This window comes from Aquarana catesbeiana, linkage group LG01 (assembly GCF_042186555.1).
Source record: "Aquarana catesbeiana isolate 2022-GZ linkage group LG01, ASM4218655v1, whole genome shotgun sequence".
Lineage (NCBI taxonomy): Eukaryota > Metazoa > Chordata > Amphibia > Anura > Ranidae > Aquarana > Aquarana catesbeiana.
This window is the reverse complement of record NC_133324.1, coordinates 228256530-228384818: the sequence shown is the minus strand read 5'-3', so window position 1 is coordinate 228384818 and position 128289 is coordinate 228256530. Positions and strand designations below refer to the sequence as shown.

The 128289-nt window shown below is 43.6% G+C and overlaps 1 protein-coding gene across 1 annotated transcript; it reads right to left on the bottom strand.

The window, feature by feature from the left end:
* Positions 1 to 17707: 17707 nt before the first annotated feature.
* On the bottom strand, positions 17708 to 76492 carry VSIG10 (V-set and immunoglobulin domain containing 10). Its single transcript, XM_073625627.1, has 9 exons — positions 76217 to 76492; positions 65924 to 66202; positions 56844 to 57149; positions 53409 to 53672; positions 37666 to 37959; positions 33106 to 33216; positions 30981 to 30993; positions 30519 to 30697; positions 17708 to 18818 (listed from the first exon to the last, which is right to left on the bottom strand). Exons 1-9 carry the CDS (start codon positions 76278 to 76280, stop codon positions 18748 to 18750), a joined length of 1581 nt encoding a protein of 526 aa, XP_073481728.1. The 5' UTR covers positions 76281 to 76492; the 3' UTR covers positions 17708 to 18747.
* Between the last annotated feature and the right edge of the window lie 51797 nt (positions 76493 to 128289).

The following is a 128289-nucleotide window of genomic DNA, read 5'->3' as shown; positions in this document are numbered from 1 at the left end:
GCTACCGATTTTCCGGCTCATATCTATTATGGGTCCACAGTGAATGTTACAGCCAGGCACCGACACTCTGCTCATATACTCTTCAGATATAGCGGTAGAGCTTTGGTGAGTTCTTTTTGTGCTCTGCACATTTCAGATGCCATTCATTTAAATGGCACCTAAAATGTGGTGCGGTTCTACGACGATTGTCGCGTGATTAACTGTGCTGCAATCGTGGCAAACCGCATTGCGTGAAGATCCTCCTGACCTTTTTTGGGGCGACAAGCTTCATGTGAGGCGATTTGCTCCGATTGCAGTGCGACAATTGAGGCAGAACCGCACCGTGTTCTTAGGTGCCATTCAAATGAATGACATCTGAAATGTGTGTTGTGCGAATTGTCATTCACACCTGGGTCGATTAGGCCCGCGATTCAAAAAACGCCATGTGTGAATTAATATTAAATTAAAGTGTTTGTAAATTTTAACCGCACAATTTCATATTCCTGATATGTGCCTGCTGTGCCATGTACTTGTATGAAAATGTATCCTTTTCTCTTTGCATTGCTTCTTTTGTGTAAAAATCCCTGGTGTTCTTACCAGTCCCTCTGCTTTCCTAATAAAAACTGACCACACTAAGCTGGAGCACACACTGTGTTCTCTAGCAATGCTGGGAACTCAGTGTGCTCTCCTCCAATGATCAGAGTTGTCCTGACACACCCCCCTCCTGCATGGCCTATCACTGGGAAGCTCAGCGTGCTGCTGCTTCTCCTCTCCCCCAGCTCTTATGCAGCTGAGAACAGAGAGAATGTGATCACTTGTATAAAAGGGAAAAAGGGTATTTATAATGTATTTTTATATCTATAAACAAATGTTTTGACTTTTATTTATATTTTAAATTGAACCGGTTGTTTTACAAGGTGATCGTTTACAATTACTTTAAGGTTAGGAAGTTTTAGTCCTGCAGCAGAAGTGCGTACTGCTTACCTTAGCTCCAACGGGCTGAAGCCTGCAAGGTTCCTCGCCAGTGCCAGCGTCTCCTACCCGGCTTCTTCTGGGAGCCTGTCTTCAGCCATCTTGATTGGCTAGTGTACGATGATGTCACTCCCACTCATGCATGGGAGTCATTCATCCAGACACACTGGCTATTTAACACTGTCAACTTTTATTAATTTATGTAAAATCTTTATTCCAAAAAGTAAAATAAAAAAAAAAAAAAACACTGCTGTAATTGCTTACAAAGTGTTTGCTGGAGTTGGGCTTTATTTTGTTATGCACTAAGCCCCCATTCACATCGGCATGATTTGACATGTGATTCGCAGGTCAAATCGCATGTCAAATCACAGCCTATTGCCGGCAATGGCACCATCCAACTTTGCGGCGCTGCACCAATTTAAAAAAAAGTAGTTCCTGCACTACTTTTGGCAGCTTCGGGGGCGACTTCAATAGACTTTGCGGCGCTGCACCAATTTAAAAAAAAGTAGTTCCTGCACTACTTTTGGCAGCTTCGGGGGCGACTTCAATAGACATCTGTGCATGAACCCGTACAGATGTCTTTCAAGTTGCCCCCGAAGTCGGACTGAAATGCGGATTTGGAATCGTGCGAGTTCAGATGAAGTTTAGTGTGAACGAGCAGTATGCCTAGGTCCACATTGGTCCAATTTGGCATGTGGTTTGATATGTCAAATTGCATGCCAAATCGCTGCCCGTTGCCTATTTCCGGCAATGGCACCGTCCGAATCGGTGTGGCGCCGCAAAGTCGACGCCACATCAATTCCCAAAAGTAGTTCCTGTACTACCTTTGGTGACTTCGGGAGGCGATTTTGTATAGACGTCTGTGCAGGAACCCACACAGATGTCTGTCAAATCACCCCCAAAGCCGGACTGCATTGCCGTGTTAAAATCGTACGAGTTCGGCTGAACGCACACGATTTTTAACCCGCAGCAACGTGAACCTAGGCTAGGGGACAGTTTACTGCCAGAATCACACAGGAATGTGCTTACATTCCTGTTTGATTCCTGTATGATTTGAATGCATACAGGTGCAGGCAAATGCACTTTGTTTGCTATCTGCGGTTGGGGTGTGGTCAACTTTACACTGACACCCACTGAAGACACAGCCCATTTGGTGCAAAGACCCAAATGGAACACGGGTTTCCCACATCGCATTTCATTGGAAACCGGCTCTAGTGTAAAATCCATTTAAAGTGATTGTAAAGTCTCGTTTTTTAGGTAAAAATAACAAACATATTATACTTACCTACCCTGTGCAGTGGTTTTTTTGGGTCCCTCTTCAGTGCTCCTGGCCCCTCCCTCCTGTTCAGTGCCCCCACAGCAAGCAGCTTTTTTTCCTCATACCTCAACGCACCAGTGAAGAGTAAGCAGTATTATGTCCCCACATCTGCCTCAGCGCAGTATCCGTCGGGGTTCAGCCTCTCTAGAATGTAGTCCCAGCGCTCAGGCTGCTAAATGCGCTAAATACACTGGGAGCCCCTTCTGTGGGTCTTGATGGGGCCTGAAGTGTTTCCTCACTAGGAAGACACTCTCTGTTACTGTTTTCCTTTCAGCTATCCTCATTTCAGCTGGCCGTCCTATTTTCCTCAACTATGAGTCAGTCACCACTTATGCAAAAAAGACCCTCAAATTCAAAGGTAGGGGACCACCGTGTTAGTAAGTTTGGAGGAAAAAGAGTGTCTTCTTATGCGGATTGCTTTGATTTGTTTCAGCCCCGCATGCTCACGCTCTAAAAGATCAAGAGCCTCTTCCCTAGAGCAACGCCAGAGCCCCATTAGAAGCAGCTCTTGTTACGGCTGAATGGACAGATGCATCTTCCAAGCGAATGCGAATCTGAATCCTGCAAAAGGCCTGCATAGCCTGTGATCAGGGCCGGCCCTACCATGGGACCCGATGGAGCGATGGCTCCAGGCGGCACTTTCAGGGGGGCGGCAGCCTGCCAGCGCCTCTGTATCCAACTTTCTTCTCTCCCGCCCTGCGCCTGCCGCCCCCCTCCTTCCCGCATTATCTACTTTGAAGTCATTGGCAGCTATGACCAGTGTCCTAGCAACCAATGACGCTTGCTGATGCTCGGTCCACATCAGCCCCGTCCCCTAATTCCGGCTCCCTCAGTCCCTCTCTTCATGCAGAGCAAAGCAGCGGGCGCCCTGACCCCCTCGTCCCTGTCAATGCAGCGCTTCTTGCAGGAGCCCAGCAGAAGGAGCAACCAGTGTACAGGGAGCAATTGCAACCCACAGCTTACAGAACGGGACAGCAGGAGAGAGGTATGTACAGTCCATCACTGAGCACCACTGTCCCCCTGTCCATCCCACTGTCCCCCTGTCCATCCCACTGTCCCTCTGTCCATCCCACTGTCCCTCTGTCCATCTCACTGTCCCCCTGTCCATCCCACTGTCCCCCTGTCCATCCCACTGGCCTCTTATCCATCCCACTGTCCCTCTGTCCATCCCACTGTCCCTCTGTCCATTCTATTGTCCCCCTATCCATCCCACTGTCCTTCTGTCTATCCCACTGTCCCCTGTCCATCCCACTGTCCCCCTGTCCATCCCACTGTCCCCCTATCCATCCCACTGTCCCCCTGTCCATCCCACTGTCCCTCTGTCCATCTCACTGTCCCCCTGTCCATCCCACTGTCCCCCTGTCCATCCCACTGTCCCTCTGTCCATCCCACTGTCCCCTTATCCATCCCACTGTCTCTCCTATTGTCCCCCTATCCATCCCACTGTCCCTCTGTCCATCCCACTGTCCCCTGTCCATCCCACTGTCCCTCTGTCCATCCTATTGTCCCTCTATCCATCCCACTGTCCTTCTGTCCATCCTACTGTCCCCTGTCCATCCCACCGTCCCCCTGTCCATCCCACTGTCCCCCTGTCCATCCCACTGTCCCTCTGTCCATCTCACTGTTCCCCTGTCCATCCCACTGTCCCCCTGTCCATCCCACTGTCCCTCTGTCCATCCCACTGTCCACCTGTCCATCCCACTGTCCCTCTGTCTATCCCACTGTCCCCCTATCCATCCCACTGTCCCTCTGTCCATCCCACTGTCCCCTTATCCATCCCACTGTCCCTCTATTCATCCCACTGTCCCTCTGTCCATCCTATTGTCCCCCTATCCATCCCACTGTCCCTCTGTCCATCCCACTGTCCCCTGTCCATCCCACTGTCCCTCTCACTGTCCCCCTGTCCATCCCACTGTCCCCCTGTCCATCCCACTGTCCCTCTGTCCATCCCACTGTCCCCTTATCCATCCCACTGTCCCTCTGTCCATCCCACTGTCTCCCTATCCATCCCACCGTCCTTCTGTCCATCCCACCGTCCCTCTGTCCATCCTATTGTCCCCCTATCCATCCCACTGTCCCTCTGTCCATCCCACTGTCCCTCTGTCCATCCCACTGTCCCCCTGTCCATCCCACTGTCCCCCTGTCCCTCTGTCCATCCCACTGTCCCCCTGTCCATCCCACTGTCCCCTGTCCATCCCACTGCCCCTCTGACTATTCTGCGGCCCCCATGAGCACTCTGCAGCCCCCCCACAGGTCCTCTTTATACTCCAATATACATGTATAGAGCCATGACAGGTCCACTTTAGTTATCATCATATAAAATAATGGATGTGGGGGCATTTTGGTGGACGTGATTTTTTTTGGGGGGGGGCAGCATTTTATTCTTGGTACCAGGCAGCGCAATGTCTTAGGCCGGCACTGCCTGTGGTGCAGTACCTATGACCAACAGATTGGTGTGTAAGGGCTGCAGGAGTTCGCAGTGGACATGCAACGCTCAAAATGTCATCATTATTAAAGAGGGTGGAAAGGCTGCAGTGGCAGACCTGTCATGATCCAGTCTGTTGGGGGCCCAAGTTCAAGACCCTGGCATTCAGTTCCTGACACTGCTATTCACTTAGCAAAGTGAATGTTGAACATGTCAATAATCTCGGCCAGGCAGTCCCCTGAGTTGACAGGCCATTGGAAAAGGAACCTGGCATCTAGGCAGGTAGCCCTTATCCACTTAGTTCTGCTACCCTGCCGAGTGGGCAGCCGGCAGACAATAGTAGCTCCTCTTCATCAGAGGAAGACCCAGAAATGCTTGGTTTGTTGTTCCCTCAGGGAATCATATACCCAGGCACTCAGGCAAGCCATTACAGGGGTTAAAAGGCAAGGTCGTATTTCCCTTTTCTTCAAAATGGCAATTATTTTTCCATTCATGAAAAAAAAAAAAAATTACAGCAGGTAATAAAGCAGGAGTTGCAAAGGGGACAATCATCTATTCAAATCTTATCATTGTCAGGAATCAGATATAGCATCGCTTGAATCTCTGCCTACAGTAGATGCGGCAGTAGATGCGGCAGTAGTCTAGTAAAGAGTTGGCCAGGGGGGCCTGCCATCCGGCAGTGGCCCCTACCCTAAAGCTGATATCATTCGGGTCCTAGCTGAAATAAATGTGTTGACAAACTTTATTGGAGAGGCGGCAATAGACTCAATCAGGTGCTCAGCCAATGCTATATTTAGTCTTCTTCAAAGCAAAATTAATGTTAGATACCGTATGACAGAAAATCTCTGTTTGGTAGTAAATTGAAGACAGCCATATCAGGAGTGACAGGTGGCAAGGCCGGTCTGCCCCCACAAGATGGGCAGCAAAAGGGATCAAACTTTTTTCTCCCAGCAGGTTCCGCTCCTCTAGGTCCAGGGAGCCTAGAGCCTGTTATCAGGCCAGGGTCCCAGGTAGAGAATGGAAGGAAACAGACAACCTCAAGGCCCATAAGTCAAAAACCCTGAATATGCAGCAGGAACCCACTAAGCCCTTTGATGAGCGCACGCCCTGACTCTTATGGTAGGACCCAGATTGGCGCGCTGCACGGGTACCTGGACAGCAAGTTGTGCAGATTCTTAGGTGAAGGCATCAGTCACTCATGGTCATTTTGGGAGATTGCTCACTGCTCCTTCTCCAAACCAGTTCTCTAACACCAGGTGACCAGATTCACTACAAAACAAGGTGGACGGATATAATACATACAGGCACTTCAGACCCAGGGGGGCATTGTCCCGGTTCTATTCACAGAAAAATATACAGGTTTCTATTCAACGCTGTTTGTGGCTTGCAAAAGATGGTGGCTGGTGTCCAATTACAGATCTGAAGAGGTTGAACTGGTTTATCCTCTTAGAGTCCATTCAAACAGTGCATCCAGACAGCTAGATGCTATTACTGGACCTTCAGGATCCTATGTCACATTTCAAGTTTCAACATACATCGGTAAGAATAAAAAAAACTGTGATCACAGAATAAAAAAGCAATGTGGAAAGCAGAAAGCCAAGCCCCTTTTTTTTTTTACGTGTTTCGTCCCAATGGACTTCAACTGGGGCATACAACAGCTCCTCCATGATGTATTCTCCTTTACTCCAGAGGTATCCACATCACATCGCTCTCATAATTACTTGACAATGCCGCATTTGCATCTTTTCTCAGTCCACACAGACCCGGCATTGTCAAGTAATTATGACAGCGATGTGATGTGGATACCTCGGGAGTAAAGGAGAATACATCACCCACTATGGGATACATCTCCTAATCAGCCACCACTCTCCATGTATATCTACCACATCCTACAGACTTTCTTTTGCATTCCAAGGCTCTGATGAAGAGGGAACACCTTGAAACGCGTTAACCTACCTTGCTCATTTGCCCTTGTATGGGCATAACTAATTTTTAATGAATATTTTATAACCTAGTTTGTATGAATTTGTAGTAATTTATTTGTACTCATCTAGTTTGTTTATGAATAAACTATATCACTTTGATTCATGCACTAGATCATGCGCCTTCCATCCCCCCATTTCCTCTCATGAGCATAAATTAGGATGGATGAGCCAGGGATGGAGCATGGATGAGCGTGAATGAGGATGGATGAGCCAGGGATGGAGTGTGGATGAGCATGAATGAGGATGGATGAGCCAGGGATGGAGCATGGATGAGCATGAATAAGGATGGATGAGCCAGGGATGGAGCGTGGATGAGCATGAATGAGCCAGGGATGGATCATGGATTAGCATGAATGAGGATGGATGAGCCAGGGATGAGCATGAATGTGGATGGATGAGGCAGTAATGAAGCATGGATGAGCATGAATGTGGATGAATGAGTCAGGGATGGAGCATAAATGTGAATGGATGAGCCAGGGATGGAGCATGGATGAACATGAATGTGGATGGATGAGCCAGGGATGAAGCAAGGATGAGGATGGATGAGCCAGGGATGAAGCATGGATGAGCATGAATGAGCCAGGGATGGAGCATGAATGTGGATGGATGAGCCAGGGATGGAGCATGAATGAGGATGGATGAGCCAGGGATGGAGCATGAATGAGCACGAATGTGGATGGATGAGCCAGGGATGGAGAATGGATGAGCCAGGGAGGGGCACAGATCAGCGCTGTGGGCACTTCAGATCCAGCCCACAAGCGTTGCTGCACTGGCTCCCTCCTCTCCTCACACGCTGTACCGATTGGTGTGAGGAGAGTGGAGGAGCTGAACTGGACATACTCCAGTTTGTTTACAAGTGATCACTCTGTCATTGGATGGAGTGATCACGTGGTAAAGGGCCGCTGTTATTGGCCCTTTACCCCGATCTGTGACAAGTCGGGTCTAGGAGAACCGAAAGTTACAGACATTCCTGGGTGCACGCTCCAGAGGGCGCGCGATTCTGGGACGCCATCATATGATGGCCTCCCAGAATTATCCGACCTCGCTGTAGTCGTCATTCTGCTATGGCCCAGTTGGCAAGTGGTTAATATCAAAATATGTTAAGGTACTGATGCTAGTTGTATGTCAAATACATTTGTAACTAGACTACTTGTCTAAGACTACTTAACTTCATTAAAGGTACTGTTTTTTTTTACAGAATATTAGCTTTAAAGTACAACTAAAGCCAACACTTTCTTTAGTTTTGGATAGAGTGGAGATAGATTAGAACACCTATTAGATTTTTATTGCTGTCTGTGCCTCTATTTGTCCTGTTTACCATTATCATTCAAAGTGAAAGTAAAATAAAATCACAAATTTTGGGTTGTCCCCAGAAAATTAATAGGGGGGAAATCTTCCAAAGGGGGATACTAGTTCTGGTGACCTAGGGGTCCCCAATGGATTCCCTTAATTTGCAGGGATTTCCTCTCACTTCCTGTTTGGCTATGGGACAGGATGTAAAGGGAAATCTCCCCAATGTGACACAGATGGTAAAAAATAAACTGACAGGGGTTATGACCCTCCCTTACTCTATCAAAAATGCAAAAAAAAATGTTGCCTATAGTTCTACTTTAAAGCGGATCTTCAGTTCTTTTTTCAACTTTCCATCTATTAAATCTTCTGCCCTTGTTGTTTTAACTTTGGATAGTAAAACATTTTTTTCCTGCCAGTAAATACCTTATACAGCCCACTTCCAGTTTTTTGTCTGGTCATTAGCCTCTGTGTGTCTGTGTAAATCCAGGAAGTGAACAGGCAATAGCTTCAGCTGCCCACAGTTAAAATGGTTGCAACCAGACTTAGTGGAGAGAGATTTCTGCAGCATATTTGGCGAGTACAGTATATATAAAATATTATGCAAAGTGGTTGGAGGGAAGCTTCAGAATGGCAAAGATGTTTTTATTACAAATTATGTGAGCAGACTGCAGTTCCTCTAAGTATTTTCTGAGTCTCTAAACTGGAACAAGTACACTGAAAGGTGAGAGAATGTCAAAAGTAACCTCTTTCTTCCAAGTTACATTCTGGTAACACATTATATACGGAGGTCAGTAGTCTTGCTTCTGTCAAATTCTTTGACCCCCCCGAGAACCCCTTTCAGCCCCAGGAACATATTTGCAGCTTTGATTTCACCTCCAAAGTCATTGTCCAAAGAACCCTTACTTCTCTAATTAACTACTAATATTTGTTCAGACCTGTTTTGCATAAGACCATGCAATAAAGGATTTTATTTACCAAGCAAAAATACCTCCATAAATCCATTGGAAATGGTGCTGGAATACACACACCATGTAGTTACGTTAAACCCAATAAGAACAGTAAATTGGAGTAAATGATTCCTGTATTAGGCTGTGTTTGTGCTTAAAACTAGAAGTTTAAAAGAATAATCTGTATGGATATGTGAATTATCCCTAATAGAAATTGGTGCCAGCATAAATAAAGGCTGCCATTGCTGACTTTCTTCTGAAAATGTTTCCTGGCTGTAATGCTGACCCACCTCCTATGTATACTTGCTGTGTCAGAACCTGAAACGACAATAGCTGTTATTCTATTGCTATGTCCACAGGAGCTGTTACTATGAATGGAACTGAGATTTAATGTCTGATATATCAAGAATATCACAAATGTAAAAGGTTTGCTACAGATGAAAAAAATGCATTGACTTCCGCTTCAAAGGGAACCTGTCATGGCAGAAATGTGTAGGCTGCCATTTCTGACCTCTCCTTTGAAAAACGGTCTTTGTCTGGCTGTCATGCTGTCAAAGCCTTCAATAATTTCGTAGTTGCAGTCTCAGAATAAAGTATAGAGATAAGGAGCTCTGCATGATTATTCCAGGTCTGTGATTAAAAGATTAAGACTGGATTCACACGTAAGCATTCCATTGAGGTAATAATAATTCATAATGAATGGCACCGCAATGCACAAAGAGCAGGTACATTGCCGTGCTTTGTGGTAGCATGGGCGTTTATGCAACACAGAAGTATGAATGGGCCCTTTAACCCAGATGAAACCAGGCAACTAGCATTTGCAGTAATGGCAGCCTCCATATTTCTATCATGACTGGATTACACCAAATAAGGAATAAACCCCTTGTGATTTAAAATTTTGATGAAAATGAGGTGTAAATACCTTGCGTTTTATAAAGACATTATTGTATTTAATAGAGATATATATACAAAGCAGTGGAATTTACCAAATGGGTGCATCTTCCTGATGCAAGTGTTCATTACAGTAACTGATTCACCGGCAATGAATGTTTGGAAAATGTCACATTCACTGCATAGTGCTTTTAAGCCCTCACTCACACAGGTGGACTTAAACATACAGTAAATATATATATATATATATATATATATATATATATATATATATATATATATATATATATATATATAGCATTTGATATAAACACAATTCCGCATTGGAGAACGTGTCCTGTGTTTTTTTTCTATTGGATATTGGTGGAATGTTGGGAGTCCACCCTGACACTGATCTCTGACAAAAGAAATAGAGGAACAGAGGAAGTAACCCACCCTATTTTTTTGGATATAGAGATATATATATACATATATACACACACATACATACATACATACATATACACACACACACACACACACATATATTTAAACACAGGAAAATTATAAATAACAATTGTTTTACGAGGGTTCTTCAAAAAGTTTACACACTTTTTAAAACTCTTTTTTATTAAGAATTTCAAAAACAAATTACACTGATTACACTAAACTGCAAGGTCAGCCAGCTTGCCAGACAGGCTGGTCACATGACACTCTCAGACACAACCAATTACTACTCCTCACCATTTCCAACGAAAATATAAAAGTGCAGAAACTTTTTGAAGACCCCTCACTCTAACACGAAGATAGAGAATATTAGTAATCCTTTAAAAAAAATATATATATATATACACTTCTTTTAAAAAGGAATACATTTTTTTATTGTAATGTTGTAGTTAACGAAAAAAGAAAAAAAAAAAACAGTCTAAAGAACTTTAAAAGAAAAGATGTACTGGCAATAAAAATGACACTTTCACAGACAATGAAAAATAAATACACAATATATGACATTTTGTAGACAGAACATAAGTACATTTTTCCTGAGCCAAATGATTTGTTTTTTAGAGTTAAATTACATTATTTTTCTAAATAAGGTCACGTTTTGGTAGGTAATATGATAGTAATTTGGTTAGTAATCATTTTCTTGTCAGTGATTTTCAATGAATTTTAGAAACACAAACAGCGTTGTTAAACGTTCTTGGACACATTTAAAAGGAAAAATTATACTGTAACCTTAATGCTTTTTTAGCTATACAATCTTAAAAAAAGTGCTGATATTTTACAACCAGTGTTTTTATGTATGATATTGTATATGTATAGAGAGAGAGAGAGAGAGAGAGAGAGAGAGAGAGAGCTATCTCTCTCTCTCTCTCTCTCTATATATATATATTCCATTGAAAGGTCGGTGTGACTGAAAGTCAGCAAGTCTGCTAACAATGTCGATCCCCAGCAGCCAGAGACCACGTAATTTTCCTTAGATCAGTGGAAAGTTGTTATTTGGCTGTTCTCACATGATGTACCAAAACTGATTCATACAAAATGCCATTTTTATAATGATAGGTCCACTTTAAGTCTTTCTGTCAATTACATTTTTTTTAAATATTCTCATGTTGTTTTATATAAGCTTGAACTCCCAACATTATTGGGAACATAGTAACCAATCATTTTATATCTTGTCCTAGATAATAAATGGTAGGTGGAATCTGACTGGCTCCTACAGGGAACACATACACACTTAGGCCTAATGTAAAACGGGAGGTTTTACAACCTCTCCTGAACAATTTAACTTGACAGATAGTGACCAATGTTTAAAATAGGCCGTTTTGCCACATTTACCTGCGTTTGCGTTTAGAAGCTTTTTTTTTTTTACGCCTGTAAATGGAACACGACTAAAGGCAAGTTACCGCATTTACAAGCTGTTACAGGCATTTGGCGTCCTGAACTCATTCTTTTGCTTTCCAAAAAATGCTTCTAAACTCAACTGCCTAGAAATGACTATAAGTGGCCCTGTGTAGAGGTACTGATAAGATAACATAGAGGAGAATTCAGGGGCAGCTGAAAAAAACGCCCTTAGGCCCCTTTCACACTGGGGCAGTGGGGGCGTCGGCGGTAAAACAGCGCTATTTTTAGCGCTGTTTTACCGTCGTTTTTGTTCTGTATTCGGCCGCTAGCGGTGCGGTTTTAACCCCCGCTGGCGGCCGAAAAAGGGTTAAAACCGCTCGCATAGCGCGGCTATAGCCGTGGTATAGCCGCGCTGGCCCATTGATTTCAATGGGCAGGAGCGGTGAATACACCGCTCCTTCACCGCTCCAAAGTTTTTTTCTTCTCCTGCCAGCGCACCGCTTCAGTGTGAAAGCCCTCGAGCTTTCACACTGAACAAACAGCAGCGGCTGTTTTGGGTCGGTTTGCAGGCGGTATTTTTATCGCAATAACGCCTGCAAACCGCCCCAGTGTGAAAGGGGTCTAAATGTCTGTTTAACAGCAGCAGTGTACATGAGGCCTTACAATTTCCATTCTGTCTCCTTTCATATATGAGGCTGCATGTCCCAACCAACACAGACCAAACCACTGCATGTTCAGTACAACCACATCCATCACTACATACGCAGAACTTAAAGTGACACCATTCTCTAAAAACATATTGGTTAATGAGGCTGGTCATGAATGTGATGGGCCAATAGTCAGGTTGGGGAGGGTGGACCAGAACTGGGGACCACAGAAGATGGTTTGCATATCATAGCACCCCAGTGCTGGGAGTTACAAGACATCATCACTTGGAGGTGTCTATAATCTAGTATGATTAAGTTTCATTTTTAATTCCTTTAAAGAATGGCCATGTGTAGAGGGCCATAATGTAAGAGGTCATCATATCAGCAATCTGTCAGAAATGGTCTGTGTATATACAAATCCTAAACCAGGGTTCTCTACATTATCCTTGTGTGTGGCCCAACATAGAGTCTGCCCTATTCCATCAAAATAGTGTATTCTCAAAATGCTGCATGATTAGCATACATTTTAACTAACAAATGTCTAAAGAAAACAGATACAAAAGCGTGCAACTGTTTGCACCTCTAAATATTAACATTTTCTCAAATTTAAGAGAACCAATAAAAAACAAAATGGCTGATCTCCTAAACCAGATGTTCAAAATAATTAGCTGTGTGTGAAGATTATTAGAACGTATTGTAAAGCACACACCAGTGCACAATCATCAGGGCTGTAATGTGATACACTGGAATGGAAACTCCTATTTGGTTCCTAGGAGCAGAGCCTGCTTCCTATGTAACTCCACTTTCGTAGGGAAAAAAATAGCAAAAAAATCAATATAGCATATACAAATATGACACAAGTCATATTGTAATTGAATGGTATAAAAAATTACCATTCTTTTTCAATCTGCAGTGGTGTCATTTTCTGTATGTAAAATGCAATGCAACCTGGTATACAGAATGTAATTTCCTGCTTGTATGATTGACTTATTGATTTCCCCAGAAGTCTGCACTAAAGCCAGGGTTGCAGGAAAGAAAATCGCTTCATTCCCCCATCAACACAGTCAGTGCCACTAGCAATAATAGCAGTTGACCGATCAATCAATTTGGGTACATTTAGCCTGCCCATGCCTGGCTTTAGATAGAAGTCAGATTTTGGGCATCCCCTGCAACAAAAGTGTCATTTCTGGTGAGATACACCCAAAGTGAAATCACGTCTAAAGGGATGCAGACTTTGCAAAATTCCTCATTAGAACCCTGCAAGTACAGCAGCTGAATTATTAATTTTGAAACCGCTGCTATTCACATTCATTTTGCACATGGATACAGTCAAAACCAACAGCTATTTCTTCAGAATAACAAAAGTTAGGAGTCTGAAAAACAAAGTTTGTTAAAATCCCTGCAATGTACATAGATCACCCAGACAGGAATATTTTTTTTTTTCGCAACAAAAGTGGAGTTTCTCTTTAACAATGACATCATGAGAATACTTATAGATATATAGATATCTACAAACACAAGTTAAGGCATTTAGTGTTCTTTTTTAGCATCTGTGATGGGATATGGTCAGTTAGGAAGCAAATCGTACTTTACAGGTTGATATTGGCATTTTTTATGGATCTGTATGCATTTATTATTTTAGGTAAAAATTAAATTTGACTTATTCAGTAAACCAGGGTACATGATGATGTGAAAAAAGGAGCTACTCAAAAGACAGACTGAAACTATTTTTGCTGGCTTCTTTAGAATAAGGTTAAAAGGAAGATTTAGATTAAAAAGAAGGGAAACCTGTCAACTACTGGGGAACCAGACAGCCTGACTCCAAAATATAGGCTAGATCTAACAAAAACAGCACAAAAGCAAGGTGACTTCCCTGAATCTAGCCCACTTTGGTAGGTTAACCAAGAGCAGCCTCCAGTGCTACACGGGGGACCCAGCTAGAACAGGCAATATGCTCTTTAATAACTACACTGTACATCATCAGTGTTCTCTTCACTGGCTTCTGATGTAGCCTAGTTATCTTCAAAGTAGAAATATAGGCAAAACCTTTTTTTTGGATAAAGTAAGGAAGGGTTATCATCCCTGTCAGATTTTTTTTTTGTCCACCATCTGTATCCCATTGCGGAGATTCCCCTTCACTTCCTGTCCTATAGCCAAACAGGAAGGGAGAGGAAATCCATGCAATTTGAGGGAATTCCTTGGGGACCCCGGGGTCCCCAGAACTAGTGTCCCTATTGGAAGATTTCCCTTCTATTACTTTTCTGGGGACAATACAAAATTTGGGATTTTCTTTTACGTTCGCTTTCAATGATAATAGTAAACAGGACAAATAGAGAGGGTGAATCTCTCTAAAAGGTGCACAGACAGCAATAAAAACTGACAAGCATTCTAATCCATCTCCACAATATCCAAAACTAAAAAAAAAAAAAAAAAAGTTTTGCCTTTAGGTCATACTTTAACTGTACATGAACTGCATGAATCTGTAGTCTGCTGTTGGTTACCAAGACTTGCTGGTCCGGTTATCTGGAGATGAAAAACCATCACCACCTTAACTGCATTGTAATATTTTGTAATCATTTCAAATTCCATCACCCTGGGATCCTAACTTGTAAAGTCTTTCATCAGTATATGTACAGTATAAATTTACAATCTGCACACACAAAATATTAAAAACATTGGAACAATCAAAATAATATGTAGTTATCCATAACAACCAAGCAACTAACAGTTTTCATCAGTGCAGAGTAGTCAGAGTACGGAAAAAAAATTCTGATTGGTGGTTTTGGTTGTAGTACTCTGGCCTTTGCTCTTTGCATTATTAGTGAAACAGTAGTAAACATTGTTCAAGTCTTTAGCAAAAATGTAAAAGAAGTGCATCAGAAATATAAAAGTAGAATATCTTAGTACAGCAACGTGTGTATATTGCATGTCTGCTCAAAGCTTTTAAAACATTGTTGTACTACACAGAAAATGTCTATTAACCACTTAAAGACCGAGCCTCTTTCTGAGATTTGTTGTTTACAAGTTAAAAACAGGTTTAAAGCATGACACAACCTCTTAAATATGAGATCTGGGGTCAAAAAAAAGTTTGTCATTTAAAAAAAATGAAAAAACAAAATGGCCCTTTAAGAGCTATGGGCGGAAGTGACAATTTGACATCGCTTCCGCCCTGCAGTGATATGTGAGACGGGGTGGGGGCCATCTTCCCCTCACTCGTCTCCATACCCAGCAAGGGGACAGACGCAATCGCCTCTACCGCTGCCGATGGCTCCGGTAAGCGGCGGAGGGCACCGGATCGCGGCGGGAGGGGGGCCCTCTCCCGCCGCTGATAAAAGTGATCTCGCGGCGAATCCACCGCACAGACCACTTTTATCTTGTAACGGACCGCCCGTTGAAGAAGAGGATACCAGGGTTATTGCAGCTAGCTGCTGCCATAACAACGATATCCTCCTTCAAAGTCATCACGTAAAACAACGGTGGGCGGTCCGGAAGTGGTTACAGAAGCAAGTCACAGGAAATTACCCTCCTTAGGAGGAATTAAGAGATACAAGGACATAGATAAACAAGCAAGAGATATGTGTGCTTTGTCAACATTGGAAATATGTGTATACGCATACACACATCTTGTGCATACACAGTCACAATGGCTCATTATGAATTCATAAATAACGACATACACTATATTACCAAAAGTATTGTGAGGCCTGCCTTTACACGCACATGAACTTTAATGGCATCCCAGTCTTTGTCTGTAGGGTTCAATATTGAGTTGGCCCGGCCTTTGCAGCTATAAAAGCTTCAACTCTTCTGGGAAGGCTTCCACAATGTTTAGAAGAAGTGTGTCTATGGAAATTTAATTGAAAAAAGTGGCTATGTCCTTATTAGATAAGGCACCTCATCCCAAAGATAATTAGAGTAAACAAGTAGAAGGGATGGGAATTATTATGGTGCTAAAACAACTCGTTCAAAATTAGTATTAAAATGACAATTTTTATTACAAAATATATCAAGACAAACAAAAAATTCATAGAGGACAACAATCAAAAAGGGAGCACATAAAATTTACTAATGGCCAGGATGGTATAGACCTGTTATAGTGACGGGTCCCATCTTCCTTACATGTTTCGCCAGGACATTGGCTACTTCGGGGGAATAGGACGTAATCAATATAGTAAATGATGCACCAAATCCTCCCAAGTGGCAGGGTCCGCACGGGGCAGCGTCCCAAAGACAGCAAGCCAAACCGCCGTAGTGTGGCTGCAGAGGGCCAAAAAGGAGGCAAATAAAAACAAGGAGAGATGAATAAAAACACGGAGAGATGAAGATAAAGATTAAAGAAGGGGCGCTGGAACAGCCGGGTATATCCAATCAAAGAATGGAAGCTTATGGGTAAAGACTTGAAATGGATAAATTAAAACAAGTAAGGTACTGTCCCGGCCTTCAAGGTGTGATGCTAATATGCAGGGGGTAATGCATATAAAATGGTCCTGCACTAGATGCCAAGGAAATCTCAAATTATCAAAGCCTAGAGAAATCCCTTATATGGAGAGATCCGGTGTGTACAGCGCCCCTTGGAATCAGCGATTCCAAGGGGGGCTATAACAGGCCTATACAATCCTGGCCATTAGTAAATTTTATGTGCTCCCTTTTTGATTGTTGTTCTCTATGAATTTTTGTTTGTCTTGATATATTTTGTAATAAAAATTGTCATTTTAATACTAATTTTGAATGAGTTGTTTTGGCACCTTAATAATCCCCATCCCTTCTACTTGTTTACTCTATGTGTCTATGGAAATGTTTGACCATTCTTGCAGAAGCGCATTTGTGAGGTCAGGCACTGATGTTGGATGAGAAGGCCTGGCTCACAGGCTTCGCTCTATTTCATTCCAAAGTTGTTCTATCTGGTTGAGGTCAGTCAAATTCCTCCACTTCAAACTCATTCTTCCATGTCTTTATGGATCTTGCTTTGTGCACTGGTCCAAATCATTTGGTAGAGGGGGATAATGGTGTGGGGTTGTTTTTCAGAGGTTGGGCTTGGCCCCTTAGTTCCAGTGAAAGCAACTCTTAAGGCGTCAGCATACCAAGACATTTCGGACAATTTGATGCTCCCAACTTTGTGGGAACAGTTTGGGGATGGCCCCTTCCTGTTCCAACATGACTGCGCACCAGGGCACAAAGCAAGGTCCATAAAGATATGGATGAGCGAGGTTTGGGTGGAGGAACTTGGCTGGCCTGCACTGGGATGAATTTGAGCTGAGACTGCGAGCCAGGCCTTCTCGTCCCCATCAATGCCTGACCTCACATATGCGCTTCTTGAAGTATGGTCAAACATTCCCATAGACACTCCTAAGCCTTGTGCAAATCCTTCCCAGAAGAGTTGAAGCTTTTATAGCTGCAAAGGATGGGCCAACTCAATATTGAACCCTATGGACTAGGACTGGGATGCTATTAAAGCTCATGTGCGTGTAAAGGCAGGCGTCCCAATACTTTTAGTAATATAGTTTATCTATTTCTTAAGCTAAGCTATAAGGGCCTGTAAAATTTTCACTTTGCAAAAGCAAACATCTCCATTTTTCCAGCTTGGTTCTGGCACATGAGTTTTCTCATTAGACTAGTGATCTCTAATGTACCGACATGCCATACTAGAATTTAATCATGTCAGACCTTTTCATAAACAATCTTTTTCATTGACTCAAATGGGCTCTGAGGTTCATCTCAAATTAATTTTCAAGGGGCTATCATTACTGAGAGAGTGCAAATCTGAATTATTCCAAACACAAATGTACAAAGATATGACCGTGTATGGAGTCTGACCAAGATCACATCAGTGACAATGGATGTAAACAATCAGACAGGATGGAAAAGTTCATATAACATTCTGACTAGGCACTGTTCAATAAATGTGCAAAACAGGTAACAGTGACTTTTACAGGGTCTTCTAGCCCATCAGAGAACTAGAATAATCTCTAATGTATGGGTACCTTATACTAGCCTTTCAAGGTGTAGGTGCAAGCAAGAAGTGAGCCACAGCATTTTATCTCTGCTTACTGAATGTAAAGCCTCCAGTTTTTGGTATCAGTAGTACTGCAATCACGAGTTAAGCATCTTTATGCGGTGAAGGCATTGCATTTTCCCTAGGCAGGTTCCTGGTGACAACAGCTGTGCTCCCATTTCTATGCTTTCAGATTACTATTTCCCTGTTAAACACAAGACTGTAGCTGGCTGTCATGAAATTAATCTTGCATAAATGTGTCCAATAATCTGCTACAGGTGTACACACATACATCTTTGTATGAGACTTTCATTAAAATGGATCTTGACCCTGTCACTCGGTCCACATAAACAGCCCTGTGTTTGTACATTGCAGCAGGACCAGCACTGTAGGAGTTATTCCTCTGTTAGGAGGCTCTTTAGTAGACTGTGTGCAACCTGAATTCAAGTGGAATCTAAAGATATAGATCAGGAAACTCTAAAGCTCTTCCCCTGGAATTTCACTTTCGTTGTCTTCAGAGACTTCATTGTCTAGGTCAGAATTGATATCTGTAAAAGAAAATTGTCCATGTAAGTGCACGCAACAACACTGTACATTTGTCAATAGCAAGATAAAAGTCCTTAGGAATGCCAGAGCAAAATGTCTACCGTATAAGCACTTCACACCTTAAAGGGAATTATTGGTGGTTGTGTACATATTATTTCTTTATGTATCGTCAGAACTAAGAAGATAACATTTTTATAAGTAGTTTTCTGATTTTTTTAGCTAGGTAAGTATGAAATATTGCAATATTTTGTATTCTCATATTCAGTTTTTTTGGCTCAATTGTACATTTCTCTTTAAATATTCAATCTTTCATGCAGTAGACTCCTAAAAACTCCCATCATGTCCCAATTCCTCTTGACAATCAAAACTCCATCATTTGATTTCACTAGTGTTGGAACTAGCCACTATACCGCTACATTCCTATTTGCGCAAGAAATCTCAAGCAAGAGGAAATCAAGCCCCAAAACTATCAGGAAGTGATGAAATACTGCCTGAAAGAACTGGCTGGCATTCCATTGTGAGAGGAGGGTTTGGGAGGTTGCTGCTGGAGATCTGTCTATTATTCATCCCAAGTTTATTCCCAAGCCTTGGGGATTCATGAGAACGTGCAGACATTGCAGTGTGTATGTACAGTGGTATATTTTGGTTTTGTGCTGCCCTAGGCAAGACTTAAATCGGGCAACCCCCCCATCGAAATTTGTCCCATCTCATGTGCAACGGTGACAAACAGCTTAAGTTTTACTATCCATAGGCGATGTTATGTCCCTGTGTACTCTATGTATAGAAGTAGAACCCATCCAAGCAAAGGCTGACTAGCTCTTAGTGGGCCACGCAGCAAAACTCTTGAACAAGTTGAGACAGGTAAGTACAAGACTAGGTGGGGTACACATTTAAAGGCTTATCACACTTAAAAAAAACAGGAAATATATGAAAAAACACATTTTTTTCTCTTTAAAAGTAGTTCACCATTACAAAAAACCTCCCCATGCAGGTAAGGGATGTTTGCAGATTAAAACAAACTGTGCAGCTCTGACTAAAGCTGAATAAAACCCTTGCTATAGGTGTAGGCCATTTGCATACCTTATCAAGCCTGACTGGAATACTCCCAGGACATTGCTAAGCGAGGCCTAGTGATCACCTCCACCACCACAGGAGTGAGCTCTTTCTTGGATTCAAACCCCCTCACATACTCTTTCTCTCTCAGCTGATGCGGTAGCTCTGAGCTCAGCATTTGAGAGCTCACTCCTGTGGTGGTGGAGGTGAGCAGTGATGACTAGGCCTCACTTAGCAATGTCCTGGGAGTATTCCAGTCAGGCTTGATAAGGTATGTAAATGGCCTACACCTATAGCAAGGGTTTTATTCAACATTACTCAGAGCTGCACAGTTTGTTTATATTACAGATGCCACTGCACAGGCAGTTTTGCGGTAAAGGTGAACTATCCCTTTAAAGAAGATTCAGAATTTCTATTCAAAGACTGACAACAGTTGAAGTCAGTTGTACACTGAGTACCTGATATCAATAACACCATCATAATCAAGGAAATCGTATTCTTTCCTTGACTGGGAGAAAAACCTGGCAGAATACGATGCTGATCAGAATAAAACACCCTTAACACAGTTTATGTCTGTGCACTCCTCACCACTTCCTCTAAACAATTTCATCTGACAGCTCAGCTTTCAAAAGAATAAGGAAGTTTATTAGATAAAGCCTTAGTTCCTGATTAAGACCTCGGGTTATGGCAGGCTAGAGATGCTTGCATGTACCAATTTAACTGCAGTAATGTTATATGCCTTAATATTGTTATTAGACCAATTTAGATATAAATAGTGCTTAGATTTAGGGTGGAACATGTAACATGTTCCAGCTCCTGCCGCCTTTCCCTTGATCTCCCCCTTAATGTGACAGTAGGAGGGGGATCTTCTCCCCTCATGCGCTGTCACAATTCAAAAACAGCGTGCAGGGCTCCGCCATTCATCAGGCCGCATCATTCATTCACAGTTTCCCGTCAACCATCAAGTCACGTGGCTTCTGAATGAACTGTGAGGGCACCGATTAGGCCCTTGTAATTCATTGACAAGCCCTGCAGCTTTCAAACTGAAACCTGCAGGACTTGTCTGCAGAAGACTGACGTTGTACCCCTGATCCACTGATCAGGGGTGCAATGCTTTCCAGGCTCCTGCAGGAAAAAATAATACAGGCACATTTTCTTTTCTGCAAAAGTATGTGCATTTATTATTTGTTTCTAAAAAGGTGGACTTATCCTTTAAGAAGTTCTGCAGATACACCTTTGCCAGTAATAAATTCACATTGAACATTGAGCACTATCATGTATAAATTTTGCACTGCAGAAGCCTTGTACAAAATGCTAACAGACATCCTTAAGGTCTGTTGGAGAAGTCATATGGAAACTGGAATTCACCTCTGCATCAAGTGGACATTCCCCCCGAATCCATCCATTCTGGTCCCAATTACACCAACTTATTGGAAACATTTTGGAACACAACCTCCATTCACTCCCAGCCCAATTCCTTCTACACCACACAGGGCTTGCTACCTATGGCATTCAGATCCCTCCCCTTCCATCTAAATGCCGCAAACTTTAATTGGAGATTTTAAATGTCTACCAGCACACCCAACATAACATAGACCACACAGTGGCATAGACTACATAGTGGAAATGGAAGAACTGATCCACATCAGCAACAATGCCATAAACCCTTACATGCACATATAGTCTGCCTGGTCAATGTTTATATGTACAGACTAGGGCTGAAACAACTAATCGATTAATCGGCAACTAATCGATTATGAAAATAATCGATTACTATTTTCATAATCGATTAATCGGCCAGTAACATAATGGAGTTAAAAAAAACTAAAATTAGCCCTTTATAGTACAAAAAGAGCAAATAATCGCTACTGTAAATATTACTTTCACAGTTCTACAGTAAAAAAAATGAACCCCTTACAGTAGTGATTATCTGCTTTTTTTATACGGGCTATATTTTTTTAAAGGGCTAATTTTATTTTTTTTAACCCCATTATTTTACTAAACGTCTTAGACCTGGTTCACATCTACAGTATTTTGTGTTTTTTGGTGCTTTTTACAGAAACGCACTACAGTTCATTTACATGGTTTCCTATGGGACACATTCACATCTATGCTTTTTTCAGCCACTGCGTGTTTGGAAAGGGTCAGGGACTTTTTTTAATGCAAAACTGTGCTTTTTTGGTTCAATATACTTCAATGGAGAAGCTGCAAAAAAGCATGTAATGTGTTTTTGCAGCAATTTGTGTTTTTTAATCTGCCCAACAACAAATTGGCCAAAAAAATGCAAAAACGCAAATTGCAGCAAAATCACGTGCGCAAAAATCAAAAAGCACTGCAGAAACAGATCACAAGCAAACTGCATAGGTGTGTACCGAGCCTTATGCTGGCCACACGGATCAATTTTCAGATGAAAATATTCATACGAAAAATCTTTATACATTCGCTGAATGAAAGAATGTTGTTTGAAATTTTCACTTGCTTTTAACATTTCTGTTTAAAATGAATGTCATTTCTCAACGAAAACCACATACACTGTCTGAAAATTCCTTTGACCAAGAAGTTTTCTATAATTTCCAAATTTTTCCCGTCACTGTGGTTGAAAATGAACGTCAATTTGACCTCACTAACAATTAGAAAATCGAAAATGAACGTTCTTAAAATTAAATTTTTTTTTTTTTTTTGAAGGAAGACATTGTTTGTTTTTTTAATACAAAAATTTGATCTCCGAGTCTGATATTTACCAGATTCACTCTTTAATAGTATAAACAGTATATCTCTTCTGTCTGTTATTCGCAGAGTGGATTAGAGATTTTGCTCCCTAACCATATACAGGGGGTCCCCGACTTACGAACATCCGACTTGCGAACAACCCCTACTTACGAACGGGGCCCGAGTGACGTCACTGCCGGCCGACGCCATCCCTCTTCTTGCTGGAGTGTTCCTGGCCTGGTTGTGAAGTCCCCTCGTTATCCTGCCTGCCCGTCCACAGGCCTGGCAAGGTCCGGTGGCCTGCCAGGCCGCTAAAACGGCCCGTTGTACTGTTCCGACTTACAAACAAATTCGACTTAAGAACAAACCTACAGTCCCTATCTTGTTCGTAACCCGGGGACCCCCTGTAGTTGGTTATTTATAGTTACCACTGCATAGAGATATTTAAGAATAAATTGCCTTTTTTTTAAAAAAAAACTTTACATATTAACTAAATTATACACCACACTGTCTTTTGATGTTATTAACCGATTAATCGAAACAATAATCGGCGAACTAATCGGTTATGAAAATAATCGTTAGTTGCAGCCCTAGTACAGACCCATTTAGATGTACAGACCCATCATGGGCCAACCTAAACAAACAGTTCCCCAACGATGAATACAGATGCAGATATGTAATTTATTACATTTTCTTTGACTGTCACATCTCTAACTTCTCCCCAAGGGACCCTTGGATGAAGACCTCTGATCCCAACCTGCTGCTTGCTATTTTTCCATTCATTTCCCAAGCCCCCACCTTCAGCTGCCTCTCACTTTCCCACCTCTGCACAAACTCCCCTCATCCCTCAACCCAGATATACTCCACATACAACACTCTCCTCATTTGGATCATATTGTTATTTTGGCATCTATGTACTTAAAAAGTTTAAAGTACTTAACCACTTGAGCCCCGGACCATTATGCTGCCTAAGGACCAGAGGTCTTTTTCCAATTTGGCACTGCGTCGCTTTAACTGCTAATTGCGCGGTTATGCAATGCTGTACCCAAACGAAATTTGCGTCCTTTTCTTCCCACAAATAGAGCTTTCTTTTGATGGTATTTGATCACTTCTGCAGTTTTTATTTTTTGCGCTATAAACGGAAAAAGACCGAAAATTTTGAAAAAAAATGATATTTTCTACTTTTTGTTATAAAAAAAATCCAATAAACTCAATTTTAGTCATACATTTAGGCCAAAATGTATTCGGCCACATGTCTTTGGTAAAAAAAATGTCAATAAGCGTATATTTATTGGTTTGCGCAAAAGTTATAGCGTCTACAAACTAGGGTACATTTTCTGGAATTTACACAGCTTTTAGTTTATGACTGCCTATGTCATTTCTTGAGGTGCTAAAATGGCAGGGCAGTACAAAACCCCCCCAAATGACCCCATTTTGGAAAGTAGACACCCCAAGGAAATTGCTGATAGGCATGTTGAACCCATTGAATATTTATTTTTTTTGTCCCAAGTGATTGAATAATGACAAAAAAAAAAAAAAAAAAAAATATTTACAAAAAGTTGTCACTAAATGATATATTGCTCACACAGGCCATGGGCCTATGTGGAATTGCACCCCAAAATATATTCAGCTACTTCTCCTGAGTACGGGGATACCACATGTGTGGGACTTTTTGGGAGCCTAGCCGCGTATGGGACCCCGAAAACCAATCACCGCCTTCAGGATTTCTAAGGGTGTAACTTGTTGATTTCACTCTTCACTGCCTATCACAGTTTCGGAGGCCATGGAATGCCCAGGTGGCACAAGCCCCCCCCAAATGACCCCATTTTGGAAAGTAGACACCCCAAGCTATTTGCTGAGAGGCATATTGAGTCCATGGAATATTTTATATTTTGACACAAGTTGCGGGAAAGTGACACTTTTTTTTTTTTTTTTTTTTTTTTTTGCACAAAGTTGTCACTAAATGATATATTGCTCACACAGGCCATGGGCCTATGTGGAATTGCACCCCAAAATACATTTAGCTGCTTCTCCTGAGTATGGGGATACCACATGTGTGGGACTTTTTGGGAGCCTAGCCGCGTACGGGGCCCCGAAAACCAATCACCGCCTTCAGCGTTTTTAAGGGCGTGAATTTTTGATTTTACTCTTCACTGCCTAACACCGTTTCGGAGGCCATGGAATGCCCAGGTGGCACAAACCCCCCCCAAATGACCCCATTTTGGAAAGTAGACACCCCAAGCTATTTGCTGAGAGGCATGGTGAGTATTTTGCAGCTCTCATTTGTTTTTGAAAATGAAGAAAGACAAGAAAAAACTTTTTTTTTTTTTTCTTTTTTCAAATTTCAAAACTTTGTGACAAAAAGTGAGGTCTGCAAAATACTCACTATACCTCTCAGCAAATAGCTTGGGGTGTCTACTTTCCAAAATGGGGTCATTTGGGGGGGTTTTGTGCCACCTGGGCATTCCATGGCCTCCGAAACTGTGATAGGCAGTGAAGAGTGAAATCAAAAATTCACGCCCCTTAGAAAGCCTGAAGGCGGTGCTTGGTTTTCGGGGTCCCGTACACGGCTAGGCTCCCAAAAAGTCTCACACATGTGGTATCCCCGTACTCAGGAGAAGCAGCAGAATGTATTTTGGGGTGTAATTTCACATATTCCCATGGCATGTTTGAGCAATATATCATTTAGTGACAACTTTGTGCAAAAAAAAAAAAAAAAAAAAAAAAATTTGTCTCTTTCCCGCAACTTGTGTCGCAATATAAAATATTCCATGGACTCGACATGCCTCTCAGCAAATAGCTTGGGGTGTCTACTTTCCAAAATGGGGTCATTTGGGGGGGTTTTGAACTGTCCTGGCATTTTATGCACAACATTTAGAAGCTTATGTCACACATCACCCACTCTTCTAACCACTTGAAGACAAAGCCCTTTCTGACACTTATTTTTTACATGAAAAAGTTTTTTTTTTTTTGCAAGAAAATTACTTTGAACCCCCAAACATTATATATTTTTTTAAAGCAAATGCCCTACAGATTAAAATGGTGGGTGTTTCATTTTTTTTTTTCACACAGTATTTGCGCAGCGATTTTTCAAACGCATTTTTTGGGGAAAAAACACACTTTTTTAAATTTTAATGCACTAAAACACACTATATTGCCCAAATGTTTGATGAAATAAAAAAGATGATCTTAGACCGAGTACATGGATACCAAACATGACATGCTTTACAATTGCGCACAAACGTGCAGTGGCAACAAAATAAATACATTTTTAAAAGCCTTTAAAAGCCTTTACAGGTTACCACTTTAGATCTACAGAGGAGGTCTACTGCAAAAATTACTGCCCTCGATCTGACCTTCGCGGCGATACCTCACATGCATGGTGCAATTGCTGTTTACGTTTGACGACAGACCGCCGCTTGCGTTCGCCTTAGCGCAAGAGCAGGGGGCGACAGGGGTGCTTTTTTTTTTTTTTTTTTTTTTCTTTATTATTTTTTTGCTTTTTTATCTTATTTTTAAACTGTTCCTTTCATTTTTTTTTTTTTTAAATCATTTTTATTGTTATCTCGGGGAATGTAAATATCCCCTATGATAGCAATAGGTAGTGACAGGTACTCTTTTTTGAAAAAATTGGGGTCTATTAGACCCTAGATCTCTCCTCTGCCCTCAAAGCATCTGACCACACCAAGATCGGTGTGATAAAATGCTTCCCCAATTTCCCAATGGCGCTATTTACATCCGGCGAAATCTAAGTCATAAAATGCTCGTAGCTTCCGGTTTCTTAGGCCATAGAGATGTTTGGAGCCACTCTTGTCTCTGATCAGCTCTATGGTCAGCTGGCTGAATCACCGGCTGCATTCTCAGGTTCCCTGTTGAGACAGGAGAGCCAGAGAAAAACACGGAAGACGGTGGGGGGGGGGGGGCATTCCCTCCCACGGCTTGTAAAGGCAGTCTAGAGGCTAATTAGCCGCTAGGATTGCTTTTACATGAAAGCCGACCGCTGGCTGAAAAGAATGATACCAAGATGATACCTAAACCTGCAGGCATCATTCTGGTATAACCACTCAAAGTTGTGAATGGCGTACCTGAAGACAAAAAAATGGTTAACAATAAAGCACAGTAAACAATAAAGTATAAATAATTACATACCTGAAAAACAAACATGATAAAACATAATAACAATAACAATAACAATAACAATAAAACACTGCAGAATAGAATACAGTAAAAAAAGAGCAGAACAATAGAGAGAGAGAATAGAGAGAGAGAACAATAAAACGACAACTATTTTTTTTTATTTTATATATATATTTTTTTTTTTTACACTTTTTTTGTAACTAACTTTTATAACTGTAACCGGTTCCAGGTTCGGGTCTCTCAAAATGCGATGGCATCTTGGGAGACCCTGTGAAAGTGTGCCTAGTCTGTGCAATGCTGTACCCTACGCTAATACTCAACTAGTGTATGGTAGCGTTCAAAACATTCACCAATGCAAAGACCAGGATTGTCAGGACAGAAGGGACAATAATAGCGGGTGTCACGCCTATATCCGCGTTTGCTGCAGACACAACATCTTTTTGGGGGGGGTTCGTTGGGTAGGGGTACTCGGGAGCACATAAAAATGCCTCTCATGCAGCCGACTGCATTTCGTTGGGGGATGTGAATGGGGGAAGTACGGGCGCTGCAGAAGTGGTGGGTTCCCAATTAGGATTGGCGAATGCAGCAGGAAGGGCACTATGGGCACGACGGGCCTGTGTTTGTCTTTTTGGTGGCAGCGGGACACTACTTGTGCTTGTCACCTCACCAGCTTGAACTGCACTTATGGGACTCGCCACGTCACCAAGTGTTACTGCAGTGCTGGTTTGACTACGACCGGGGTGTACTAGGCCGCTGGTGCTTGCCAGTTCAATAAAAAGCTTCCAAAAAAACTGTTAGCGATCGCAGGGATCAGGCCTGACTCTGCGAACGCTGCAGTTATGCGTTTAGTGTTTTGTAAGTGACAGTGATCGATCGATACTGCACTTGGGTGGGCTGGACTGGGCCGGGCGGAGGGGCAAAACGCAGGTGCTAGCAGGTATCTGGGTTGATCCCGCTAACACTGCGTTTTTGGGAACCCTAAACTGCTGGGGACGCTAGTATAGATCTAATCTGATCGGATCAGATATTGATCCGTTCAGATACTATACCACTAAAGGAGGCGTATGCTGCGTGCGTGGGTGTTAGCGGTACTGGCGCTAACCTGACGCTGCCTGGGGCCGGTGCTTGCTAGTTCACCAAAATGCTACCAAAAAAACTGTTAGCGATCGCAGGGATCAGGCCTGACTCTGCGAACGCTGCAGTTATGCGTTTAGTGCCTTGTAAGTGTCAGTGATCGATCGATACTGCACTTGGGTGGGCTGGGCTGGGCCGGGCGGAGGGGCACAACGCAGGTGCTAGCAGGTATCTGGGCTGATCCCGCTAACACTGCGTTTTTGGGAACCCTAAACTGCTGGGGACGCTAGTATAGATCTGATCGGATCAGATATTGATCCGATCAGATACTATACCACTAAGGGAGGTGTACGGTGCGTGCGTGGGTGTTAGCGGTACTGGCGCTAACCTGACGCTGCCTGGTGCTTGCTTGCCAGTTCACCAAAATGCTACCAAAAAAACTGTTAGCGATCGCAGGGATCAGGCCTGACTCTGCGAACGCTGCAGTTATGCGTTTAGTGTTTTGTAAGTGACAGTGATCGATCGATACTGCACTTGGGTGGGCTGGGCGGAGGGGCAAAACGCAGGTGCTAGCGGGTATCTGGGCTGATCCCGCTAACACTGTGTTTTTGGGAACCCTAAACTGCTGGGGACGCTAGTATAGATCTGATCAGATCAGATATTGATCCGATCAGATACTATACCACTAAGGGAGGCGCATGCTGCGTGCGTGGGTGTTAGCGGTACTGGCGCTAATCTGACGCTGCCTGGGGCGACGCATATCACCGCCGGGCGATCAGGGGGCTAAACCTTTATTAGGTAATAAACGGCGGGTGCCCTGACACTATAAAAAATAAACGAACTAACCTGCGTCACCCGTAACGGTTATACGGTGATCAGTGGTGAAAGGGTTAACTAGGGGGCAATCAAGGGGTTAAAACATTTATTAGGAAGTATATGGGGGTCCCTGTCACTATAAAACGCTGACGGCGAACCTAAATATTTACCTCACTAACTAGCGTCACCAGCGACACTAATACAGCGATCAGAAAAATGATCGCTTAGCAACACTGGTGACAGGGGGTGATCAAGGGGTTAAAACTTTATTAGGGGGGGTTAGGGGGGTACCCTAGACCTAAAGGGGGGTAATACTCACTGTCCCAACACTGTAACTGTCACAAACTGACACTATGCAGTAATCAGAAAAAAAAAAAAAAAAAAAAAAAAAAAACCTGCTGGTGTCAGTTTGTGACAGGGGGGGGGGGTGATTGGGGGGGGATCGGGGGGCGATCGGGGGGGGGATCGGGGTGTTTTGTATGCCTGGCATGTTCTACTGTGTGTGTAGTGTGTTGTGCACTCACATTGATGTCTTCTCCCCTCGGCGCTGGAACGGAAAATACCGAGCCGAGGGGAGATGACATCATTTCCTTTGCTGCTGTTTAGCATACAGCAGCAAAGGAGTGTTCCCATTGGCCGGCGGCGATCGCGAGGGGGGGGCCACGAACGGATGGCCTCCCCCTCATCTCGGATCGCCGGGGAACAGAACGGGACCGCTTCGGGCACCGGGGGGGGGTCCGATCGGACCCCCCACCCGCGAGAGGCAAATCACGTACATGTACGTGATTTTGCCTGCCCGTGCCGCCTTGCCGACGTAAATCGGCGTTAGGCGGTCCTTAAGTGGTTAAAGCATGTTACACAGCAAAGTGCTTGTGCTGTGTAATTTGGTCCCCTGTATCACCTGAAATACTGGACTGATCCTGCCTGGCTATACCCTCCCCCCTGTAAATTGACCCTGGTGTATCATGGTTGCTGAGGTCAGTTTACGTGCCTCCGTCATCCGCTGCTATCTGCACCTCTCCTCTGTCTCCCTCTGTCCTCCTCCCCCTCCCCTCCCTGCCTGCCAGCTCTCACTAGTATCACTCTGCTCCTCTCCCCGCTGCTACAAAACTATAAAAGCTTTATACCATCCCCATTGCTAGATAACAACCTGTGTCCTAGTGCCTATGCTTTATAAAAAAAAAAAAGCAGATTTCTACCTGGCTCATGTGACTCCTCCTCTCCTCCCCAGCTGACGTCAGCAGGAGTTCTCCGCCCCACTCGCTGGAGCTGTCAGATGGGGAGAGGAGAGAGCGGGGAGTAACATGAGCGCCGGGAGGCGATGTGAAATCAGGTAGAAATCTGCTTATTTTTAATAAAGCACAGGCACTAGGACACAGGTTGTTATCTAACAGTGGGAATGGTATAAAGATCGCAGATTGGCTTAACAACCACTTTAAGCCAGCCAAAGATGGAGCAATTTTTCCCCATCAACACTCCTGCTGAGCCACTGTGTGCTCCCGGTGGGTACTAGGGTACATTCAGCCTGCTCATACATGGTTTGCATGTCGGCTGGTCCCTGCTGAACTGACCGAGAATCGAACCGTCTATGGCTAGCTTTAGCAATCATGCATATACTGTATCTATTCCCTGATTAATTAAAAGGTCAGGCCCTCACCTTACTCATGAGGACACCATTCAGACCACTCATACATGCCTAAAACTAGCTCCCTACAACTAGAGCTGTTGCACACTAACTTTTTATAACAATGCACTTTATTCTCAGGAATGCTTGCCATGCCACCTTCTACAGCTCATATTAAACTGGAAAACATCTTTATGCACTGCTGTAATCATTGTATATTCTGTATCAGCTATGTACTTAATAAAAACTATTTGAAACTAAAATTTGCACCCCATGTCATACTACTTACTAGCAGGCGGATAGTGAAATAACACTTGATGTTTACAGATATTTCCATTTGCAGCTGGAGGGTTAGGGCAACTGTCAACAGTGTCTGTATAATGACCATTTTCAGTGGAATTTCCTGTTTGTTCCATTTCATCTTCATCTTCTGATTCTACAAGAACCAAGACTTCAGATTGGCCAGACCTGTAAAACAGCGCCAAGAACATGGAACATTCTTTCCATGATTGAGTCAATGAATCATCTTATGACCTAAACAAGCTTTGCAAGTGTTGGAAACAGTGCAACTTTATCTTACAGCAGGGCTGCTAAAACAAGGAGGAAAAGCAGGTTGTTGATTATTTCTGAAAAATTTATGAAACTAATAAATATAAAAAAAAAAAAAAAATAACAAAAAAAAACAAAAAACAACTCAGGTTGATAATTACAAGAAATACATATTAAACAAAATAAAGCTTTTATTACTCACCTGAAAGGGTTTGCTGTGAAAAAAAAAACAGAAAACATTATTGTTGTTTGATAATATTTGTCCAGACACTAAGGGGTCTGTGTATAAAACATTTGTTGTGCAGATGTGACAAATATTCGCATAATCGGGGAGAAAATTGCTGTCCTTCCTCTATTATGTGTGATTCTTAAAGTTTCAGCTCCATCCATTGGCAACAATATGTTTAGTTTCCGGATTGAGTTGAAAAAAAGTCAACATTTGGGGTCTACTTATAAAAGTTTTCAACCAAAATTCGCACTATTTTCAATATAATCCACTAAGAAAGTTGTGTGAATCTTGGGTGAAAACATTTATAAACAGACTTCATAGTATGTTTCAGCATATTTACACTTTGTTTCCCCTTAAAATTTGTCAAAAGCCCTAAAGTCACAGCTAGTATTAAATGTCACATGGTAGTACATAGCAAACCTGCTTATTTACTTATACATATTATAAGGTAGACAACATGCCTGTGAGGTTGGTAGGCAACTTGTCATGGTGACATAAAGATTTATGTGCTGCTATGCCTAACAAGTAAGCAAATGGCTTTAAAAAATAAGAAACGCAAGAGGTAAGACAGCAGCATAGTTTGCCTTGTTTTCTACTTCTATCTTTTTAAAACCAAACTGCACTCAATTAAGTATAAGTATACCAATCCTAAGAATGTAGTGCAAGCATCACATGCACGGAGTTCTTTTCAAAGTCCCAGAGCAGCCAGAGCACAATTCTAGTCAAATATTGACTTTGAAGCTGAAGTATAGGTATGCAGATTTTTGCATAGTTACATTGGGCCAGCTTACACCAATGTAAGTATGTACACTATATGATCCAAAAGTATTGGGACGCCTGCCTTTACATGAACTTTAATGGCATCCCAGTCTTAGTAAATAGGGTTCAATATTGAGTTGACCCACCCTTTGCAGCTATTACAGCTTCAACTCTTCTGGGAAGGCTGTCCACAAGGTTTAGGAGCGTGTCTATGGGAATGTTTGACCATTCTTCAAGAAGCGCATTTGTGAGGTCAGGCACTGATGTTGGATGAGAAGGCCTGACTCGCAGTCTCCGCTCTAATTCTTTCCAAAGGTGTTCTATCGGGTTGAGGTCAGGACTCTGTGTAGGCCAGTCAAGTTCCTCCACCCCAAACTCGCTCATCCATGTCTTTATGGACCTTGCTTTGTGCACTGATGCGCAGTCATGTTGGAACAGGAAGAGGTCATCCCCAAACTTTTCCCACAAAGTTGGGAGCATGAAATTGTCCAAAATGTTTTGGTATGCTAACGCCTTAAGACTTCCCATTACTGTAACTAAGGGGCCAAGCCCAACCCCTGAAAAACAACCTCACACCATAATTCCCTCTCCACCAAATGATTTGGACCAGTGCAGAAAGCAAGGTCCATAAACACATGGATGAGTGAGTTTGGGGTGGAAGAACTTGACTGGCCTGCAGAGTCCTGACCTCAACTCGAGAGAACAACTTTGGGATGAATTAGAGTGGAGACTGTGAGCCAGGCCTTCTCGTCCACATCAGTGCCTGACCTCACAAATGCACTTCTGGAAGAACAGGTCAAACATTTCCATAGACACACTCCTAAACCTTGTGGAAGCCTTCCCAGAAGAGTTGAAGCTATTATAGCTGCAAAGGGTGGGCCAACTCAATATTGAACCCTACATACTAAGACTGGGATGCCATTAAAGTTTATTTAATAAAATACGGTCATTGTAAGCACCCCTGCCAGTGCTAAACGGATTGTCTTGTCACTCTAACTGCAAGAGTGCTTGTTCTATTGAAAAACAGCAGACTTACTGGTTGGATCATCAGATCAAAATAAAAGAAAGAAAGGCAAAAAAACGAAAACTAATACAGCCATCACATCTCAAAATTGGTAAGCTGCAATATATTATATGATTACTTTGGGGTTTATTACTGCTTTAACATAACCTTAATACAAATTGGTTGGGTTATTGTGTCAAGGCAGATTTTAAAATGATGGTTTTTATGTTCTTAAAACAGAACTAAATGAACAGAATACAATAAAAAAATTACCCTACAAAAGCACTACAGTAGGAAACTGAATAAAGTGTTGCATAGGAGTGGCAAGTACCATACCTTTCCAGTAGACCCAAGGATCACAGTATATTATAAGGCCTATAATAAGGCCTATCACCAGCAAAAAGAGGATCAGCAGAGCAGACACAAGTCCCACAATATTACGAGGCTCTGGAAAATGAGAATGAAAACTCAGTGTACCATTAAACAAAGCTTGTCATAAGCAGACATTATAAGGTAAGTTCACACAAGAATAATGCATGCCGTGGTCTCATTAGAATGGGTTATCCTATTTTTTTCAACTTTGTGTGCTCCAATGCAGCAGATGAATTTACTGATATTATAACAATGTATCATGTTGTTTGCAGTATTTTCAGAGTAAAAGTCAAATCACTAATATTAGGACACCAGTTATCATGGAAACAAAACCTTTTATTTTTCATTTGCAAAATTGTAGAGAAAAGTTAGTCTTTTCTTTTCTCCTTCTTGGGTCCCCATGGGGGTCGGTGCACTATAACTTTCTGTTTTGTTGACAGTTGTCACCAGACCAGAAAAAGTAACTGAAATCCACGATATGACATTAGTACAGTAAAATGGGCATTTCACAATGGTGTCACCAGTTTCAGAAAAAAACTTTCAAAGAGGGGATTTTCATTTTGTCTCCAAGACATGGAACTAGGGGAAATCTGCTTAATGGGGGTCACAGTCAGCAATAAACACATGACAGGGGACCCTCCTCTGCACTCTTTCAAAAGAAAACAGTTTTACTGCTCCAAGAATACTGCTAGCATCAGGCTTGTAATAAACATGCTCTTAGGCTAGTTTCACACTGGGGCCACCTGAGCTTAAGGCACTAAAGCGCCGCTCATATTAGCGGTGCTTCGGCGCTGTTTAAGCTGCACTTTTCGGCCACTAGCGGGGTGCTTTTAACCCCCGCTAGCAGCCAAAAGGGTTAAAAGCGCCTGTGTTGCGGCGCTTTGGAAACGCTGCCTATTCATTTCAATGGGCAGGGCGTTTTGGGAGTGGTGTATACAGCGCTCCCAAACCACCCCAAAGATGCTGCTTGCAGGACTTTTTCTAACATCCCACAAGCGCACCGCCCCAGTGTGAAAGCACTCGGGCTTTCACATTCGGGCAGCATGGGAGGCAGTTTTTAGGTGCTTTACAGAGCCCCTGAAAACTGCCTCAGTGTGAAAGGGGTCTAAATGGGATTGGGATGGTGGTATTTTATCACCATCCCATTTGGGATGGTGATAAAATTTAAGGTATATAATGACAATTTATCTTATGACGATTATCAACAAAGTTAAAATTTTGGAGCTGCCATTGCAGACTTATTTCTAAATGGTGTAATGGCAGAAATCTCAGGTATCTCCAGCCTCTGTTTCCTTCTGCATGTCTCTAGCCACACCTGTAGCAAGTTCACCAATTCTGGCCACCTCCTACAGAATGTCAACCATCCTTGACAATCTTCTGTAACATTATGTATTATATGAAGCCCTTTGGTGGTGCCATAGGCCTAAAAAGTGTCAACCATCCCTGAAAGTCTTCTGTAACATTATGTAAAGTAAATATTATATAAAGCCCTTTGGTAGTGTCATAGGCCTATAGGATATCTCCCATCCCTGACAGTCTTCTGTAAACTTATGTATGCTAAATATTATATGTAGCCCCTTGGTGGTGTGATAGACCTATAGCAGGGGTGCTCAACCTATTAAAGAGGGAGGGCCACTTAAGTGATTTGATAACCGTTTGCGGGCCACAATTAAATGAAAAGGTTTAGAACGTCACATTTTTTATTTTAATAGCATAATGAAGATTTTAAACAACAGGATCATATTTCTTGTGAAAAAAAAAAAAACAACAGGATCATCATTGTCCATAGGACCAATCCCCGTTGGATGAAAACAGACAGACGGATTGTGTGAAAGGGGCCTAATGGCTCATGCAGCTAACCCGCAGGCAAACCGAAGGTGCACTGCGATGCACCTGCGGATCAGTGTGAAAGCAGCCTAATAACGCTTTTTTAAAAGTGATAATATGCCCATTGCAAAACTATGATGTTTAATATATAAGATACGTGTTACTAAACTATGATGTTTAATATGTAATATGCCCATTGCTAATCTGTGATGTTTAATAAACTGACCATTTATCTTTTATTTCCTGCTGGCATCGCTGGCTGTTAGAAAGGTTCCTGTCCCACCATCCCAGAGCAAGAGGTCGTGGGCAACATCAGAGGGTGCCACCGGTTGAGCACCCTCAACCTATAGGATGTCTACCATCTCTGACAGTCTTCTGTAACATTATGTATGATAAATATTATATTCAACCCATTGGTGTTGTCAGAGGCCCTCTATACCTTGTAGGTTGACCAACATTAAATAGCTAATCCAGTCAATGAACACCCTTCTAATTGAAAATCCTTCAGCCATAAAAGGTCAAACAAAAGTTATAATGCCTTAAAGGAGAGCTCCATTAGAAAAAAGAAAGTGCATATAAAACATTCTAAGGGCTTGTTTACACTTGCTTCAAAATGTGGCATTGGACACACTTTTTTAAAGCACTGTGAATGCCAATCAAAGCACCTGTCACTAAATAAAATTGTTACCTTACAGTTTTGTTCACACGTTGTGTTTGCTTTCTCTCACTTTGAAAATTATACCCCACGTAGCTTTCTTGCCGATTCAAAGAGTCTCCAAAGCCTCCATAAAAGTCTATGACAATGCTCGCTTACAGCACCTGAAGATTTTGAGGGGCTTTTAGTCAGCTTTAGCTTCGCTTTGTTTTGGAGGTATTGCAGATATGAGATGTGACAGACCTAGCCGGGAGAGAGACTTTTGGAGGGGACTGTATGCTAGCCTCTTGCCGATCGATCGTGGGCCCTTGCATTTGTTGGAACGGTGCTCTTTGTGAGCTGTATGCCTGGGGACCCTTGAGGTGGTATTACTGTGGATTCGGGTCCTGGTCCCCCAGGACACACAGACTCTGGGGACCCTGGATTTGCCATATTGAAATAGTGGCTGATTCATAATGCTGGGACAGATACTGTTAGGAGATGCTGATGTAAATTCCAACACCTGTCTGTCTATTGTCTGCTAAAATGTGTATTGTGAATAAATCTACTATGGGATCTAAGAGTCATTAGATCCCCATTGTTATTTGTGTTAATTAACTCTGCTATTGTGTGAAGAAGAGTCTATGTTGATTGTGATAATGTTGATTGGATTTTCTGAACTACAAGATGGCCAGTCTGGCCTAACGGTCATGTCTGAGTCATCTAGGCTGTCTAAAGGGATTAGTTAATTAGCTCATGTTAATTAGATTAATTAGGTTACAGCTGTATTGTTAGAGTAATATGAGCAGGAGGTCTGCACCTCCACTTTGAGTGTATAAAAGCCTGTATTTTGCAATAAAGGATATTCCTGTTTGAACTTACATACAGCCTGCCTGGTGTTTGTTCTGAGCTATCACAACTGGGTTAGAACGGCACAGAGCTGTAGTTCTAGTCCCGGAGCATCGGATGACCGAACCATCAGATGTTGCAATCTGATTCAATAGCTGCAGAGGAGTGTCGGGAGAGTGGAACCGAGCGAGCAAGGGGCTCGTTACATGAGATATTCCATGATGTACTAGGAAACCAACAAGCAAACCAAAAAGACCTTATCAGCAGTCCCTTCCGGTTCATGTGTTTATATTCTGGAAGTGTCTGGTGTAGACATCTTATCTGGTGTGCAGTATGAAGCAGCAGTACGGTCAGCGGGGCCTGAATTGGAGAGGAGCACCTAGCAGACAGCACACGTGGTGTGCAACATGGGAACGCTATAGTAGAAGGTGAGCGTGGATTGGAGGGAGAAAACTGAGCGGCAGAGAATCAGCAGAGCTGGGGAACCAGAGCAGGAGAAACTAGCAGATGTTGCATGTGGTAAACAGCATTGGCGCAATATAGCAGGAGGTGAGCAGGGAACCGTAGAGAGGGGAGGATCAGCAAACCAGAGGATCAGCAGAGCTGAGGATTACTACTGAGTGGGGGATCAGCAAAGCTTGGGGTACAACTGAGTGGGGCATTGGCAGAGCTGGGGTTACTACTGAGCAGGGAATCTGCTGAAGCAAGGTACTAATAAAAAGTGAATCTGCTGAACAAGGGTACTAATAAGTTGTGGATCTGCTAAGTGAGGGTACTACTGAGCCGGGGTTCTACTGGGCCCCTTTAAAACAAATAATAAAAATCAAAACACACACAGGGGATTTGCCAGGCTTCATTAAACCTTCAAAAAAGCGTCACCGAAGCATCAAAAACACATCAAAAGGGCATGTTGAAGTGATAGTTGCTTTGACGTGGGTTAAAGTTGAAGCATGTGTAAATGAGCTCTTAAAGTACACCTTGGAATCGCATTCCTAGTTCAACATCCTTAATGTAAAGACACAATATACATTGGCAACCATACTGCACTTCTTGCCTGAATTTATTAGAGAAGCAGGCTAGACATGTAGACAGGACAGCACTGATCACAAAGCATTAATAGGTCTAACACACCTTTAACACTATCTGCCCTTTTCTTGATATTTATCTGACTCCAAATCCATTATACATAGACAGAAAGTCTGTATTCTACTCACTGTTTACTGAAAGCCATACATAAAGGTCTCTTGTGGCAAGGCCATTGACTGCTTTGCAGATGTAATATCCCTCATCGCTATCATGAGAGCAGTTCACAATGGTGAGGTAGGAGATGGCATCGTCCTGGATAATCTGGTATTTCTTCCCTGGTTGGAGCTCCACTTCAGGAATGCTCAGGTTACGTAGCCATGTTATTGTAGCAGGGGGGTTAGCACCTGATACGGAGCACGAGAGTGTCACATTTTCTCCTTTCACACAGCTTCTCAGGGGCTGGGACTGTGGCAGAGGAAGACCTGAAAGAGAGGGACGTAATGTCATCACCCATACCATGATCTCTGGACAGAACCTAAAAACATTGCTGATAAGAAAACAAAAAACCTTTAGCTTTAGAGGAATGCTTTCTGGCAAATGTATCTTCTGCCCCAAAATCTTCTGTTCCCTTCCAAACAGCCCTCACTCCATGAAAATAATAAACAGGATGAAACCAAACTGATCTCTAAGCTGCCCAACTGTGCTTTGTAGTTGGCCTGTGTCATCTGCATAGGTGCAGCCATGTTTCATGGCATTCTACATGGAATATTACTAAAGCCTGTACAAACTGCAGAAAAGCATAGGTACCAATAAATGTGTTGAGGATGGGCAGGTGCTTTTAGATGTTCTGGTGTATCAAGCTGTCAGTAGTGAGAAGTAAATGTGCCAAAATGGAATTCAAATTAAAGAGGAACTGCAGTCTGCTCAGATAATGTGTAATAAAAACAACTTTGCCATTCTGAAGCTTCCCTCCAACCACTTTGCATATTATTTTATAAATACTGCTATTCTGTATTTGTCAAATATACTGCAGAAATCTCCCTCCACTCTGGCTGCAACCATTTTAACTGTGGGCAGCTGAAGCTACTGCCTGTTCACTTCCTGGATTTACACAGACACACAGAGGCACACCTCAGCTCTGCAGCTCTCACTGGCCCTCTTATGACTCAACCCCTCTTCCTTCCTTGCAAACTCTCAGGAGAGTGAGAGAGAGATCTGTACATGATGTCATAAGCCTAGGCTTTTTACCAGACAAGAAACAGGAAGTGGGTGGTATAAGGTATTTACTGGCAGAAAAAAAATGTTTTATTATCCAAAGTTAAAACAACGAAGGGAAGAAGATTTAATAGATGGAAAGTTGAAAAAATGACTGAAGTTCCGCTTTAGCCTAGGTTCACACAACTGTGATGTGATGTACTGCAAATTTGATCTGTTTTTTTTTTTTGTCCTGTGTGAGGTGCGAATTTGCCTTGGGTTTTGAGGTGGACAGGTACGAATTTACAGTGATTTTACTGCAAATTTCAGGAGGCAGACAGTGAACAATTTGCAGAGATGTGAACTGTGCGCTGCAAGTTTACTTCATGTTCAATTGAAGCCTATGAAATTTCGCACTGCACCATAGGAATTTGTATCGCACCGACAGTCAACATACACATGACCCTTTTTTTTTCTTGCACCAAATTCGCAACGCATAGATGTGAACCAAAACCAGGGAATACTATGCTTTTTACATGACCAGCAAATCTGTGTGTTCCTAAACGCATCAAACCCGCTGTAAATTCGCATCAGTGTGAACCCAGGCTTAAGGCTGCATTCACACCTGACCACTTCAAAGTCACGTATTTTTGACCGTGTTTTTGCCATGATTTTGTTCAGGTCACCAGGTCACCAATGTAAAAGGCAGAAAAAGCGCCTGTAATCTGCCCCGAAAAAGCTCATGGTTTTTTTTTTTGAGCTTAGGGCGTTTTTCAGGCGTTTTGTTTCAGGTGTCAAAACGCTCAGATGTCAACAGGTGCCATTGAAATTAATGGGATTTTGCTTGTTCTGCATTTTTCAGGTGTTTGTTCGGGCGTTTTATGAGCGTTTATGAGCTGAAAACGCTCAGGTGTGAATGCAGCCTCAATGTTTTTACAATTGAAAAAAAATTAACAAACTTAAATTTCATATTACATTAAAGTCAATGAGGGACTATTCAAGGGGTGTGAGTATATTGTTTTCCAGGACTACCTTATTCACAAAAATTGATGCACAAATTGATGTAGAGGGCAGATTTATTTTTCTGATGGGAACTTGGGAATCACATGCATGCGTGATCATAAATGTATATATACCTCCACCATTTAATTTAACAGTATTGCAATGTCTTTCCAGATTTCTAGCGAAATATCCACAGGTTCCAGTATATGTCATGGGGGATTTTAACAGTACTCTGGACATGTCTTTAGATGTGCACAGGAAATACTGCCCGCAGGGCCCCAGGATATATACAGCTCTTGCCAAATTTTTAACAGAAATTGGGCTTTTTGATTTATGGCGGTGTAAGTTTCCTTTTAAAGCACAATTTTCATGTCACTCACTAACGCATTCCACTTTGTCTCGCATTGATTTAGTATTGGGCAATACATCAACGCACTACTATGATCCAAAGGTCACCTATCTTGCCAGAGGTCTATCCGACCATTCCCTGGTACAACTCAGTCTGAATCCGTTCTGGATTCCTCTGTTTAGAGACACTAAACATATGCAAACACAAATTCAACACTTTTTCCTGGATAATAAACATTCTGCCCCACCGGGTATAGTTTGGGACACTCTGAAGGCTTTTATCAGGGGGATGTGTATCAAGGAAATAGCCACATTTAAAACAAATAGCAGACAATGGGCAGCTGACGCCAGTATAGCGGTAGACAAAGCAGAGGAGGAATTTTTACAAGCACCCACACCTGATAGTGAAAGAAAATGGAAAGACGCACAAAAAATGTATCGCACCATACATACCCAACAAGCCAAAAACAAACGTTTCTTTACCTCACAAACATACTTTGAAGAGGGGGGAAAAAACAGGCCATATGTTATCGGTAATAGCCAAATCGCAACAACAATCACCAATTATTCACCGCTTGGCAGTGTCACCAACACAAGTAGCTATGGACACCCCTTCAATTATGCAGGGATTCTGTACCTTTTTTCAGGATGTGTATTCCTCAAAGGTGAATTACCCCGAAGCCGCCTTAACTGAGTTTTTAGATGGAATCTCTCTTCCGACAATACAGGGGGAAGACAAAAAACTGCTAAATGCACCTATATCTCTAGAAGAATTGCAACTTGCATTAGCAACATTTCCCAATTCTAAGGCTTCCGGGAAATGATGGTCTCCCAATTGAGATGTATAAAAAGTTTGGTGGCATACTCCTACCGGAATTGCTCCACACCATTGAGGAAGCACATGCTAATGACTCCTTACCAGATTCCATGTACGAGGCAGTGGTGGTGGTACTGTTGAAACCCGGGAAGGATCCTAACCAACCTGAGTCATACAGGCCCATATCACTTTTAAATAACGATTTAAAATTGATCACTAGAGTCCTCACTATGAGGCTGTCCAAGGTGGTGACAAAAATAGTACACCCGGATCAATCGGGATTTATACCTAACAGATCCACAGCACACAATCTTTGCAGATTATATCTCAATATGCAAATTCCAACAGATAATCAAGGTCAAAGAGCTATCCTTTCACTAGACGCCGCTAAGGCATTCGATAGCGTAGAATGGGATTACCTTTGGAGGGTGCTAGAGAAATTCAATTTAGGGGAGACATTTATTTCCTGGATTAAACTACTGTACAGGGCACCGAAAGCTTGCATTAGAATTAACAACACGCTATCTCCCTTCTTTGACCTTCACAGGGGAACAAGACAGGGCTGCCCACTATCCCCATTGCTCTTTGCTCTGGCCATACAGCCTCTGGCTTCTGCTATCAGAGGGAACCCGGCTATATGCGGTTTTAAAAGGAAAAATTTGGAAGATAAAATAGCCTTGTATGCTGATGATGCGCTCATCTTTTTGGGCGACACGTCTGCCTCTTTAACAAATCTCATGGAGTTAATCTGTAAATTTGGATCGTATTCGGGGTTCAAGATAAACTGGGACAAATCCACACTGTTACCACTAGATCCCCTTGTATCGCCTCTTCCTTCAGCAGCAGACCAGATCAAGGTGGTAGATACTTTCCGATATTTAGGCATAGTTATCCATCCCAACCTAGAACTATATGTTAAACTTAATATAAATCCTCTGATTAAAAAATTCCAGGAAAAAGCAGTTAGTTGGATTAAACTTCCCCTCTCGGTAGTAGGCCGATGTAATTTGATAAAAAGGGTCTGGGGTCCACAACTTTTGTATGCGCTCCACAACGCCCCTATCTGGATTCCTATTCACGTTTTCAAAAAATGTAACACCATATTTCGCTCCTTAATCTGGAGGAAACAGGTGCCGCGTATTAAATTGGAAACATTACAGGAGGCGAAGGACACGGGCGGGCTGGCAGTCCCGAACCCATACTATTACTTCATAGCGGCCCTATTACAGCACCTAACGGGATGGCAGAGCCCCGAGTCATCTGACCCCACGAGTAATATCATACGCACTATACTCTCGAGTGGGGTCCTTGTGGAGTGCTTGGAAGCAGGAGAGTTCCGCAAAATACCTGAATACCAAACTATGATGCTTATAGATAAAATATGGTACAAGGCCAAGCAACACTTTCACTATGAAGGGTACACGGAATGGTCTCGTATATGGAACAATAGCAACTTTCCCGAACTGTGTAAATTAAAGGGCTTCTCTGCGTGGTCTAGGAGCGAGGTGGTGTATATCCAGCAGCTATACCAGGGTCGACTTCTACGGGACTTTCAATCCTTAAGGGAAAAATATGGCATACCAAATGTTGTGTTTTTTCAATATTTACAACTTAGGCACGCCATCTCAGCACAAGCTAAACTGTCCAAATGGGAATTAACTAGACCGACGGTGTTCACACAACTAGTAACTTCAATGTCTAGGAAAGGACAGGACAAGCTGGGGGGAAGATATAGGCCACATCACAGACGAGGAATGGTCTGCTATAATGGAGAATGTACGCAAGGTGTCTCTCTCCTCCTCCCAAAAACTTACACAATTATTCATTATACACCGAACTTACCGTACCCCATATAAATTACATAAATGGCACAGAAGAGATGACCCTTTTTGTCCTCGGTGCAAGATAGATAATGGTACTCTCGTGCACATACTCTGGAAATGCCCAAAATTGCAAAGGTACTGGTCTGAAATAATCAGCTCTATAAATAAAATATGGAATCTTACATTTGTGGTTGACCCCAAGCTGTGTCTGTTGAGATGGTTAGACGAGGAACTATATACACCGCACACTTACATTATCAGAATATTGTTTATTGCCAGAAAACTTATAGCTAAAAAATGGCTTTCGGTGTCACCGCCAGCACACGCAGAATGGGTTAATACCATAAATGACACTCTATTGAGGGAAGAGTTGACATACCAGCACAGAGGCAGCCCAGCAAAGTTTGAACGTATATGGGATCCATGGTTGGGGGTACCTGGTTTAGCCCCCTTCCAACTGATCCAAAATAAAATACTTGGTGGCAGGACATAGAAGCATACTCCCCCTTATCTGAGAAAGGAGGCTGTCTACACTAGATGGGTAAAGGGTAATATGGTGACATAGAGACTCAGAAAGTGGATCAATCTGACATAATATTCTTGATGAGAAGTTGTCTTACTCTGCAGTGACAAGTTATATGGTTTACTTATATATTAGTTAAAGGAAGAATACTGGAACCCCCCCCCCCCCTACTGTTTAGGGGGGAGGGGTACCTCTGCACCAACCGATTGTCCTTTCAAGGGCCGGGAGCGGGGTAGAGGTACAAAGCACTAAAAGGACACGCTTACTAAACGTAGAAAATACACGAAATGGCAGAAACTGGTATGGACATGTAGAGATTTGTCTTCTTAAATTGATTGTAAGCTCACATATACCTTAACAATGCAGGAGAAGCAATTTGACTGGTTGTACATTTAGATAATAATATGTCCTTGGCAATGTAATTTGATGTATGTTTTTGTTTTTGTTTTAAGGAAGAGTTTTTTTTTTCTCTTCCTATGTTTTATAAATAAATTTAAAAAATCTGATTTAAAAAAAAGTCAATGAGGGACTATTTTGATGGTCACCTTTGCTGCTTTTGAGGGCTTTCAGGGAAACTATTGTTGTCCAAACAAGGGGGATCTTTGCTAATTTAAAAAAAAAAAAAAAAAAAAAAAAAAAAAAAACAAGTATGGGGCTTTTTTTATAAAGACTTGGAAAATACACAAATCTTTTACATTACAGGTTGGTGGATGCCTTAAAGCTGTATGTGCTGTATGAACCACCACAACATTGAGTTATAGCAAACTTCGCAAGCACATCGTTGACTGTGGAATTTATTAAATTATTTTTATAATTAGCTTTGCTTATAGCCACGGCATCCAAAGTACTTTCATTTGGATAAGTCACAAAAGGCATTTTTGCTAGTTTTTGAACTGACGTGTGTTTCTTCAAGTGTGCTGTGCCAGGCAGAACTAGTATCTACAAAATCCTTTTTTTTCCCAGGAACAGAGAGGTTTTTTTTGTAATTTGACCAGAAACAGGCGGTCAAATGCAGAGTAAGCCACAGAGTTTAAAGCCACAGGGAGGTGTCTTCCTAGAAAAAAAAAAAAAGCTACAGTCCTCAGGAAGGGATGAGCAAAACTTTAGTTTGGTTGCAACACCAGCAAGCCTAAATGCAAAGACAGAACATACCGACAACTGTTTTAAAAAAAATAAGAGATCGAGCATTTAGATTTACAGTGCCTTGCAAAAGTATTCATGTATGGCATTTTTGGTGTTTTGTTGCCTCACAACCTGGAATTAACATGGATTGTTTGAGGATTTGCATCATTTAATTTACAGAACATTCCCACAACTTTGAAGATGTTTTTATTTTTTTATTGTGAAGCAAACATCAAATAGGACAAAATAACAGAAAAAGTCAATGTGCATAACTATTCACCCCCCTAAAGTCAATACTTTGTAGAGCCACCTTTTGCGGCTATCACAGCTCCAAGTCCCTTTGGATAAGTCTCTATGAGCTTGCCACATCTTACCACTGGGATTTTTTCCCATTCCTCCTTGCAAAACTGCTCCAGCTCCTTCAAGTTGGATGGTTTGCGCTTGTGAACAGCAATCTTTAAGTCTGACCACAGATTTTCTATTGGATTGAGGTCTGGGCTTTGACTAGGCCATTCCAAAACATTTATGTTTCCCCTTAAACCACTCAAGTGTTGCTTTAGCAGTGTGTTTGCGGTCATTGTCCTGCTGGAAGGTGAACCTCCTTCGCCTCAAATCACACACAGAGTGGTACAGGTTTTGCTCAAGAATATTCCTGTATTTAGCACCATCCATCTTTCCCTCAACTCTGACCAGTTTCCCAGTTCCGACTGCCGAAAAACATCCCCACAGCATGATGCTGACACCACCATGTTTCACTGTGGTGTTCTTTGGGTGATGTGATGTGTTGGGTTTGCGACGTTTTCTTTGATAGCCAAAAAGTTCAATTTTAGTCTCATCAGACCAGAGCATCTTCCTCCATACATTTTGGGACTCTGCCACATGCCTTTTCGCAAACTCTGAATGTGCCATTTTGTTTTTTGCTGAAAGCAATGGCTTTCTTCTGGCCACTCTGCCATAAAGCCCAACTCTATGGAGCGTACGGCTTATTGTCGTCCTATGTACAGATACTCCAGTCTCTGCTGTGGAATTCTGCATCTCCTCTGGGGTTACCTTAGGTCTCTGTGCTGCCTCTCTGATTAATGCCCTCCTTGCCCGGTCCGTGAGTTTTGGTGTGCGGCCGTCTCTTGGCAGGTTTGCTGTTGTGCCATGTTTTTTCCATTTGGTTATGACAGATTTGATGGTGCTCCTAGGGATCATCAAAGATTTGGATTTTTTTTTATAACCTAACCCTGACTTGTACTTCTCAACAACATTGTCCCTTACTTAACACTTCATGGCAGTGTTTGGTTAGTAGTGCCTCTTGCTTAGGTGTTGCAGCCTCTCGGACCTTTCAGAAAGGTGTGTATATGTAATGACAGATCATGTGACACTTAGATTGCACACAGATGGACATCATTTCACTAATTATGTGACTTCTGAAGGTAATTGGTTGCATCAGAGCTTTTTATGGGCTTCATAACAAAGGGAGTGAATACATATGCACATGCCAATTATCATTTTTTTATTTCTGAAAAATAGTTTTATGTACATATTTTTCTAATTTTACTTCACCAACTTAGACTATTGTGTTCTGATCCATTACATATAATTCAGATTAAAAAACATTGAACTAAAGGCTGTAATGTAACAAAATAAGTAAAAAGCCAAGGGGGGTGAATTTAACCACCTCAATACAGGGCACTTACACCCCCTTCCTGCCCAGGCCATTTTTCAGCTTTCAGTGCTGTCACACTTTGAATGACAATTGCGCAGTCATGCTACACTGTAACCATGTGAAATTGTTATTTTCTTTTTCTTTTTTGATTTTCTTCACACAAATAGAGCTTTCTTTTGGTGGTATTTAATCACTCCTGGGTTTTTTATTTTTTCAAAAAAAAAAAAGACCAAAAATTTTGAAAAAAAAAGTTTTTCTTAGTTTTTTCAGTAAATTTTGTAAATAAGTAATTTTTCTCCTTCACTGATGGGCACTAATGAGGTGGCACTGATAAGCTGCAATGATGGGCACTGATGAGGTGGCACTTATAGGCACTGATGAGGCGGCACTTATGGGCACTGATGAGGAGGCACGAATATGCCACACTTATGGGCACTGATAGGTGGCACTGATGAGTACTGATAGACGGCACTAATGGGTGGCACTGGTGGGCACGGATAGGCGGCACTGATGGGCGGCTTTGATGGGCATTGATGGGTGGCATTAACGGACAGCAGTGATGAGCATTGATGGGCAGCAGTGATAGCCAGCACTGACTGGCATCACTAGTGGCCACTGATTGCTGGCACTTGTGGGCACAAATTGGTGGCACTTGTGGGCAGTGATGGGCAATTATTGCTGGCACTAGTGGACACTTAATTGTAATCAGGGCACTGATGATCTTTGCCCTGATTACATACCTAGCTGTCCCCTGTGAGGAGATGCTGCTGATCGGCTCTCCTCTCCTCACACTCTGTCAGTGTGAGGCGAGGAGCACCGATTACCGGCATCTCCGTGTTTACATGTGACCGGCTGTGATTGAACACAGCCAATCACATGTTTAAAGAGCCGCGGCTCTTTACACAGATCGGGGTCACGGCGAGTCATAGCAACACAGCGTGGCCGCGATTTCCGCGCTGCTCGCCCCCAGGGGCGCGCGAGAGCAGTTGTTCTGAGAGGCGGTCATATGATGTCCACCCAAAACGAGACCCGCACCGTCCAGCTGTCATTTGACGGTGGGTGGGCGGCAAGTGGTTTTAAGCATGATGTCCATTTTTACAATCTGTTTAAGTACATCCCCAAATTTTATTAAGTACTATGGTGATAGGGGCGTGAGGAATGTGGGGTGGCAGTTTGAAGTTGTTTTAATTAACCTTTAAAATAATGTAGCTGGGTGCTGAAAAAAAAAAAGGCAACTTACAAACACTGATTAAAGAAAAAATGAAAAAACCCAATACAGCACACATCTAAACATTGTAAATTAGGGTTACCAAATACTTGATATTATCCCCTATACACTATGTCTGCATAGGCATGGCTGAGTGACACCTGTGCGGTGTATCACCCTTTCCTATGCTCAGAGACATTTGAGCAGTGACTGTGTCAATCGTCTTCTTGTGGAGCTAACCCACTGAGTATAGACACCATTTGACAGCTTTATCCCAGCTTGCACAGTATTGTCCATGCACTGACCCAGCATTTCAGATCCACCCTGACTACATTGATCAGTGATACCCGCTTACCTTTATGCCTTGTTCCAGTTTATGTGACATATCTCTGGGATAATCTCCTTGATGGCTATGTGCAATAATTTCATTTTTGGACTGTTTCCATTCATTCCATTTTGCCTATACTTTGGAGCCCCCTCACATTGTAGTGAGATTGGATTTACTGTGCTCTAGCTTTAGCGGTGTGCATGATTGATGTGCATATGTATGATGTACTGCTTACCAAAAAAAAAGAGAAGAGAGAAAACGAGCTCTGCTAAACAAAAACCCATGAAGGGATGATCTGTATACACCCTATTAAAGTTTACCTAAGTACGGTATTGTTGCTGTAGCCAAAGAATCAATGCAAACAAACAGGTAGATACTGGTATCCCTACCAGGATCAAAAAGCAGCTACTTCAGCATCAAAAAGTCTAACCTGGGTATGTTTCTTTAAAATTGCCAAATTTTATTTTGCCCCCATTGGGACTGTGTTCCAAAAGTTAATAAATTACACCTTGATTGACTATACAGCTTCACTCTGTATCCTCCTCAAGGTTCTCACAAGGGGAGATAACCTCACAGGAGGGTAAAGTTCTAATTCCATTCAGAATGGAGGTAGGCCCCTTTCACACTGGGGCGGTTTGCAGGCGTTATTGCGCTAAAAATACCGCCTGAAAACCGCCCCAAAACAGCCTCCGCTGTTTGTTCAGTGTGAAAGCCCGAGGGCTTTCACACTGAAGCGGTGCGCTGGCAGAAGAAAAAATCTGTCAGCCGCATCTTTGGAGCGGTGAAGGAGCGGTGTATTCACCACTCCTAAATCGCTCCTGCCCATTGAAATCAATGGGACAGCGCGGCTATACCGCGGCAATACCGCGGCTATAGCCGCGCTATACGAATGGTTTTAACCCTTTTTTGGCCGCCAGCGGGAGGTTAAAACCGCACCGCTAGCGGGCGAATACCGCGGTAAAACAGTGCTAAAAATAGCGCTGTTTTACCGCCGACACCCCCTACCGCCCCAGTGTGAAAGGGGCCTTAGAACTTTACCCTCCTGTGAGGTATCTCCCCTTGTGAGAACCTTGAGGAGGATACAGAGTGAAGCTCTATAGTCAATCAAGATGATTTACTGCTAGCAGTCCCTCCTTCCCTCTTTGACAACGTTGACCTTTTTATCTTTGCACAGGTGGTGGTGTGTCATTTTTGCAGTTTTATTTGTTACACTGGTTCAATAAAATGAATACTTTTACAAATCCCAGGTGTCTCTGTATAAGATAATTCTTTGGATCTGTAATCCTTTATTTATAAACAGCACCAAAATTCTAAAGGTCAAATTGGGGAAAGTCATATCAGATTTGTGTTTGACCAGAATTCAGATATGAAGCTGGCCAGACATGGGTCAGATTTTTTTCATTCAGCCAGTGGGTTGATTGAAAAGACTGACCTGATTGCCCTTTCCACACATTCAATGTGGACGCATGAATCCTCCCCACTGTGTCATTGTATTCTGACAGCGGGAAGATTCCCCTGCTGTCAGAATACACAAAACGGCACTGCAGCCTATTGCCTGCAACAGGGTATTTGATCAGAAGTTGATAGGTAGATCAACTTCTATCCAACCACAGTGGCCACACATTGATGGAAATTTGGGCGGTTCCTGCTGACCCAGCCAATTTTTAATCGTTATATGACCAGTCTTAGCTGCCACACACATAAATGTACCCTTCTATGGTATAAACAATAGATTTAATGTGCTGACAGATACAGAGAGCATTTATGTGTAAATGTTTATGGGAACGATCAAGTATCTGTGCAGACCTTAACTGATGGGAAAGAAAATCGATTAGATGAATGTTATTGATTTTGTTTTTTTTGCTTCTGCTTTTTCCCCATTTCAGACCTGTGTGTGCAGTCTTTTCCTCTCCTCTTCACAGGCATTACCCTTGTTCATAAGAATGTTGGCTTAAATGCCAGATCGCACATGCTCATGCACCTGCGGACTTTGTAACTCTAAAGGTGACCATACATGATATAATCTGATTGTACAATCTTCTTTGTATCTACCATCAACTTTACACATACAGTACTTTACACTATAACATTGTTTTGGTCGATGTAAAGAATATTGCGCTAAAGCCCCCTACACACGATTGGATTTTCCGCAAACAAAACCTCGGACCTTTGTCCAAAGGTGTGTGCCTGGATTTTGTCTTGCATACAAACGGCAAGGAATTGTCGGCCAACAAACACGAACGTAGTGACGTACTACGTGATTTTTCAGCTCTGTAGCGGCACCCTTTGGGCACCTTCTACTAATTTTGTGTTGGTAGAAGTTTGGTGAGTGTTGATTCGCGCTTTTCATTTTGTGCTTTTCATTTCGTTTCTGGGCGGCCGTTCGTCAACCAGCCATGTTGTGGAATCAGAGGAGATAACGTGTTTTATATATTATTGGCCTTGGATTTATTGCTTTGACCCAAGTCCAGTCCAGGAACAGGAGGAGGAGGAGTTCCTGGACCAAAAATTGGTTGCTTTATTAATTGTGACCAATTATGTAATATGCCTTTGCTGCGGGAGCTCCAGGAGAATAATTCGTATGATTTTCGGAATTATCTCTGGATGACGGACCCCTGCTTTCACCAACTCTTGGCATTGGTGACCCCCTTTATTAAGAAGCAGGACACATGCATGAGGCTTTTATTTTATTTTTTGGTTGAATAAAAATGATTTGATTTGTTATATTTTTGGATGCATAGAATGCAATTTTTGGTTAAGTTCTATTGGCAGATAGCATGTCTAACTGTATTTGTTTTCTTTTTTTAATGCACAATAAAAAAAATTGTATATAATAATACTTGGCTATGTGTTTTACTTCAAATGACAGTTTGGTAGTAGGCAGTTACATTTAAAAAAAATACAATTTAAAATTGACAAGGAGCACCAACATAGTTGTATCTTTGATCTTAAAAATTACAGGATAATGGTGTTGTGGTAACTTGCCCAAAAAAAAAAAAAAAAAAAAAAGCATAATAATATTATTCTTGATAACACTAGAAAAAAAAGCCTTTGAAAATTTGTTTGCAATAGGGGCCCTTTCAGTATTTTAGGCGGACCTGAACAGATGCTCCATACAGGTCTATGGAGCGACGGATGTCAGCGGTGACATGTCCGCTGACATCTGACCCGCTCCGATCAGCTAAAGTGTGACGGAGGAAAACCCTACTTTTACATCCGTCTGCGGATCGGATGAAAACGGACTCTACGGTCCGTCTTCATCCGATCCCCCATAGAGGAGAGGGGCGCTTTGACAGGTTGGTCCCTGCAGTGTGTAGAGATAGACCTGTCATCTGCCTGCTCAGCGGGGATCAATGGAGCAATCCCCCGCTGAGCAAAGCGGAGCCCGTACATGGACACATCCGTGTGAAAGGGCCCTAACTCCATCAGTATAACCAGCAAAGCAGCTTAAATATTATCCCTTTAAAGAAGAAGAGAATTGTGCGCTGCATTTGGAGATTTCATAATTTGCCGCGTCACGAATGTTAATTCTCCATTACGAACGCTAGTTTACAAGACCGACCGCTTCCATCTCGTCCTTGCTTCCGAGCATGCATGTTTGTACTTTGGACTTTTGTCCGACGGACTTGTGTACACACAATCGGAAAATCCGACAACAGACATTTGTCCGCAGAAAATTTTAAAAATCCGACAATTGTCCGATGGAGTGTACAAATGGTCAGATTTTCCGCCAATAGCCTGTCATCACTCAATTCCTGTCAGAAAATCTGATTGTGTGTATGAGGTTTAAGACTGTACAATGAGGGCCAGCTTAACACTGTATTCTCCAAACGTCAGGCCAGTTATTCAACATTCCTCCATTCCACCAGCAACACAAGAGTTTTAGTGTTAGAATCTTGCTCTCAATAGGCGCTTACTGCATACCCTTTGCAAAAGCTATTTCCAAGTAAACATGACATATTTTTATAAACCAATTACAGCTCTGGTACTTTCTCTTAAAGCGTATCTATGGTCAAAATGTAAAATCGTATATTCATTTCCTCATTGTATTTCAGTTATTTCCAGCCTATTATTCTGAACCATCTTGAAGTTTATACATTTTGTGAAGATCCCCACAGATTTACTTTCTTGAATTCTGTGACACATATTCACTGTGCCCTGTGAGTAGGCACAGCCGTGTCACACATTTTACAGATCCTGCCTTCTGATCTACCGAGGTGCTGAGGAGTTTCAGGAGGTGGAGTCAGTACAGGAATTACTGCCCGCAGACAGCAAGGTACCATGGGATATGTAGTCCTTAGAAATTTATAGCAAACAGCAGAGGAAAAGCATCAAAACATGCAGGAAATTCAGGAAGTTGTGGAAAGAGATGACCAGCAGAGAGACAGCACTCACAACATGAAAGGGAAATTAAGTAAGCTTATATTGAATTATAAAATATAACTATTGTTTTTCATTGTATCAGCATTGTAATAACAATGCAGTCCATGATTTGACCATAGATTTCCTTTAATGCAAATATGTTAGAAAATTGCTTTGCATGCATTTGTATACTAGCAATAAAACAAAATAAAGAATGTGAACCTGTGAAGATATAATTATGGAAAAAATTATAACGGATGCGCTAGCCAATTATTAACAGAAACGGCTGCACCTGGGACTCTCTGAATACCAGGAGATAAAAATAGGTGAAATAAATGAAGTGCGCCGTCTCTTAAAAACATAATGAGCTAACCAAACGCTCACAAACACTTATATTTATTAAGAAAGAATCGCACTTACAGATTGCTTGAATCCAGCACAGAATCTCATGGTGGCCAGGCCACCTGCATCGCAGACCAGGCGTGCAGACGTCACGGCTGACTCTGCCCGACATGTTTCCCACAGAGGGGGTCAACTGGGATTGGCGCCTTCTGAGGGGAAATGCGTCGGGTGGAGTCAACCGTGACGTCAGCGCGCACGGTCCGCACTGCAGGCGGCCAGGCCACCAAGAGATTCTGTGCTAGATTCAAGCAATCTGTAGAAGCGATTCCTTTTTAATAAATATACATTTTAAAGAATAATGCACTATTGGTCCTCCTTTCCATTTTTACTCCTACCTGTGAGCCGCAAACTGTCCGGGGTCCACAGAGACAGTGATACAGATTGATGCCTCTCAGCTGAGAGCTGTACACATGCCCATTGACCTTTGAAATCTGGTAAGCAGCCATTTACCTTTTGAGCATGGTGGTGATGCATGCAGCACTTTGAAGGTTTTGGAATAGCGTCCTTTCAGCATTTTACACCATTTGGGACAGTTTGAGTAAACAACCTGCAATAGAGTTCTTTTGGGGATTTTTTCTGTTTCGGATTTTTACATTTTATTATTTTAAATGTTCATTCACTTATGTTATTATACATGCCACTATTGTTATTGAAGTTTGCTCACCTTGTGTCAATCTATTGGTGTTGTGCTGCATCACATGTTTAAAACTATTAGCAAACAGCTGTGCACGTTTTTTAAAGAGCACTAGTACTTGTGTTTGTGAGCTTTTGGTTAGCTCAATACATTTTTTAGAAACAGCGCACTTTATTTATTTCACCTAAGATATAATTATGCAAGGTACCATTGCTGACTTTTGTAAAGATGCATTTTCCTCATCCTTGATTCATATCTAGAAAACCACTAACCTGGAACAAGCATGCATCCAGAGAAGTCTAAACTCCAGGAATGAGACCAGAATGACATCCCTGGAGTTTGCACCATTAAAAACCAAGTTACCAATGCTAACTTCAATATTTGTATCCTTACAGATTCCATTCCTAGGATGTGAACCACTCTACAAGCCACAGCCTATTCCAGAACTATAGTTGTTTAAAAAAGTACCAATTAATTAACAAATTAATCTACTCATATATTTATTAATCACTTACTTAAGTGAACTTCACAATGATCTTCTTTGACATCTTTTGCTATCTGGTGTTTTCCTTTACATGTGAGTGTTTGGCCAGCACTGAACTGAGAACCATTTAATGAAGCCACCAACGTGTCCGAAGTGTCATTAAAGTAGGTTTTGCCATCTTTTTCCCATTCCAGTATAGGAGCCGGATACCCTCCAGGCCAGCTGCATAGTAATGATACTTCATCACTTATCCCTGTGTAGTTGGCACTGCACTGTATAGGATGTGTTGGTGCATCTGTACAGAACAAAAAATAAATGTAATATATAACAAATATCCTTTTCACATAAACCAACCTGAGCAATTGAGACTGAGAAAAAGATGACAAATATATAAGTAGAGCCTACATTCAATGAAAACCACATTACAAAAGGACTAGTAGAACCAGATAGAGACAGCTGAAACTATTTGCAAACCTCCACTTTTCCAGTAAATCTAGTTTGAAACTGCATTGTCTCACCTTCCAAGTCTCTTTATCATGATGTCCTCACTGGCTAACTGGGGCTGAACTCAGCTCTTAAAGCGGAGTTCCGACTAAAAGAAAAAAAAATTGAAAGTCAGCAGCTACAAATACTGCAGCTGCTGATTTTTAATAATTGGACACGTACCTGTCCCAGGGTCCAGCGATGTGGGGGGACGAAGCCCCGCTCGTCTCCCCCTCCTCTCTGCGGAGCTGGCATTGTCAATGTGGGCGCCCGGCTGTGGCTTCACAGCCATGCACGCACTGCACATGCGCAAGCCGCGCTGCAAGCTGTGATTGGCCAGGCAATTATCTGGGACCTGTGACGTGTCCCAGATGATTGCCGAGAAGGAGGGGGAGAGGTGAACTTACTTCCGGTGCTGCAGTGCCCCGGGAGGAAGTGGGAGCTAGAACCCTCTAAAAAAGAGGGTTTCACCCCCCCCAAAAAAATGACATGCCAAAAGTGGCATGTCAGGGGGTCACCTTCCCTTAATGCGGAAGTTCCATTTTTGGGTGGTACTCCGCTTTATAGAAGAAGTTGCCTATATCTCTGGATTTGCTGATTGTTTTGAAATTTGTTTTTTACCGAAGGTAACCTATGCATTTTCTCATTATTATCCAGCTATAGAAAATTAAAGCAGGGTATATACCTTCAGCTTTTTTTTCGTTCAACCAGCGAGTTGGATTCCCGCATTCACACAAGCATTGTGGACAACAGGGACCTCCCTGTACGAATACGATGATCAGTGCTAAACGCTGGTTTTCTAGCAGGACCCTTTGACACAAGCTGGTCATTAGAACAGTCAGGTGTACACACAAAGCAAAATTTGTCTAGTTTCTGCTGAACTGGCTGACTTTCAGTTAATGTATACCCTGCTTTAGATATCACAAAAATACCTTAAAGTGATCCTAAACACACACTGTGTAATTTACATTGTCCCTTCTATTTCTGTATGTGGTACTGATGATGATGATGGCACTGTAATTATTTTAATTACTAAATCTGGAGAGTGCAAAATCTGGTGCAGCTCTGCATAGAAACCAATCAGCTTCCAGGTTTTATTGTCAGAGCCTAACTGAACAAGTTGAAATTAGAAGCTGATTGGCTACCATGCATGGCTGCACCAGATTTTGCACTCTCCTGTTTTAGTAAATCAACCTCACTTGTTAGCAATTCCTTCATTTGAAAAATAACAATTCTTGACAAACTTGAGCCTTCAGATTTTCTCAATGTTCCAATAGAAAACAAAGCGTTGATTTACCCTACTAACAAGAAGAAGATTGAAGGAACGTTCTTAAAACCAAAAGTTTGGAATGGAATTTTACTAGTGTTTGGCCAGCTTTAGGCAGGAATAAAACAAATCTATTCCCATTACTCAACAGGTGGCTTTCTTCCTGTGCTTTACATCATTCATAAAAAGGCAATGAAGGTGTGGATATGGCATGATTTCAACTAACCTAAAAGGCAAGTTTACCTTTAGGCTCGGTTCACACCTAAACCGGCCGCGGATCGCACAGCAATGCTGACCGTCCATGTTCTCCGTTTCAGGATGAATCAGGGCAAAACCTTTGTCTGAATTCGGGCCTGAAACGGAGGCAAAGACGCACAACGTTTCTGTGCAGTGTGCTCCGCAGCCGCCCCGAAGACATGTGAACTGGCTCTATAGAGAGCCGGTCATATTCTCCTGCTATGCGAATTGGATGCGGTGAAAACCGCATCCAATTCACATAGGTATGAACCCAGCCTTACACAAAAAAATGAAGAGCTGAATTAACTCCAAATATCATGGCCACCCCTCCAACAACTAAATAAATTTAAAAAATGTAATTGAATAATTACTTTTGAAATGACATTAACCACTTGCCGACCGGCTCACGCCGATATACGTCGGCAAAGTGGCACGTTCCCGCAAAACATTGTATGGGTACGTTGTTCCCTTTAAGATCTGCCAGAGGTGAGCATGCGCCCGCAGCACAGCAGGGGACACGATGCGCATGGCCGGCGGGCACAATCACCGCCTGGCACCCGCGATCACGGGCACGAGAGCCAGAACAGGGATTTGTGTGTGTAAACACACAAATCCCTGTTCTGTCAGGGGAGAGGAGCAGATTGGACAGATTGTTCCTACTAAGTAGGAACAGCGATATGTCTCCTCCCCCAGTCAGTCCCATCCCCCCACAGTTAGAAACACTAACTAGGGAATACATTTATTGATCGCCCCCTAGTGTTAACACCTTCCCTACCAGTGACATTTACATAGTAATAAGTGCATTTTTATAGCACTGATCTTTGTATATATGTCAGGGGTCCCAAAAATGTGTCAAAAGTGTCCGATCTGTCTGCCGCAATGTCGCAGTACCTCTAAAAATCGCAGATCACTGCCATTACTAGTAAAAAAAAATAATAATAATACAAATGCCATAAATCTTTCCCATAGTTTGTAGACGCTATAACTTTTTGCTCAAACCAATCCATATACGCTTATTGCGATTTTTTTACCAAAAATATGTAGAAGAATATATATTGGCCTAAACTGATGAAGAAATATGTTTTTTAAAAACATTTTTGTGGATATTTATTATAGCAAAACATAACACATTTTTTTTTTTTTTTTTTTCACAATTGTCGCTTTTTTTTGTCTATAGCGCAAAAAATAAAAACCACAGAGGTGATCAAATACCACCAAAAGAAACCTCTATTTGTGGGAAAAAAAGGACGTCAATTTTGATTGGGTACAGCGTCGCACAATTGTCAGTTAAAGCAACGCAGTGTCGTATCGCAAAAAATGGCCTGGTCATTAAGCAAGAAAATCTTCCAGTCTGTAAGTGATTAATAACATGAGATTTTAGTGACTTGGTTTATATCTACTTTAACTCATTATATACTGTCCAGTCAATGCTGTGAACCTGTTATGAAATGTAAGAATAATGTAGAGTATCATACTCACAATAGACCAGAAGCTGCAGAGTAGAGAAGACACGTTTACCGCTTGCGTGATTCTCTGCTGAACAACTGTAGCTTCCTTCGTAATTACGAGGAAAGTGGAGTATGGCGAAGTCAAGAGAGCTTCCATTTGCACTGTTAAACAGCTCTGAACTGTTATCCGGAGCATAGAAAAACACATCTATCTCGGGCTGAGGAATGGAATCCGCGGTGCAGCTGAAGTTCAAGCTAGAACCAACTGACGTATAAAGTGTACCATTTGGCAAAATGTTGGTTGGAGATATCCTAAAAGTCACATTGTGAGGGCCACCTAGGACAATAAAAGGGAGATCGGTAAACAAACACAGTAATGAAGCAAACTAAAAAATAAAGCCAGGATGGCATATATAAAAGATTTGTAACTTTGTTTTTTTGGGGGGATTTTTGAAATAATAAACAATAAAGAGTAGCACAGGATATGGGTTAACAAGTACAGCAAACAAAGGGTGTCATAAAAAGTACCCGCCATCAGTGCCAGAATACAAATACAGAGACAATTTAAATCTCCAAAGGATATGAAGTTATTCATAAAAGTAGGAAACAGTAAAAATACTAATTCTGTGGGGATTTCTCAATGACAAAATCATAAAATGCCCCTGTAAGGGAGGGAAGGGATGGATGAATTTGCTCATGAATCAGACACTAAAGACTGGAAAAGGAGGAAAAATGAAGAGAGACAGAGAGATGAAAAAGAAGGGGGGGAAGAGGAGAAGAACAAGCACAAAAGAGGAAATCGGGACATGGGAAAGGAAGAGGAGAAAAAAAGAGGGACAAGGGTACAAAGAGCTTCCATAAGGCCCGACCAAGCAGCAACATCCCTCAGGGCAGGGGATCCCCCAAGTAATTTCATAAAATTTGGGACCCATGGGTGTCTTCTGACCGAACTGTTACATCTATTTCTCCAGATGAGACATATAGGCCAGGATCTGGGTAGTTTATTTGTTCATAATACACAGGGGGGAGATACATATTACATATACTGGGAGATTACATATACTGGTGCACAAAAAATCTGGTGCAGCTGTGCATGGTAGGCAATCAGCTTCTAACTTTAGCTTGTTCGATAATGCTCCATTCACACTTGTGCAACTTGTCATGCAACTTTGGACATCAAGTCATTCCCCATGTTTTTTTATTATTATTATTTCAGGTACTTATATAGCGCTGTCAATTTACACATCGCTTTACATATATATTTTCCATTCACATCAGTCCCTACCATCAAGGAGCTTACAATCTAAGGTCCCTAACTCACATTCATACATATACATACTAGGGCCAATTTTTACACAGGATCCAATTAACCTACCAGCATGTCTTTGGAATTTGGGAGGAAACCGGAATACCCAGAGAAAACCCACGCAGGCACAGGGAAAACATGCAAACTCCAGGCAGGCGGTGTGGTTGGGATGTTTTCCAAGGTGTCCAATGATAACCATTATATATGCACCACTAAGGCCCCATACTGACTATTCGATTTTCTGCAGATTTTTGTCTTCAGATTTACCAAAACCATGTTGTGCAAGGGCCTGCCTGCATACAAATTGAAACTCTAATGCCGCGTACACATGGTCGGACTTTCCGACGGGAAATGTTCGATGTGAACTTGTTGTCGGAAAGTCTGACCGTGTGTATGCTCCATCGAACATTTGCTGTCGGAATTTCCACACACAAATGTTAGAGAGCAGGTTCTCAAATTTTCCGCCAACTTCACTTTGTTGACGGAAATTCCGATCGTGTGTACACAAGTCCGTCGCACAAAAGTTCACACATGCTCGGAATCAAGCAGAAGGAGCCGCACTGGCTATTGAACTTCCTTTTTCTTGGCTCGTAGTATATGTTGTACGTCACCGCGTTCTCACGTTCGTAATTTTAGGCCAACATTTGTGTTACCGTGTGTATGCGAGACAAGTTTGAGTCAACATGCTTCGGAAAAAAATCCACGGTTTTGTTGGTGGAAAGGTTTGACCTCATATTATATGATTTTGGTAAATCTGAAGACAAAAATCTAATAGTGTGTATGGGGCCTCAAAGTTGCAGCTACTTCAAAGTAGTTCATGCACTACTTTGGTCGGACTTTCATGCAACTAGTGGGTCATAGAGTGCAATGTTAACCCTCAGAAGTTGCATGAAAGCCGTACCTGAATGTTATACAATGCAACAGTTGTGCAACAGTTGTCCATTATCAATGGTCAAAGCCAAAGTCGTAGCCAAGTTGCACCCATCCAAAGTTGCGTCAAGATGTGGCGCAACTTTGGAGTCGTACAAGTGCGAATAGGGCCTTAAGCGTTGACAATAAAACTTGGAAGCTAATTGTTTTTTAGGAGTAATATACCAGCGTGAAACTGGCTTGTAAGCTTTTTCCTGGGCTAAGATGTTTCAGGAGCATTTTGAGGTAGGCAGCCAAATTTTATTCTAGCTCAAGAGTTTCTTCCAGGTCTGTTTCCCACTTTTGTACATAGGGAAGTTTACCAGGACCTGTAGAGTTTGGAGTGAAGAGTATAGAGCAGAAACTAAACCCCTGGAGTTAGGGTCCTTCTGGCAGCAGTTGAACGGTGTCAGGCGTGTGGGGCATTTCGTACTGTGCGTAATTAAACTGAAAATGTAATGTTTTATTGTAGCATAACGGAAGACTTCCCCAGCAGGTAGGTTCCAGTGCACCAGCAAATATTGGAAGGATTTGATTCCATCAATGGTTCATAGGCATACCCTGACCCCTTTCGTATGCCTCCACTGGAAAGCTATGAAGTTTCATAAGTGGGAAGAATTTGAGGGGTATCCAGAATTCCTGGGAAGGGCAGATGGATGGAGATAAATTTGCAGGAATATTTCACCATATCCCATTACCATAGAAACTGTAATAGAGATGGGTCAGAAATCTTGGGCCTCTGAGGAGGAAGGGGCCAAATTAAGTTGTGAATGGGAAAAGGAGAGCATTCAATGGTGGTTATATTTCTGACTTTTGGATGCTCTCAACTACCACTGCATGTTCCACATCTTCTGCTGCCTTATCCAAATTACGGTTTTTAAATTCCATCATGGAGGATGAGACACCATACTGGACCAATCAGGTTTGCGACCCAGGAAGTTAAACACAGAAATTTCCACAATAGATATAGGCAGTGGCGTCGCTAGGGGGTGGCTATTAGGGCTATAGCCCCAAATCTGGGTCCCATAGCCCCGAGTCTCTTAACATCAGAGATGACATCATCTATCTCCACCGGCCCCGCATCACCGCTTTCCTGCCCTTACTCGGAACTGGCGTATCCCATCTGGTCTATCCATCAGCGGAGCTTTCTTTACATAAACGGTCTCCCGGCAGCCCCTGTGTCCTGTGACGGCTGCTGGTGATCCTCCCCTGATGGTCTCTTCGGTCCATTCCTCAGTGGAGCCCTTCGTAGATAAGCGGGATCTGGTGGCTGCTGACAGGTATCTCACACACACACATTAAGATTCCCCTGGCATCCCCAGTGTGTGCAGTGTGACTCTCTGTCTCAGTGGCCAGATGACCTGCTGAGCCATCCACCTGGGGATCCTAAGTACTGCACACACATAAGAGCAACCTGAATATGATATTGGACTAGCTATCATTGTTTTTAATAAAGTGAATTCTATTCTTCTTATTTTTTTTATTTTTTTTTTTTATTTATTTGAACTTTGGCTACTTTGCTCTTTCTGCTTGCAGTTCCTGAAATACGCTCAGTATATGCTGTGGTGAATTACTCGTGGACTCTCTGGGACACACTGGGTTGGCTGCTTGCAGTGACAATTTTTTTTTTTTTTTTTACACATGAATTTGCGAACATTTCAGTGGTGTTATTCATGCACTTTCAATTTAGATCAATTTGATTTAATGTAATTTAATTCAATCAGATTAAATTGTATTTAATAATTTATTTATCTAATTAATTTACATCAATTCAATTTAAATTCATTGATTTATCGTATGTATTTATGTTTTTTTTTTAATAATATATTTTTTATTTATTACATTTTTTTTCTCCTTTTTCTTTTGTGAATGTTTTTTGCTGGCTGAGAAGTAACTTTAACTGTAGTTTTGTTAGCAGCGGGCACCAGTATCTGCTGCCTACCATGATCTCCAAATTGTAAACTGATCATTGCCGGGGTCAGCAGTGGCTGCCATGGCTCTGCCTCTACCCACCGCCCAACTAGGAGTCTTTGGCTGGAAGCTGGAGCACACACTGCACTTTCACTGTGCCCATCCTGTTACTCAATATCTCACTCACAAATGCTGTGAGTGAGATATTGAGAGACATGATTCGGAGTGAACAGCTTAATATGCTTGAGGTCGATGACTTTGCCCTGTGACCTTGTGATCTATCCAATTCCTGCTTTGGCTGCATCAGCAGCCGCACAGCAGGGATTGGACAGATCACATGAATTTCTTTTCAGAGATATTTGACAGATGGGGGAGGAGGCAATATGTCACCTCTTCACCACCTGTTTTAACCCCCTAAATCAGGGATAAGCAATTAGCGGACCTCCAGCTGTTGCAAAACTACAAGTCCCATCATGCCTCTGCCTCTGGGTGTCATGCTTGTGGCTGTCAAAGTCTTGCTATGCCTCATGGGACTTGTAGTTTTGCAACAGCTGGAGGTCCACTAATTGCATATCCCTGCCCTAAATGATTTATTAACACCACCACAACCACGTGCATTCCACTTGGTTGCGGAAAAGTTGCAGCACAGACCCTTTTATTTGAATTGGTTGCAGTTGGCAGTGCCCACCAAATGCAACTGGGTGTATAATTTGCCACTGTGAGGTATGAGGTGGTAGATTGTCTCACATTGTGCTGTGCTGAAAAGGGTAGTGCATGAAGTACTTTTTTGCAGCACGCACCACTGCAACACATCGTGTGAACTGGACATACCAGAGACAAGGCATTTTGTCTTATCATGTGATGGGACTGTGCTGTAATAGCCATCCACCACAGTCCCACCGCACCGAAAGGATGAAAAACACTGGTCTATACATGTGTTCTTTGATTTATGGCATATTTTCTTATTGTTTTAAAAACTATTTTATTGAAAGTACTAATATATATACAGTGTGTTCAGATCTATTAACTATTTATACTTTCATTCTTGAAAGTAGGTGCGTAAATTGGGGCAGGCTTTTAGGGGCTCATTGCTAAATGGACCAGTGCTGCCAGCCTGCCACCATTGCAGCAACAATGCATATTTGGTGGCACTGGCTGGCATGGCAAGTGATAATCCACATCTGGTTATAGGCTAGAGTGGCAAGTGACAATTCACATCTGGTGCCAGGCGATGGTGGCAAGCGACAATCCACATCTGGTGCCGGGGCGACGGTGGCAAGTGACAATCCACATCTGGTGCCAGGCAACGGTGGCAAGTGATAATCCACATCCGGTGCCAGGTGGCAAGTGACATGCCCAGGGCTCCCACTGATTCTACAGTATAGTGAGTTGAACCACTTCATTATATATTACAATGTAACAATAGAAATAATGTGCTTCAATCACCCTGACACCACATCAACCATGGTGCCATGATGATTGAAGCGCGTCCCCCAGGCCTTCAAAAAGGTTGGGGACCGCTGCCATGGGCTCTAGCCCTAGATCTTTTGCAGACCTAGCAATGCCCCTGGATGTAGGCAACAGTCTCTCAAGACCAAAGTTTTTAGTGGACTAACCCTTTAACCTCCCTGGCGGTATGATTATTTTGGATTTTAGGTGCTGAAAGCGGTACAATTATTTTGCATGGAAATTTGGCGTTTTATATTGTAGGTCTGTAAATCTTAACAATAACACACTTAAATCTGTCCAAACCAGAGTCTAGTAGATATCCCGGGTATGATAAAGTTTGAAACACAAAAACATAAATTATAATATAATAAATAAAAATAAATAATTAAAAAAAATAAAAAAAAATAGTAATAAAATAAATTTCCCCACAATTCACTATCGCTCAATTCTGCAAGTGTTCTAATTTACTATCGCTGTTTTCTAGCTGGTCTAAAGCCACTTTTGACGTAAAGGGACACTTTTTGGTTGCTATGGACAATCTCCAGTTTCCAGGCAGAAAGAACAGTGTATATCATGTAAAACTGCATGCAGGGCATGGGCCAGAGCACTGGGGACAAAAGGGATGTGAAATCATTTCATACAGTACTGTAATCTGTAAGATTACAGTACTGTATGTGTTATGATTTTGACATTTTTTTGAATTTGCCGCCAGGCTCCGCCCCCGTGCGTCGCGCCGCTCGCAGGGAACGGAGCCTGGCACGGAGAGGCTTCGGAGGAGGACGGAGCCCTCGGACACTGCGGGGGACATCGCAGGATCCCGGGGACAAGGTAAGTAACGCCGCCCCAGGATCCTGCAATGCGATCCCGAGTGTGGCTCGGGGTTACCGCTAATGGTACTGAATTTTAACCCCGAGCCAAACTCGGGAAAACCGCCAGGGAGGTTAAGCTTATTGAAAATCTTCTAGAAGGTTACTATACTTTTGTACCCCATAGGCCCTAAAGCCACACAATTACCATACCAAGGACAAGTGCAATTCCAGACAAACAGCTAACTGCACAGTTAAAATACATTTATGTTTACTGATCTACCTGCCAAAAAATTGTAATCTTGTGATAAGAACACATCTACATTATTAAATTTAGTTGTTTAAAATTAATGAAAATATCTCTCACATTATTATAACACAATGGACACCTTGGCAGAAGGAAAGTAATAATCCCGAGTGCTTTATTAAGGCAGCTGACATCATCAGCCCCACCAGCTGTCACCCACCACCATCTGATTGGATACAGGCTCTGTTTGGCCAACAATTTTTTACCAGGCTCCTTCAATTTTTCAATTGAGAGATGTCAGGCCAAAAGTTCCTCCATTCATGGACAACTTTAGTGAGTGTGGTGCCTGCAGGTACCATGGAAATGAAAATGAAAGTATTCAGTTCCACTGCTAGTGAGGTTACCACCCTGCAACCAGCCGTGAATAATTCTGACGTCACATTTGTCTGTTAGAGTTCTTGATTCCAGGTCATGGTATATCTGATAGTAGTTAGTCACACTCAGCTGGACTTGTTCTGTAATGTTAAAGAAGTTCATAGCAACAGCTTCTTCAGAAGTGAAGGTAGTGTCGTGCCCGTACTTCTGTGTAGTCACACTATTGTCTGTATTGTCAAAGGTCCTCCTTAGAGTAAAAAGATCTTGGTCTTTACGTAGTATTAAACCCTCAGCGTGTTTTTAGCTTATCACATTCCCCAGTAAACTGTTTGTTAAAATTTTTACCCCATCACTTGCAGTTGATAACTTTCAATGCTGCTGGCTCCTGCTCTCTCAGTGCTGCTTCCCTGAAGTTCTGGTCTTCACAGGAAGAGCTAATAGTGGACAGTGCAGTCCAAGCCAGTCTGTTAGCTTGGAGAAGGGAGGGCAGAGGAGGGGGAGGAGTAGGGGAGTGCCCTGCCATCCTAAGCTATGGAGTTCTGCGTTTCTATTGATGCAACTCTACTTCCTGCATGCAGGAGGGGCATCATAGGTAACTGCAAGAGAAAGGAGCCATGCTGAACCTGGAAACCTGGAGCAGCAGTCAAAGAACCTGCTTATACTGGAACACACGCAAAGGTTAAAAAAATAAAGAAAGCTGCATACTCATTAAAGCCCCATACACACTATTTGATTTTCTGCAGATTTTTGTCTTCAGATTTACCAAAACCATATAATATGAGGTCAAACCTTAAGGCTACTTTCAGACTGGGGCGGGCAGGCGTCGGCGGTAAAGCGGCGCTATATTTAGCGCCGCTTTACCGTTGTTTTAGCTGCGCTATTCGTCCGCTAGCAGGACAGTTTTAGCCCCCGCTAGCGGCCAAAAAAAGGGTTGAAACTGCCGGCAAAGCGCCGGCTTGCGGCGCTGCCCCATTGTTTTCAATGGGAAGGGGTGCTTTAGGAACGGTGAATACACCGCTCCTATAGCGCTGCAAAGATGTGGTTTGCAGGACTTTTTTGACCGTCCTGCAAGCGCACCGCTCCAGTGTGAAAGCACACGGGAGACACAGGAGAGGCGCTTTACAGGCGCTATTTTTAGCGCTGTAGCACCTGTAAAGCGCCTCAGTGTGAAAGTAGCCTAAGAGTTTCAATTTGTATGCAATCAGGCAGGCCCTTGCACTACATAGTTTTGGTAAATCTAAAGACAAAAATCTGCAGAAAATCTAATAGTGTGTATGGGGCTTAAATCTATGTGTACATTAGCAGCAGCCCTTGCTGACCCTAAGGCCTCTTGCACATGATACTCCTATTTGAGCATCTACTTTTTCAGACTTTTTTTTTAATGTATTTTTGCGCATGCAAGGAAGCTTGTTCCCGGATTAATGATGTCAATGGACAAACCTGTGTGCATTTGCTCGCATGTGGCGTAAATTACTGACCAAAAATGCAGATTTTTCTATTTTTTTTTCTTACTGAAGAATACACAGTGCTTATTTACACACCTGTGTCCATAGGCACATTACAACGAATGGGCTGTATTTTAGCTCAGTAAAAAAATAAGCTGTACTGAGCATTTTCAAGCTGCAGGGTGCAAGAGGCCTAAGAAAACTGATCTGTCACGTGTCTCTTTTCTGAGATGTTTGACAGGTGGTGAGGGAGCACATTTTTTTTTTTGCAACCTTGTAAAGGTCACACCACAGTGCTGCAACAGTGTGATTTGCTGGCAGTTGTGGTGCTGCCCTCTTCACTTCAACAGGTCACATTTGGCAGTGGTACTGCCCAATGAGTACGACAGGGTAGATATTTTGGCCGCGGGTGAGAAAAGAAGCCGAAATATCTACCCTGTCGTACTCAGTGGGCAGTACCACTGCCAAATGCGACCTGCTGAAGTGAAGAGGGCAGGAGTTAAGGGGGGGATAGTCACGAGGAAGTAAAAATAGGGGCTCCGCGTTTTGTTTTTACCACCCACGACCGCAGGTTTAAACAAGTCTTTAGTGCTAAAAACAGCTGCTGAATGTGCTTAGAGAAACTGATGATTTCTTATGACTTTAATTATGTAGCATACTTACTTGTGACAATTAGCTGTATATGTGGCGTAGATTCTGCGGACTGTGAACAGTCTCTGCAACCATAGCTCCCTCCATCTTCCAGGGACAGTTTAGTTATTACAAGAGAACTCCCGTTGTCCCTCAGGAACTTGAAATCTGATGAACTATTTTTGTCACAGTTTAGTAATTCCTGTGTAGAATTCTCCAAAAACCAGGCCACATTTTTTACACTGTCTTTCACAGCAGTGCAGGGTAGAAGGATTTGTCCACCAAGCTCTCCAATGACTGGAGTTAGTGAAGCTGCAAGAGAGCAAAGTATAGTAAGGTACAGAGATTATAAGAATATATGCCATAAACGAAAGCATGATGTTCAGTCATGTGATTGGACAGTTACACTTTTTCTGGGGAGGGGGATTCACATTCTACCACTGGCTTTAGATAAATATAGTTCTTTAGATAAATATAGTCCTTTAGATAAATATAGTCTGTAGCAAAGTCCTTCTTTAACCACTTCAGTACCGAGCACTCTCACCCCCTTCCTGCCCAGGCCAATTTTCAGTTTTTAGCGCCGTCACACTTTGAATGACAATTGTGAAATTTTGGTGAAAATAACCCAAATCAGTGTATATTATTTAGCCTTTAGGAAAGTTATAGAGTCCACAAACTATGGTATATATATAAATTGATCAATCCTGATGTACTGACAGCCTGTCATTTCTTCAGGTCCTAAAATGCCAGGACAGTAAAGATATCCCCCAAATTGCCCTTTTTTGGAAAGTAGACAGTCCAAGGTATTTAGTAAGAGGCATTGCGAGTTTTTTGAAGTTGTGAAAAAATGTAAAAAAATTGTTTTTTTTTTCAATTTTTAGATTTAATTATCATATTGTCACCTGTGCAGTACAGTGTCATCACATAACTGGTGTGGCTGTGATCAGGGACTCTGACTCATAAAAGTGTGTAAAAAGAAAAAAAAAAATACTGTTTTTCATCTTTAATACATTTTTTTCTTTTTTTAATGATTTTTTTTTAACATACTGTGACTGGAGCAATACAGTGTTACCATAGTAACACTACTACTCTGGGGAAGTGATCAGGATTTTTTATAATAAATATATATACAATCGGCGCCGTTCGGCTCTGGCGTCCCCCCCACCTCAGGCCAAAAGTGGTACTGCACACCGCTTTGGCCTGAATCCTGCTCATTTTGTGAGACAACACTCGCAAACAGAGTTAGGATTTTTAGAAATACAGTGCTCGTTCCACTGTATATATACACACACACGCACACACACACACACACACACATATTATGATTGCTTATACCAGTGAATTTTGGGGAATCGAGTGGTAAAACTCAAGCTCGACCACCTGCTTTCACCACCCCCTCTGTCACCTGCGTGAACTAGGGGGTCTCTGATAGTCAGATCTCTGCATGTGCATTCTTAAAGCGGAGTTCCACACAAAAATGGAACTTCCGCTTTTCGGAACCCTCCCCCTCTCCAGTGATATATTTGGCACCTTTCAGGGGGGAGGGGGGTGCAGATACCTGTCTAAGACAGGTATTTGCACCCACTTCCGGCACAGACTCCCATGGGAGTCTATGCCTCTTCCTGTCCCTCCGCGCTGTCTGCTGGGAACACACAGCTCCCAGGAGATAGCGGGGACCAGTTACGATGTGCAGCGCGACTCGCGCATGCGCAGTAGGGAACCGGGAAGTGAAGCCGCAACGCTTCACTTCCTGATTCCCTCACCCAGGATGGCGGCGGCAGCTGCCGAGAACCGAGCGGGTTCTCGGCGTCGCCTGCCGACATCGCTGGACCCTGGGACAGGTAAGTGGCCATTTATTAAAAATCAGCAGCTGCAGTATTTGTAGCTGCTGGCTTTTAATATTTTTTTTTTTTTTGGCAGTTTAGGTGGACCCCCGCTTTAAGCTGGCCATACACTATATGAAAAATTGTTTAAACCTGTTTTCGAATAACGAACACTCAGCCGTGATAGCAAACAATAGTGCCATCGTGTAATGACCAATTTTGATTGATAAATCGTTCAGTGGACATAAGTGAATCAATTTTCCCTCCGTTTTGTCACATATGCACAGTGCAGTTACATTTTTTTATTTAAAGCGGAACTTCAGTCTATTAAATCTTCTGCCCTTGTTGTTTTAACTTTGGATAATAAAACATTTTTATTTTGCCAGTAAATACCTTATACAGCCTACTTCCTGTTTCTTGTCTGGTAAAATGCCTAGGCTTATAACATCATGCATAGCTCTCTCTCTCACTCCCAAGAGTTTGCCAGGAAGGGAGGAGGGACAAGTCATAAGAGGGCTAATGAGAGCTTCAAAGCTGGAGGCATGCCTTTGTGTGTCTGTGTAAATCCAGGAAGTAAACAGGCAGCAGCTTCAGCTGCCCACAGTTAAAGTGGTTGCAGCCAGACTCAGTGGAGGGAGATTTCTGCAGCATATTTGGCAAGTACAGAATCACAGTATATATAAAATAATATGTGAAGTGGTTGGAGGGAAGCTTTAGAATGGCAAAGATGTTTTTATTACAAATTATCTGAGCAGACTGCAGCTCCTTTTTTTGTGTTGTAAACCCTCTTATACCCAGTGAAGTGAATAGCCTCATGTGATAGGCAGAGATTAAATAAATCCTTATACATAAGTTTTACTTGTTTATCTGCAGTCTTCTCTTGTCCGCATCCTTTCAAAATGTGCAGAATTGTGATCCAATCCTTCTTCTTCTATCAGGAGCAGAGAGGGGGTGAAGAGCTGCTTTACAGCTTTTTACACTGTGTGAGAGCTGATTGGAGGAAAGGGACACACAGCACAGGAATGAAGGAACATACAGAGCTGTGTTGTGAATAGACAAGCTGTGTGCTGATCTCTCCTCCCCCATCACAAATTTATCTCATGTATTGGGAAAACTTCTCAAAAGTGACTCTTGCTGATAAAAGAGGAACGAAGCACCAGAGAGAAACAACACTTATGCCCCATACACACGAGCGGAAATTCCGCCAGCAAAAGTCCGAGCTTTTGGTCTGAAAGTGCGACCGTGTGTATGCTCCATCGGAATTTTGCTGGCGGAATTGAGAGCAGGTTCTCAATTTTTCAGGTCGGAAAAAGTTCCGATCTAAAATTCCGATCGTCTGTACCAATTCCGACGTGCAAAATTCCTATGCATGCTCAGAAACAATTCAACACATGCTTGGAAGCATTGAACTTCATTTTCTCGGCTCGTCGTAGTGTTGAACGTCACCGCGTTCTTGACGGTCAAAAGTTCAGCGAACTTTTGCGTGACCGTGTATATGCAAGCCAGGCTTGAGCAGAATTCAGTCGGAAAAACCATCCAAGATTTTTCTGACGGAAATTCCGCTCGTGTGTACGCGGCATTAGAGTTTTGGAGAGAGACACTACAGATATACATGCTTTGTTCAGATTACATGACTGAAGTTTACAACCGCTTTAACCTTTCAATTAATCGTTCGCGTTCAGCAAAATTTTCCAACCTGTTCCTTCTATTTTTTTGTCTCTGAAAAGTTAAAACTGATTTTCCATTACTGGACGGAAAACAAACGAACAGTCCAAACAACAAATTTTCTTACAATTTTTCGCCTAGTGTATGGCCAGCAATAGCTCTTTTCATCTATGGTGACAATTAGATGTGTCAGCCCTTGTTCCTTGGTTTATTACATTTACAAAAGAAATGGAGACCCTAACGAGGGCAGGAACAGAGCTGGTGACTGTACCCCAGAAGACTGCAGACTTTTCTTGTTATTGAAATATCCTTTTTTTGGTGGATGACACTTTCTACGTCTGTGTTTGCCACTGTCAGGCTCGGTTCACATATATGCAATACTTGCATACTAATGGCACACAATTGTCGGCCAACAAACACGAACGTTGTGACGTACTACGAGCTGATAAAGAGGAAGTTCAATTGTCAGGCACCAACCTTTGGGCTCCTTCTCCTAATTTTGTGTTAGTAGAAGTTTGGCAAGTGTTGATTCGTGCTTTTCATTTCGCGCTTTTCATTTCGTTCTTTTCGTTGGCCTTGGAGTTATTGCTTTGATCCAAGTCTAGGAACAGGAGGAGGAGGAGTTCTTGGACCAAAAATTGGTTGCTTTATTAATCGTGACCAATTATATCATATGCTTTTGCTGCGGGAGCTCCAGGAGAATAATCCAGATGATTTTTGGAATTATCTCCGGATGACGGACCCCTGCTTTCACCAATTCTTGGCATTGGTGACCCCCTACATTAAGAAGCAGGGCACATGCATGTGTTATATTTTCTAGATTTTTGGATGCATAGAATGCACTTTTTGGTTAAGTTCTATTGGCAGATAGCATGTCTAATTTTTGTTTGTTTTCTTTTTTTAATGCACATAAAAAAAATTGTGTAGAATAATACTTGGCTCTGTGTTTTATTTCAAATGACAGTTCAGGAGTAGGCCAGTACATTTTCAAAAATACAATGTAAAATTAACAAGGGACACCAACATAGTTGTATCTTTGAGATTAAAAACTACAGGATAATGGTGTTGTGGTAACGACCAAAAAAAATAAAAATACAAGCATAATAACAAATTTTCAAATACGTTTGCAATAACTCCATCAGTATCACCAGCAAAGCAGCTTCATTATTATCCCATTAAAGAAGAAGAGAATGTGCACTGCATTTCGCCACTTCATAATTTGCCACATCACGAATGTTAAAGTGGTTGTAAACCCTTACAGACCACGTTGACCTACAAGTAAACCTAGATTAAGGCTTACCTGTAGGTCCAAGAAATATCTCCTAAACCTACACGGTTTAGGAGATATTTGCAAAAAGACAGGCACCGCTGTCTACAGCGCATGCACCGTAGACAGCGGCGCGCAGGCGCACTGAACATGCCGCTGCTAGTGGTGATATGCCGTTAGTGGCGGCTCCTGTGCGCATGCGCGGGAGTGACGTCATCGCGGCTCCGGCCACCACAGCGCCGGAGCCAGGATACCCAGAAAGAAGATGGACACTCTGTAGCAGAGGGGACAGCGGTGACATCGCAGGCTCCTGTGTCAGGTAAGTGACACATAATGGGCTACTATGCGATGCATAGTAGCCCATTATGCTTTCCCTTTGCAGGGAAACAAAGAGGAAGTAAACCTGGTTTACTTTCTCTTTAAATCTCCATTACAAACGCTAGTTTACAAGACCGACTGCTTCTGGCTCATCCTTGTTTCCGAGCATGCGTGTTTGTACTTTGGACTTTTGTGTGACGGACTTGTGTACAGACGATAGGAAAATCTGACAACAGACCGTTGTTCGCCGAAAATTTACTAGCCTGCTATTCAACATTTGTTGGCCAAAAGTTGGACAATAATTGTCTGATGAAGCGTACTAACGGTCGGATCTTAGGCAAACAGTCTGTCAATATACAATTCCCGGCCGAAAATCCGATCGTGTATACGAGGCTTTAGACTCCAAGGATCTGGGTTCCAGCAACGATGGATGAGCTTTTTCCTGCTCTGCTGTTAGGCCTCGGTATTTCCAGTACTGCACACTATTAGAGGAGCTCCTTTCACAACCCAGACAACAACAAACCTTAAACTTGCAGAAAAACCAACTCTACCAGTATTTTATATAGTAACAACCATTACAAAGAATAACAAGTCATATTGACACAACAACTGTAGACAGATAAGAATGTAACATTTTATCTATGTAATAAAAGATCTGCTACCACTGTTGTTCACCACTATTACTTGTATTATAGAAGGAAATTAATGATTAATAGATTGTTTATTGATCATACAAAACTAAGGGGCTTCATTCTACTTACTTTAACCCCTTAATGCCTGAAGGTAAAACAGGCCTTAAAGAGGAAGTAAACTTCCTCTGCTGACTTGTACCTATAGGTAAGCCTATAATAAGACTCACTTATAGGTAGTGTAAATATCTCCTAAACATGCATCATTTACATTACATGCAGCCAGTGACATCACTGGCGCATGCGCTGTCAAGGAACGGCGACCAGTGCCATTCCCTCCGAGCCCTGCGCACGCGTGGGAATGATGTCATCGCGGCTCCGGCCAGTCACAGAGCCGCAGCCCGCGAACCCAGAGGCAAAAAGGGTGAAGATGGGAGCGGCTGCAGCGCTGACATTGCCGCGCTGAAAGAGCTTTGTTTTAAAGGTAAGTTTCACATAATGTAATGCGATGCATACTAGCACATTATGACTTTACCCTGTAGGAAGAAGAAAAAAAAAAAAAACGTCCATCGGTATACAACCGATTTAAACAGGAAGTAAACTCCGATGGGTTTTACTTCCTCTTTTGCTCACTGCAAAGCCTGCAAATGAAAAGCATAATGGGCTAGTAAGCATTGCATACTACCCCATTATGTGCCACTTACCTGCAAAAGAATCCAGCAATGTCCCCTGTGTAGGCAGCGTCCATCTTCTGGCCCCTCTTCCTTCCGGGCTGCGGACTCCGGCTCTGTGATTCGCCGAAGCCGCGTGACGTCACTCCCGCGCATGCGCACGGGAGCCGCGATTAATGACACAGGCTAGTGAAGAAACAGCACTTAGTATCATTTCTTCCCCATGCATGCGCCGTTGGAATTTTTGGCTGACTACAAGTGAAATATCTCCTAAACGCCCCACGTTTGGGAGATATTTCCACTACCTATAGGTAAGCCTTATTCTAGGCTTACCTATAGGTAGAAGTCCAAAAATTGGGTTTACAACCACTTTAACATGAACTCATATTCAAAGTTGCATGATTTCCAATGTGATTTTGATGCAACTTTACACTCAGTGGATCTAAGTCACATCAAAAGTTGCACCAATGTAGTGTAGGCATCTTTTCAAAGTCGCTCGCCTTTAAGGCCTTATGCACACTGGACATTATAAAAATGCCAGTAGCGTTAGCTGTAGAATGGGTTTCTCAGCATTTTTGAAGTAGTGTTTTTTAGCAAAATTATACTCCCACAAAAGCTTATGGCTCAAAAATGCTGATAAATGGCGGTTAGCCGCATTTTTCTGTGTTTTTAAGCTTTTATCAGAGTTAGCTGAAAAACTCTTCTTAAAACTCACTAGTTCTGGGGGGGTTTTCAAGCCAGAAAGCGCCACTGCCAAAAAACTGCTGATAACAGCCTATGTGTGCATGGACACATAGGATAACATGATGGGGAGTTTACTGGCTGTAGAAGAAAAATGTTTGAAGCCAAAGTTGCACCGATTTGAATGTGTGCCACTGGAAAGAATGGGGTGCAACTTGTCATGCAACTTTTATGTTAATGAATGGACATCAATGGAGCCTTACGCAGATTTTTTTGGTTTTTGTTTACATTCTTCTCCTATGGATATACATCTTTTTCTCCTATGTCTATGGGGTTAATTTACTAAAACTGGAGAGTACAAAACATGGTGCAGTTTTGCATAGAAACCAATCACCTTCCAGTTTTTTTTTTCTTTTTGTCAAAGTTTAAGTCTCCATGCACACTGGAGCTCATAAACGGCCGTTTTTTTGGAGTTTGGGCGTTTTTTTTTAACAGCCCATAAACTCCAATCTATGTTATCCTATGTGTCCATGCACACATGGACGTTTTTTAGCTTTTATCAGCAGTGGAGTTTATGGGCTGTTAAAAAAAAACGCCCAAACTCCAAAAAAACGGCCGTTTATGAGCTCCAGTGTGCATGGAGACTTAAACTTTGACAAAAAGAAAAAAAAACTGGAAGGTGATTGGTTTCAGAGAACAGCCCATAAACTCCAATCTATGTTATCCTATGTGTCCATGCACACATGGACGTTTTTTAGCTTTTATCAGCAGTGGAGTTTATGGGCTGTTCTCTGAAAGCCATAAAACCGCTTTCAAAGTGCCGTTTTTCTGACCACAAAAAAAACACCAAATGCAGGTAAACGCACATAAACACTCATAAATGCGCATAAATGTGTGTTAATTAGCGTTCAGCTTTCTATTTTTTCAATGCATTGTGGGAGTTTGGGAATGCATTGTGGGATTTTTGGAGTGTCCTCTGTGCATTTTTATTAAAAGCGCCCATAAACGCTAAAAAACATGTATATAAACCATCATAAACGCTAGTACAAAACGCTGTTAAAAGCGCATTTTTCAACCAGCGTTTTCTGCCAGCAATCTGGCATCCAGAAAAAGCTTTTTTGAGCTCCAGTGCACATGGAGCCTTATTGAACAAGCTGAAGTTAGAAGCTGATTGCAGAGCTGCACCAGATTTTGCACTCTCTGATTTTAGTAAATCAACCCCTGTGCATCTTTTACTCCATTCAGAATGACAAAAGAGAAAGAAAGTACAGAGGCAGTGAGTGGCTCCCACTGCTGTCAAAGTCAGTGAGCCAATGGGGAAAGAGAGGGGACGGGGCCGAGCTGCGGCTCCATGTCTAAATGGCTCGCCTCAGGTACCCCCACAGCAAGCTGTTTGCTGTGGGGGGGGCACGCGGCAGGAGGGAGGGGCCAGGAGAGGTGTTGAGGGACCCGAGAAGAGAAGGATCTGGGCTGGTCTGTGCAAATCCACTGCACAGAGCAGGTAAGTATAACATGTTTGTTATTTTTATAGAAAAAAAAACAAAACAAGACTTTAGTATCAGAATATTGGCATGCATTAAAAAAGGGATTAATTCCAGAGATAAAACGATAATTCACCCGCTCTACAAGACTCTGGTCCGGCCGCACCTGGAGTATACCGTCCAGTTCTGGGCACCAGTCCTCAGGAAGAATGTACTGGAAATGGAGCGAGTACAAAGAAGGGCAATAAAAGGTCTGGAGGATCTTAGTTATGAGGAAAGGTTGCGAGCACTGAACTTATTCTCTCTGGAGAAGAGACGCTTGAGAGGGGATATGATTTCAATTTACAAATACCGTACTGGTGACCCCACAATAGGGATAAAACTTTTTCGCAGAAGAGAGTTTAACAAGACTCGTGGCCACTCATTAAAATTAGAAGAAAAGAGGTTTAACCTTAAACTACATAGAGGGTTCTTTACTGTAAGAACAGCAAGGATGTGGAATCCCCTTCCACAGGCGGTGGTCTCAGCGGGGAGCATTGATAGGTTCAAAAAACTATTAGATAAGCACCTGAATGACCGCAACATACAGGGATATATGTAATACTGACACATAGCTCCCAACTGTCCCTGATTTGGAACAAAGTCCTTCTGGTCCCTCATTCCTCCTCATTTGTCCCTCATTTTGGTCTGATCTATATAGTTGTATATAAAATGCACTTTTTATCTTTCAAAAAGGTTTTTCCCAGTGCTTAACCTTTCATCCAATTACTAAATTGCTGCATTTGTACATTTTAAAAGCCAATATAAAGGAATAGTAGTGGTAAAAAAAAAAGTCCTTGTGGATTTAATAAACCTTTTTTTTGGGGTTAATTCTCCATTAAGGGGGCATGGCAGGGGGCGTGTCCTATGTGCCTACATATATTTGTTAGTAGGTGTCCCTCATTCCCATCTGAAAATGTTGGGAGGTATGGTGACATATAATCATACACATAGGTTGGACTTGATGGACTTGTGTCTTTTTTCAACCTCACCTACTATGTAACTATCACTTTAAATCCGAACTCCAGCTCACACTTTTAAGGGCTTGTTTACACCAGAATTTAAAACGCACTGGAAGTGCGATCCATTGCGGATGCCAATTTATTCCTAATGCCAGCCCAAGCGCAGATGACAAAGGCAGCAGGTTAGCCTGCGTCGGGTGGCATGGTATGACATGGTATGACATGGTATGACACGATATGACACGGTATGACACGTTATGACACAGTATGACATGGTATCACACGGTATGACATGGTATCACATGCTATGACATGGTATGACATGGTATCACATGCTATGACATGGTATCACATGCTATGACATGGTATGACATGGTATCACATGCTATGACATGGGTATGACATGGTATCACATGCTATGACATGGTATGACATGGTATCACATGCTATGACATGGTATGACATGGTATCACATGCTATGACATGGTATGACATGGTATCACATGCTATGACATGGTATCACATGGTATGACAGTAGGGATGTGGAGTCATTGTGCAGATTTACTAACAATTATAGGATAACACTCATACTCCTGAGTTTTGTGATGTGGGGCCCCGGGATCTATAGTCGCACCCCTGTGTAGGGAGTTTGGAGTGTTGTCGGGTCACCTAGCTGTCCATCTGCTATGATCGGGGTGACAGGACACATGGTGCCCCAGACTCCACACTTCCGGACATGGGGGGAGCTGTCAGTGTCAGATCAGGTGGAGGGGATCGGGGACTTCCTTACCTTCACAAGCACTCCACACCATTGCAGAGGCGACCAGCAGCGGAACCAGTCCCCGGGGCCACATCGCCGTGTGTTCTCCAACCAAAAGGCAGATCGGGCGACTTCACTGGAGAGGTCTTCCCATACAGGCGGAGATCGGCGGGGTCTGGGCCATGGAGAGGCGGGCGGAGGGGGGTAGAGCGGCTCCCGGTCCCTTCTGACAAGTCACACGCCGGCCGCACTCTATGGATGTGACCGTCCTTCCGGCTTTCTCCACACACGGCCACGCCCCTCGCCTCCCTGTGTGCCCAGGTAAGGGAAGTGCCCTCCTCTGTGTACAGAGCGCACACCTACCACTCCAGTCATCTCATACTTCCAAATCAGTGCTGTGACATCACACAACATTGTTTTGGTTGGATGTTCAACACAGAAAAACTAGATATAATGTAATATATAAAATAATGATGACACAGAGCTGTCACACATACATCACACTCTCTAACATTTACAATACGGTATGAATTTAAAGATACAGAGCCCCAAATATCAACCCATTGGTTACATACTGACATTTTTGCACCACTTCTAAATGGGTTAAAATCACCCATTGAACCAATACGTTTACAATGCAGATGTGTCATACACACCCCCTCTATGATATCTTACAATACGGTATGATTTTACTGTGGAAATTTAACCCCTTCAATACTGGGCACCTTTCCCCCCTTCCTGCCCAGGACAATTTTCACCAAAACGAATTTTTTTATCATTTTCTTCCCACAAATAGAGCTTTCTTTTGGTGGTATTTGATCACCTCTGGGGTTTTTATTTTTTGTTAAAAAAAATTAAAAAGACCAATTTAAAAAAAAAAAAAATTATATTTTTTTAATATTGTGTTGAAAGGTGGCACTTATGGGCATTGATAGGTGGCACTGGCAGGTGGCAATGGCAGGTGGCACTGGCAGGGGGTACTGGTGGCACAGATGAGGCATAATTGCCTCTTCAGGACCGATGTCCCTTGCATATAAGCCGGTGATCGGCTTTTTTTTCTCTTCACGCTGTCAGCGTGAGGAAAAAAAGATAAAACAATTACCGAGCTTTTGTTTACATCATGTGATCAGCTGTCATTGGCTGACAGTTGATCACGTGGTAAGGGGCCGGGATCAGCCCCTTACTCGAATCTGTGATCACCCAAGTCTCAGTGACTCGGAAATCACAGCGCGTGCGTGCCCTGCAGGGGGCGCGTGCAAAGGGGAGGACGTCATATGATGGCCTCCCAGAAATTCAGGTCCGCGCTGTGGCCGTCATTTGGCTATAGCGCAGACGGCAAGAGGTTAAAAAAAGTTTTTCTTGGTTTCGGTTATAAAATTTTGTTTTCTCCTTCACTGACGGGCACTGATGAGGCGGCACTGATGGGCACTGAGTGGGCACTGATGGGCACTGATGAGTTGACGCTGATGGCCACTGATGAGGAGGCACTAATATGTAGAATTGATGGGCACTGATAGGTGGCACTGATATGCAGCACTGATGGGCACCAATAGGCGGCACTGATATGCAGCACTGATGGGCACTGATAGGCGGTACTGACAGGCACTGATGAGGCGGCACTGAGGGGCACTGATGAGTCAGCACTGATGAGGAGGCACTTATATGTAGAATTGATGGGCACTGATAGGCGGCACTTATATGCAGCACTGATGGGCACCAATAGGCGGCACTGATATGCAGCACTGATGGGCACTGATAGGCGGCACTGATGGGCACTGATAGGTGGCACTGATGGGCACTGACAGGCTGCACTGATGGGCACTGACAGGCGGCTGTGATGGGCACTGACAGGTGGCTGTGGTGGGCACTGACAGGTGGCACTGATTGTCACTGATAGGCGGTACTGATTGGCACTGATGGGTAGCACTGATGATGAGGTACTGACAGGTGTTACTGCTGGGCAATGATTGGCACTGTGATGGGCACTGATTGGCACTGTGGTGGGCACTGATTGGCACTGATATGGGCACTGATTGGCACGGATATGGGCACCAACCTCCGGTTCTGATGGGGCACTGACTGGCAGCTGATGGGAACCTTTTAGGCAGCTATGGTGGAACATCTGATGGGGCTGTGCTGATAATCAATGTACTGATTATCAGCACAGACCCCCCCCTCTGACAGGGAGAGCCACCGATCATCTCTCCCTGTCAGCGCGAACTGAGGAATGCCGTTTACCAGCACTTCCTGGTTCACACAATGATCTGCTGTGATTGGTCACAGCTGATCACGTGGTAAGGAGCCTCTGTCAGAGGCTCCATACCACGATCGGAGATGCATCGTGTCAGACTGACACACAGCACCACCAATCACCACGATGCGCGCCCCCGTGGGCACGTAGCGGCATGTTATCCTGCTGGATGTCATGCCTAGTCAGGATAACAGAACTACCGCCTGGCCGTCATTCGGCTATAGGCTGGGCGGGAAGTAGTTAAAGATACAGGGCCCCAAATACCAGCCCATTGGTACATAGTTACATTTTTGTAGTACTTCAAAATGGGTCAGGAACAAAATCTCCCATTGGACCAATACGTTTTTAATGCAGATGTGCCATACACACCCCCCCCCCTCTATGATATCTTACAATATGGTATGATTTTACTGTGGAAATTTAAAGATACAGACCCCCAATTATCAACCCATTGGTTACATACTGACATTTTTGCGCAACTTCTAAATGGGTTAAAATCACCCATTGAATCAATACGTTTACAATGCAGATGTGTCATACACCCCCCCTCTATGATATCTTACAATACGGTATGATTTTACTGTGGAAATTTAAAGATACAGAGCCCCAAATACCAGCCCAATGGCTACTAACTGACGTTTTTGCAATACTTCAAAATGGGTCAAAAACAAAATCTCCCATTGGACCAATATGTTTACAATGTAGATGTGTCATACCCCCCCTATGATATCTTACAATACAGTATGATTTTACTGTGCACATTTAAAGATACAGACACACAAATACCAACCCATTATTTATAAAAGCAACACTTTTCAAATGTTCTAAATACTTAAAAATAAAATCTCCATATGGAGCAACATATTTACATTTACACCCCTTCATACATAAGGCCTCATGCACACAGGACGTATTTACAGCTGTGTTTAGCAGCTTCATACTTTTTTTTTGCAGCTTAAAAATGCTGTTCCATATTATTCTATGGCCTCATGCACACACAGGCTTTTAGGAGTTGTAAGTGGCATAGGCGCTTTCAAGCTGCAAAAAAAAACCCAGCAAAAAAATGTCTGACACTGGTAAAAGCTGCTAAATGCGGCGGTGGATACAGCTACGTTAAGCCTGGTCAATCGTTTTTTTTTGAAATGTCAAAATCAATGGTTCCCTATGAGAGCCTAATAGAAGTCGCACCAGAAATCGGATCATGATGATCCGACTTGCGGTGCAGCTTGTGTGCTGAGGATCTTAAAGGGGAACCCTCGCCAAAATGAGAAAAGAAACGTTCCTGGGGTGCTGCCCCCAAGATCCATACCAGACCCTTCGGAGCATGCAGCCCAGCAGGTCATAAAAAGGGAGGGGGGTGGGCAAAAGTGAGTACACCCCTAAATAAAAATGTCCAAATTGGGCCCACTGACACCAGAGATGGGGCGCTATTCTTCCCACTGACACCAATGAAGGGGCACTATTCCTCTGACTGACACCAGAGATGGGGCACTATTCTTCCCACTGACACCAATGATGGGGCATTATTCCTCCCACAGACACCAGAGATGGGGTGCTATTCTTCCCACTGACACCAATGATGGGGCACTATTCCTCCCACTGACACCAATGATGGGGCAGTATTCTTCCCACTGACACCAATGATGGGGCACTATTCCTCCCACAGACACCAGAGTTGGGGCACTATTCTCCCCACTGACACCAATGATGGAGCACTATTCCTCCCACTGACACCAATGATGGGCCACTATTCCTCCCGCTGACACCAATGATGGGGCACTATTCCTCCCGCTGACACCAATGATGGGGCACTATTCCTCCCACTGACACCAATGATGGGGCGCTATTCCTCCCACTGACACCAATGATGGAGCACTATTCCTCCCGCTGACACCAATGATGGGCCACTATTCCTCCCGCTGACACCAATGATGGGGCACTATTCCTCCTGCTGACACCAATGATGGGGCACTATTCCTCCCACTGACACCAATGATGGGGCACTATTCTCCCCACTGACACCAATGATGGAGCACTATTCCTCCCACTGACACCAATGATGGGCCACTATTCCTCCCGCTGACACCAATGATGGGGCACTATTCCTCCCGCTGACACCAATGATGGGGCACTATTCCTCCCACTGACACCAATGATGGGGCGCTATTCCTCCCACTGACACCAATGATGGAGCACTATTCCTCCCACTGACACCAATGATGGGGCGTATTCCTCCCACTGACACCAATGATGGAGCACTATTCCTCCCACTGACACCAATGATGGGGCGTATTCCTCCCACTGACACCAATGATGGAGCACTATTCCTCCTACTGACACCAGAGATGGGGTGCTATTCTTCCCACTGACACCAGTGATGGGGCACTATTCTTCTACAATTCTGCTTCAATGTAAAGTAGTGAGTGTACAGCTTGTATAACAGTGTAAATTTGCTGTCCCCTCAAAATAACTCAACACACAGCCATTAATGTCTAAACCGCTGGCAACAAAAGTGAGTACACCCCTACGTAAAAATTTCCAAATTGGGCCCACTGACACCAGAGATGGGGCGCTATTCTTCCCACTGACACCAATGATGAGGCACTATTCTTCCAACTGACACCAATGGTGCCATTTTTTTTACTCCCAATGGTCACCAAGCCTATGCATTGTTTATTCCCATTGATGCCAGGGCCTTTTCTGCTCCCACTGACCACAGTCCGCCCCCCCCCCAAAAAAAAATTTGAAGGGAAGTAGACTGTCCCATTGGTTTGGAGACCCCTGGTATAGAGTAATGCTGGGTACACACAATACAAATATCGACCGGTTCAGCAGGAACCAGCCGACATTTGGAAAATGTGTACAGCAGCTTGTCCGACAGAAGCCAGGCCAACAACTGGCATTTGTCGAATGGTCTTGCTGGAAAACCAGGATCCTACCAGCAGCCAATCAGCTCTGGCAGCCAATTGCTGTGAGTGCTGATCAGGGTATCCTGCCAGTGGGGGGTGGGGGATCTCTGTTTTTTCTCTTTTAGCCCCCTGGGTTGAACAAAAAAAATTTAACCTGTGTGATAGGCTTAAGGGTTAATTATTACTCCTCGGTCAGGTTTCCTTTGCCACCTGCATCCTATTGGGGAGATTTCCCTTCACTTCCTGTCCCAAAGCCACAATAGGAAGTTAGAGGAAATCCCTGCAAAGTGAGGGATTCCCAGTGTGTCACAAGAACTAGTGTCCTCATTGGAATATTTCCCCTCTATTCTTGTTCCGATGTCAACCCAAAATTTGTGATTTTTCTTTTACTTTCACTTTCAATGATAATGGTAAACAGGACAAATAGAGGGTGTGAATCTCCCTAATGGGGCACAGAAAACAATAAAAACTTGACAGGATTTCTAATCTCTCTCTACTGTCCAGAACTAAAAAACAAATGTTTGCCTTTAGTGACACTTTAACCCAAAAAAGTGCTTTCTATAGCTATTAGTCTCCTCCAAATCTCCGAAGTTCCCAGCAGGACTGGTGCGCTTGGTTGAAACTCCATGTCACATCTACAAATATTGTACTGTGGCAACTATGTGTGCATGTGTATGTTCCTGTGACCCTGCGTGTGTTTCAGGGCTGGTTCACACCAGTTTGTGTGTTTTTTTTTTCTGCATCAAAAACGCATGCATAGTGTTTAAAATGGATTCCAATGGTCCCAGTTCACACCAGTACAGTCAACAAAAATAGAAAAAGTTGCATATTTTCTGTATGGAACATATCTGGAATGTTACAAAACGCATAAAAAATGCACTGGAAGGCACTTGTCCTCAATTGAGATGTAGGGAAAAAAGAGAGCAAAAAACGCACTGGTATGCATCAAAAATGCACAGGAATGCATCAAAAACACCCATGCAGAAACACATCTGGAAAGCAGAAATTGTGGTGTATACCGGCCCTGTCCTTGTGCATCTTTCGGAGCGTCTACTGGGTCCACAGGCTGGAATGTTTTAGGGCTGGTTCACACTAGAATTGCACAGGAAGGCAAATTGTGACTCCTGCACGTTCCTCTGCAGTGCGATTTTGCAGCCCATTTACTTGAGTCGCACCAGACTGCACAAAAAGTAGTGCATGCACTACTTTTGAAAAACAAATTATACCAGTACCATGCGATTTGGTGCCTGCAAACGATCTGAGTTTGGGTTGCCGTTAACAATGTATGGGCACCTGCAGCAGATAGTGCACATTATAATGCTTATGAATAATTATTAGCGTTGGATTATTTTTATTATTTTGTACCTGCAGCAGATCTCAAAAGCAGTGCATTTTGAAAGCAGTGATGGGAACGTGCACAGAACACGCCTTTGCCACACCACAGTCTCATGTGAACTGGCCCTTAATTCAAACTTGGCTGGTAAATACAGAACTCTCCTAGGTGATATCTGAATGTCCTTTTGCCCCTGACAAAGATCTGTTTGAAACGTGTTGGGCTGGGCTATCTTCTTGGACACAATCCAATGGATACTATCATATATGTCCTCCGTAGTTAATAAGGTGGACATGTAGAAGAGATTAATTTTCCTGGTGTGTAATCAGCTAACCTTGGCCTTTATCTATGTAATAAAATATTGCATTTTTTAATATGTTTTTTCTTTCTTGACGATACCGGTGCTTAAAAAGTCCCAGATACCCAGCCTTACCCAGAAAAAATTAAGCTAGGAAGCTGTAAATTGCAGGGTGTACTGGCTAATTTGTCTATATTCAATGGTGCAAAAATCAACTACCTATGATTTTATTTTTTTTTTCAAATTTTTTATTTAACCACTTCAATACCAGGCACTTAGGCACCTTCCTGCCCAAGCCAATTTTCAGCTTTCAGCGCTGTTGCAATTTGAATGACAATTGCGTAGTCATACAACACTGTACCCAAACAAATTTTTTATCATTTTGTTCCCACAAATAGAGCTTTCTTTTAGTGGTATTCGATCACTTCTGTGGTTTTTATTTTTTGCGCAACAAATAAAAAAAGACAGAAAATTTTGAAAAAAAAAACAAGTTTTTCTTTGTTTCTGTTAAAAATTTTTGTAAATAAGTATGTTTTTACTTCAATGACGGGCACTGGTATGGCTGCACTGACGGGTACTGATAAGGCGGCACTGATGGGCACCGATGAGATGGCACCAATGAGGTGGCACTGATGAGGTGGCACTGACAGGCACTGATGATGGGCACTGATAGGCGGCACTGATGGACACTGATAGGTGGCACTGGTATGCGGCACTGATGGGCACGCATAGGCGGCACTAATGGGCACTCATAGGTGGCACTGATGGGTACTTATGGGTGGCACTGATGGGTACTTATGGGTGGCACTTATAGGTGGCATGGATGGACACTGATAGGTGGGCACTGGTGGGCACGGATGGGCACTGATAGGTGGCACAGATGGACACTGATGGGTGGCACTGTTGACACTGATTGGTGGCACTGATGACATTGATGGGTGGCATTACTGGGCATCACTGATTTAAAATGGTGCCAGTCAGTGCCCATTTGTGGGCACTGATTGGCACAGATTGGGCACATTGGGCACATGTGGATGGCCATGGGGTACATACCTGGCCATCCACATGTTGCCCGGCTCCCTGGTGGTCCTGGCGGCTTCACTGGTAGTGTAGTACAGGCATCCGAGGGGGGGCTGCGCTAATAAACAATCACCGCAGACCCCCCCTGTCAGGAGAGCCGCCGATCGGCTCTCCTCTACTCGCGTCTGTCAGACGCGAGTGAGGAATAGCCGATCAACGGCTCTTCCTATTGACATTGTGATCAGCCGTGATTGGACACGGCTGATCACCTGGTAAAGAGCCTCCGCCAAGGCTCTTCAAGATCAGTGGAGCTGTGTGTCAGACTGACACACCGCTCCACCGATCGATGTGTTGCGCGCCCTTACGGGTGCGCGGCGGCATGTTATCCTGCTGGACGTCATATGATGCCCAGTCAGGATAACTGAACCACCGCCCGGCCGTCAATCTGCTATAGGCCGGGCAGGAAGTGGTTAAGATACAAAAGGTAGCCAAGACAACTAATCAAATCTGAACAGTAGAAAAGTAGTCAAGTTAAATAAGTACATAGAGTATACAAGATCCTACCTATGATTTTAACTTATCTTTCTTTTGCAGGTCCAAAGTGAACATAGCAGCACCTCCAGAAAAATTCAATGTGCATAAGACCATAATCAAGTTTCTGTTTCTCCAAGGGAAAGGTGCGAAGCAGATCCATGATGAAATGTCACAAACTTTGGGTGACAGTGGCCCTTTATATGCAACAGTTAAATGTTGGGTTGTGAATTTTAAAACTGCCCATTTCGGTGTTCAAAGTGAGAAACCAAGTGGAAGGCCTGTTTTTGTCTCTGTGCCTGCCAGTGTGAAAGCCATCCATGACATGATCATGGAGGACCGCCGAATATCAGCCAAAAGTATTGCTACATATCTGGGAATATCACGTGAGAGAGTTGGTGCCATTATCCACAACGACTAGGAAATAAGAAAGCTTGCAGTAAAGTGGACCCCAAAACTTTTGACGACCGAACAAAAGAGAAAACGTGTGGAGACATCGGTGGCTGTTTTGGAACATTTTGCAAGAAATGAGTCAGATTTCCTGGACAAGCTGGTAACTGGTGATGAGACATGGATCTACTGTTAAGATCCTGAGACAAAGGAACAGTCTAAGGAATAAAGGCACAATAGTTCCCCCAGGCCAAAAAAGTTCTCTGTGCTAAGGTCAGTGCAGAAGCAAATGGCAACATTTTTTTGGGATAAGAAGGGAGTTCTGCTGGTGGACTACCTCCAAAAGGGTTCAACCATCAATGCAACATATTACTGTGCTTTATTGACAAAGTTGAGGCAAAATATCAAGGAAAAACATTATTATTATTATTATACAGGATTTATATAGCGCCAACAGTTTGAGCAGCGCTTTACAACATGGAGCAAACAGTACACTTACAATACAAATCAATACAGAAGGGATCAGAGTGCCCTGCTCATTAAGGCTTACATTCTAGAAGGGAGGGTCAAGTGGAACAAAAGGTAAAAGGTAATAACTGTGGGGGATGAGCTGATGGAGAAAATGAAAATACAGTTTTTAGGTGCGGGTAGGGTAGGCTTCTCTTGTGTGGGTAGGGTAGACTTCTCTGAAGATAAGGGTTTTCAGGGATCGTCTAAAAGCTAGTAGAGTAGGAGATAATCGGACAGATTGGGGTAAGGTGTTCCATAGGATTGGAGAGGCTCTAGAAAAGTCTTGGAGGCGAGCATGGGAGGAGGTGATGAAGGAGCTAGAGAGCAGGAGGTCTTGAGAGGAACGAAGACAATGATGGTATTTAGAGACTAGGCTAGAGATGTAGCTGGGGGATAAGTTGTGGATGGCTTTGTAAGTAGTTGTTAGTATTTTGAATTGAAGTGAAGGGATTGGCAGAGAGGAGTAGCAGACACAGACTGATTGGTAAGGTGGATGAGTCTGGCAGCAGAATTCATGATGGATTGAAGGGGGTTAGACTATGTAGAGCAGGGGTCTCAAAATGTGGCCCTCCAGCTGTTGCAAAACTACAAGTCCCATGAGGCATTGCAAAGCTGACAGTTACAAGCATGACTCCCACAGGCAGAGGGATGATGGGACTTGTAGTTTCACAACAGCTGGAGGGCCACCAGTTTGAGACCCCTGATGTAGAGGTAAGCCAATGAGAAGGAAGTTGCAGTAATCGAGGCGAGAGATGACCAGGGAGTGAATTAAGAGCTTTGTTGTGTCATTGGTTAGAAAGGGGCATATTTTGGAGATGTTGCAGAAGTTGAGGCAGCAAGATTTGGACAGTGATTGGACGTGGGACTTAAAGGAGAGTTCAGAGTCCAGGACTACACCTAGGACCTTGGCATATGGGAATGGGCTTATAGTTGTGCCATCAATTTTGACAGAGAGATCAGGGGAAGGGGCACATGGGGAAGGAAGAATTATGAGTTTGGTTTTGGATAGATTGAGTTTGAGAAAGTGGTGTGACATCCAGACTGATATATCTGATAGTAAATTAGAGATAAAAAACATCAAGGAAAGCTCTCCAAAGGTGTCAACCTGTTGCATGACCACGCCTCGTCACACGCTGCAGGTGAAACAATGGCAAGACTGACCTCCTTAGGTTTTCAAGTGATGCCCCATCCACCCTATTTGCCCAATCTGGTTCCTTCTGACTATCATCTGTTCCCCAATCTCAAAAAACACCCTTTCCCTTGGAGAAACAGGAACTTGATTATGGTCCTTTGCTCTTCCACATCAAATTTTTCTGGAGGTGCTGCCATGTTCACTTTGGACCTGAAAAAGAAAGATAAGTTAAAATCATAGGTAGTTGATTTTTGCACCATTGAATATAGACAGATTGGCCAGTACACCCTGCAATTTACAACTTCCTAGCTCAATTTTTTCTGGGTAAGGCTCAATACTTATCAGCACCCCCACTACGCTGTACTGCTTTTGTACTGCCCTGTAGCAGGTATTACAGCCAAATGTTGTTGCAGGCCTGAGTCTTTCCAAGTGAAGAATGTTGATGCTGATACAGACAGTGTCAAAGACTACATACCCAGCAAGCCAACAACACCACCAACTTACCTTTATTTTTCCATTTTTTTTTTCTGCGTTTCCAGAAATGTTGATTGGTGGTGTTCTTTTTCCTTTATGTCTAATTAAAAGACAGTGGGGTTGATTTACTAAAACTCAAAAGTGCAAAATCTGGTGCAGCTCTACATAGAACCAATCAGCTTCCAGGTCTTTTTGTCAAAGCTTAATTGAACAAGCTGAGGTTGTAAGCTGATTGACTACCATGCACAGCTGCACCAGATTTTACACTCTCCAGTTTTAGTAAATCAACCCCAATCATTCTTCAAAAAAAGGTGTGCTGGTGTAAATTTCTTGTACTGATCTCTGGCACAAGTCTGGATTATCTGTGCATTCACCCCACAAGTGGCACTGTCTCATTCCATGGTTGTGGTTCTGTGGCAGGAAAGCATTTATCCAGGTGATTGACAGTAGGGAGTGACCTTTTACTAGGCTCAGTTATGGGACGTTATCAGCATTATCATAAATACATAAGGGGTCCATATAGTGAATTTGGTGTTGAGTTATTCACTTTAAGGTCATGACAGAGGACAAGGGGGCACTCTTTACTTCTGGAGGAAAAGAGATTTAACCTCCGCATTTGGAAAGGCCTCTTCACAGTAAGAGCTGTTAAAAATGTGGAAAACCTGTACGTGATCGCCTCTTTCGGGTTTGCTGCGCATGCACGCGCCGCCGGAATCCAGCTCCCACTGTGATTGGACACAGTAGGAGCCAATCAGCAGCTCGGGTGGACCAGATGTCCATCAGGACCCGCCGATCATTCACGAGAACAAACAAGGCAGATCGCCGTTCTGCTGGTAGGGGAGACAGAGATCTTGTGTTTCTACTAAGCAGGAACAGGGATCTCTGTCTCCTCACAGCCAAAGCACCCCCCACAAAGTTAGAAATCACTCCCTAGGAGCACATTTAACCCTTTGATTGCCCCTGATATTAGCCCATTCCCTGCCAGTGTAATTTGTACAGTGACAGTGCATTTTTTTAGCACTGATCACTGTATTGGTGTCACTGGTCCCCAAAAAGTGTCACTTAGGGGTTGATTTACTAAAGGCAAATAGACAGTGCACTTTGCAGTTGCCCTCTGCAAGTGCAGTTGCTCCAAAGCTTAGTAAATGAGGTAAGGCTTCACTTTGAAAAGGGTATCCAATCACGTGTAAGAAAAATAAAAAAACAGCATTTTTGCTTCCACATGATTGGATGATGGAAGTCAGCAGAGCTTCTGCTCATTTCCTAAGCTCTGGAGCAACTGCACTTTGCAAAGTGCACAGTCTTTTTGTCTTTAGTAAATCAACCCCTTATGCCCTGTACACACGATCAGATTTTCCGACAACAAAACCATGGATTTTTTTTCCGAAGGATGTTGGCTCAAACTTGTCTTGCACATGGTCACACAAATGTTGGCCCAAAATTCCGAACGTGAGAACGCAGTGACATACAATTCGTACGACGAGACTATAAAAAGGAAGTTCAATAGCCAGTGCGCCACTCTTTGGGCTCCTTCTGCTAATCTCGTGTTTATCTTGTGTTAGTAGAAGTTTGGTGAGAGACGATTTGCGCTTTTCAGCCTCGTGCTTTTCAGTTCGTTTCTGCTTTTCAGTTTGTGCTTGTGGGTTTGTATCTGTTCTTCAGTGCGTGTTGTCAGTTCGTTTCTGTTTTTCAGTGCGTTCTTTATAGTTCGCTTCTGTTTTTCAGTGCGTTTTTGTCCGCTCGTTTCTGATTTTCAGCTCGTTCTTCTTAGGTCCTTTCTGATTTTCAGTGGGGGGGGGGTGCTCAATATGGGGGGTGGGTGCTTTGGAGAAGGGGGGCACCCTGCGGCCCCCCCACCCCAAAGCACCTTGTCCCCATGTTGATGAGGACAAGGGCCTCTTCCTGACAACCCTGGCCATTGGTTGTCGGGGTCTGCGGGCCCCCGCCCTATGTAATAATGGGGACCCCCAGATCCTGGGCCCCCGCCCCATGTGAATGAATATGGGGTACATCATACCCCTACCCATTCACCTGGGGGAAAAAGTGTTAATAAAAAACACACTATATAGGTTTTTAAAGTAATTTATTAGGCAGCTCCGGGGGCCTTCTTCCGACTTTGGGGGCCTCTTCCGACTTCTCCGCTCTCTCTGGCCTCTTCTCCCGGTGTCTGGTTCTTCTCCCGCTCTCCAGTCTCTTCTCCCGGTGTCCGATTCTTCTCCCGATCTCCGGCCTCTTCTCTGCTTCTTCTCCCGCTCTCCGGTTCTTCTGCCGGGTTCCTCCGCTATCTTCTGCTCTTTTGCCTCTCTCTTGCAGGCAGTGGCCCAGTCTTCTCCATCATCTTCTTCCCTCTTCTCTTCTTCCGATGTTGACACGATGCTCTCTCCCGCTGTAATGCTGTGTTCACGGTGTGCAACAACTTATATAGGCATGGTCACCGGGTGGTGACCCCGCCCCTTATGACGACACAGTCCCAGCATGCTCGGAGACTGTGATGTCATAAGGGGTGGGGTCACCGGGTGACATCACCCGGTGACCACGCCCCATGCCTATATAAGTCATTGCGCACCGTGAACACTGCATTACAGCGGGAGAGAGCGTCGCGTCAACATCGAAAGAAGAGAAGAGGGAAGAAGACGATAGAGAAGACCGGGCCACCGCTAGCAAGAGAGCGGCAAAAGAGCAGAAGATATCGGAGGAGCCTGGAAGAAGAACCGGACACCGGGAGAAGAGGCCGGAGAGTGGGAGAAGAACCAGACACCGGGAGAAGAGGCCGGAGAGAGCGGAGAAGTCGGAAGAGACCCCCGAAGTTGGAAGAAGACCCCCGGAGCTGCCTAATAAATTACTTTATAAACCTGTGTAGTGTGTTTTTTTATTGACACTTTTTTCCCCAGGTGAATGAGTAGGGGTACGATGTACCCAATATTCATTCACATAGGGCAGGGGGCCGGGATCTGAGGGCCCCCTTATTAAAGGGGGCTCCCGGATTCCGATAAGCCCCCCACCCGCAGACCCCGACAACCAACGGCCAGGGTTGTCGGGAAGAGGCCCTTGTCCTCATCAACATGGGGACAAGGTGCTTTGGGGTGGGGGAGCCACAGGGCGCCCCCCTTCCCCAAAGCACCCACCCCCCCATGTTGAGGACATGCGGCCTGGTAGGGTTCAGATGGGGCGGGGCACTTGCTCATCCCCACCTCCTTTCCTTACCAGCCAGGCTGCGTGCTCGGATAAGGGTTTGGTATGGATTTTGGGGCGACCCCCACACCATTTTTTTCAGCGTAGGGGGTTCCCCTTAAAATCCATACCAGACCTAAGGGACATTGTCGCCTCCCTCTCGCTGCAATAGGAAAATGTGTTTTTCCTATTGCAGCGAGCGCGAGATGCGTAGTACCCTGTCACCGAGAACCAGCGCGATAGGATCGTGCTGGAAACATTCTCGCGGGCAGGTGCTGTAGCTGTCCTGTCGTATTTGGTCCGTCGGACCAGCATACAGACAAACAGGCTTCCCGATACGAACCGGGTCCGGCGGAGTTCCGGCAGAAAGATTTGAAACATGTTTCAAATCTAAAGTCCATCGGATTTTCGACCGAAAAGGTCCATCGGAAGTCCGATGAAGCCCACACATGGTCGGATTGTCCGACGGATTCGGTCCGTTGGACCAGTCCAGTCGAAAAGTCTGCTCGTGTGTACAGGGCATTTGGGATATAGTAGTATTGGGTTGTTGGCGGTGGTGTCGGTGACGTATGACTTCCTCTATGCGGACGTGGGGAAGGATGGCCAGATGTCGGATGGTGGAGTCATCGCCCAGACGGAGTTTTACAGACGGCTCCAGAATGGCAGCTTGAAGTTTTCATCTCCAGAAGACAACGTGGTGGGACTCCCATTCGTCTTTGTACTGGATGAAGCATTTGTCCTGGGGGACCATCTTATGTGGCCATTCCCTATGAGGACCCTCACCCCGGGCCAGAGGGTTTTTAATTACCGGCTGGCCAGAGCCAGAAATGTGGTTGAAAATGCCTTTGGCATAATAGCCAGCCAGTTCTGCCTATTCCTCACTGCAATCAATATGGCGGAATATAAACAAAATCACATTGTTCTTTCCTGCTGCATTTTGCACAACTTTTTATGCAAAAATGCAGCCAACTATGTGGCCTCAGTTGCGACTGAGGCCGGCTCACTGGACTCAAACATGACGGCACTTGAAGCTGGCCGTCTTGGCTTGGCCCCCCAAAGTGCCCACGAAATACGGCAAAGCTATATAGAGTACTTTGCGGATAGGGGGGCAATTGATATGCCAGATACAGTTTAAAAACTATTCAAAATATTTTTTTTTATAAACTGAACCCATATTTCTTTTGATTTACTGCTTGTGTTTCTTTTATCTGTCTCCTAGGCTCTTCAATGGCCTTTTTTTGGGGCATTTTCTTCAATAGTGCAAACTTAACTTATTTGATACATTGTTTTTGTTGTTAATGTATGTAATGGATTAATGATAAAAATAATCATTCTTTTCAACTCCATGAATTAATTGTTTGGAGTCCCTAAAATGGCCTTATTGGGGCAAATTTTAGAGCACTGTGGGGGTTATTTACTAAAGACAAATCCACTTTGCACTACAAGTGCACTGCAAGTGCACTTGAAAGTGCACTGAAACTGCACTAATAGTGCACTTGTAGTGCAAAGTGTATTTGCCTTTAGTAAATAACCCCCATTGCCAGTGTAATTACACCAACTTACTCCAAAAACTGGTATTGAGCATTAAAAGAAGAAGCCACACATTGTTGAGTATAAAACATTTTACTCCAAGCACATTCACATGTGTATTATAAAAGGGTTTTTTAACAAACCAACATCTTTGGTGTATAACATGTATGTATGACAGTATATAGCCTTTTTGTGGCTATACAGGCATGTTTAAAACCATAACATCCATCAGAATACAGGAGCTTTCTTACCGGAGCCTCGGGAGTGGAACACCTCAGCTGGCTTAAATCAAAACGAGCGTGACTGAAGGGGGTTTGGTCATGACGTGAGACGTCTGACGTGAAGGGAGGAGCTTGAGGTGTGCCGGCCGGCCGGCAGACTGGCAGATTCCCACACAGACAAGCCGGAGCCTACATGGTGGTGGAGGAGAGGAGGAGTGCCGTGTGAGGCTTTGGCGTCCTTAGACACTGACGGTGATATCATTCAGGCGCTCCGGGGACCGGTGTGAGCCTGGCACAGTGCTGGGTGTATAGCGGTGCCCACGGAGCGGTAATTGCTGCCCCCCCCTGGGACCCGGGCAGAGAGGCTACGATCAGGGAATGCCTTGGACAGTGGAGACAGTGGAATACGGAGACGGAGGAAAGAGGACAGTCAGGCATATCCTCCCTGGACCGGGACCGCAAAGCTACACTGGAGGGTCACTGCGAGACACCAGGAAGGTTCGTGGTAAGGGCTGCTTGGTCTCCTAGAAAAACTGACCACAGGTAAGAGTGGATTGACATGGATGATGCTCTTTCAAAGGGGAAGACCCACTGCTGGAGGTACACTCTGGGACTGGTAATTTGAAAAGTCGTGGTCCTGTTAACTGTGTCTCTGCCGCTTTGTCTGCACTGAGAGTCTAGGGGGGGAGTCAGGTGTACTAAAGGACGGGAGAGGAGGCAGTGCAGGACGAGACATAGAGAAGAGACCTAAAAAACGGTATGAAGCCAGTGTAGCCACTTACCAGGTCCAGGATTGAATCTGATACCTTAAAGGGGCGAGAGCTGAGAGAGGAGCGAGGAGGAGGAATCCTGTAGGAATATCTCCCTGGCGCAATACGCTCCTCCACGCCGCAGGGAGTAAAGCTCAGTAAGTAGAAGACCCCAGAATAAGATAAAAATCCTGCAAGGGACATTGACCCCGTTGCTCCCGGAGATCAATACTGTCGGTCCCGGGGGAGGCCCCTACAATCACCATGAGTAGAGCAGCGTCTAAATCCGGGAAGGGGGGGCGCACCTAAAACACCGAAGGACAATACCACAGGGAGTACAATCAAGCAATACTTGGCCCAGGGGGCGAGCCCTAAGAATTCTCACCCCGAGACCCAAATGGCAGCCATAGCGGATAAAAAGAAGGGATCGGATGGGAAGAGAGAACAGACCCCTGATCATTCCAGGGACAAGTTAACAATGGAAAGCGCATTGGATATAACTAGATTGGAGGATCACAGGTCAGAGGCACAATTCCCCACAAAAAACGAAATCCTAGAAATGTTCATGACACTGGAAATCTCAATTAAAACCGAAATAAATATGCTGAGGACGGGGGCGTGGCTTGCCTTGAGAGAAGATGGCAGCTTGATCACTTAGCTCCCTCTCACCACAGCCTAAAATCTACCACTACTGGGGTTTACAGCTTCCATCTACCCCCCGATAATGGGCACTTCATCCCGTGGATCATCACACAGCAGATCCCGCTCCCCGAGAGAATTCGCCAACCGTGTGAGCCACACGATACCGGAGATCTTCCGGACACAGCGTCCTACAATGGCGTCCTCCCTGCCTGCCTCTTCCTCCTCACAATCCCAAGCGGAGATCATCCTTACCCCCACCGACACCAGTAGCAGCCCACAGTCACCTATCCTGCCATCTCAACGCCAACCTAGCCTGCAAGACCTTCAAGCGGTGGCGACGGACATTAAAGACGCGCTGTTTTCTGCCATTACTGAGTTACGACACGAATTACAGGCCATCACAGGCCGCATACAGCGCGTGGAGGACAACACAGCACGGCAACAGACGGCAGTGACGAAGGTCCAGTACAAAACCGACATCCACACCCTGCAGTTGAGAGATCTTCAGCGCCACGTTGAAGATCTCGACAATCGCGGTTGCAGACATAACCTGAGGATAAGGGGGATACCCGAATCCGTAGAACAAGCTGACGTCTCCCAGGTAGTGACAGGCCTCTTTAATCACTTATTAAACCGAGCGGAACAAACACCGATCACCATGGATCGTATCCACAGAGCGCTTCGCCCCAAAGGCAGGGATACTGACCCCCCTCGGGACATTATTTGCTTCGTAAACGACTTCTCCATTAAGGAGGAGATCCTACACAAAGCCCGCAAAAAATCTACTCTGGAATATAATGGCGGCCCCGTCCATATCTATCAGGACCTCTCAGCTATCACGCTACGTAACCGCAAAGACCTGCGCCCCCTGCTGGATGTCTTGAAAACAAGGGGAATCAGGTACCGTTGGAAGTTTCCCTTTGGCCTCTCCGCCTCTTCTCAGGGCCACTCAGCCCTTCTAAGGGTTCCGGAGGATCTACACAACTTCTGCCGCACGTTGGACATACCATATACACCAGTCCCGAACTGGTACGCTGAATTCGCCACACAATCCCCCACTGGCAGTCATCCAATGGAAGAACCGATGGACGCGCACAACTCCAGCTTCCGCAGGAGACGCTCACCGTCATTCAACAGGTCCGGCCCTCCTCCTGGAACACAGCATCAACCATCCAGCCCCGTCTCAGCTCCCCTTCCCCGCAGAGCACGACGTGACCGCTGACAACTACGTTTATCAGTAATCACGGAAACACCGCAGCTGCCTTCATACCCAGATCTCACCTGCATGTGCTCTCCACTTCAGACGAACTTCATCTCTCCATATTGTCTCCCCTTCTGCAACACTCCGAAGACAACACTGGACATTCTGCTCCTTTGATGGACTTCTCCAGTAACCACGAACACACCGATTGACTCCCGGATCGCTCTGTCTTTCCCAACGTGCCTTCTCTCTTCACAGATCTTGGAACGACACCTTGAGACGGACCAGATATACTCTGCCCTGCAAAGTTTACCCCACTACTGCGCGGTTGATCGACTTTCCTACACCGCCAACCAGAGGCTCTCGCAACTCATCACTAAACCTCCCTAAACGAGGCACCGAAGAAGACGACTTCCCCTGATCAACGCCGATGTCATTCTCATATGTCCTTGATACACCCCGATGCTATTGGTAATATTTGTGCTATATGTTTACTCTATGTTATACAATGCAACGCACACTGTTACTCACCCAAGTCCGGACACTAAACACAGCCCAACAACTAATTCAGTGCTCACAGATATTGGTTTTACCACTGTGTTAACAATTAGAACCAAATTACCCGAAGCTTCTAGCAGCATGTGTACTTCCACCACACTTTAGTGATAACACATACATCACACTACTCTGCCCCCGCAGGACTCACACCACATTACCACACATAGGTTATCAAGAAAAAAACAGCAGTGATCACGTGATGGCTTGTCCGTATACTCACCACATAGACTCTCTCCAACAATCGAGGATACAGGCATAGTTGCTCTCATACATAGCCCCATTGTTCACCCCGTAACGCCTCCCCAGATACGCGGGGAACAAATCACGGGGGCTCTCCAACGCACACCTACTTACCACACCAGGAATACCTTTATGAGCTATCGAGACATACGAAGTAAACGCTCTATTACACCCACACAGTGCCCGCAACACTACTCCCCCAATGAGGGGTCGAGCACAGTGAAATATAGGCTATGACGCATCCACACCTCGATCACATCTACTCACAACACAAGGGCTGATAAACACGACGGCCTTACCACATCCAACCATGCACAGACTACATTACCAAATCGCACAATGGAAACGAAAGTTGCCAATATAGTCGTCCCCCGGAACACTCACGTAGAATAAGTCTATACTCCCTAACAAGACCTTGGAGCACAACCACTGACGTACTCCACAGGGTATACGACGCTTAGTTACAACAGTTATTATTTTGTTCTGGTTAACACCCCTTTCTTTATTGTTCAAGTTGTTGTAGAAAGTTTGCATTATAAGACCTTTCATAGAACATAAGAGATGCAGCTACTGTGTTACTGATATACCATTTCCTTGAATGTAACTACCTATATAATCCTTATAGACAGAAATAGTACGGAGTCCTCTTTAGGTATAAACTTCCCGGGATGCTCTTCAATAGCTCTCACAGATAATCAGACCATCAGTCAATCTATACACCACACCTCCCCAAAACAAACGAATCCTGTGAACCTGGCCAAGCGGGAAAATCAAGTTGTTGCCAATACTTCAATACTGACTCTGATACCTTATGAAAACCTCCCAATCCGCCCCGCTCACACTTAAATCCTCCAACATACTACCACATCAATACCCCCAACACCACTTTCGAAGGCTGTTGGTGAGACGGACCTTATTGGTCATTCATATCTATTACCCTTACCACACATACTCTATTCTCTCTCAAGTACAGTACCAACCCCCACATAGTGGTTACCCTTTACTTATCTGATCCATACACCTCAACACCAAACTACCACCACTAAATTTTTCCGGCATATACATTTTCTGTGGTACCGAACACCGAAGTAGGTGATCGGACTACCACATAGAGCCGGTCCCTCTAACCCTTCCATTCCCCTCTAGACATCCCTCCCCCCACTCCACTGACCCAATTTGACACCCCCTTTATACCCTACCCCACGACCTGCCACAGCCCAAATCACACCACTACACAAATACCTACAAATTAACCATGGTTCCTAAAGCTAGCAACGCACAGAAACCCTTACTCAAAATTGTATCCCTCAATGTGAAGGGACTCAACACCCCAGAAAAGAGGTCTAAGCTTCTACTCACCATGCACAGACTTAACGCCAGCATCATAATGCTACAGGAAACGCATTTTCGCTCTGATAACACCCCTAAACTTTTCAACGCCCATTTCCCAACCGCAATACATGCTACCAACCCCCTACATAAAACAAAAGGGGTATCGATCCTCATTGCAAAACACTGTCCCTTCAGCATCACTGACTCTCTCATCGATCCAGATGGTAGATACCTCTTCCTAAAAGGCACGATTCAAAATAAAACTATAACACTGGCGAACATATACGCTCCAAACAAAAATCAGGTACCATTTTTCAGATCAGTCAACACTAAGCTAACATCATTCCAAAAAGGAACTCTTATCCTGGGCGGGGATTTTAATATACCCCTAAACCCCATTCAAGACACATCCACAGGAACTACAACAATCCCTTACAAAGCTTTGAAGAATATAAAAACCCTACTAAAAAATTTATTACTTCACGACACATGGCGCACCCTAAATCCCGACACTAGGGATTACACCTTTTATTCAGCGCCACACCTTAGATATTCTAGAATAGACTATCTTTTCCTGACCCAAACCGATCTGCCTCTACTACATAAAGCCTCTATCGAACCCATGACTATATCAGACCACAATCCTATCTCCATGTCAATACAACTTCCTGACACCACATCACGCTCAAGAATTTGGAGGTTAGATCCCTCCTTACTCACTGACCCCTCTATCGCAGCCGACGCAGAAGCCACTATAAAACACTTCTTCCTAGAAAACAACCTAGATGACACCTCCCCAATTAACAATTGGGAAGCTCATAAAAGCGTAATAAGGGGCACCTTCCTAGCAGCAGCGGCCAAAAGAAACAAAGAAAAAAGAAAGACACACTCAGAATTGATCGAAAAAATTTGTCATCTTGAAGGATTACACAAACAATCCCAAGCACTTACTGCCCTGAAAGATTTAATTCAGGCTAGGACAGATCTCTTAGACCTATTAGATAAACAGATACAACGCAAATACATACTCTCCAAAAAGAAATACTATGAATTTGGTAACAAAACAAGCAAAATGTTGGCCAGAGCACTACAAGCTTCCAAATCCAATAATACCATACACTACATCACCGACGCATCAGGACACAAACTTAACAAAACTCCCGACATTGCACAACAATTTGTACAATATTATAGTAAACTATACAACTTAGACACCCCCCCTCCACCCGCAGATGGCACCACTCGTTCCCAACTAATATCTGATTTCTTAAAACGATATAGCCCAACTCCCATATCGGAATCCATGGCACACGACCTAAACGCCCCACTTACACGTACGGAAGTTGACAATGCCCTCAAACAAATGAAAAAGGGTAAAAGCCCTGGACCTGACGGCCTAACTACCGGTTATTATCATACATTCTCCGAAATACTTACCCCTGCCTTTTTAAAAGCCTTCAATTCCTTCGCACATCCGGTCGACCCCCCACGAGACCTTCTAACGGCCCACATAGCAGTCATTCCTAAACCGGGCAAAGACCAATCCTTAGTCACAAACTACAGGCCCATCTCATTACTCAACGTTGATCTCAAATGGTACGCCAAAACCCTGGCGAACAGACTTCTACCCCTGATCCCCCATCTTGTTGGTCTTGACCAGGTGGGCTTTGTCCCCGGTAGGGAAGCGAGGGATAATACCCTAAAAGCAATTAACATACACCATTGGCTCGGGTCCACCGGGAATAAGGGATTTATGCTTTCCCTGGATGCGGAGAAGGCATTTGACAGAGTGGCCTGGGACTACATGAGTGAAACCCTCAAAGCCATAGGACTCCCACAAACTATGTTAAATTACATTTCAGCATTATACTCTGGTCCTACTGCAAAAGTCCAAGTCAATGGCTGCCTGTCGAATGCCTTCTCCGTGTCGAATGGAACCCGCCAGGGCTGCCCACTTTCCCCTTTAATTTTCATTCTATCACTGGAACCTCTCCTTAGACGTCTTAGAGACAACCCAGACATTAAAGGTATCCAAATCAAACACCGTACGTATAAATTAGCCGCATTTGCGGACGACATTCTCTTGTTCCTCACAGACCCCCTTACCTCCATTCCAAACTTACTTAAAGACTTCCGAACTTTCAATACCCTCTCAAATCTACAAATCAATTTTTCAAAATCGACTGCCCTGAATATCTCCCTACCCACAGAAATCTGTCAACAATGCCAATCTAACTTTCCTTTCACTTGGAATAAACAAGCGATCCCATACTTAGGCATCCAATTACCTTCCTCACTAGCTAATTTGTACACTCTAAACTACGCCACTCTCCTCCGATCAATACTAACAGACCTAAACAAATGGCCCTCGGGACAGTTCTCCTGGTTCGGCAGAGCCGCTATAGTAAAGATGAATATCTTACCCAGAATCCTATATCTTTTACAAACTATTCCAATTAAACTACCACCCACATTCTTCTCCACATTACGAACTGCTTGCACAACCTTTATATGGGGCAAACTACACCCAAGACTTAGCTTCTCGAAACTCACAGCACCCAAACTCTTGGGAGGCATAGGCCTTCCAGACATACGTAAATACCAACAAGCGTGCCACCTAGCCAGGATCATTGATTGGAACGTACACACCGGACAAAAGGACTGGATTCACCTTGAACAGTCACTATCGACGGTGCCCATCCAACACCTCCCCTGGATAGACCCCTCCTTTCTACCCCCTGAATATGCTCAACATCCACTCATTCATCCTACACTGCTCTCATTTCGCACTGCATGTAATACCAATAAAATCTCCTCAGTTAAAGGCCCGATGACACCTTTACGATTGAACCCCGAATTCAATCCAGGAATGCACCCTTCCTTCTTAATAGACCATTGGCCCAATCAAACTGTTAGAGCCAAACATTTTTACGTCGGACATCGCCTCCTCTCATTTACCGAGCTGGCCCCACATCCCGAGAAAGCCACCTTTCCCTTCTGGACGTACATCCAAATCAGAAACTTTCTTATCAAACCCAAACCTATTCCAGACTGGTCTAGACCCACGACCCCATTTGAAAATCTCTGCTTAAGTGATAACCCTCTTTCACATCTCATTTCGCAAACATATAACCTCTTATTTAACGACCAAACCCCTAACAAACACTGGAACATCAGACAGTGGGAACAAGACATATCCAGAAACTTGAGTGATCAAGAGTGGTCAAACATTGCCTCCCTGATCCACAAGGGTTCGATGAACGTGCAAGTCCAAGAAAACGCCTATAAAATATTTTCCAGATGGTATAGGACCCCAGCTCTGCTACACCGTATCAAACCACAAATCATGGCTCATTTCTCCATATCTGGTGGTCCTGCACCAAAATCCAACCCTTCTGGAAGGAAGTCCAGGCATTGATCACACAAATCACCACATACTCCCTGGAGCTTGATCCCTCTATGTTCTTATTACATCACTCTTCACCACGCATTCCATCTTACCACCGCTCCTTGACCATGCATCTGGTGAACGCAGCAAGAATGTGTATACCCCCCAAATGGCGCTCCTCAGAACCACCTACCATAAAAGAATGGTTCCAACGCATTAATCAAACAAAAGTAATGGAAGATCTCATCCATCAGTCAAACGACACACAAGCTAATTTCACCAGAACTTGGTCATGTTGGATACACTATACTACAACAGCAGAATACAAACATTACATAGTCTGAAGGACTATATTGGGCTGTGGCAGGCCACCAACAACTCCCTGTTCTCCCCCCCAACCCTCATTCCACCCCCCCTTCCCCCCATAGTTCATCTTTCCTATTTCCTATCCACGACCCACCCCTATCATATCACTTCTTAAGTACAAACCATCATCTATACCTAACTTAAGACATGATTCCAGAACATTCTATTCCAACATCCTTACTCTCCTAACCGTGCTATGAAGATTTATAAAATAAAATTAATAAATTTCTTCTGTAAATGAATAGCTTACTATAGGAATTTAGATTGTAGCTTGACCGCTCCATGAGAACATATCCAAGGGAATGGTATCGTTTATGTGCATATTCTGACGATCGTAACTAGATACCTCTGTTATCTAAACCATACAATCAAAGCGGCTGCGCCCGCATTACTACATTTGCACGAGAATCCTACTCCTTGAATGTTACGTATATCTTCTGTTTGTAAATTCTTTGTTATATTTCAAAATTTTTACATTACGTCGTTGCACGACGTACAATTTATCAATTGTACTATGTATTTCACTGCAAAAAATCAATAAAATATTTTGAAAAAAAAAAAATATGCTGAGGACAGACCTGGGTAATCTGTTGACCAGAGTCGAGAGAACAGAAGACATAATGGACAAGCAGGCCCAGGAGTTATCCAATTTAAAAGAACAAGTTAAAATTACTCAACAAAATCAAGTAAAAATCCGGTATAGGTTAGAAGAGAACGGAGAGAGTTCGGGACATAATAGTAAGATTTAGGTTCTATGAGGATAAAGATAAAATCTGGGTAAAGCTAAGAGGAAAAACCCCTCTGCAATTCGAGGGCGCAAGGATCCAAGTTTTTGCGGACCTAGCCAAGGACACGCTGAAGAGGAGACGCCACCTAAAACCCCTGTTGGAGCAGATGTTAAAACAGAATGTAAAATATTCATGGGGGTTTCCGGCCTGCTTGCTAGGAAGTAAGGACGGTAGATCGGCCAGGCTAAGATTCCCGGAAGTGAAACAAGTGGGGTATAATGAGGCTTGTTTTATCATGTAAATGAATTTGGTACCATAAAACTATGGTTGCCTTCCAACCCCCATATACATGTAACACAAAATTGTCCCAAACAGAGGGGGACCAAGAAGAAAAGCGGGGCTCAAAGGAGAGGCAAACTCAATATGTAATAAATACGGAATGAATATTTATTGGTACAAAATTGATGAACATGGAGATATAGACAAGAGCATTACCCAGATGTAACCCTGCCCTGATAAAATTGATCAATATCTGAGTTGATCAAACACAAACGAATCACAGACATGGGGAACATAAAACATGTGTAGACTGACAAAACAAAACAAAAGCGTCCGGACGTCTTGGCTATTGATGTCTGCACAAACCACCTCAATGTGAAGTATACAGCAATGCTGAGTAAGGTTTGTGGTGCAGACATCAATTCCCCCGGGGGAGGGGCGGCTCAGGAAAAGATGTGGAGGAATAGGGAAAGCTGGGAGAAGGGGGGGAGGGGAAGAGGGGGGGGGGGAGGGAAGGAAGGGGAGAGAAGGGGAAGAGGGGAAAGGAATGGGGAACCTGGGAGAGGATAATCGGCCGTGGAGTGGGGTGCTGATATGAGGTCTGTAATCAGACGTCAATACATACTATGGATGGGGATGTATTGGCCTTGCATGTATGAATGTAGGATCACTATTGCTAGGGTCCAGGATAGTCTATTGCAAGATGTGCAGTTATCCAGTATTGATTGACTCTATGCAGATGTATGCTGTGGTAAAGTCAAGTAGTGACAAGTATAGGCAGGAATACAGAGAAGGTTGCCTTGTACGTTACCGCTTCCGGGTCCCGTCTGGGAATCCTGTGGTATTACCGGATAGCAGTGGCTCCAATGTTGTAAGCTGTCCCTCTTGTCACTGTGTACAGTGCCGTACACTAACCTGAACAGTTCTCCGTGATCCGAGGGGTACTTCTCAAGTACCGCTTATGTGGGCATGTGGCCAGTCATCCAGGTGCACCTGTTACTCTCCGCACGGCTGCTCCAGACCATGGAGCGGAACGCTCCCTCAATAGACGAGCCGGCTAACCCCACCGGGGGATGACAGCGGGCGTGACGTCCGGGCGCAGTGACGTCAAGATTCCCGGAAGAACTGGGGGAATTCTGCGGGAAATTGGGTCTTCAAGTCCCCCCGTTGCCGGACTGGACTAATGAACAAAGGGTTGACTAGGGGTCGGGATATAGCTGGAATGTAAAGTACTATAAGCATGATGTGGGGGTCCGGGGGGGAGGGGGGAAACAGGGGGAAGAATGGTCAGCGCGTGGGAGAAAGTCCTACAGATAGGGGCCCCGTCGGGGAGACGGCCAACCCCCCAAGTTACCTCTGTAATAGGGGTTGGGGGATGGCACACGGAGAGCTCCACCTTAGGAGTTGGAGACCGGGAGAGGGACATGATTTACGTGATCCTCAAGGGTCTAGGGGTCCAGTCTGGACCAAGTAGGGAGAGGTGGGAGGGAGGGGGGAGGGGGATAAGGATAAGCGCCTCACAGGGGAGAGTGGGAGTACAGTTATGACTACAATAAAGTTCACAACCTATAATGTTAGAGGACTAAACATGGCTAATAAAAGACAGAATATTCTCAATGAGCTCAAAAGGATAGGGGCTGAGGTGGTTTTTCTTCAGGAGACACATATTTCCCACTAGTCCAATTTAAGATTGTATTCGAGAGAGTACCCGATTTGGTACCAGGGGGACACTATCACAAATAGAGCAAGGGGGGTAGCCATTGGGTTTGCAAAAAGAACAAGGTTTGTGTTGGAAGATAGACTGGAAGACCCGGAAGGCAGATATCTTTTTCTTAAGGGTAGATTGTATGAGAGGGAGTGCACACTGGCAAACATATATGCACCCAATAGAAATCCGATGAAATACCTTATGAACCTTTTGGAAAAATTAAAGGATTTCAAGAAGGGCATACGATATTGATGGGGGACTTTAATTTCTGTATGGACCCAGGACTGGACAGTTCGGCCCAGGCACAGGGGATAAATAGCGTGCAACTTAAAGAGGTAAAGCAAAAACTGTATCTCTGCCAATTGGTAGATATATGGAGGGTCCAGCACCCTAAAAAACAGGACTACACGTTTTTCTCCCCTTTGCACAGGTCTTACTCCCGGATCTATTATATATTCGTGGAACATAGAGATTTGGATGAGGTCTTAGACTCCAAGATAGAGAGTGCTACTCTCTGGGATCATGCCCCACTGACTATGGAAATGAAAGTAGGTGGGGGACCGGGTCAACCTGGGTCGTGGAGCCTAAACAAGGAGCTGATCCGAGACAAGGAGGGGTACGACAGAGTCAGAAGGGAGTTGGAAAATTATTTTTCTGTAAATGATACAGGGGAAGTATCGGGGTCCACCCTGTGGGAGGCCCATAAGGCCTACATCAGGGGGATCCTGATAGAAATGGGAGCGAGGAAGAAAAGGGAGAGAACCGAGAAAACTCAAAAATTAATAGAGGAATTAGCTAGGGCTGAACAAGAACATAAAAAACAGCTGGGCCCTACCCAGGTGTTATACCAAAAGGTAGTAAATAAAAGGGTGGAGTTGAAAATGGTAATAGAGCAGGAATCTAGAATAATATTTAATAATATCGCGAGAGAAAGATATCAATAGGGAAATAAACCAAGTAAACATCTGGCGAGAATGGTACAAAAGAAAAAAGCTAGAAATTTCATAGAGAAGATCCAGACTAAGGACGGACGTATGGTATATTCATCAAAGAGTATAGCGGATACTTTTAAAAACTATTACCAAGAATGATATTCTGGTAAACAACAGGGCGCTCAGCTAAGTGGAAAGAGCGAGAGAAACATTAAGTACCTAAAGAAAGCTGGGCTAGATGGGATTACAGATTCTGCCAGGGAAACCTTAGAAGCCCCTATCTCAAAAGAGGAAATAATAAGGGCATTGCTGGAAGCGGCGCCCAGGAAAAGCCCCGGGCCGGACGGATTCACACTGCTCTATTATATAAAATTCAAAGAAATATTAGTCCCAAAGTTATGCCAGTATATGAATGGATTGGGGGCTGACTATGAGATTAGTAGAGAAGCCTTAAAGGCCTCCATCACTGTCATCCTGAAAGAAGGCAAAGAGGGAACGTTATTTTCAAGTTATCGGCCCATCTCTTTGCTTAATGCCGACATAAAATTGTATGTAAACGTTTTGGCAGGTAGGCTAAAGGGGCTAATGAACATCCTGGTTAATCCAGACCAAGCTGGATTTATTCCTAAAAGAGAGGGGAGAGACAACAGGGTTAAAATGCTGCTTTTACTTCAAAAGATAAAGGAAAGTGGACCCCCAGGACTACTGCTGTCAATTGACGCCGAAAAGGCTTTTGACAGGGTAGACTGGGGGTTCATGATACAGACCTTGGAAATTATGGGAGTGGGTCCCAGAATGATCCAATGGATTAAAACACTGTACCATCACCCTACTGCAGCAATAAAAGTCAACGGCCTAATGTCCCAACCCTTCGAGATGAAAAATGGTATGAGACAGGGGTGTCCCCTGTCCCCATTGTTGTTTGTTCTGGCCCTGGAACCGCTTTTGGCAACGATACGTAAGGATCCCGCCATAAGTGGCTTTATGGTGGGAGAGGAGGAGCACAAGATCGCAGCATTCGCTGATGATGTTTTGTTCTATATAACGAGCCCGCTGACCTCTATGCCCAACTAGTAAAAACCTTAAGAAAATATGGAGAGGTATCCAACTTCCAAATAAACCTAGCAAAGTCTGAAATATTGAACATCAACTTAAGTAAGACAGAGGAAAAGATCGTGAAAAAGGAATTCAATTTCGGTTGGACCAAAGAATTAAGGTACTTGGGAATTAAACTTGCAAACTCAATAGAGAAGATATATAATATAAACTATCTACCCCTACTCGATGAAGTTAGATCTGATTGTAAAAGATTCTCCGGGAGGCCTCTTTCATGGATAGGACGCATCAACATTATCAAGATGGTCCTTCTCCCTTTTTTTTTTTTTTTGCCACTTCAGCCAAGTACAATTCGTGGGAAAATGTTGTATCAACTTTCCAGTCAACCTTGTCCCTCAATATTTTCACATCATTGTGGCCTTTTCTTTTTGCACATAATCTTTATTTTCCAAATAATATGAGATATAAAAATATTACCCTCTACCATTACTGATTCCTCGTTACAATACCTCTATATCCCTCCCCCCCCAACCCCCTCCCCCTCACCCATGGTCCCCCAACCCACCCGTCTCCGCCCCCCCGCACCTCCCCCGAGAGTCCCAACATCGCCTCTCATTGTCTTCCAACTATTCCTGAAGCCTGTTTAGGTGCCTAACTCGATTTTAAATTTTTATAACTTTTCATATTTTATAAATTTTTATATATTTTTTTTTTATATTTTATTTAAGGCGAGTTGTCTGACTCTTCCTCCCACACCTCCGCCGACTGGTTGGAGGTTTTGAACCTAACCCAATCTCTCCATGTCTCCTCGTACTCCTCCATCTCCAGCCCTTCACTGTATCTTAGGTATTCCATGCAGTGAATTTCATCTATTTTGCCGAACCACTCCCGCATTGAAGGTCTCCTAGTGTCCCGCCAGTGTCTGGGGATGAGACTCTTAGCTGCATTGAGGAGGTGCGGTAGCAATATTTTCCGATAACGCTTGGAGGGGACGTTGCTACCGTGGTGCAAACATACCCAGGGATCATCTGGTACAATCTTGTTAGTAATCAAATATGTGATCCTCCTTATCTCCTCCCAAACTTTTTTTCATTACCGGACACATCCACCAAATGTGCAACATTGTCCCTATTTCCCCGCACCCCCTCCAGCAATACTGTGAGGTCTCATCCTGAATTTTATGCGCTAGATCTGGGGTGACGTACATTCTGGCCAGGATTCTAAAATTCATTTCCGCTATCTTGTAGTTTGCTGATGTAGCGTTTACTCTGCTCAGGACCCTCTTCACCTCATTGTCACTGATCTTATTTCCTATTTCCTCCTCCCATTTCTTGAGAAATCCTGGGCGCTCAGCCTCTCCCATTCCTATCAAAGTTCTATAGATCCTGGACATTCCTCCTCTCCTATTTTTCTTTATACAAACTTTTTCAAGGGGGTAGAGGTCTTCCATCGACCTGATTGGCTGCGGGAGGGATTCTACAAAGTGTTTCAATTGCCTGTATTTCCAATTATCCAAAACAAACCAATTGTCTTTTGCCTTGAGTTCCTGGTAGGTACACAATGTTCCCTGACTGGTGATATCTTTAAGCTGGACCTCTTCACTCAAAATCCATCTCCCAGCCATGTCCTCTCTCCCCGGGGGAAAATAATCCGTATCCTTAATCGGGACTAGAGGCGAGTTGTATCTCCACTTCTCTCTAGTATATATTTTATCCCAAGTGTTCAAAACGTGTTTCGTGATGTCAAATGAATTTGTGCTCAATTTTCTAAATTGTGGTGATATCCAAACATTTTTCCCTAGATCTACCCCGCTTCTTGTGTTCTCTATTTTCACCCATTGCTTATCTTTATTGTTATTGATCCATTGCGGGATACGTGATAATACTATTGCTGTGTAGTATTTTTTAATATCTGGTGCCCCCCAACCCCCCCTCCTCTTAACATTCACTAATTGTGCATACTTTACTCGTGGCTTCTTCCCCCTCCATATGAATCTTAGAAACAGTGTGTGCATTTTGTTCAAAAAACTCTGTGAGATTGCTATTGGGAGCATTTGAATTTTGTATGTAATTTTGGGGAGAATTGACATTTTGAGTAAATTTATTCTGCCTCCCCATGATAGTCGGTTCCGTGGGAATCTGTTTAACTCAGCCCAAATCTCATTAAGGAGGGTCATGAAATTAACTTGGAACATTGTCTCTTTTGTTAATGATATTTTAACTCCTAAATAGCTCAGTTCTTTTATCCCCCATTTAAATGGTAAACTCTTTTGGTAGGCCTTATCCCCTTCATTATCTTCTACGACTTCCATTACTTCTGACTTGGTCGCATTTACCCGAAAATTGGATACTCGACCATAATTTCTGAGGGTCGCAAGTAAGTTGGGGAGGGTAGTCCTCGGACGGGTGACATACAACAGGACGTCATCTGCAAATGCTGCGATTTTAAACTCGTCTTCCCCGATTTTTACTCCGCTGATATCAGGGCTAAGTCTTATTCTAGCCAACAGCGGCTCCAATGTCAGCACAAACAGCAGCGGGGAGAGCAGGCATCCCTGCCTGGTACCATTCTGCAGCACAATGGGCCCGGACAGGGTGCCGTTAATTTTAACTCTGGCGGTGGGGTGGGTATATAGGGCCTTAATCCTTCTAATCATTTTATTGCCTAAACCTATCTCTTCCAGGGTGTTCCACATGAAGCCCCAGTCTACCCTGTCGAATGCTTTTTCCTCATCCATCGACAGGAGTAGACCTGGGGCTCCCCTGTCCTTCATTATCTGGGTCATCATTAATGTTTTAATGCTATTATCTCTCCCTTCCCTCCCAGGTACGAATCCCACTTGATCGGGGTGGATCGCTTCTTTTATAGCCTTTTTCAATCTGTCTGCAAGAATCTTTGCGTAGATCTTCGTATCTACGTTCAGGAGGGAGTTGGGTCTGTAGCTGGAGCATAAGGTGCTATCCTTTCCCTCCTTCTTTATAACGGCGATGTGCGCTTCTAGTGCTTCCTTTCACATTTCCCAGCTTTCACCGATCCCATTAATATAAGAGCACAGTATGGGGAGCAGTGGTTCCTGCAACTTTTTATAATAAAGGGCAGTCAGCCCATCGGGCCCTGGGCTTTTCCCATTTGGGATATCCTGGATGGCCCTCCTTAATTCCTGTAGGGTCACAGGGGCATCCAGCATATTACTGTCTTCTTCCGTGATCTTTTTTAAGTTTGCCTCCTTTAAGAACGTTTTGCTAGCCTCGTGCTTATGTTTGTCCCGTTCCCGAGGGTTGTCCGCATTGATTGCGTACAATGTCCTGTAGAATGCTTGAAAAGCATTAGCTATATCTCACGTTCTATGCTTGATTTCCCCCGAACTGGTCCTAATTTTTTCGATATAGTTGCTTGTTTTCTTCTTTTTTAAGGCACTTGCTAAGAGTCTACCGGGTTTATTACCATTGATATATCTCTCTTTTTTAACCAAAAAATAAGTTTTGCGTGTTTCATGTTCCAGAGAGGTTCTCAGCTCTTCTCTCCTTTTAAGTAGGTTTGTCCATATCTCCCTCCCCCCTGATACTTTATGTTGTTGCTCCAATTCTTGGATCTCTTTGGTCAGGGCTAGCCTATGATTTTTCAGTCTCTTATTTTTTTCCCCCCCTATCATCAAAAAGATACCCCTTATATATGTTTTATGGGCTTCCCAGATTGTAGCCTCATTTACCTCCCCGGGAGTGTTGATTTTGAAAAACCACTCCAGCTCTTCCTTTATTCTCCTTAGAGTGTCATTATCAGCTAACAGGTCTTCGTTCAATCTCCACTCCGTACTCTGTGTGTCAGTTTCTCCTAGCTTTATATACAAGCTCACGGGTGCATGATCCGAGAATGTCATGTTGCCAATGACGACCCCCGTAATCTCTTCCAGCAACCTATGCTCTACCAAAAAAAAAATCAAGTCTTGAGTATGTCTCATGCACGGGGGACAAGTAAGTGTAGTCCCTTATATCTCCTTGTTGTATCCTCCAGGAATCCACTAGCTGGAGTTGATGCAGCTTTTTTTTAAGTTTCTCGGCCCACACTCCCCCTCTCCCCCGTGCCCGAGACGAACAATCTCTCTCCGGGTCTAGACACAAATTGAAATCTCCTCCTACTATAGCCCTCCCCGACTTAAATATCCCAAATTTGGTCAGTATGCTCATTACTCTTCTGTGAGTGTTTTTATTTGGCCCATAGATGTTTGCCAGGGAACACTTCCAACAAATGATTTTTCCTTTAAGGAACAGAAACCTCCCTTCCGGATCGGATAATCTCTCCTCCAATTCAAATCTAGTTCCCCTGGCAAACCCTATGGCCACTCCTCTTTTTTGGTTTCTGTTGGCACTAAGATGTGTCTCTTGAAGCATTGCCACCTCTGCCTTCAGGAACTTCAGTTCCCCCAGGATGTTGGCTCGCTTTACACAGGCATTTAAACCCCTTACGTTGTAAGAGATAATTTTTAGGCTAGGTGTCATCACACTCTCTTATTTGCATTCTGCTTTCTAACAGGCAGGCTCCCGGTGCTGTTGGCTCTGTTGGGCTCTCTCTTATCCCCCAACCCCCCCCTCCGCCCCTCCCCCCCCACCCTCCAAAAACCCCCCACCCCCCGACGCCCTCCCCCTTTCCCTTCCCCAGGCTTTTGGGGGTAAAGCGGATCTTAACTCAACCCAAAAAATAACCGTGGCCCCCTCCACCTCCCGGCCCCCCGGTTGTCCCCCAGAGGTTGAGCTCGGGGTGGGATTTGGTGGACACCGCGGGTTTTTCATTGCTTGTGAGGTAGCTGTCGGTCCCGGCAATCCCTCCCTCGTACCTCCCGTCTCCCCCAGGAGTATTGGACTCCATGCGATTTCAACTTTGCTAGAAGGGGTTTCTGGATTCTTCTCCTATTAAGGGTCACCGCTGCGAGGTCTTCGAAGATGTGCAGATTTGTTTCTCCATACTTAGCCTGACAATTTCTCTTTAAATTAGAGGTTATCTGTTCTTTATCCGCGAAGTTGTGAAATCGCACGATAACATCTCGTGGTGCATCCCCCCTAATTTCTGGTGGTTTTCTTATTCTGTGCACCCTATCCAATTTGAGCTTTCTACCGGCTTCTGTTGGGTTCATCAAATCTTTAAAGATTTCTTCCATTTTAAGTTGTAGGTTCTCTGTTCCTTCTTGCGATTCCGGGAGGCCTCTCATCCGGAGGTTCTTTCTTCTGCTGCGGTTCTCTTGGTCTTCCAGTCTGTATTTGATATTTCTTTGTTCCACCTGCATAGCTTCCATCTGATGTTTCAGATTTTGAATTTCGACTCCTTGTTTGTCAGCTATAGATTCGACCTCCTCCACTCTTTTCAGAATGTGGCCCATATTTTCACGCACAATACTAATCTCCTCCTTGATTGAGATCTCCAGCCTAGCGAACATCTCTGCTATTTCCTCCTTGGTGGGAAGTATTCTGTCATGCTGGGTTTCAACTGGCGATTCTACTTCTATATTGCTTCCTGGGTGTCTTGCATCCCCTTCGGCCATTTGTCTTCTTGACCCAGATTTGCCTGGGCGTTCTGGTGTTTTACTTTTTGCACCTGTTGCCGCTGTTGCCCCTATTAGTTCTCCCGGGCTCTCCTTCCCACCATCGTTCACCATGTATCTCCTAATTGTGCCTGGGCTTGCGCTAGTCCTGGGTGGATTCGCTGTGGTCCCTCTTGTTGACTTGCCTCTAATTTCCCTATTTATTTCGGCCCCTAAGGGGACAGGCCAGTAGTGTAGGCAGACCACCAGATGGGGGATTACCTAAATGGCGTTAACACGTAGCTGATTGGCAATTTTTATTTGCGTTTTCTCCTTTATTTACACAAGTGTATTCCGAATCTTCTAGGTACCTTCTCCCTGTCTTATTCAGCCATTTTACTCCCACCTGGACCCTCGGCCTTGAGTATGTAATACTCAGCTAGTTGCTCTTTGTTCCCATATAGCCCCGGGCCCGGGGAAGCAAACCCCTACTCCCCCTCCCAGGTGCAAACGACGGCAAGGGAGACTAGGACTGCTTGTATCTTTTACCGCCCCCCAGCCTTCACCTCTACCCACACGTGCCCCTCTGCCAAATGTATCTTTATATACACTTAATAGGAATTGCTGCAAAAAAGATATAGGAGTATTTAAAGATCAGTCATATGGTATTACAGGTAATAATGCAACTATGGGCAACAGTCCTTAGAGGCCGGAGAGACAAGTATATCTATACAGCTTTAATTCTTGAGTAGAAGGTTGAATAGGGAGTCACTTACCCTCCTTGTTGGATAAGGTAATTTTACAAGGTCTTACCCACCAGGCTTCCTGTTATGCTATTCCCCCTTTTTTTTTTTCTTGTCGCCTCCTTACAACTCCTGGGTGCTTCCACAAAAGCTTAGTTTCACGCTCACAGTGCTGTCGTTTGTTATCTTCTGCCCCTGCTGCACGGGCTTCGGCGGCCCTTCCTGCTTGTGGAGCTCACCCCTGGTGATCCGCTGGCTTCAACATCGGGTGGGGGATGGCACGGCGAACCCGACCATACTCCCGGCCGTGGCTGCCCTTGTCTGCTGCTGCTCGGGGACACCGCTCCCACCGCTCCCACCGCCTTCCCCCTTACCGCTGATTTCCGGAGCCGGAGAGAGGTCCTGGGAGGAGAGGAGAGCGAGAGCCACGTACACTGCACAGCTCGCCGGGGTGAGGGGACGGGAGGCTAGGTTTCGATCCGTGAGCCCCTGGTATGCATCACGGCTGGAGGGATGCCGGGCTCCCGGCTCACAGCCCTAGCAGTCCGACCTCGCCCACATCCGGCTCCTCCCTCCTATCTGGTCCTGGTCCTTCTCCCTAAGATTATGTACAGGTTCCAGATGGTGCCAGTGGCGCTCCCTCAACACTACCTGAGAAGGTTAAAAACTATGTTAACGAATTTCATATGGAAAAATAGAAGACCAAGAGTCTCCTTCCAAATAATAAAACAAGGGAAAATAAATGGCGGCCTAGCAGTGCCGGATTTTCAAAATTATTACAAAGCAATAGTTCTGTCAAGAGTGGTCGAATGAGCAAAGGGAGAAAACGAAAAAAGGTGGGTGAATATAGAGAAAACACTTAGTAAGGCACAACTGGGAAGTATTATCTGGAACCCTCCACACTTTAGAACTTTAGATAATAATACTCATGTATTAACACTGAATGTTTTTAAAATTTGGGACAGGATATACAAACAAGTGAATGGGAAATACAACTCGCCTTTATTAGCACTGAAAGACAACCAATTCTTTGCACCGGGAACAAAAAACGTAGGAGGAAACGGGTAATTTTGGGGGGTAACACAGTTAAGAGATATAATTAAACAGGGTAAAATTATTACACTTCAACAACTTAGACACGGTAGGGCAGCACGGGGGTTGGACGAGTGGCGGTACCTCCAATTGAACCATTTTGTCAATAAGTTACCCCAACCCATCAGGTCTAGAGACGAATTGACGGAGGATCCAAGGAACATAATTTCCAAAATGTATAAGATATTGATGAGGGCAGAAAAATTGGAGATACCGCCATTCATTAGGAAATGGGAGAGGGAATTGGGTTCACAGCGGGACAAAAACACAATTAGTAAAATTTTGAAATTGGTTCACAGCTCTGCAGTAGACACTCGAACGGCAGAAATGAACTATAAATGCATGAGTAGATGCTATGCAACCCCAGACACAATAAGTAAATATCAGAGGAATAGGTCGGCACTATGTTGGCGAGGCTGCCAAGAGGTGGGAACAATGGCCCACCTTTGGTGGAATTGCCCTAAAATTAAAACATTTTGGAAGAAGACCCTATCTTTAATTAAGACAATCATGGGGATAGATGTGGAGGCGGATCCGTGGGTTGTGTTGTTTCATGGGGGAGAAGGAGATATAAATAAATATAGGCGGTCACTGGTCCCTCATCTGTTAAATGCAGCAAAGAGATTGATACAGAAGAACTGGCAAAAAAGAGGAGAGCCCAGACTTGGGAGTGGATAGATGCGGTAGAAGAAACATATAATATGGAGTCCCTGGGGAATAGCCTGGATGAAGCAAACAACAGGAGCATGGATAAATGGGAATGTTGGAAAAAATTTTAAAAATCTTGGAGTTACGCTAAAGAATTGAAAGCCTTGGACTAGTGAAGGAGAGCGTATTAGGATACGACCTTGGAGAGAGGGTGAGAGGGATATGCTGAGGTTTAGGGGGTGGAGGGGAAGAGGGGAGAGGGAGGAGGGAGAAATCATGACGATAAGAGTAGCATATATTTTTTCTTGCTGCCCGGGGTGTGTTAAGCAATATTTATTTCTTTTGATACGGCAATGTGCTACTATGATGAGACACCGAGTGGGAGGCTAAAGAGAAATGAACTGCAAAGTTCATTTAAGCCCCTCGGAAAGGTCTGCTGAAGTGGCAAAAAAAAAAAAACCATAACATCCACAACTCAGGAACTTACAAAGTTCAACTTTGATAAAGTGAAGGCAATATGAGACATTAGTATGTCAAAACTGTGTTGATTTTGCCTTCATCAGATGGGGTGATGTCACCACTGTAAAAGCCAAATTTTGAAGATGCACAAAAATTGGTACTCAAAAATGTGGATTTCCATCTTGATCCCGTGCCTAAAATGTGTGTATTTTCCCTACATCTATTTTGATAGATGTAGGGAAAAGACACACAGTGTGTCAACATGTGCTATTTGCCATCATGGGATACCATTGTTTTAGTTATTAATCTTCAAAATTTGGCTTTCAAATTACTTTAAAATTTTGATAAAAACATAAAATAAAATATTGTATATTAGCTAAAACATCAATGATGTTGGTGAGTCTTTTTTCAACATCATTGATGCTTTCCTTGACCTTCTCTAATTCAAGATTGCACATCATTATTTCGCTGATCAGGATTTGTGCACTTGCACTGTTGAAGTAAGTTTCTTCTTCCTCAACATCCACATCACATAAAAAAATACATTCCATGTATTATAAATATGCAGGCATACATCTATTACCTGAAGCTGTGGTCTCAGACACTGACCTGCGTAGTCACTATTTCGCTCACTTCCTGAACCTCGGAATCAACATCCTCTCGGTGTGTGGGTATTTCCCCTTCTTCAGGATAGTGGGGTTCTTGGTGTCCTCAGATGTCTCAATTCTTTTCTCCCCTATGTTAATACAAAAAAGGTATACTTAGCACACAGATATTTGAGGCAAGAAATAGTAATATGAAACATTGCTTGGAAGTGTCGTCAAATTGTCTGTTTTGGCAGAGTTCCAAGTTGAAGACATGATTTTTTCCCTTTCCAAAGCTGGGATATTCACCTGTTTTGTTAAAGTTTCACACATGGAGAGACCCCTAGTATCCACTGGAGCACCTGCGTGGGACACCATAAAAAGGGTGTTCTGGTGTCCCACACTAGTGCTTATGCGTCCAGATGTGTAAACAGCTGCTGAGTGTCCTCTCCTTACAGTGAATTAAGTTTGCATTTCATTATAGTTACAAACACATCTAGACAACAATGTACTAAACTTCTTTTCATACAAATAGGCATGAACAAATTTAGTTAACCTGAATCTGCCAAAAACGTTGTATTAGTGGTCGAACGAACGATGTTTAATACGAACGATTACTGTGCCCACGAACCTCAAACTTGCCATTTTAAACTGTACAACAGTAAAGAAAAGCACATGGAGCAGCACGAAAGTAATAATAATAATATGAACACATGACAAATACTTACTTTTTAGAAGCAGTTTCCTGATCCTTCTGTACTGATCGTGCGCCCTCAATTTCAGGTCTGACCAGCGTTTCCTCAATTGCTCCTTGGATCGTCGTACCCTAAAATTCCTGTGCAGACTTCTCACAACTTTAGTCATGATCTTGGCCTTTCTCACATTTGGGTTTGGGTACGGTCCATACTTCCCATCATAGTCGGCCCTCTTCAAGATGTCCACCATCTCCACCATCTCTACAAAGGACATATTTGAGGCCTTATATCTCCTCCTGGATCGGGACCTTTCTTGCTCTGGGTTTTCCTCCTCGTTGCTGCTCTCTGCATGCAACTACTGTCTCTCCGCCATGTGCTCTCCCACTGCGCCAAATAAGAAGGGGCAGGGAATACACTAGAAAGAAGGTCAGGGGCGGAGTTTCACGCATGGGCAGTGTATATAAAACATAACACGCGTACGTCGTATGTACGATCTGTGAGTGGAGGACGGAGTAACGTAAGCGCCGATTGTGCAAAAGAAGGTACAATTGTAACTTGGGGCATCAGTGGTTAGTGGCCTATACTGCTTATAGATTGAGGCCTATATTGGGACAAGATTAGGAGAGTTTAGCCTAACATTAAGGTTTGTCTTGTATTGTGTCTTGCAGAGAAAATGGATAAATTTACTGACCCCGGACTTCCTGCCAAACTTTATAGACAGGTACAGGGAGCTGCCCTGTCTGTGGCAAGTCAAAAACAGAGAATACTCCTACAAGCTAAAAAAGAAGGCAGAGCTGGAGCAACTGTTGGAATTGGTGAAGTCGGTGTATCCCACGGAACCCAGGCCATCACTATCTATACTTCTTTCCACACTTACTTCCACATTAGATGAGGCGTCAGAAGTCCAACCTGGGCCTTCCACCCAGGAAGATGTGAAGGAGCCCAGCTTGAGCCAGGTATAGCATTGTTCAACATATTTCTTTTCAAAAATTGAATGATGTTAACTAGATGTTATTGATCACTAATTTCTGATTTAACAAAGTGGTTTACATATCAATAGACAGTAGCAGCCAAAAATGATTGGGACAAGAATGAAAAATTCTGGGGTCAGAATAATAGTCTTTGCTATTTATTAACATTCAATTTGAAACAGTCATAAGCTCAAAATTGTGTGTGATTGAGGACCAAAAAACTAAAACTATGTCCCATTTTCATACACAGGAAAGTCTCAGCCAGGAGGAGGCCGTGGAAAGTCTCAGCCAGGAGGGGGCCGTGGAAAGCAGCCTGACCAAATCCCAGATTCCTCCCCTCCGCCTTCCAACAAAAAGGACAGAGGAAGGCGAGGAACCTGGAGGAGTCAGCGTCTACTTTGATTCGGCAGGCTTTGATTCGGTTCTCACAACAACCCCTGGTGGCCCCAAGTCCTTTGGCTGTGTGACGGCCAGTAAACTGGAAGGAATGGAGGTGGGCCAACGTTTCATCTGTGAGAAGGTAATACTTGAGGCCCTAAACAAGGGGGTAAGGTGCCAACAGTTTGTTTGTGAGTAGGCAGGCACATTTCAAAAATATAATGTCAAATTAACAAGGGACACCAACCAACCTATTTGAGGTAAAAAAAAAATACAAGATAATAATGGTGTTGTGGTAACTTGACACACAAAACGAAAAAAAATATTATGGAGATCACTATATATAAAAAAAAAAAGATTATTCTTGAGATCTGGAGAAGTAAAAAAAAAAAAAAAGGGATCACTATAAAAAAATTATAAAAAAGATTTTTCTGGAGATCTTGATAAAAAAACAAACAAAAAACAAAAACTAAGAGATCACCAGAAATACTAAAAAATCAGTTTGTCAGAACTCTGTGTGATTATCAGCAGCAAAGCAACTTTATTATTCTAGCATTATAAAGAAGAAGAGAATGCGCTGCATTGAAAGATTTCCAAATTTGCAGCGTGACGAATGCGCTATCTCCATTACGAACGCTAGTTTTACAAGACTGAGCGCTTCCGTCTTGTACTTGATTCTGAGCATGCGTGGACTTTTGTGTGCGGACTTGTGTACACACAATCGGACTTTCCGACAACAAAGTTTTGTTGTCGGAAAATTTGAGAACCTGCTCTCAAACATTTGTGCTCGGAAATGTTTGATGGAGCATATACACAGTCGGACTTTCCGACAACAAGCTCACATCGAATATTTCCCGTTGGAAAGTCCGATCGTGTATACGTGGTATAAGTGTCTGATTTGTCTGCTGCAATGTCGCAGTCCCGCTAGAAATCGCTGGTCGCCACTATTACTAGTAAAAAAATGTAAAAAAATAAAAATTCAATAAATCTATCCCATAGTTAGATGGGATAACTTTTGAGCAACCCAATCAATATACGCTTATTAGGATTTTTTTTTTACCAAAAACATGTAGCAGAATACATATTGCCCTAAACTGATAAAGAAATATTTTTTTATTTTCAAAATTGTCTGTCTTTTTTTGTTTATAGCACAAAAAATAGAAAGCGCAGAGATGATCAAATACCACCAAAAGAAAGCTCTATTTGTGGGAAAAACAGGACATAAATTTTATTTGGTTACAGCATTGCACGACCACGCAAAAAATGGCCTGGTCGTGAAGGGGGGTAAACCTTCCGGAGCTGAAGTGGTTGAAAAAAAAGAAAGGGCTGAATAACAATGTCTGTATGTAGAACTTGCACAATTACCTTTGCCGTTCATCTTGCCAGTGCCGAATGTATAGATTGTTATTTTTCAAGGACACAACCGCAAAAAAGAAGAGAAGGCTTACTGGTTGTTGTTTACTAAAGCTAGCACTTTTCATATATGAGGCCTCTTAATGAGCAACTAACTCAATATTTATGAAGAATTTTGCAATGCTTTATCTGTGCCAATTGGTATGGTCTACCACATATGAAAATAACAAATTCTGTTTTAATTTCATATTGGGAATCTACTTTTATTTGTTTAAGTAGAATTCATCAGTAGTTACTTTTGTTTATTGTTCTGCTATCTGCCAGTGTGACATTTGAACCTCAATAGAAGTACTGTTAAGTGTACCTTGCCTGAATAAAAGCACTTTTGTTATCAAAGACTGCACTTGAAAATTGTGGCTATTTTAAAAACTTAAGTCTGCCTATTGCTGCCCTCATGCTGCTGCACCTGGATTCTGATTCTAAATGTGCACCTTCCCTGCACTAATCTGTAGAGAAAATGTGGCTGACCTTTACTCCAGCGAGGGGCCATTCTGTGCTGATCCTTTTAAACAGTGGCAGCCCGTCCATTTGGGGGCGCATGGGCGCCACCCCCCTATCCATGGGCACCTGCACATAGATTCCAATGGGGGATGGTTTTTTTTAGTGCGTGATTAGAGCCAGAGGCTCTAATAGGCTTCAAAAAAGGGTGGGCTCAGGGTGCAGAGCAATGCGCTCTGAGCCCACCCAGCTGTGTGAGAATAGCGAATAAATATTCGCTATTCTCACACTGATCCTCCTCCTGGCCAATTAGGAAGCGGGTCCTGAGACCCGTTACCCGATTGGCTGAAAGGACAGGCGATCCTATTGGACGCCTAGGAGGAGGAGGGAGTAAGCGCATGGTGGAAGCTGCCGTGATGCAGAGGAGGGGGAGACTCCCGTCTGTCGCCCGTAGGAGTGCTGCCCGCCCGGAACCTAGATGGTGTAAGTGCAGGGCTGGATAACCGACCGCGAGACCCCCAAGGTGGGGGGTGGGGGTGGGGCAAGAACCACTGGGAAAGAAGAAGTGAGCCAAAAAGCTGATCTTTAATAAGGCCTGCTTCTGTGCTCTGTTCTTCCTTCCTGGCAGCCCCCCTCCTAATCCGCTGTGGAGGTAAGGCTTGAAGTCTTCTCATTCCACAATCATAGCTGGCTTATTAAAGGCCGGCCCCGCTGCGCGCCACTTCTAATCTGCCGCTGAGGTGAGGATTAAATAAAGCAATTTCAAGCCTCACCTCTGGTCAGTGACATATTAAAAGCATCATGGGCCCCTGGGTAAAGTAACACACTGGGGCCCCTACCAAGCAGGTGTGGCTAAATCATGCTACATATTGGGCGTGGCTTTTTTGTCTGATTAGAATCAACAAATAAACACAATCAGGGAATTTATTTACCCCCTGTACACACTGTCCCACCCTGTATACGCTGATCCTCTTTTCCCCGTATTGATTTTTTAATTTACAATTTTTTATTCTTTTTTTTTTACATTATTAAAAAAATATTATTTTTACAGTTTTTTCTTTTTTTTCTTTAGTGCTCACCTGCACCATATTCTGCAGAGAAACCCAGGAGCTGGTTATGCTAGTAGGAGTGTCTGGCTCAGGAGACTTGCTGAACAGAATTACAAATTCTTTGGAAAGTAAGACAGACCACATATATAAATTACAACTATTGCCCCGTACACACAGTCGGATTTTCCGATGGAAAATGTCCGATTGGAGCGCGTTGTCGGACATTCCGACCGTGTGTGGGCTCCATCGGACATTTTCCATCGGATTTTCCGACACACAAAGTTTGAGAGCAGGCTATAAAATTTTCCGACAACAAAATCCGACCGTGTGTGGCCTGTTCCGACGCACAAAGTGCCACGCATGCTCAGAAGAAATTCCGAGACGGAACAGCTCGGTCTGGTAAAATTAGCGTTCACAATGGATACAGCACTTTCGTCACGGTGCTATGTAAAAAATGGTTTAATACAGCGCACTCTCTTCTTCTTTATAATGTGAGAAGAATGAAGTAGTTTTGCTGCTCATATTGACACAGACTTCTCACAAACTTATTTCTTTATTATTTATTGTGATTCCCTCAATATATTTTGATTTGTCACATCTGACCAATTTTTTTTGGTTTGTTTTTAATTGTAAAAAATTTGTTTTCAAGGCTGTTTTTTGTTAAAATTTTTTTATGCTTTTTAATAAAGAATTTTTTGGTGTGTGTTTTGTGTGTCAAGTTACCACAACACCATTGATATCTTATATTATTGAATCTCAATGAGATTATTTGGTGTTGGTGTCCCGTGTTAATTTCACATTGTATTTTGAAATGTACCTGAATCCTCACCAACAAACTGTTTTTTTTTTTTTGAAGGAAAACACACATAGGCAAGTATAATTGAACCAAAAATGCCTTTATTAAGGGCTCACAACCAAACAAAGAGGGAGGCAACGCTGGAGAAACAGCAGAAATTGGTGAAGCCTTTGACCCCCAGGGCACACATCAATTATTTTACTGCAAAATTGGTGGCCTGAGGAGTCCATATGTAAGGGAGTGCAGTCTGGTCCAGAGGTCCCAGAGATCTGGAAAGCAGCAGATGACATCTGTGTCCCCAGGCTGTGGTCATACAAGAGCCTGCATCTTTTGTCAGACCAGACTGAACCCAGGGCCATCACTCTCTGGTCTTCCTTCCATGCTTCCTTCCACGCTGTGGCTCTGGTGGTGGAGTTGTGGCAGCAAGAGGAGGAGAAGGATGGTCCAACTCAATCATGTCGGTCTTGGGTGTGATTTCGCCACTCACCCCCTTAGTTAGGACTTTATAAATAAGTTGCTCGCACATGAGGCGTTGACCCTCCTGCATGCACTTCAGTTTGGTGGCAGCCATGCAGGCAAAGGCCTCTTCAGGAGTGGGTAAGGCTCTGAGGGACGCAGAAGCCTCCTGAATGAGCCTGGGCGCTGAATCCTGTATGTGAGTCGCCTTCCTCACTCTTTTGTATGGAAGGCGGAGGGGAGGAACCTGCGATTCGGTCAGGCTGCGACTGGTCCCAGGCTTCTCCTGGCTGCAACTTAGCGCCGCCTCCTCCTGGCTGCCACTAACCCCCGCCTCCTCCTAGCTGCCACATTCCACAGCCTCCTCCTGTGTGCCACATTCAAGAGCCTGCTCCTGGCTGAGGTCTTCCTGTGTATGAAAAAGGGACATAGTTTTAGTTTTTTATTCATCAATCACACACAATTTTCATCTCATGATTGTTGCAAATTGAATGTTAACAAATATAACTGATGATCATTCTGAGCCCAGCATTTTTCATTCTTGTCCCAATTATTTTTGCCCACTACTGTCTATTGATATGTCAAACACTTTATTAAATCAGCAATTAGTGATCAATAATAACATCTAGTAAACATCATTTATTTATTGACCAGAAATCTGTAGAAGAATGCTATACCTGGCTCAAGCTGGGCTCCTCCACTTCTTCCTGGCTGGAAGGCCCAGGTTGGACATCGGAAGCCTCAGCTGGGGTGGAAGGAAGAGTGGAAGGAAGGGTTGAGAGCGATTCCCTGACTTCAGTGTGGTCTGACAGAAATTGCAGTCTCTCATAGTACCAGAGCCTGGGGACATAAACGTCATCTGCTGCAGCTCCGGATCTCTGGGAATCTGTGACCTTCTTGCGCTCCCTAAGATAAGTGCTCCTCAGGCCACCAATTTTGGTTTTCAAATAGGGGATGGTTGCCGTGGGGACCACTGGCTTCACCAACTCCAGCAGTTTCTCCAGCGCTGCCTGCCTCTTTTGTTTATGATTATAATGCGGGTGTTTCACCTGCCACAGACAGGGCAGCTCCCTATACTTGTCTATGAACAGGGGGAGGAAGTTGTGGTCATTGAAGCCATCCATTTTATCTGCAAGACACAACACAAGATAAACCCTAATGTCAGCCTAAAGTCTACTAAACTTGTGCAAATACAGGCCTCAATCTAGAAGCAGTATAGGCCCAATGTTAAATCTTACCTTCGCAATCACGATCGGCGCCTCCGTTACTCCTTCCTCCGCTCACAGATCGTACGTACTACGCACGCGTGTTACGCTTTATACACACTGTGCATGCGTGTAACTCCGCCCGCCCCTGACGTTCTTTCTAGTCTATTCCCCGCCCCTTTTTGTTTGGTGCAGTGGGGGAAGAGCACATGGCGGAGACACAGCAGGTGCGTGCTAATTATAGCAACGAGGAGGAGGGGGAGGAAAGCCCGGAGCCGGAAACGTCCCGATCCCGGAGGAGATTTAAGGCATCAAATGTGTCCTATTCTTTTTGTATTTATTACGTTCGTGCTGCTCCATGTGCTTTTCTTTAACTGTTGTACAGTTTAAAATGGCAACTTTCATGTTCATGGGCACATTATTCGTTCGTATCAAACATTTTTTTTTCGGCCTATAAAACACCATTGTTTTTGCCATATGCATTTGACCACATTTTTTAGGGCCTACTTGTATGAAAATAATTTGGTTGTGTAGATGTGTTTGTTACTAGAATGAAATGCAAACTAGATCCTGTGTAAGGAGAGGACACTCAGCAGCAGTTTTCACATCTGGACGCTGGAGCACTAGTGCGGGACACAAGAACACCCTTTTTATTAGGGGGCCCACACAGGTGCTCCAGTGTATACTATAGGGGGGGTCTCCATCTGTGAAGCTTGTACAAGACAGGTAAGTATTCAAACTTGACAAAGGACACTAAAAATTCTACATCTTGGAACTCTGCCAAAATAGACAATTGTACCCCACTTCCAAGCAATGTTTCATATTTATAGTTCTGCCATCAAATATCTGTGTGCTAAGTATACCTTTTTTGTTTCACATAGGGGAGTAAAGACTCGGAGGACACCCCTCATCCGAGGAGACCAGAGACCCCCCACCTCTGGAAGAAGGGGAAAAACCCCAAACACAAGAAGAGCAGGAGGAAGAAGACGTGGTGGAACTAGTCACCACAAGAGGTGAGTGTCTGCGACCACAGGCTCAGGTAAGAGATGGATGCCGCCATATTTATAATACCTGGTTTTTTTTTGGTTTCTCTCTTTTTAGGTGATCGTGATGTTGTGGATCCAGATCCTTTCACCTCGGAAAGTGCACAGATCCTGATCAGGGAGATCATGGGGTGTAATGTTGCATTGGAAAACATCACGAAAAACATCAATGATGTTATTAAAAAAAATAAGAACATCATTGATGTTTTGGGGAGAGTTTAAAACCCCTACAAAGCCCTTTCTTTTATGGTGTGCTACAATTTTAAAAATGTTTCGCTAATTGTAGAAAAGCCAAATTTTGAAGATGCACACAGTGTGTCAACATGTGCTATCTGCCATCACGGGAGATCAATGGACGCGTTTTGGGGGTGCAACCCCTTCCTCAATAATAAAGTAGCTGAGAGGAAGGGGTTGCTCCCCCAAAACACGTCCCTTGATCCCCCGTGATGGCAGCTAGCACATGTTGACATTCGTAAATTGGTGTGCATCTTCAAAATTTGGCTTTTACTGGGGTGACTTCACCCCATCTGAACGCAATATCAAACACAGTTCCTAAATACTCATGTCTGATATTGCCTTCAAGTTCTACCAAATGTGAACTTTGTAAGTTCAAGATTTGTGTCTTTCTTGTTGGTTTTACACATGCCAGTTTTATGTTAAAAGGACATTTCTACTTTTTCTAATGCCACCCCAAAAATTGTTATACAACAAACATGTTGGTTTGTTTTAAAAACCTTGTCAAAATGCACATGTGATTGTGCAGGTATTAAAAAGATTGTTATTAATCAAGAATGTGTGGATAATTGTCTCAACGCTACAACACTTTTGGGGTGCTCTAATTGCTGTTTTCTGTGACAATGGGTGTTATTTCATAAGGGCAAATCCACTTTGCACTACAAGTGCAGTTTCAAGTGCACTTGTAGTGCAAAGTGTCTTTGCCTTTAGTAAATTACACCCAACAGTGCTTTGTAAGGTTACACAATCACGCCATTTTCACGACTCACCACATTTCTTTTAGGGTCAGCTAAAACAAACACAAGCAGTAAATGTCACCAAAGATTTGCTTATTTTTTTTATTTGATAAAGGTTTCACACATTGTCTGGCATATTGATGGCCCCCCTACCCGCAAAGAACTCAAGGTATCTTAGCCTGACATCACAGGCACTCAGGGAGGGCAAGCCAGGACGGCCACTTTCAAGCGCCGTCAGGGTTGTTTCATTTATAATTCCGGCCTTAGGCCCAACTGAGCCAGCATAGTTGGCAGAATGTTGACGTAAAAAGTTATGTAGAACACAGCACGCCAGGATAATATGATTCAGTTTATACTCCGCCATATGTATGGGTGTAAGAAATAGGCGAAACCGGCTGGCCATGATTCCAAATGTGTTCTCCACCACTCTTCTGGCTCTGGCCAGCCGGTAATTAAAAACCCTCTGGTCCGGGGTGAGGGTCCTCATCGGGAATGGCCGCATAAGATGGTCCCCCAGCGCAAAGGCTTCATCCGCAACGAAGACGAATGGGAGTCCTTCCACATTGCCTTCTGGAGGTGGCAAGTCCAAGCTGCCATTCTGGAGACGCCTGTAAAACTCCGTCTGGGTGATGACTCCACCATCGGACATCCGGCCATTCTTCCCCACGTCCACATACAGGAACTCGTAATTAGCTGACACCACCGCCAACATCACAATACTATTGAACCCCTTATAATTATAATAGTACGACCCCGAGTTGGGTGGTGGGATGATGTGGACCTGTTTCCCATCAATTGCCCCTCTGCAGTTAGGAAAGTCCCACCGCTGTGCAAAGTGGGAGGCCACAGTCTGCCATTCCTGTGGCATGGAAGGAAACTGTTGAGGAAAACAAAAAAATTAGTCTTTTTGCACATGAACATGGAAAGCAGATTAGACACAAACCTTCTTGGCCAACATCAAGATAACATTTATTAATGGGAATGTTTAAAGACCAAAGTATAAGGTACACCTATCAGATTCCCCCCTCTCATGGGCCATTTCTAACATTATAGGGGGGGAGAGCTCTTGGACAGGTAACCCTCTCCACTTCATTGAGAGATGAATGCCTAAATAATGGGTATTACTTGGAACAGCCCCTCCTTAGTTACACTATTGGCAGCCCACTGGACAGGTAAGAAGTGTCATAATACAAAGATATAAATACACATTGTACACATTTGAGCACATTTGGACATTCTGCTATTACCTATCTAGATAATAATAGTATACAAAAACTTGAAACCATTTGAAAGTATACAGGCAGGCCCTTGCACTACATGCTTTGGGGAATTCATCCATACATCTGAGCACAAAAGAGATGGGTATAGTGTGTATGGGTTTGGCAAAGTCAGCAGATAGATGATTGAGGATAGATAGAGAATTGGTATCAGCTGACTTAGCAGTTAGGGGAGGGAGGGTTCCAAATGATTTGGGGACCCCCCAAAAAAGCCTCTGGCACTCTGCCTGAATTTAAAGCACAAATCACATTTAAAAACATTTTAGGGGTGTTTGGGATAAAGCACTACTATGGAGCTGATAAAATACATTGTTAAGTGACTACATGAGGTGAATATAGGGCCAGGAGAGCATGCTGGGGAGGTAAGTGAAGGCAAATATGTATGAAGGACAAAAAAAATAATTACATAAAAATCCAGCATGCATGAGAACAAAGGGGACATTCACAGCATATTACAATCATGGTAATTAGGGAATGAGGAAAGAAATACAATATATTATCAGACATTATATACAATAACATGTGATATTAAAGGATAAATCTTACCTTAATATACTCCTTCTGCAGGACCTGGATGATGGCAGAACAGGTCTCTGGGATAATGATCCCCAGGGCCTGGGGGGAGATGCCTGTTGAGAACTTCAAGTCCTGCAGGCTTCTCCCCGTCGCCAAGTACCGCAGGGTGGCGACTAGCCTCTGCTCCGGAGTGATGGCTTGCCTCATGCAGGTATCCTGCCTGCTAATATAAGGGGTCAGCGAAGTCAAAAATACGGGGTCCGTCATCCGGAGAAAGTTCCTGAAATCATCAGGATTATTCTCACGGATCTCACGGAGCAAAGGCATATGACAGAACTGGTCACGCTGAAGCAACCAATTCTTGGTCCATGAACTCCTCCCCACCCTGTTCATGGACTGGACTTGTGTCAAGGTCAGGACCCCAACACCAAGCCCCCGCACAGCACAAACTCTACGAGGAGTACGTTTACGCAACATGACTAGAAAACGGTCGGCTGCTCAGAACGAAGTAACAGAACGCACTGAAGAACAGCAACGCCTGTGAAGAGCGACCTGAAAAACAGTAACGAACGAACAAGAACACAATGACTAATCAAAATCACGCGTAGCTTGCTTGCACGCACTGAAGAGCAGATACAAACCCACAAGCACAAACTGAACAGCAGAAAAAGATCTGAAAACCGCGAGTCTGAAAAAGCACGAATCGTCTCTCACCAAACTTTTACTAACATGAGATTAGCAAAAGGAGCCCAAAGGGTGCCGTGCTTGGTTCAGAAATGGCCTTTTCTAGTCTCGTCGTACGTGGTTGACGTCACCGCGTTCCTGGCGATCGGAAATTCCGACAACTTTGTGCGACCGTGTGTACGCAAAACAAGTTTGAGCCAACATCCGTCAGAAAAAATCCTAGGATTTTGTTGTCGGAATGTCCAATCAATGTCCGATCGTGTGTACGGGGCATTAGTGTTTAGCTTTTTGTCCAGAATTGAGCTCTAATTAGTCTTGCTTTTTAAGAAATATATGATCCATTTTTAATTCTCGGAACAATGGTAAAGGAACACTGCACCTGATAGTTAAAATAAGCAGCTGTTGGAAGTTCCCATGTCATGTCACGGGTGTGGGGCTATAGTACTTCCACATGAGATAAATGGATTATTTTTTGCAGTGTGTCAGAACAAAAGAGATTTTAAAATACAGTATAGCAGCACAGAATTTCTCATGCTTGAAAAATGCTCTTCTAAAACTCTAGGTGGAGCTTTTCCGGAAGGTGTTCCAGCAACATGTTCATAATGCCAGCAGATAACTTTGGAACAAAAGAACTTTTTTCACATTTTGAATGCAGGTTAGGTCAAATGCTGTTAAGTTGATGCTTGTCCGACAACACCGGGCAGGTGCACACAGGGTGCACACAGGCAGCTTTTTTACACTTCCAGGCAGTGCAAAGTGTTCTAACCAATAGCAACCAGTCAGAATTTAAATAACTGGAGTCAGGCCATGGGAACAATAAATCTGTGTTTTCACCAATCATTTTCCAGGACAGCACATGAGGAAGTGGCTCCACCTGCCCAAAACAATAAACACAACTAAATAACAACTAAATAGCAAATCTTCAGATCCCTGCAACTTTCAGCTATTTGTGTTTCCTTGTCTTAGCAGGATCAACTGAACAAGCTAGTAGGCAAGGGCCCACACCTCACAGAGTAGTTCTCCCAGGACACTTGGCCTGAATGCTTATTGGAAAGGTGTTCCGGTGACTTTTTCTTTCCAGGGCAAACATCTTGAAATCTTCTTTCTTTTCTTCCTAATATTTTTGCCCCTGAAGTTGGAGGGGCATCTAATCTTCCCTTTGTGTTTTTAGTAGACCTACTGGGTTTTCCTGGAAGAGGTGTAAGGGTGACCTCTATCTACTCAGCAGGTGCAGGAGTCTGTTTTTCTTTGTGTTTTTTATTAACCTGCTAAACAATATTTCCCTTTACTTTTTAGCAGCAGGTGACACTTGACTGCATCAAGGGGGGTTTACCTTAATGCTGTTTTGGTGCCCTTTTTTCCCCTTCTGAGGGAGCAACTTTCGTTGAGTGGAGGGGATCAGCTGATCCATCTGGTATAGCATGCGTACAGGTGATTTATTTTATTTCCAGTGCTAGGTGACACAGTTCAGTCTTCAGGAAGATAGGGCAGAGTCCTGACACTGGTAAATTATGTCACTTCCACACACTTCTTGGAGTCAAAAGCGCAATGGTGCTGGCAATAGGGAAAAACTGGGGACATGGGAGGGAGGCTGGTGTTTACATCAAGCGTTGATCAGCGGATCATATGACCAGGTGGCCATTGTAGTAGGAGAGGTGGAGTGCCAAGGATTGGGAACCCGCTCCCCCCAGGAGCATACACAGCAGCTGGGTAGATGGTGGCGAAAACCACAGCATGGACATACAGAGGACTTGGCTGGCCAATGGTGAGAGCTCTAAGGCTTCATGTACATTACAGTTCCTAAGCTTGAGTTTAGGAGCTTTTGGCACATTTTTGCTCCTAAACGCAAACTCCATAAAAGCCTATGTGTCAATGTACACATAGGCTTTTACTAGAGTTTAGGAGCTGCTGTGGTTAGGGGAGCTTCAACCTCCCTCTTCTGTGTCGGCGGCCAAACGCACCAAAATCACGGTAAAATCGCACCGTGATTTTTATGCAGTTTCCCTGGGCAAGCAGTCAATGTAGACTATGTATTCATGAAGCCTAAGAACAACCAAGACACAGGGTCGAAGACACCTCCTGGTCTTCACTAGAGCTGCCAAAGGTGGAGATGTTGTGCTGTAGGCTGTCTCCTGGTTATGGTCCTCCGACTATGAACTGGTTCACCCCAGGAATGCATTGCAGTGCAGTGCGATTTGAGCCCATTCATTTTAAGTGGAATGAA

What these genes read in the sequence shown, in the direction of transcription:
- VSIG10 (XM_073625627.1), bottom strand. Translation starts at nt 76,280, where the DNA reads ATGTGGCCCCGGGGACTGGTTCCGCTGCTGGTCGCCTCTGCAATGGTG. An exon ending in TCTGCAGCTTCTGGTCTATT is followed by an intron (nt 53,673 to 56,843) that starts GTGAGTATGATA and finishes TGTTCTGTACAG; the next exon opens with ATGCACCAACACATCCTATA. An exon ending in TGTATGGCTTTCAGTAAACA is followed by an intron (nt 33,217 to 37,665) that starts GTGAGTAGAATA and finishes CTCATTTTCCAG; the next exon opens with AGCCTCGTAATATTGTGGGA.